The following is a 121,910-nucleotide window of genomic DNA, read 5'->3' as shown; positions in this document are numbered from 1 at the left end:
TGTTGAAAAGCCCAGACATTGCCAACAAAAGTCCATATGATCAAGGCTATGGTCTTCCCACTATTCAAGTAGGGTTGAATCATAAAGAAGGTGGAGCGCTAAAGAATTGATGCCTTGGAACTGTGGTGCTGGAGAAGACTCCTGAAAGTCCCTTGGACAGCAAGGAGATCAAACCAGTCAATCTTAAGGGAAATCAACCCTGAATACTTGTTGGAAGGACTGATGCTGAAGCTGAAGCTCCAGTGTTTTGGTCATCTGATGTAAACAGCCAAGTCATTGGAAAAGTCCTTGATGCTGGGAAAGATTGAGGGCAGAAGGAAAAGAGGGCATCAGAGGATGAGATGGCTGGATGGCATCACTGATGCAATGGACATGAACTTGGGCAAACTTCAGGAGATAAGTGAGGGACAGAGAGGCCTGGCATGCTACAGTCCATGTGATCACAAAGAGCTGGACACAACTGGGCAACTGAATAACATATATATAAATACAGAATTATTAAAATTCAAAAGAGTACTACTCAAAAGAAATGTTTTTAAGTTTAATGTCTAATGACATGGTCTGTGTTGTTTTGGCCACATTTTGTACAAAGTAATGGTTTAGTAACCCCTAGTCTTTCTCCTGAAAGCAAGTTAAGGTAAGGCAGGACATCCACTTCTCTCAAAGATTTCACATGGCTCTAGGGAAACGTTTTGGAATCTTACTGGACTTACTGGATGTTGACATCGCCTGTCTGTATTCCGAGGAAAGTTTGCAGATACCAAGGACCACTGTCATCACCTCCTGGTGCAGCCACGTCACTCACAAGTACAACACACTCAACAAAGGCACCGATATGATACCTTGGGCACAGAGAGGGGGCCCCCATTTTCCGGGAGAGAACATCCATCTGGAACGGATCTAGAAGCAGATCAAAAATCAGACACCTATAGGAGGAAATGAGTGAAGCTGACCAGGAGGCAATTGCTGTTGGGCAAAACCAAGATCCGTGATGTCTAAATTTCCTGGGTTTTCAGGAGAACACAGAAAATCTGGATTTTTAATGGGAAATCTCCAAATTCGTACGTGTTGGCAACTCACACAAAACTGTAAAAAAGTGGATTGAGCAAATCTGTGCACTAGATCAGCTCTAGAGAGCGCTTATCTGTATCTCCGACCAGTCATTTTATTTATTTATTTATTTTCCGACCAGTCATTTTAGAAAGAAGCCAGGAAAGTGTCTCACCAAAAGCCATCCAGCCAGGACGGGGAGCCAGAGCCGAAAGTTTCGAGAAGGCTTCTGTCTCGAAACAGTTTCCAGGTCGTAAAATACATTCTTATCCTGAACTCAGGCTGAAACCCCTCCAGGGAGCGCCTCAAGGAGGGAAGGGCCAAGTGCAAGGTCCTTGACCCGCCCGCCCAACCGCACCCTCCGAGCCTGAGCCCGGGTTTCCCCGCCTCCCGGACTTTGTCCTCCGTCCCTTAGGCCAAGAAAGCCATCACTGTCACTGCCTTTCACCGCCTGCCATCCTCGCCCCCTAGACACTGCCTGTTGCCGGCCTGGCTCCCACTCCGCGTTCCCAGCGGCCTGCAAACTTCTTCCTACACACCCCTATCGCATCCTCCCGAGACCGGCTGTGGGGGAGTTCCCGGTCCATCACAGGCCGGAAGTGATCTTCCCTGCACGCACGCAGCGTGCGCAATGCTCGCCGGGAGCCCGGTCAGTGCCTGCCCTCCGGAGCAACGCGCCTGAGGTGACGAGCGAGGTGCGCTTGCGCCGCACGGGTTTTATTGAGTCACCGCGACTCCGGAGCCCGCGGCTCGAGCATGGGCAGGCAGCCCGCGCCTTCGCGCTTGCGCGTCTTCCTTTGCCAGGCGCACGCCGCGGCAGCCGGGCTTGCCCCGTGGTCGAGCTTCTTCTCCAGCAGGTGCATTCGGGCTGTGGTCTCCGTCAGCATGTCCATAAGCAGTTCCTGCTGCAGCTTCAGGTAGTTGTTCTCCTCCAGCAGCACTTGGCTTTTGACTCGCTGCATCTGTGCCTTCCAGCCGGCGATGGTCTGCGAGGGCAGCTTTGGCGGCGACCACACTGGCTGGCCTTCGGCGGTCCACCGTCCGCCGCGGAACACGAAGGCCTCGTCGCTCAGGCGCGTGCGCGGCGGGCCGTAGCTGAGGCCTAGTTCCGCCTGGCGCGTCTGGTGGTCCAAGAGGTAGAAGGTAGACATGGAGGAGATGCGGCGCAGCGGCGGGCGTCGCGGTGAGAAGCGCCGCGAGCAGTGGTCGATCCAGAACTGCCGCAGCTGCTCCCACAGGCGGCTGGCGTAGCCCCAGGCCAGGCACCCAAAGGCCTCCAGGGCGAGGGCCGGGCGGGCCTTGTCAGGCGCACGAATGCCCGGAGCGTAGCCACGAGGACCGGGGTGACTCGGGCTGCGCCCTTGCCTCTCAAGCCCCAATGTCCAGAATGATAAAGGCGAGCCAGGGGCACTGCTGGGGAGCAAGAGTATGTGTGAGCAGCCTGCTCGGGCGAGCTGTTCTGCCCCCTATTCCCTAAAACCACGAGGCCTGCTGGGCGGGGCTCAGGCCTGCGACGCCGCCTGGACTAACAAGCTGCTGGCCACTGAGGAGTCCGTCCCTGCCCACACGCCTCCAAGCAGTCTTTCCGGAAACTTCTCCAAAGACCACTTCGGGCCTTGGGGCTAGATAGGCTGACTGAGGACCAGAGCCCTGCTCTCTTGAGTGCTGAGTGGCTGCTGGAAGGGGTTAATGGGCCCTTAGGGAAGGAGGGAATGCTAGCAGAGGCAAGTAAAGATGCACAGGAATTTTGACGGGTACGTTGGGGGTGCATAAAGGAGAGACTCTAGGCAGAGTGAAGGGCTCTGCGAGGCTCCAGTGTTGTGCATGTGAGGAAGAGCTTGGTGTAGGGTCGGTGTAGGGTATTAATAGCAGAAGAGGAAGCTGGAAAGGGAAACCAGGTCGTTCTGTGAGGGTGCTGTACAGGCAGGCTCCAAAGTTTAGACTTCCTTCTGTGAGTTAGAGGGCACTAACTGAAGGACTACAAAGGCAGGGCTAGATCTACATTCTGAAAAGTATCTGGTGGATGTCTAGCATACCCAACAGCATTATTGCCCTTATCATTCACTTATTTTACAACTTTGAACTGACTGACATCTGCTTTGTGCCAGGCTGTGGTTTGGGTAGAGGGTCCCAAGCATAGCCTATGCCTGCCCTCAAGATATTCCTGGTCCATCTGGGAAGCCTGAGGTGTGTGTTTAGATCACAGTCCCTTGTAGTCGGTTCGGTGGAGGCATGTGCCATGGGCTAGGACCTATGCTTAGGACCTGAGCCAACAGTGGTTGTGAGACTGAGCATGACTTCTACCCCAAGCAGACTACGTGCTCAAGGAAGCTAAAGTCAGGTAACAGACGTGTCCCGTTCTCCCTTGCCTCACTCCTTAAGTGCTGATTCTGTTGTATGAGAAAGCGGACTGTGTTTTCTTTTAAATTCCTCTTCACCCCATGGAGAGTGAAAAGAATCCTGGGGCAGTGTTCCCTCTGTTAGGCCCCCATTAATTCAGCACACACTATTTTTCACACAAACCTGGGCAGTACTGTCCCCTAGATCTGGCTCAGGGGCATGTCTCTGGAAGACCACATAGGGCCTAAAGGATAGAACCAGGCCCACCCTTGAGGTTGCATCTTTCCAGAGGACCCTTTCCCCATAATCCTCACATGTCATGCCTCACCTGGAAGATGTGTTGAAGTTGCCAAGCTGCTGTCCTAGGCCTGGCCCCATCTCTGAACCACTCAGGTGCTTTTTACCAGCTATGACTCACAATGCCTCTTGGACAGATCAGCTAAGCTATAAAACAGACCCCAGGGAACTCCTCTGTATTCATTCAGCACACTTGCTGAGGTCCTACTGTGTTCCAGGCACTGTTCTTAGGGTGTGACAAAGGTATTCCCTCATTATTCTTAGATGTGGAGAAGGTCATAAGCAGAACCTAAGATAGGAATATGTTCCAGGGGAATAAACAAAATAGTCCCTCATGAAGCTAACCAAGGGTGTCATGGGTCAGATTTCGCAGAAGCAGAGCCTGAGATGAGAATTTTTAGAGGGATTTATTGGGGAAGTGACGAAAGCAGGACAGGCCAGGGAAAAAAGGTAAAGCTAAGCAAGAACATGGCAAGTGGAGACTGACTAGTCAGATCTCACAGGGAACTGTACAAAATTGTGCCACAGAGTTAGGTCTCCTTACTGCAAAGGAGCCAATCTTTTATGCTTTTCTTTTCACCCACCCACCTCTCATTTCAGTCAGTCATTGGCAGGGGCAGCTGTGAGTTGTCAACCAACAGTTCAGGCACCTATGGGGTGGGTGCACCTCCAGTAAAGGGATCTGTGGGATGTCAACAACATAGGGAGGAAGCAAACAGATAATTAAAATGAAAGGAAATAACTCCATTAATAAGAATTTCTGATTGTGATACATGCCATGAAGAAAAGAGAAATACAGGAAGTGACTTTAGGACAAAATGAGGGGTAGGGACCAATTTAGAATTAGAACTTAGTGAAGGCACCTGATAGTCATACCTAGACCTGAATGATGAGAAGGGGCTAGAGGTTCAAAGGAGCTGGGCTAATCTGAAGGACAAGTGCTGTGTTGAGCAGTGGAAGGAAATAAAGTCAACGCTGTTCTCCAAACATGCTCAGTCAATTGCCATCATCTCTACTTAACTTTCCTTACCCCAGGGGTCTCTGACAGGGGCATCCAGTGTCCCGATGGCTCTGGAAGGAGTCACCCAGCCCCAGGGGAGCTCACAGTGGAGCAGAACCAAGTGGTAATGCCACCTCCCAGAAAACTTTTTTCTTGAACAGGTATGATTGACACAATAAACTACACACATTGATAATGTACTCTTTGGTATGTTTGGATAATTTGATGTAAGAAATCATCACCAAAATCAAGATAATGAAGAGATCCATTACTTTCAGAAGTCTCCTCTGCTCCCATGACTATATAGTTTGTATTTTCTAAAATTTTATATAAATAGAATTATTTAGTATGTACTTTATTTTTGCACTAGCTTCTTTTTTTTTTTTTTTGCACTAGCTTCTTGCAATATAATTATTTTAGGTTGAAATTCATTCATTCATTTTTTAGTGAGTAATATCCATTACTTAGAAATACTGCAGTTTTCCCATCTACCTGTTGATGGAAGTTTGGGTTGTTCCCCTCTGAGGGGCTATACAGCTGCTATAAATATCTGTATAATGTCTTTGTGTGGCCATACGCTTCAGTTTTTCTTGAGTAAATACCTAGGAATAGGATGGCTAGGTAATATGGTGTGTATGTTTACCTTTTTACGAAGTTACCAGTTTTCCCAAAATGATTGTACCATATCCCCACCAGCAGTGAAAATGTTTCTCTTCCTGTTCCTCCACATACTTGCCAGCAGTTAGTATGGTAAATCTGTTTAATTTTAGTTATTCTAGTGGGTGTGTCTAAATTGTGATTCTGATTTCTCTATTGGGCTGATTATGTTGAGTGTCTTTTCTCTTTTTGTTGTTGTTGAGTGTCTTTTCATGTGTTTATTTGTTACCCACCTTGCTGTTCATCAGTCACATGATGAACAATAAAGTTCAGTTCAGTCCAGTTCGGTCGCTCAGTCTTATCCACCTGGACTGCAGCACACCAGGCTTCCCTGTGCATCAGCAACTCCTTGAGCTTGCTCAAATTCATGTCCATCAGGTTGGTGATGCCATTCAACCATCTCATCCTCTGTCATCCCCTTCTCCTCCTGCCTTCAATCATTTCCAGCATCAGGGTCTTTTCAAATGACTCAGTTCTTCGCAGCAGGTGGCCAAAGTTTTGGAGCTTCAGCTTCAGCATCAGTCCTCCCAATGAATATTCAGGACTGATTTCCTTAACAATGGACTGGTTGGATCTCCTTGCTGTCCAAGGGACTCTCAAGACTCTTCTCCAGCACCACAGTTCAAAAGCATCAATCTTCGGAGCTCAGCTTTCTTTACAGTCCAACTCTCACACCCCTACATGACTACTGGAAAAACCAAAGCTTTGACTAGATGGAACTTTGTTGGCAAAGTAATGTCTGCTTTTTAATATGCTAAGTCATAACTTTTCTTCCAAGGAGTAAGCATCTTTTAATTTCGTGACTGTAGTCACAATCTGCAGTGATTTTGGAGCCCCAAAAAATAAAGTCTCTCACTGTTCCCTTTGTTTCCCCATCTATTTGCCATGAAGTGATGGAACCAGATGCCATGATCTTCGTTTTCTGAATGTTGAGTTTTAAGGCAACTTCTTCACTCTCCTCTTTCACTTTCATCAAGAGACTCTTTAGTTCTTCTTTGCTTTCTGCCATAGTGTGGTATCATCTGCATATCTGAGGTTATTGATACTTCTCCCGGCAATCTTGATTCCAGCTTGTGCTTCATCCAGTCCAGCATTTCTCATGATGTACTCTGCATATAAGTTAAATAAGCAGGGTAACAATATACAGCCTTGATGTACTCCTTTCCCTATTTGGAACCAGTCTGTTGTTCCATGTCCAGTTCTAACTGTTGCTTCTTGACCTGTATACAGATTTCAGGAGTCAGGTAAGGTGGTCTGGTATTCCCATCTCTTTCAGAATTTTCCATAGTTTGTTGTGATCCACACAGTCAAAGGCTTTGGCATAGTCAATAAAGCAGAAATAGATGTTTTTCTGGAACTCTCGTGCTTTTTTGATGATCCAGCAGATGTTGGCAATTTGATCTCTTATTCCTCTGCCTTTTCTAAATCCAGCTTGAACATCTGAAAGTTCACAGTTCAGGTACTGTCGAAGCCTGGCTTGGAGAATTTTGAGCATTACTTTGCTAGCGTATGAGATGAGTGCAATTGTGCAGTAGTTTGAACATGCTTTAGCATTGCCTTTCTTTGAGATTGGAATGAAAACTGACCTTTTCCAGTCCTGTGACCACTGCTGAGTTTTCCCGATTTGCTGGCATGTTGAGTGCAGCACTTTCACAGCATCATCTTTTATGATTTGAAATAGCTTAACTGGAATTCCATTATCTTCACTAGCTTTGTTCATAGTGATGCTTCCTAAGGACCACTTGACTTCGCATTCTGACCAATAAAGACATACCTGCAAATAGTGAGGGAAGGCTATCTTTTATAGATGGTGCTGAGTCAACTTGTCATCCATATGAAAAAACACTATCAACAAAAATTAGCTGAATATGGAACACAAAATTTAAACGGTGAATTGTCTAGCTTTGCAAAGCATTCTTAAATATTACACGAAAAGAATGACTCTCAAAAGTAAAAATTGATAAACTGTACTTTGTTCTTGTCTTTTGCCCCTTTTTTTAAAAACTGGATTGTTTCATCTGAGTATAAGGAGTTCTTTAATGCTAGAAAAAAAACTGTCAGATATGTTTTGCAAATATTTTTTCTCAGTCTCTGACTTGCCTATTAAAGCAAAAGTTTTTAATTTGAATAAAGTCCAGTTTATCAATTTTTACTTTTGAGAGTCATTCTTTTCATGTAATATTTAAGAATGCTTTGCCATACTAGAAATTTCACTGTTTTAACTTTACATTTTATGTCCCATTTTCAATTAATTTTTGTTGATAGTGTTTTTCATATGGATGACAAGTTGACTCAGCACCATTTATAGAAGACTAGCCTTCCCTCACTATTTGCTGTTATGTCTTTTTTTTTATCTTGTGACGGTACGCATGACTGTTTCTGGACCCCACGTGCTCTTCTATTGATTTTTTTATTCTTATACTAATAATATTTTCTTTAATTATTGTGGCTTACAGTAAATCTTTATCTGGGAATATAAATCTTCAAACTTTTTTTTTAAGGATTGCTTTGGTTTTCTAGGTCCTTGGAATTTTCATATAATTTTAATTCCACATAATTGAATTTCTGTCCTAATTTTAGAATTAGAATGTCAGTTTCCACAAATAAATCCTTATGCTCACTGTTCAGAGTTCTCTCTTATCAGGATAAGCTTGAATCAGCCCTCAGAAGGTTGTCTAATAGACATGAAATCAGAGCCCAGGAATATTTTAATCCAGCCAATCACACTTTCCCCTTCTCTTCCTGAGTCCGTCTTCTGCTCCCCCCTAGTTGTGTCTATGTTATTAAAGCTAATTTTCATTTATACTCATGACATTTCCAGAATATCCTGAGTAATCAGGAATGGTATACAGCAACTTTCAATTTCCCTTATTCCCATGGTCTGCAAAAAAGGAAAAGCTACAAAACCCAAGGAAGTCTTTTCTGATGGTCTGAACAGAAGAAGTTTAAAGGAGGAATAATTCCAACTTAACATTTAACTCCTTTCACAAGCAGACCTTACGTTTGAGGAAATTTAATGAAAAATACAGTTGGTTTTTTTTTTGGCCACACGGTGCTAAATGCAAGATCACAGTTCTCCAACCTGGAGTCAAACCCATCCTTCCCCCCAAAAGTGGAAGTGTGGAGCCCCAATCACTGAATTGCCAGGGAAGTCCTGAAAACTGTAGAATTTGAAGGTACACAATCAATAACAATGGTTCCTGGCTTCTTTGAGGGCCTTGGTCTCCAAGTCACTGGAAAGACCAAACTTGGAGCCTGTGAGGAAAGGAGTATCAGATCTCATTAGGCCTGAGTTTAAGGGCATAAAGCCCATTCTGATGACACAGAGAAAAGGAAAGAGGTCCTAAAAAAGAATTTTCTTTTCTTCACAGCTATAGTAGCTATAAATATCAGTGGATCCCTTCTCTTATCAACCAGGAAACTTCTAAAGCCATGAAAGCAAAATCTTGTTACCCTCATGACCATTTCAACCCAATTTCTAAGATAATCTGTTAGTAATATTTATCCTTCCATGAAACAATGAATGATTGTTTGTGCTAATAGTAGCTTTTAAAAACATAAATATTTGCATTTATATTAAATCTGATAGAAAAAGTAATTCAAGTAGTACAGAAAAAGAAAAACATAGTTATACAAAATATACATGCTTTCATTTTCCAATCAGTTGCCTGAGGTGACCTCTAAAAATGATACACTCTTCACTTGACCCAGAAAACCTCGCAAAATCATGCAAATCAAGAGGTTCAGATCTTTGTGTTCATTTTAAGAACATTCATGAAACTGCCCAGGCCATTAACAGTGTGCATGTCCAAAAAGCCACCAAGTAACTGAAGGAGGTCACTTTAAAGAAGCAATGTGCACCATTCCATCATTACAATGGTGGAGTTGGTAGGTGTGCACAGGCCAAACAGTGGTGCTGGACTCAGGGTCAGTGGCCCAGAAAGAGTGCTGAAGTTTTACTGTACATGGTCAAAAATGCAGAGAGTAATGCTGAACTTGAGGGCTTAGATGTAGGTTCTCTGGTCATTGAGCACATCCAGGCGAACAAAGCCCGCAGAACTTCCAGAACTCATGGTCGGATCAACCCATACATGAGCTCTCCTTGCCACGTGGAGATGACCCTTATTGAAAAAGAACAGATTTTTCCTAAACCAGAAGAGGAGGTTGCACAGAACAAAAAGATACCCCAGAAGAAACTGAAGATACAAAAACTTATGGCCCGGGAATAAACACCACAAAAAATAAATGCAAATAAAAGTAAAAACCAAAATACACATGCTTCACCTTGTACCTCCCCTTTCTGCAAGGTGCCTTTTTAGAAAGAACGTTAGTGGGAAAGAATGCCCATCCCCTATTTGGTTCACACTTCCCTTGGGCTTTTTCTTCTTTAGCTTCTCCTTCAGCCTTCCTCTTGGGCTTGGTGACTTCAGCAGGGCTGAGATGCAGTACAAGGGGGGACTGGTGGTAATCTAGGGGTTGCTATTGCTTCCTCTCTCATACTTATGCTGCCTTAAAATTGGTTACCTCCATGTTCTTTGTAATCTGCAATACTCTGCAGAAAATGTTTAAATTTTCTGTTTAAAAAAAAAAACTGAGTCATATGGCAGTTCTCTTTCCAGTTTTTTAAGGAATCTCCACACTGTTCTCCATAGTGGCTGTACTAGTTTGCATTCCCACCAACGGTGTAAGAGGGTTCCCTTTTCTCCACACCCTCTCCAGTATTTATTGCTTGTAGACTTTTGGATAGCAGCCATCCTGACTGGCGTGTAATGGTACCTCATTGTGGTTTTGATTTGCATTTCTCTGATAATGAGTGATGTGGAGCATCTTTTCATGTGTTTGTTAGCCATCTGTATGTCTTCTTTGGAGAAATGTCTGTTTAGTTCTTTGGCCCATTTTTTGATTGGATCATTTATTTTTCTGGAATTGAGCTGTAGGAGTTGCTTGCATATTTTTGAGATTGATTCTTTGTCAGTTGCTTCGTTTGCTATTATTTTCTTCCATTCTGAAGGCTGTCTTTTCACCTTGCTTATAGTTTCCTTCGTTGTGCAAAAGCTTTTAAGTTTAATTGGGTCCCATTTGTTTATTTTTGGTTTTATTTCCATTACTCTGGGAGGTGGGTCATAGAGGATCCTGCTGTGATTTATGTCAGAGGGTGTTTTGCCTATGTTCTCCTCTAGGAGTTTTATAGTTTCTGGTCTTACGTTTAGCTCTTTAATCCATTTTGAATTTATTTTTGTTTATGGTGTTAGAAAGTGTTCTAGTTTCATTCTTTTACAGGTGGTTGACCAGTTTTCCCAGCACCACTTGTTAAAGAGATTGTCTTTTCTCCATTGTATAATCTTGTCTCCCTTGTCAAAGATAAGGTGTCCATAGGTGTGTGGATTTATCTCTGGGCTTTCTATTTTGTTCCCACTGCTGGGCATATACACTGAAGAAACCAGAATTGAAAGAGATACGTGTACCCCAGTGTTCATCACAGCACTGTTTATAATGGCCAGGACATGGAAGCAACCTAGATGTCCATCAGTAGACGAATGAATAAGAAAGTTGTGGTACATATATACAGTGGAATATTACTCAGCCATTAAAAAGAATACACTTGAATCAGTTCTAATGAGGTGGATGAACTGGAACCTATTATACAGAGTGAAGTAAGCCAGAAAGAAAAACAACAATACAGTATACTAATGCATATATATAGAATTTAGAAAGATGGTAATGATAACCCTAAATGTGAGATAGCAAAAGAGACACGGATGTAGAGAACAGTGTTTTGGACTCTGTGGGAGAAGGTGAGGGTGGGATGATTTGAGAGAATAGCATTGAAACATGTATATTACCACATGTGAAACAGATCGCCAGTCCAGGTTTGATGCATGATACACAGGATGCTTGGGGCTGGTGCACTGGGATGACCCTGAGGGATGGGATGGGGAGGGAGGTGGAGGGGGTTCAGGATGGGGAACACATGTATACCTGTGGCATATTCATGTCAATGTATGGCAAAACTACTACAATATTGTAAAGTAATTAGCCTCCAATTAAAATAAATAAATAATTAAGTAAGTAAAAATGAATAATTCTTAAAAATAAAAAAATAACTGAAAAAAGTATTGATGATGTTCTGTTTGCTCTGCATAACCACCAGGAAGTGCCCCAGAACCTGAGAGTTTTCACCTGGGTGTGAGTGGTGGTGGCTAACCAGAGGGGAAGGCAAGCAGACAGGCATGAGAGCACTGAATCTCCCTATCAATGGAAGATCCCAAGGTCTTCTGAAGAGTGGAAAGTGGACTGAGAATGTGCATCATGGCACAGCACAAAGTGTGTGCCAGCTGAACTTGAAAACGCCTGCCTCAGATCATTGGGAGCAGATGACAAGTCAAATAGCACTTATTTTCAGCAGAAAAACATTTTTTGTTGTCCTATATATGTATTAATTTGGATGTTTTATAGGTAATTTATAAATCATGGTTTTATATTTGTGTAACAGCTGTAAATAAATGTATGGTACGCCTATGTTTTTAGGCATTTAAACAAGAATGTGTGGTGGGCTAATATTTTGATTAGCCTATACATAATTGTCCTGAATATTCCTTTTTACACAGACCTATTACCATTTAAATAAAAATCTGAGTCTTTCTGCAGAAAACAGAATTATCTAGGGGCTTCTAACTTTCAAAGTAGGCTCTATAAGGATATGAATAACTCTGAACAATCATCTTGAATTGTGAGAGCCTGGCTTTTTTTTTTTGCCATGCTGTGGGGATTGCGGGATCTCAGTTCAGTTCCCCAACCAGGGATTGAACCTGGTCACAGCAGTGAAAGTCCCAAATCCTAACCACTGGATCACCAGGGAGCTCCCCTGGCCTTTTTTTTTTTTTACATTGTGAATTTGAAAATTGTGCAAGGAGGACTTCCCTGGTGGCACAGTAGAGAGGAATCCACCTGCCAATGCAGGGGACACAGGTCTGGTCCCCGCTCTAGGAAGATTCTACCTGCCGTGGAGCGACTGAGCGCTTGTGTCACAAGTCACAATTATTGAGCCCGCAGGCTGCAACTGCTGAAGCCTCACATACCTGGAGCCTGTGCTCAACAAGAGAAACAAGTGCAATGAGGAACCTGTACTGGCCAAAACTAGAAAAAGCCTGAATACAGCCAAAAATAAATAATAAGTAAAAATTGTGCAAGGAAAAAAAATTTTTTTCAAGATAACTTGTGCAGAGAATGACAATATACACTTTATCTAGAGTCTCCTACTCTCAACATTTTACCCTATTTCCTTTGTCATTTCTGAACCTTTATATGCATCATGGCCCTTTGCGCCTAAATACTTCTGTGTGTATTCTCTTACATAACCACGATCAGTTACAACCACGATACACAGTTATAACCACAATACAGTTACCAACCTTATAAATTTATGTTGATATACTACTTTATAATCAAGCATCCATATTTCAGTTTTGTCAGTTTACTAATAATGTCCTTTATAGCATTTCCTTCTAGTACAGGATCCTGTCTAGGGACAGGCATTGCATTTAAATGTTGCAAAGGAACCCTCCCTACTGTGGGCACTTTTAAGACCATGTAAGTGTCCTGTTCCTCAAAATTCCCCCTAAAGTTAGCATCCTTTGGTGACTCTCACGTGATCCCATCTTTACCTTTATAATTGCCAAATTATGCTTTTCTAACACTGGCATTCACTTTATACTCATCAATTGGCCCTCAGCGTTCTACTGTAAGCAAGAGCTCTTCCTTCTCTGTTGGTATTGCGAGATCATAGAAAATATATATGTGAGTCTCTGCCCCCCAATTTCTGGCACAGAGTTCCTAAAACGCTTGCAATTTCTTAAGTGTTAAGAGCATTACGCATATCTTTTGTTTTAGTATTTGGTCTCTGACTGCTGTTCCTGACACAGTTTCTAAACCCCTTGGAGTTGCTTGAGTTACAGCAGTGTCTTTTGGTCTAATGCAGTGAGTCGTGGTGCACTCCTAGATGGGACCTGTGTACCAGGAAGACCGAACCATGAACTTTCAGCCCCTCCTCCCCGGCACCACTCTCCAGAGAGAAGAGGGGCTGGAAATGGAATTAGTGATTGACCATGCTGCCATAAAAATCCCTTAAGCACTGGGTTCAGAAAGTTTCTAGGTTGGTGAACACATCCATGTTCTGGGAGGGCTACAGGGACAGAAGTTTGTGCCCCAGACCCTCCCATACCTCACCCTGTTTATCTCATCTGACTGTTCATTGGTATCTTTTATCATATCCTTTAATAAACTGACAGATGTAAGGAAGTTTTTCTGCATTCTGTGAGCTATTCTAGTAAATAATCAAGTCCAAGGGGAGGAAGTCATGGATACCTCAAATTCATAGACAAGTCAGACAGAAATTGTGGGTAACTTGAGGATTCATTGCTTTTGATTAGTATCTGAAGTGGTCAGTCTTATGGAACTAAGTCCTTAACCTGTAGGATCTGACACTGGCTATCTTCAGGTGGACAGTGTCAGAATTGAGTTAAATGGTAGGAACCAGTAGGTGTCACAGAATTGCTTGGCATGGGGAAAATTCCTACACATGTGGTGTAGGAAGTGTTGTGAATGTGGTAGTAGTGTGACATTAAAGAAGAAACACAGGAGGAGTTTGATTTTTTCTTTATAGATATACACCTATTAAGGCTTCCCTGGTGGCTCAGATGGTAAAGAATCTGCTTGCAGTGCAGGAGACCCAGGGTGATCCCTCAGTCCAGAAGATCCCCTGAAGAAGGGAATGGTTATGTTGCCAAAATCTTGGCTCTCTGTGCACCAATGCCAAACAGAAATATGGAGACAGAGTTATGGAGGAGAAAGAGTAGCTTTATTATTTTGCCAGGCAAAGGGGGAACACAGCAGCCTACCACCTCAAGAGTTGTGCCCCTCTCTCTGCTGAGTGAGTGAAAGTCGCTCAGTTGTGTCTGACTCTTTGTGACCCCATGGACTATACCATCCATGGAGTTCTCCAGGCCAGAATACTGAAGTGGGTAGCCTTTCCCTTCTCCAGGGGGTCTTCCTAACCCGGGGATCAAACCCAGGTCTCCCACATTACAGGCGGATTCTTTACCAACTGAGCCACAAGGGAAGCCCCTCTCTGCTGAGTAGGGAAAAGTGAAATGGCAACCCACTCCAGTACTCTTGCCTAGAAAGTTCCATGGATGGAGGAGCCTGGTGGGCTACAGTCCACGAGGTCGCAAAGAGTAGGACACGACTGAGCAACTTCACTCTCTTTCTATATAGTCAGGCAGGAGTATGTGCTTAAGGATCAAGGCAGTAACAGTCTATTTCTTCTGCAAAGTTTCAAAAGCACGGGGTTGCTGTCAAGTTAGGGTGTGTGCAGGGTCTTAGGTGGTCTAGTTTCCCAAACTTGATGAGCCTCTCTGATCCTTTAATCTTGCCTCAGGTGGTTTCATTGCTGTTCCTCCTTTGATTAGCAACTGTTCTGCCCTTTTGGAGCTGAGAGGTCACGAAGGCTGGAGTCTTCCCTATAAGAAATCGGGGACAAAAAGGTCTCTGTGCCCTGGAGCCGCTCAGGGTCCTGCTCAGCATCAGCGACCCGCTCCAGAGTTCTTGCCTGGAGAATTCCATGGACAGAGGAGCCTGCTGGGCTACCGTCCACGGGGTCACAACGAGTCGGACACGACCAACACTTTTACAGACTTATTAGTTTAAAATGTTTTTAAATTAGTTTAAATTATTTTTTAAAATGTGCTTACAACACTGTTGGTGGGAATGCAAATTATTACAGCCACTATGGAGAACAGTGTGGAGATTTCTTAAAAAGCTGGAAATAGAACTGCCATATGACCCAGCAATCCCACTTCTGGGCATACACACCAAGGAAACCAGATCTGAAAGAGACACGAGCACCCCAATGTTCATCGCAGCACTGTTTATAATAGCCAGGACATGGAAGCAACCCAGATGCCCATCAGCAGACGAATGGATGAGGAAGCTGTGGTACATATACACCATGGAATATTACTCAGCCATTAAAAAGAATTCATTTGAATCAGTTCTAATGAGATGGATGAAACTGGAGCCCATTATACAGAGCGAAGTAAGCCAGAAAGATAAAGACCATTACAGTATACTAACACATATATATGGACTTTAGAAAGATGGTAACGATAACCCTATATGCAAAAAAAGAAAAAGAGACTCAGATGTATAGAACAGACTTGTGGACTCTGGGAGAAGGCGAGGGTGGGATGTTTCAAGAGAACAGCATTGAAACATGTATATTATCTAGGGTGAAACAGATAACCAGCCCAGGTTGGGTACATGAGACAAGTGCTCGGGCCTGGTGCACTGGGAAGACCCAGAGGGATCGGGTGGAGAGGGAGGTGGGAGGGGGGACTGGGATGGGGAATACATGTAAATCCATGGCTAATTCATTTCAATGTATAACAAAAACTACTGTAATGATGTAAAGTAATTAGCCTCCAACTAATAAAAAAAAAAATTAAAAACAAAACAGAAAAAAAAAATGTGCTTACAGCTGTCTTTTTCAGTGGTTTATAGCTCATTTAATTACTTTGATTCTCAGATGGCTGGGCCCTCCCCCGGAGATTCTGATGTAATATTCTAGAGGTATACCTTGGGTACTAGGATTTTGAAAGCTTTCCAGGGGACTTCCCTGGCAGTCTATCAGTTGAGACTCGGTGCTTCCAATGCAGAGGACACAGGTTCAACCCCTACTTGGGGAACTGTGATCCCACATGCCTCATGACACAGCCAAAATAACTAAATAATAAATAAAAAGCTTTCCAGGTAATTTCAGTGTGCAGCCAAGGCAAAAAGCAAAGCAAAAACCTTAAAATGTAAAACAGAGACCAAAGCGTGGAAACAGAAAAAAGCTGAGAGAAAACACATAGAGAAAAAAGTTGTCAATTAGAAAGTGGTCTGGTGCAGTGAGGAAATGAGCAGATTTTCTCCCTAGAAAATAACTATGAGACTGGGGGAAAATATTTTTTGAAAGATTTAGGGTTCTGGAAATTGACCAAAAGTAGTTGAGAAATTGAGAAGCATTTATTTATCCATGAAAAACTTCTGAAGTCAGGTTAGAACAGTGAGAACCTGTGGCACTCTTGCCTGGGGCTGCTCACATTCCCAGAGCTTGGTCATGAGGGTAGCTGTCCCCAAACTGGGTGGTGGTGGTTAGGTGCTCAGTTGTGTCTGATTCTTGGGACCCCATGGACTGTAGCCCCCCAGGTTCCTCTGTCCATGGGATTCTCCAGGCAAGAATACTGGAGTGGGTTGCCATTTCCTTCTCAAGTTCTCTGTCTTCCGAACTGGGGAGGCTGCACAAATCAGCAGCTTCACTGCCTGAGGGGGCTCACTGAATCTGAAATAAATCATGGTGAGATACCACTCTACATCCACTAAAATGGCTCTAATCAAAAAGTCAGGGAATAGCTGGTATTGGTGATGACAGTGAGAAACTGAAACCCTCCAACTTGGGGATGTAAAATGAGCAGCCAATTTGGAAAACAAGTTGATAGTTTCTTAATCAATCATAAACTTAGCATTCAAGCCAGCAATTCTATTCCTATGTACTACCCAAAAGAACATGTCCATATACAGACTTGTTCAATAGACAAGGATGTCATAGTCATCAGCAATTGCAGCCCTCCAGAGTGAGCCGGTGAGCCCTGAGGAAACTCAGGATATGAAAACATAGGATACTAGTCCCAGATAGCTGAAGAACATATCAAAGAATGATTCAGTGAGTCCAGACTCTTGCATCTTTCTATACCTAGAAAAGTGCTAAGTTCCTTAACTTGATATAGCTGGTTTTTTAAATTAACAGTAATCTTTTGATGTACCCAGATTACCCGCACTTTGCTGCTGAACTCCTATATATCCTAGCTCCTCTCCTTGCCTTGAAGTACTTTCTCAGAGCTATCTGAAATGTGTTCTCCTGGGCTGTAGTCCTCATTCTCCCCCAAATAAAACTTTACTTGTAATTCTCACACTGTGAAATTTTTCTTCAATATATGCAATGTAATATTCAATAATAAAAAGAATTAATCCTTGATACATGCTACAACATAAATTAAGTGCAGAAACATTATGCTAAGTGACAGAAGTCAGATATGATTCCATTTACATGAACTATCTAGAAAAGGGAAAAAGCACTTTCATGGTTGCTTTCGTTGGCTGGGAATTAACTACAAATGGGGACCAAGGAACTTTTTGATGATGGAGTTACTCTAAAATTGGATTTTGGTAACTTCCATAAATTTACTAAAAATCAATGAATCATTCACTTACAGTGGGAAAACTTTATAGTATGCTAATTATATTTCAATAAAGTTAAACTATGTGAGAGTAGAATAAAAATACTTTTAGATTTGCAAGATTACAAAGAGTGGTAACCATGTCCATAGCAGTTTTATATCATATAACCAGAAATTGGAAACAGCTCAGGTGTCTATTACCTGGTTAATATATAAAGAAACTGTGGCATACTTGTACAATACACTACTCAGCATTTAGAAGCAACAAATTACTGATAAATGTTACAACACAAATGAGGATCTGCAAGCAATCTGTTGAGTTAAGTAAGCCAGAGAGAAAACACTATATACTATATAACTATGTTCATATGAGGCTCTAGAAATGACCAATATATTTTTTTTTCTTTTTTTTCCATTTATTTTTATTAGTTGGAGGCTAATTACTTTACATCATTACAGTAGTTTTTGTCATACATTGAAATGAATTAGCCATGGATTTACATGTATTCCCCATCCCGGTCCCCCCTCCCACCTCCCTCTCCACCCGATCCCTCTGGGTCTTCCGAAATGACCAATATTTTCTATAATAAAAGAAAGCGATCAATTTTTTGCCCAATGCTAGTGTTGGGGATGGAATGAATATTATGTGATAAAATAAAAAATATTTAGTTTTTATTCTGAGTTCCTGGCACAGAACTTCTAAAACCCTTGGCATTTCCTGAGTGATGAGTATATTTTGTTATTTATAATGAGCCACTTCTAACACACCTGAGTTTATGCTAATCAAGTGGTTATTGCTGGGTCCCTTGATCACTTCCTGATAGGGGCTGGTTGCTAGAAAAACCAAACCAAGTGATTAGAAGAGTGGAATTTTCAGCTCCAATTCTGACCTCTAATGAGGGGAAAGGGTTGGAGATTGAGTGCAATCACCAGTGGCAAATGATTTATTAATCATGCCTGCTCAGAGGGCTTCCATCAGTTCAGTCCAGTTCAGTCGCTCAGTCCTGTCCAACTCGTGGCGACCCCATGGAATGCAGCACACCAGGCTTCCCTGTCCATCATCAACTCCCTGAGCTTGCTCAAAATCATGTCCATTGAGTCGGTGATGCCATCCAACTGTCTCATCTTCTGTCATCCCCTTCTCATCCCGCCTTCAATCTTTCCCAGCATCAGGGACTTTTCAAATGAGTCAGTTCTTGGCATCAGATGGCCAAAGTATTGGACTTTCAGCTTCAGCATCACTCCTTCCAATGAATATTCAAGACTGATTTCCTTTAGGATGGACTGGCTGGATCTCCTTGCAGTCCAAGGGACTCTCAAGACTCTTCTCCAACACCACAGTTCAAAAGCATCAATTGTTGGAGCTCAGTTTTCTTTATAGTCCAACTCTCACAGCCATACATGACTACTGGAAAAACCATAGCCTTGACTAGATGGACCTTTGTTGGCAAAAGTAATGTCTCTGCTTTCTAATATGCTGTCTAGGTTGGTCATAACTTTTCTTCCAAGGAGCAAGCATCTTTTAATTTCATGGCTGCAGTCACCATCTGCAGTGATTTTGGAGCCCCCCAAAAATAAAGTCTCTCACTGTTTCCATTGCTTCCCCATCTACTTGTCATGAAGTGATGGGACCAGATGCCATGATCTTAGTTTTCTGAATGTTGACTTTTAAGCCAACTTTTTCACTCTCCTCTTTCACTTTCATCAAGAGGCTCTTTAGTTCCTCTTCACTTTCTGCCATAAGGGTGGTGTCATCTGCATATCTGAGGTTACTGATTATTCTCCCAGAAATCTTGGTTCCAGCTTGTACTTCACCCAGACCAGCATTTTTCATGATGAACTCTGCATGTCAGTTAAAAAAGCAGGATGACAATATACAGCCTTGACATACTCCTTTCCCTATTTGGAACCAGTCTGTTGCTTCATGTGCAGTTCAAACTGTTGCTGCTTGACCTGTATACAGATTTCTCAGGAGGCAGGTAAGGTGGTCTGCTAGTCCCATCTCTATAAGAATTTCCCACAGTTTGTTGTGATCCACACAGTCAAAGGCTTTGGCGTAGTCAATAAAATGGAAGTAGATGTTCTTCTCAAATTGTTTCTTTTTCAATGATCCAACAGATGTTGGCAATTTGACCTCTGGTTCCTCTGCTTTTTCTAAATCCAGTTTGAATATCTGGAAATTCTCAGTTCACGTACTGTTGAAGCCTAGGTTGGAGAATTTTGAGCATTACTTTGCTAGCGAGTGAGATGAGTGCAATTGTGCTTCCGTAATTTCCCTTCCATAAAACCCCCTTAGTAATGGTGTTTGGAGAGCTTCTAGCTTGTTTAACACATGCAGGTGCTGGGAGGTTGGCATGCCTGGAGAGGGTATAGAATCTCTGCACATTCATACACATATACACCCATAAGTTGCCCTATGCATTTTTCCATTTGGCTGTTCCTTAGTTGTAGCTTTTTATTTCAGTAAACCTGTGATAGCAAGTATTTTCCTGGGTTCTGCATGTTGTTCTCTGAACCTGAAGAGGTGGTCATGGGAACCCCCAAATTTGTAGCTGGTCAAGGCAACCTGTGAGTAGCCTGTGTACCTCATCTGCAGCTGAGCATCTGATGTAGGGGCAGTCTTAGCCTTTAAACCTGTGGTGTCTGAGATTAATTGGGTAGTTAGTGTCAAAATTGAATTGAATTTGTTACCAAGTCCAAGCTCACTCTGCTTGGCCCACAGGACATAAGAGTAAGTGCACAAGATGAGGTGTTAAGCCTGGTAGACCTAGAAGATGGCAGATTTATGTCTCAAAATTACCATCTATCTTGGTTTGGATGCCAGTTTCTTTTATAGAACAGAGAGGCGGGTGGGTAAGGAGGTAAAGAAAAAAGGCCACTAATCTGACAAATATCTTCTGGAATGGCCAGCCTGCAGGGATTTGTCCTCAACTTCTTAAGAACATCATGCTTTAGCAGAAAAATCTCTAGCAGGACCAACAGTCCTATTCTGTCTTGGGCCCAGACCTAGGATTCCCAGGATCAGCTAAGCTGGAAGTCCCCCTCTTAGGGCTCTATACTTTACCACCAGTCATCTGGGCTCACACTCTCACTGTTGCCTTTGGTTCTTCTTTTCCTAGATTTCTGAGTCCTATGGTGCAGTCTTCAGCATCAACATTTAATGCTTTTGTTTCTAGGTATCCTGTCATTCCCTAATTCTGCCCTTTTATCAACTTCAAGAATTAGTATCCTAACCAGACTCATATCTGGTATTCTCTCTCTTTTTTAGACTCCCTGGAATAATATTAAAATAAAGCTTCCCTAGGGAATTTCCTGTTTGTCCAGTGGTTAGGACTTGGCTTTTTCACTGTCAGAGCCGGGTTTGATTTCTGGTTGGGAAACTAGGATCCTGCATGCCATATGCTGCGTCCAAATTTAAAAAAATAATTATAATGCTTCCCTAAGTATCTAAATCATAACCAAAATTTAAAATTTAACCTATCTCTCTAAGAACTCATTGGCTAGGTCCTAACCCAACTCTCGAGCTGAGCAAGCTCCCATTACTTTAAAGAACACCTTTCTCCAGCCAAAATACATGATGTCCCTAAATATATGATACCCATTTTCCTGCCTTTCCATATGCTTTCCCATACTTAAAGGAGCCTTTCTCCAACTCTCCACCTACAGAAATCCTGCATATCCTATCTTATCCAGTTCAAGTCACATATTTCCCTGTCCGTTCTAGATGAAAGCAGTCCCTCCCAACTAAAATCCCCTTAAATTCCCTTTAGTACTGCCATCTTTTAACATTTACCTTCTCATTTTCCCTTCCAAGATGGCAAGAGGGAATAAAGCTGGCTCCTCACCTAGAGCCAGACATCCTGGAATGTGAAGTCAAGTGGGCCTCAGGAAGCATCATTATGAACAAAGCTAGTGGAGGTGATGGAATTCCAATTAAGCTATTTCAAATCCTAAGAGATGATGCTGTGATAGTGCTGCACTCAGTATGCCAGCGAATTTGGAAAACTCAGCAGTGGCCACGGGTCTGGAAAAGGTCAGTTTTCATTTCAATCTCAAAGAAAAGTAATGCCAAAGAATGTCCAAACTACCACACAATTGCAGCCATCTCACACGCTAGCAAAGTAATGCTCAAAATTCTCCAAGCCAGGCTTCAACAGTACGTGAACTTCGAGATGTTCAAGCTAGATTTTGAAAAGGCAGAGGAACCAGAGATCAAATTGCCAACATCCGTTGGATCATCGAAAAAGCAAGAGAATTCCAGAAAAACATCTACTTTTGCTTTATTGACTACGCCAAAGCCTTTGACTGTGTGGATCACAACAAACTGTGGGAAATTCTTATAGAGATGAGACTAGCAGACCACCTTACCTGCCTCCTGAGAAATCTGTATGCAGGTCAAGCAGCAACAGTTTGAACTGCACATGAAGCAACAGACTGGTTCCAAATAGGGAAAGGAGTATGTCAAGGCTGTATATTGTCATCCTGCTTTTTTAACTGACATGCAGAGTTCATCATGAAAAATGCTGGTCTGGGTGAAGTACAAGCTGGAATCAAGATTTCTGGGAGAATAATCAGTAACCTCAGATATGCAGATGACACCACCCTTATGGCAGAAAGTGAAGAGGAACTGAAGAGCCTCTTGATGAAAGTGAAAGAGGAGAGTGAAAAAGTTGGCTTAAAACTCAACATTCAAAAAACTAAGATCATGGCATCTGGTCCCATCACTTCATGACAAATAGATGGAGAAGCAATGGAAACAGTGAGAGACTTTATTTTTGGGGGGCTCCAAAATCACTGCAGATGGTGACTGCAGCCATGAAATTAAAAGATGCTTGCTCCTTGGAAGAAAAGTTATGACCAACCTAGACAGCATGTTAAAAAGTAGAGACATTACTTTGCCAACAAAGGTCCATCTAGTCAAGGCTATGGTTTTTCCAGTAGTCATGTATGGCTGTGAGAGTTGGACTATAAAGAAAACTGAGCTCCAACAATTGATGCTTTTGAACTGTGGTGTTGGAGAAGAGTCTTGAGAGTCCCTTGGACTGCAAGGAGATCCAGCCAGTCCATCCTAAAGGAAATCAGTCTTGAATATTCATTGGAAGGAGTGATGCTGAAGCTGAAACTCCAATACTTTGGCCATCTGATGCCAAGAACTGACTCATTTGAAAAGTCCCTGATGCTGGGAAAGATTGAAGGCGGGATGAGAAGGGGATGACAGAAGATGAGACAGTTGGATGGCATCACCGACTCAATGGACATGATTTTGAGCAAGCTCAGGGAGTTGATGATGGACAGGGAAGCCTGGTGTGCTGCATTCCATGGCTCGCAAAGAGTTGGACAGGATTGAACAACTGAACTGGGGAAGTTGATGTGTCTGTGTGTATGTGTGTGTGCACTCATGCGCGTATTGTGCATGCCCACTAAGTTGCTTCAGATCTGTCCAACTCTGTGCGATGGAGTGTAGCCTGCTAGGCTACTCTGTCCATGAGATTCTCCAGGCCAGGATACTGAAGTGAGATGCCATGCCCTCCTCCAGCGGATCTTCTGGACCCACGGATGGAACCCAGGTCTCTTACATCTCCTGCACTGGCAGCCTGGTTCTTTACCGCTAGCACCACTTGGGAAGCCCAGGATAGTTGCTACATTTACCAAATCCAGTTTTTTTCACCCTACCATTTAGCCTTTGGGTAGCCAAAGAAATGGACGACAGAAACCAGGACATATAATGGTCCAAAAAAAACACGAACACTTCCATTTTCTGAGGTTTTCAGCATATTGAAAACTGAAGATATGCTGAAGGTGAATTACAAAACTTGTGGTGTATTTGAAATCTTTCCATTGCACCATCTTTTTCTCTCAATATTGTTGTCAGTGCGTCTCTGTGCCCTTTTTGTCTAATTTTACCTAAGAAAACATCACAAATTGAAAATTGAAGTAAACCTGGAGTGTAGCACTCTGGACTGTATTTGAGCTTGGGTAACAAAGTGGCCTCAGGCTACTGAGCTTAGAGCAATGACACTGCAGGAACCGTGGCGCCGGCCTACATGGCGCAGTGCAGTTCACTTCAGGCCAGACCGAGGGAGCTGTTAGCGCTACGCACTCGCTGCACCGGGGGCAAGGCCCTTCCCGATGGTTCACCAGACTTCCCATCCCTTCTTGCCAGCTGACATCTGACGCCCAAAGAAGGGAGCGGAATGCCAGACCCCGAGCCCGGGTCTAGGCACGGAAGGTGTGGGAACCACAGAGACAGAAATGCAACTCCTGGAAGCGCGCCCACTAAGGAACCAGTGCAACCGCGCGCGGGAACTCCTGAAGGGCTGGTCCCGCCTCAGGGCGCGCGCGCCCGGGAATATTCCTTGCCGCCGCAGCCCGCCCCCTTCCCTGCCGCCCAACCAGCGGCCACTTCCTGCCTCACTCCCAGCCAATCCCCACGCTCCACGAAGAATAGCCCTAGGGGGCGTAAGGGAAAGTCTTTAGAGCGATGGTCGCATTGACCAACTGAATTCAGAAGCTGGCGCGGGGGGGGCTGGCCCTGGCCCTAGCCGTAGCTACTCCGGAGCGAGGGGCGGGCTCAGGGCCGGGCTTCGTGCGGTGGGGCTAGCTCGCGCGGCGGCAGCTGGAGTCAAGGCCTCTTGGTTCTGCGGCACGTGACGGTCGTGCTTCTTCAGCTGCTGTGCTGCCTCAGCCGCCGTATTCTCTGCGGCGCGGGGCCGGTTGTGCGGGTGGGAGCAGGCGCGGGCGCCACCGGCCGTCCCGCCGAGGCTCGAGGTGAGACGGGAGGCCTGCTTGTGTTCGGGCCTGTGAGGACCCGTGGGGGCCTGGATACGCGGCGCCGCGACCGGGGGCCCGAAGAGCCGGGCGTGGCCGGGGCCGAGGGGTCCGGCTGGGTTTCGAAAGCTCAGGCCCAGGCTGGCGCTCCGGCCGTGTGGTGTGAGGCCGGGACCGGGGCCGTCTGAGTTAGGGAGCCAGGCCCAGGCCGCGCCACCGGGGTCGGGAGGCGTGGCAGGTGCCTTAGAACCTCTTTTGACCTCTGAGAAAGCTAACTTCTTCTTGTGGCTTTGCTTCTAGGGCTTTCTTAAGCCTACTGCTGGCTACCTGTGAAGCTGGGAAGTGGCCTGGAGTGACTGGGTAAAGGTCTGGAATAGGATCGGGCCTAGTCGATATCCCTCGTAGTGGCGAAGAGTTGATAGTGGGCCGAGAGAGAATATTTAGCATTAGCGGTTCAATATTTGAAAATTAAAATCACAGAGTGAAGAATGGAGTATGGAGAATGTGCTAGAACGCGCAGTGGCTGAAAAACTTAAGCCCTAACATTTAATTACACCTCTTCATGGATGAGGAGTAAGTAATCTGGTTTGTAAATTCAGAAAGACTGGCAGGAAAGCACCCAAAAGCTCTCTGTGGGCAAGTCATTTTATAATGGAGGAAACTTGAGGCCCAGAGCTCTGAAATGATTGGCTCAAGGTCATGGGATTAATTTTATGATCACGTTGGAGTTTTAGTTGAGGCAGTTTTGATGTAGTGGTTAAGGCTAAAGCCCTGGTTCAAGTCGTTAATCTGTCATTTGTTGCTGTATGAACTTAGGCAATTTACTTCTCTGTACCCCAGTTCTCTCCAAATAATGGATATAAAATCTGGTGGTGGTGGTGGTAGAACTAAACTGTGTATAAAAAAGGACAGGAGACACTTTCACTACTTGATAAATGATTTAAATAAATTAAGGCCTGAATGATGTTGGTCCACTACACCAACATCCTCCTTTTTGGGTTGGTTAAGTCCTGGGACCTGAAGTCACCTTTATGGATATAGGAGGAAGAAACTGGACTTTGTGGATTAACTGCTGGGTATGACACAATTGAATGCTGGCTGGAGGAAGTTAAACTGAGCTGAATATTAAAAGCTTGGGAGGACAAAGGTGAGCCACAGTTAGGTTTCTTTACCTCTGAGTTAGGAAATGGAAAATTTTGCTACATTTTGCTTAATTTTTTAATAAGAATTAATGGGTGGGAGGATTTGTTTTGTTTCGAGTTTTTTTTTTTTTAAGGGAGGAACTGTATTGATTTTTAAAATCATTCTGTGTGTCAGTCTTTTAACAGCGATGTTTAAGTGCCATGAATAGAATCACTGCTGAGTTGTCCATTTGCCTAGTAAGAGCAGAGGTAGAGAATTGTGTGGGAGTTCTCCTGTGCACCAGCTCAAGCAGACAAGTTAGGGAACTGGATTATGAGATGGCTAGAATGAACGGTGTATTGGAGTGTTGCACAGCTAACTCATTTCCTGACCTGTCTGATAATGAGTGTCAGCAACTCCCTACCTTACTATCTTAACTCAACAGTTTCAACTAGCACATTATCTTCCAAGGACCTTGAGGGGTAAGCGTTTGACAGAAGTTGTTGCTGCCGTTTTGGCAATCATGCTCTTGCATCCTTTCAGTTACAGAGTTCACTTTCTCTGAGTGATAGCTTACGGGGATGAAGTGACAGTCGGTAAGCACTAATGCAGACTGGAGAGACTTGAATTCCAGGCCCAGCGAGGTAACTAGCTTAATCAGCCACGTTAGTTTCCGTATCTTTAAAACAGAATGAGGAGTGCCCAGGATACCTTACCATTAGGGATCTTTTAGGAGAGACAAATAAGATGGTGAACATGAAACTACTTTGAATGGCATAATGCAAGTAGAAGAATTGGCAGCTCATAATAACGCCTAGGAAATAATAACAGTGCCTGAACATAGTTACAACCTGTACAGCTTACTGTAGAACTTTGTCAGAAAAGTACAGGCTGAATGCTTTGGTAACTATAACAGATAAGTTTAAAATGAAGCTTAACTCTTAAAATTATTTGGAGAATTTTATTTTTTTTAAGTAACTTAGAATCTTCAGCAGTGTTTTGGGAATCCACATTTTATTTTTATTTATTTATCTATTTAAATATTTATTTTGTGGCTGTGTTGGGTCTGAGCTGGGATCTTCCTTGTGTCATGGGGTATCTTTCATTACGGCACGTGGATTCTCTGTTTGCGGTGCAAGGGCTCAGTAGTTGTAGCGCACAGGCTGAGTTGCTCTGTGGCATGTGGGATCTTAGTTTCCTGACCAGGGATCGAACCCATGTCCTTCGCATTGCAAGGCAGATTCTTAACCACTGGACCATCAGGGAAGTCCCGGGAATCCACATTTTAAATCTACTTAGTTTATACGAAAAAAAGAAAGTGCTATGGAAAGATATATTTTAATGTTCCTGTCAATCAAAAGCAAAATTCAGAACTGAACTAGGCAGTGTACATACATTTTTTTAGTGGATGAACATTTATAGTAAGGACCACTTTGAATTTTATCCCACTATTAAGTGCTTTTATATTTTGACTAGATGTAGTGATACCAGAGGAATGGAAAGTAGTAAAATGGTTATCTGTGACTGGAATCGAATTCCTTTTAAGTGGTTCCTTTTCAATCTAAGACTTCAAGTTTCTCATCACCATTAAAACTGAGTGTTTTAGGACCATTAAAGCTTAAATGGTGTCGCTGGGCAATACCTAGTAATAGTAGAAATCACTGATAATGTTGCACATTACTGTAAGCCAGGTACTGATATAAACATGTCACATGCATTTTGTTTATATAACTATCTAAGAAGTACACAGTGTTGTTATTTTAGAGATGAAGAAACGGAGGCCCCGAAGTTAGTAATTCACCCAATATGCCAAGTTAAGTAGAAGATTAGGGATTGTGAACTTCTGAGTTCCTGCTTGTTGTTGTGCAGGAACTAAGTTGTGTTTGACTCTTGTGACATCATGGACTGTAGCCTGCCAGGCTCCTCTGTCCTTGGGATTTACCAGGCAAGAATACTAGAGTGGGTTGCCATGCCCTCTTCCAGGACATCTTCTCAACCCAGCAGTCAAACCCACATCTCCTGCTTCGCCAGTAGATTCTTTACCACTGAACCGCATGGGAAGCCCAGTCCTGCTCATTAACCATACTTTTAACTGTGACCTTGGACAGTTTAGCCTTAGTTTCCTCATGTGTCACATGGGATGATATGTGTCCCATGGGATGATAGAGCCTCCGGTGGATCTTATGAAAATTAAATTAGACAGTCTAAAGGTGTCTAAAATCAATGAGGCATAACATTTTTAAAAGGTAGATAAATGGATAGCCTACATGAAGGAAAGACTGCCTCATTTTTTAATTACATTCAGCCTTTCAAAAAAATAACTTTGGGGAATTCCCTGGTGGGCCAGTGGTTAGGACTTGGATATTCCATTGCAGGGGGGCCGAGTTCAATCCCTGGTTGGGCAACTAACATCCAGCAAGCTGCAAGCCAAAAGAAAAAAAAAAAATCACTTTAAAAAAAAAGAGTAACCAATTCTGCCAGCTAGGTCACTTCTGTTCTTTTTTCTGATTTCTCATGGATTAAAGGAATTAGAGGTGACATTTCCTAACTACTTTTAAGAGATAAAATTCGAAAAAGAAAAGCTTCAGAACCGAATGATTTCACTAGTGAATTCTGCCGGATACTTAGGGAAGATTTAATACCAATCCTTCACAAACTTTTCTAAAAAATAGAAGAAAGGAAAGCACTCCTACTCATCCTTTTAGGCCAATATTACCATGATAACAAAATGAAAGACTTGACAAGAAAACCATAGAACAGTATCTCTTAAGCAAATAGATAAAAGTCCTCAACATGCTAGTAAATGGGATCTAGCAACATATAAAAAAGAATTATATACCACAGCCAAGTGGGATTGAACCCAGAAATGTAAGTTGGTTTACCATACAATAAAGAATGTAATATGTTGCATTAATAAAGGACAAAAAAACCTACATGATCATCTCAGTTGGATAAAGTGCAACACCCTTTCATGATAGAAGCACTCAACAGACTAGGAATATAAGGGAACTTCCTTGACCCTCTTAAGAGACAAATTCCTTTTGTGGGATTTCTTGTTCCTTTCCAATTTCTCATGGATTAAAGGAATTAGAAGTGAAATTTCCTAACTACTTAAAAAAAATTATTTATTTGGCTGCCCTGGGTCTTGGTTGCTTAGATCCAGTTCCCCGACCATCTGGGCCCACCTGCATTGGGAGCACAGTCCTAGCCATTGGACCACCAGGGAAGTCCCCCTAACTACTTTTAAGAAACAAAGTCTTAAAAAGCCCAGAACCAAATGGATTCACTGGTGAATTCTCCCAAATGCTTAGGGAAGAATTAACACTAATCCCTCACAAACTCTTCCAAAAATAGAAGAGAACACTTTCCAACTCGTTCTATGAAGCCAGTATTACCCTGATATCAAAACTAGACAAAGACTTCACAAGAAAGCCATAGACTAATATCTTTATGAAAATAGATGCAAAATCGATTATCTTGAAAATATTAAAGTTTAAATTTAAAAATAATTTGAGACTCCATTGGTTTTAAAAAATCTTTTTTTTTAATGGCCCCTTACTGAGCATAAAGATACCACCTATGAGAGGTGACAAATTTAATATTTCTTTAGTGTTTGCCAGTTCCTAAAATTGCTCTAAGTCAATTTTTGATTTGTTGAAATTCAATGCAGAATGTATTTGTTTCTAATAGAATATTTTGTGTTCAGTTGAAGTCTCATGTATGTTTTTCAGTACATACAGTAAAATAATAGGACTCTTTAGAATGTGTCCTGAGAACAGAGTTACCGTTAACCAAAAATAAATTTGGAGGAATCATAAAATCGGTGGCAGAGCAGGAAATAAGAAAATCACAGATAAACAGGGATATTTCCCTGTCCAAATGTTGCAGTTGTATATACATCATTGCAAGGAAGAGTTAAAGAAAAAATCATAGAATATAATGAGAAGAAAGCTAGTTCTTGTTACATAAAATCATTCAGCTTTGTTGAAATATGTAGGAGGTGTAGGCCATCTGGGAATTGAAGATGTAGTTGTACTAATTGTGTATCAAAAGAACAAACCATTTGTGTACTTATGAAGTACTGGACTCTGATAGACTGTTTATTATCTTTTTGTATTTTCACAGCAAGCCTTTGGGCTAGTAGTACTACTAGCTACATTTATAAAATAGAGAAGAAAGACTCCTTTAAGGTCAGTAAGCTGACCAAGGTCACAAAGAGGATCAAGAAAATCTTGAACCCAGATTTCTCTGACAGGACAGTTTAAACCATCACATACACTGTACTACCTTTTGCATAAAGTCTTAATTTTCTGAATTGTCAGTTTTAAAATAGAATACTTCCATTTCTAGAATTCAAGGTAAATTCACTCTTAAAAAGTGAACTGAAATACTGAGTGAATAGATTAAGGTCTCTTGAAGAATTCTTCTGACTTTGAGATTTTGAGAACTGGGCTTTTTGCTCTGTCCTTGGAAAATTGAGACACAAGTTGGAAATCATTTATATTATTTATAAATGTATATTACACATATGCATGTATTTTCTTGGCTTTGTGTACTTTTGTCCATGTGATCCCAGGGGTAGAGATTGTCTGCCTTGGATATAGGCTGATAATTATATTTGATTATTAAAAGCAAAACACATTAACTGGAAGGAAGGGGGCAAGATGTTTAGGTTTCTAACCCAACTCACATTTCTGGGTCTTTCTCTGTACTTCTGTGCTTTGAAAGACTGGGTCAGTTTAAAGCTGGTTTCTATACAACTCTGATCAAGTCTAATGAACCAGCTATACTGATCCAGTAATACATTTTTTAAGAGAAGCTTTCAGGTTTGAAGTAATTACAGACCTGCAAAAGTTGCAAAATAGTACAGAGAGATCTCTTGTACCCAATACCCAGCTTCCCCAAATAACAGTATAGGTAGATAACTATAGTAAAATATTAGAACTAGGAAAAAATTGCATTGGTACAATCTACAGACCATATTTGGATTTCTTCAAGTTTTACCTGCCCTTGGGTGTACAATTTTATCATGACGCTAGTTGCTATGTAAAATTTTTGCTTTTTTTTTTGGTTTGTTTGGGGTTTTTTTGGTATTTTTTATAGACAAAACATTCAGGCTGTAGTCTTGAGTAGTACTAACAGATCTCTGCATATTTTTTCCTAGTTAGTTAAAAGGTTATGAGTTTATGTTATCCACCTCCAACCCCCCTGAAACTTGATTGGTAGGACTAATGGTACAGAATATTCATGAACTCTGAAAACATGGGCAATTATATTTTGTTTCCAGACTTTAAGGACACCCTTTAATGATCCTGAAGGTCAGAGGTTTTGTTGTTTTTTTTTTAAAATATTTGATAACTAGTTGTCCCTCATGGAATTGATCACTATCAATCAGCAAACATTCATTTAGTGTTTAATATGTGCCAGGTTTGCTGATGGGCATTAGACCCATTTTTTAAACCTTTAACCCTTTGTAATACAGAATTCTCACACTTCAGTCTTGTGACTGCCAGGAAACAGTCTTGAGCCCTGCCACCCAGTATGTATTGAAAGTCCATCTGAGGGAATTCCCTGGCAGTCTCACGGCTAGGCATTTTCACTGTTGGGGCCTGGGTTTGATCCCTGATATCAAGCCATTCGGCATGGCCAAAGCGGGGGAAAAAAAATCTAGCTGAGAAATATTTAATGAGTATTTGAAGGAAGTGCAGTGTGTTCACTTCTCTGGAACCTAGAAATTGTAAGTTTTTTTTTCCAGATCAAGTTCTAGATCAACAGAAATCAGAACTTGGCCTATATAGTCTTGGCCCTCATAGTGTTGGTTTTATTGACTTTTTGCTCTAGTTAAGGGATACCATATGATAAAGCCACACAAAACTATATTTACATATAATTTAAGGGTGTTTTTAAGAAAAGTTCACTTTGGTAGACTCATAAATGTTAAAAGATTTTCTTGTTTGTGGTTTTGATTTTTAATTGCTACTCTCCTGGAGGTCTGTAAGTAATTTGGCCAAGACAGGAATTTAAATGGGCCCACTGTGAGACAGTTTGTGGCACTAAATAGTTCAGTCATGAGTTAGACATCCACCTAGCATTTGCACCCAAGCTCAGAGGGGCACTGCGGTAGAGTTTAAGGTAATAGCCTTGCAGTGATTAAAAAAAAAAAAAAAACACACAGAAAAATGGCTCTTAGAGGAAAATCAGGAAATAAAGTACTCTAAGAAAGTGATGGCTTTCAAGCAGAAAGTGAGAGAAAGTGCTATAATGGCATTCAGGAATAGGAGAGATCTTGCACTGGAAGCGATAATGTAGCTTAGTGAGCATGAACTGTGAAGAGACTTAGAAAATGTTAATGTTTCTTTACTGCTGGAAGGTGTTAACTTGGTTTAAAGGCACGTAATTTCTTCACTTTTATTCTTGAATGTTTTAGATCTAGGAGTCATTTGTGACTTTGGGGAAGTTGGGAGTGGGGGAAATGTGCTATTTATTTTTTTTAAAGCATTATTGCTTTGTTGTTGAGCTTGTTACATATTTCCTGTTAATCTTAGAAATAGTGACAACTACATGTAAATCCATGGCTAATTCATTTCAATGTATGACAAAAACCACTGCAATGTTGTAAAGTAATTAGCCTCCAACTAATAAAAATAAATGGAGAAAAAAAAAGAAAGAAATAGTGACAACAGAGAAATAACGCTGTCTGCTTTGTTGTTTAGTTGCTAAGTCAAGTCCTCTTTTGTGACCCCATGGACTGTAGCCTGCCTGGCTTCTCTGTCCTTGGGATTTCCCAGTCAAGAATACTGGGAGTGGGTTGCCATTTCCTTCTCCAGGTTGGGATTTTCCCAACCCAGGGATTGAACCCACATCTTCTGCATTGCAGGCAGATTCTTTATCACTGAGCTACCTGGGAAGCCCTTACACTCTGTGCTTAGGAGTTTCTAAGTGTTAGACACACGAAGAGTTCTATTTATTTATTTTCCCAAAGTAATTAATTAATTAGGCTTCACTGGGTCTTTGTTGTGGCAGAGGGGCCTTTGGTTGGGGCTTGAAGGATCTAGGTCTGAATAGGGATCAAACCCGGTTCCTCTGTGTTGGAAGCATGAACTCAGCCACTGGACCACCAGAGAAGTCCTTGAAGAGCTTTAAAGGGAGAAAAAAGCTGCTGCTTAGATGTCTTCTTGGACGTTAATATATATGAAAAATCATTTTGTTTCTAAGACAGAAGTGGTATAAAATTATCAAGTTAAGTATTGGGAGACGGGAGACTTGGCCTCTGCTCCCGATTGTGCCAATAACCATTTTTGTCAAGTCTGTTGTACCTCAGTTTCTCTCCGAAAAGAGATTTAGACTAGATTCCAATAGTATATATTTCAGCCCTGAAATTTTTTTTGGAGGGATAGGAGATAGATATTTGATGCATAATAGTGGAACATCCTTTTTTTAAAAAATGAATTTTTTCTTTTTTTTTTTTTTAGTTCTACCACTTTATTGCTACCAACCCATGTCCCTCCACCCTCGTACCCACATGCTCAGTCATGTAACCCCATGGACTGCAGCCCGCCAGGCTCCTCTGTCCATGGACTTTTCCAGGCAAGAATACTGGAGTGGATTGCTATTTCCTTCTTCATTTTACAGAATCGTTTTAAATCTACAGAATCATTTCTGCCATGATTAGCAACATTAGTATAGTACATTTATTATAATTAATGAACAAATAATGGTAATTACAGAAGTCCATATTTAATTCAGATTTCCTTTGTTTTTACTTGCTGCTCTTGTTGCATGGTACCGTATTACATTTAGTCATCATATCTCCTTAAGCTCCTCTTGGCTGTGACAGTTTTTTAGATTTTCTTGTTTTTCATGGCCTTGACATATTTGAGGACTGCTGGTCAGGCTGTTTTGTAGAATGTCCCTCTGTTGAGATTTCCATGATGTTTTTCTCATGATTAGAGGGAATATGGATTTTGGGGAGGAAGACCTCAGAGGTTAAAGTACTGTTTTCATCTCATTGTATCAAGGGTGCATGCTGTCAACATGATGTCACTTTTGGTCTTCACCTTGAGCACCTGGCTGGAGTCGTGTTTGCTGGGTTTCTTCACTAAAATCCCTGCTTTTCCTGTTCCCATACAGGAAGGACATCACTATGTGTAGCCCACTTGTAAGGGTAGGGAGTTGTTTCTCCTCCTTGACAGTGGACTATCTGTATCTGTTACTTGGAATATTTCTGCCTGGAAAATTTGCCTCATAAATTTACTCTCATTTATTTATTTATTCAGTAATGTGTAGCTTCATGGGCATTTATTTTGTGCTTTGGAATATAATCCAATACCACTTATTTTATTGTTCATATTGTTACAGCTTTGGCCATTGCTCTTTCTTTTGTTCCTTTGATATAGCCCCACATCATTGTGGGTGTTTTTGTTTTGAACACTTGGTCACTTTCTGGCAGTACAGGATGTTCCAGGCATGTCTTATATGTTTGCTGCCCTAATCCTAGAATCAGCCAAGGAACCCGGTTTTCCTTTTATTGGAGATGATATTGGAAACCAAAATCCTTGGTACTAGGGTATTTATTGAATTGCTGCTGAGGTGTAGGGAGTTGGTGATGGACAGGGAGGCCTGGCACGCTGCGGTTCATGGGCTCGCAAGGAGTCGGACACTACTGAGGGACTGAACTGAACTGAGGTGTAGTAGTTTCTTGTATGCCCTCTTAACTGATAGAGCAAGAAAATATATGTGTGTATACTAAGTGGTTTATATGCACATATCTAGAAATACTGCGTATGTAACCCTCTGTATAATAAGATAAATATGAGTTCATATTGTAGTCTCTTAACTGTTGCCCATTACCATGTGGATTATCTTACCCTCTTTGCCTTGCTTGTCCGTAAAGTTCCCACGCTCAGCATTGAAAGCGGCTCCTACCATACAGCATCCATTTACTTAATTGTTCAATTCTGATATATATGTATAGCAGTATCCAAATTGTTAACCTGTATACTCATGTGAATCAGCTTAACTTGAATAGTGCTTTTGTATAGTCTGGTTTTGCAGACTTCACTGATTTCCAGAGTTTCTTAGGTTAACATCTTTTCCCGCCACCTCTTTGAGGTTGTTTCATATATTTTTAATACATTTGGGTTGTTTTGTCACATCCTGTGTGTATCATTGGATCACTCAACCTCTTAAATGATGTTTTAGAATTTTCATATATCAGTATTCATTCTTTGTGCTGTTAAGCTTTATGGGATTTGAAAAATGTGTATTATCATGTATCCATAATTACAACATTATACAGAATAGTTTCTCTGCCTAAAAAAGCCCCCTGTGCTTACCTATTCATCCTGACCGCCACCTCTAAACCTCTGATTTTTATTTTTTTTTCTTTTGATATCTAGGGTTTGGCCTTCTTGAGAATGTGATCTAATTGGAATTATATAGCATGTGGCTTTTTCAGACTCAGCCTTTTCTCTCAGTTAGCAGTATCCACTAAAGATTTAAGTCTTTTTTTGGCTTAATAGCCCTTTTCTTTTTTTTAATTAAAGTATAGTTTATAGTTTACAATGTTGTGATAATTTCTGCTGTACAGCAAAGTGATTCAGTTTAGGTAGCTCATCTTGTAATTTCTGAACAATATTTCATCGAACAGGTGTACTACGGTTTGTTTACTCATTCCCCTACTGAAGAACGTTTTGGTTTCTTCAAGTTTTGAGTTACTATGGCTAAGTGTTAGTTGCTCAGTCGTCTATGACTCTTTGCGACCCCATGGACTGTAGCCCCCCAGGCTCCTCTGTCCATGGGATTCTCGAGGCGAGAATACTGGAGTGGGTTGCCTTTCCCTTCTCCAGGGGGTCTTCCCAACCCAGGGATGGAGCCCAGGTCTCTTGCATTGCAGGCGGACTCTTTACCATCTGAGCCACCAGGGAAGCCCATGATGGATAAGGCTGCTGTGAACATGGGTGTGACAGTTTTTGTCCAGTCGTAAGCCTTCAGATCAGTTGGGCAAGAACTTGGGAACGTGATTGACAAATCATATAGTAAGAATTTGCCAGAGTATGTGCCAGAGTACCTGAAATTTTAGATTTTCACCAGCAGTGAAATGAGCTCCTGTTATTTCACATCCTTGCTAGTGTTTTGAATCTTAGCCATTCTAATAGGTGTATTGTAGTATCTCATTGTTTGCAGTTACCTAATGGCAGATGAAAGGGCTTCCCCGGTGGCTCAGTGGTAAAGAATCTGCCTGCAGTGCAGGAGCTACAGGAGACCTGGGTTTGATCCCTGGGTGAGGAAGATCCCCTGGAGAAGGGCATGGCAACCCACTCCAGTATTCTTCCCTGGAGAATCCCATGGACAGAGGAGCCTAGTGGGCTGCAGTCCATGGGGTTGCAAAGAGTTGGACACAACTGAAGCGACTTAGCAATGGCAGATGATGTTTGATCTTTTCATATGCCATCTAAATATCTTGTTTGGTGAGGTATCTGTTTAGATGTTTTGCCCATTTTGTAATTGGGTGGTTTGTTTTCTTACTGGTTGAGTTTGTGTTCTTTGTACATTTTGGAAACCATTTCTTTATTAGATATTGATTTTGCAAATATTTTCTCCTAGTTTGATTTGTTGTTTAATTCTCAAGTTTTTTTCATAGAGTTGAAGTAACTTCAACCAGTTCTTTTCTTTTCTGTATCTTGCTTTTGATGTATTGGAAACTCTTTGTCAAACCCAAAACTGCTTAAAATTTCTCCTATGTTTTCTTACAGAAATCGTAATAGTGCAACATCCTTTTTGATATAAGGAGTGTGGGTAGGAGGACTGAAATGAGGGTGGGTTTTGTTTCTTGGTAATATTGGATTTTCATTAAGTATAGAATTAAGATCACCTTAAAATACATTGTTTTGAATTATTTCTAAGTGCGACCAGGTCTTTAACAAAATTTGGAATGTTTGGGTGGCTTAATAGTGGCTCTTGAAACTAGACCTGTTTACTATTGCATTTTCTTGGGAGTATTGGCAAATACTTTGGCAAATATTGAAATAGCATATGTAAAACGAGCAGTGGTTTAGGCTCATAAACACATAGCTATGAGAATTGATTTGTCATGGTTTGACAGTAGTGGTTCCTCCACAGCTTTAACAACACTCCAGATAATTCGAAAGTTAACAGATAAGTGCCAGAGACTTCTCAAACCTGAAAAACCAGGTCCTGAAACTGAGGGTGTAGGGGAAGTGGTGGTAGAGAGAAGGGCATTTCCTGAAGTTTGCTGGAGACTGCAAATCCCTTTGTTGTTCCTGACTGGGACGGTCTGCTACTGGACAACTTTTACTGTTACTCTGTCTCCCCTACACAGATGCCACCTTTCCTGGGTTCCTTGGTCCAGCAACCTGTTCCGCAGTCACACTCTTCACACTCTAAACCCTACCTGAATCCTCCATTCCAGACCACTCCCTTCAGGACCCTTCCTGACTAGTCTTTCTCTCCTGTCTCTATCACATGTGTTTGGTATGCAGCTACATTTTGTCTAGGGTAATAGAAATAGGAGAGTTGAATTCTTTGACTCTCACTTATTGGTTGTGATATTGAGTAAATGATTGGGTTATTTTCATTTCACAATGTCTTGGTAATACCTCAAGGGAGATTTAGAAAATAATGTAACTATGTGAAAGTGCTTTTATAAACTGGAAAACAAAGCACAAGTGGATTATTCGTAAACCCTAATCAGTGGTTCTCAAGGTAGCAACCTTTGCATCCCCTGGAGCCTGATAGAAAAGTAAAGACCCAGTGCACACCTACTGAATCAGCAGTCTGTTTTAAAAACCCCCCTGGTGCATGCTCAAGTTAGAGAAGGGCTGCCTTGTGACATTATACTTAGCCTGAGGAGAGTTGTAGTAGTCTGCTTGGACTGCCATAACAGTGCCACAGGCCGGGTAGCTTAAACAACAGAGGAGCTTTTCCTTAGAGTCTGGAAGTCCATGGTCAAGGCGTTAGCAGAGCCGGCTTCTGGTGTGGCCTTCTCCTCAGCTCGCAGAGGGCCGCCATCTTGTCGTGTCCTCGCTGGGCTTGCCCTCTGTGCATGTGGACCCCTGGTTCTCTTCCTCTCGTTACAGACACCAGGTCTGTCGGTTGGGGCCCCGGCCTTAACTACTTCCTTGAAGGTCCTATCTCTGAACATAGTTATGTTGGGAGGTCGCGTTTCAACATGGGAATCTGAGGCAGGAGACGCAGTTAAGCCCCTAACAGCAGTACATGCCGTGTGTGTGTCTGCTCCGTTGCTCTCCACTGTCCAAACCTTTTACAGCCCCATGGGCTGGAGCCTGCCGGGTTCCTCCATAGCATTGCCCAGGCAAGAATACTGGAGTGGGCTACCGTTTCCTTCTCCAGCGGATCTTCCCGACCCAAGGGTCGAATGTGCATCCCTTTCATTGGCAGACCAGTTCTTTACCACTGAGGCACCTGGAAGCCCATAACATAGCAATAGTATATCAACAAATTAAAAATTACAGAGAAAAAAGTCAATCTTGCTGTTCTGCAGCTGTACTCTCCCTCACTAAGCCCTGCCTGACTCCCTTGTTTGAGAGGGAAGTAGTTCATCTCCCTGGTTAGCTTCTCCTTGAGCAGCAGTTTTAACATCAGCACATAGTCCTTATCAATTCATTGGTTTTGTGATTCACTTAGTTGCTACTAGGCTTATCACATTTTGCCTTTTAGAAAGTTGTAATAATTGTATGCATAGGTAGTTTCAACTATTTTGTGGGCTAATTTGATTTATAGTTTATCCCTGGTAATCCAACTACCATTTATAGCATTTCTGTGAGGACTTGTTAGGTTGTATACAGTTGATTTAAATAAAAGTGTTGAATCAGCCTGTTTAGTTTGAGTGAATCCAATGTAGTTGTAAATCAAAGCAATACTGCTATGCCACTTTATATTATTTTTGTGGTAGAAAATAGAAGCCTTACCAGTGAAATTAAAATTACTGGCATTTCTTGGTATATAAGAAGCCATAGCAGAATTTTGACATTGAAGGGTTTTCCTAAACTCTAATACCAGTCCTAGGAAAAATTATGAGTGACTTTTTATTTTTATAAAAATCTTTTATTTTCTGTGCTGCCTAGGAATCCAGTGAGCTTTACTTTCTTTCATTGTGTGAAAACAGTACCCGAGATTTATAAATAAAAGAAATACCACCAAATGATAGGTGAAAATCTAGTTCTATATAGTTACTCACTTTAAAGGATTATAGCACTGATAAAGAATTAGGTGTTAAATTCAGCATTAGAATAAGTTGATTTACAAGCGACCAAAAAAATTAAGCTATTTCCTTCATTTTTATAAAATCTTTTTTATTGTAGTGAGAATACTTGTAAGATTTACCGTCTTAACCATCAAGTTCAAGTGGCATTGAGTACGTTCACCTTGTTGTACAGCTTTCACCTCCATCCATCTCCAGAACTCTTTGTCTTGCAGAATTAAAATTCTATACTGCCTACTACCAAATCATTTTGTGTGTCCATGTGGCTCAGAAATAATCTTTAGATCTGTGGTTTTGGAAAGAGGATTGACTACCATCCATGACAGTCTAATATAATATGTAAGACACTTAAAGACTTAGAAAAAAGATAAAAATAGTTGGTCTGTGGTTTAATATATTTTTTAGTTGAATCTTAAAGCACTGATTTATTATTTATTTATTTGGCTTTTGGGTCTTAGTTGCTGACAGGTGGGATCGTCATTGCATCGTGCAGAATCTTTTTTTTTAAATGCAGAATCTTGAGGATTATGGAGTCTGTGGCTTAGTTGCTCTGTGGCATGTAGGATCTTAGTTCCCTAGCCATGGATAAAACTCAAGTCCCCTGCTTTACACGGGGTTCAGTGGAAGTCCCTTAAAACACTAATTAAAAACAATACCTATGCTTGTTGATCTTTGGATGAGAACAGCAGCATCTAATCTAAATTAAGTCTTTAATGTGAGGCAGGTTAACGCCTGTGTTATTTCATTGTAATGTTTTAACTCATTTAAACTATTCTGTAAAAGGGGCTTTGTGTATTGTAAAGCTCTTTACAAATTCAAGAAGTTATTTTGAAATTGTATCTGAACACCTAGGTCTGTGTAGCCAACATCACATTCTGTGTGGGGACAATTGTGTATGTTTGATTTATATCGAATTTTTTCTTGAAATTAGATCTTTTAACTGATTTTAGGAAAACCTGTTATTCTTAGTTCACTTTATCTGTAAAATGAAATACAGTAAAGTTCCTATCAGCTCTGATTTGAAAGCCTTAATTTTAAATAAGAGAGGGGTTCAAAATTTTTGAAAGGAGGCGATACATTTAACTGTACTTTTTTTTTAATACTTAGATCATGGAAGGAAAGTGGTTGCTGTGTATGTTCCTGGTCCTTGGAGCTGCTCTTGTTCAAGCTCACGACGGACATGACGATGATGTGATTGACATCGAGGATGACCTGGATGATGTCATTGAGGAGGTCGAAGACTCAAAACCGAAGCCAGATGCCAGCAGTCCACCATCGCCAAAGGTTTGCCGTGATCTTTGACTCTGTTCCTTTTGCCTCTTGAGATACGCAAAAGATGAAGGAAAATTTTGGATCCTTACCACAGGGAAAGCAAAATTTGGTGAAATACTTACTGCTTTCTCTGTCAACCATTGTTATATTGTCCCAAAGATAAATTATATGGGTTGAATTTGAGGGCTGGCCATGCAAGTTTGAAAGCAAACCAAGAGAATAGATACTACTGAGAACATTTTAATCCTTAATTCATTTTTATATTTAACACAGGTCACCTACAAAGCTCCAGTTCCAACCGGGGAAGTGTATTTTGCTGATTCCTTTGACAGAGGAACTCTGTCAGGGTAAGTGTTTCTTAGGGGGAAAAAATCTTAGAGGCAAACATCGTGTAAATAAGATAGAATAGTGTTTTATATTTTCAGTCCCATTTAGGAAAAATCTTTTAGAACATGTGGTTCTTGCTTCCATTTCTTTCCGCTTCACCCTGTATTTAGTTCTTTGAGAAAAACTTTTTTTTCCTCTTCAGTCTTAAAAGTGAAATTATTTCATGAGTTTGGTACTTTTTGTTACAGATATTTGATTTGAGTATAATATATTACCACTACTTGAAAGACATATTTAAAAGTTGAAAGTACAGTGATTAGGTGGGCTAAGAAGAGCTGGATTATCCCTGTTTTTATTATTATTTACATTCTTTCTTTTTACAGGCCAACTATAATTTGAATCTTAATTTGGGGGGATGTCTTAATTACAGGTGGATTTTATCCAAAGCCAAGAAAGATGACACTGATGACGAAATTGCCAAATATGATGGTGAGAGTTGCATTTGATTTAGATACAATAGCAGACTGAGATACGGTATGTTTCCATAGTATCTCTCAAGGCTAGTTTAAAAGGAGTATGTATATATTTTAAGGTTATTCCTTGGAAGTTTGCTATCTTTGTGTCTCCCATTATATTTTATAGGGTTAGACCTGTTTAATTTTAATTTTTATACTATAAAGTGGAAAGATAATTTATGACCCATAGTGCTGTGTATTGGACATGGAAGGTCTTTTCTAGGCATTGGTAAAATGCATGTGCTATTATGGCTTTTTAAAAACTATATCCTAATATTTATCAGTTATGTGTGTTTAATATTAATAGGCCAGCTCTCAGAGGTAAATGGAACATGTTAAACATTTGTCCGTGTGATGAATTTATACAACTCGGAGTTTTATTTATTACCATTTAAGGATCTTCAGAGGTGTAGTTAGGGAATGGAACTTTTTTTTTGTTGTCTTGCAGGAAAATGGGAGGTAGATGAAATGAAGGAAACAAAACTTCCAGGCGATAAAGGACTTGTGTTGATGTCTCGGGCCAAACACCATGCTATCTCTACTAAACTGAACAAGCCCTTCATCTTTGATACCAAGCCTCTCATTGTTCAGTGAGTAAAACACTTGGTTGATGGAAGCTTTCTGGGAAGAATGATACATGTTATAAAACTGTTACTCTATGTAAAAAATAATGAGAATAAAAATTACATGTTGCAATAGAAATTTTAAGATGTGTTTCAGCATCATGTAACATTTTTTTTCATGCCCAATAAATTATTTTGAAATAAATCAGCTATTTTTCCTCCTGATACCAAATGAACTTCTGGATTTTGCAGAAAGTATTTATTGGATATCTGCATTACATTTTTCTGTTTTTTGGGGTTTTTTTGCTTATTTAATTTTGGAGGATTGGGTGGACATAACAATAGAAGATGGAGTTTTTACATATAACCTGTAATAAAACATGTGATCAAAATGAGGGAAAGGGGAAATAAATTAATGCCATATGGTTTCTGCTTTTTTTTCCTAAAATTAGGTATGAGGTTAATTTCCAAAATGGGATAGAATGTGGCGGTGCCTATGTGAAGCTACTTTCCAAAACCCCAGAGCTCAATCTGGTAAGTACTTTTGTTCATGTAGCCACCCAGTTATCTTTTAAGAATTCAGAGAAAATGAAAGAAAATTTGCTAAGACCTGTGAAAGGTCTTCTTTCCTGCTGTTGAAATATCTTGGAAGTTGAAAATATCGACTTTGACATTTCTGTGCTTTTTATTTGAAATGTAAATTTCTAAGCTCTTTCTTAGTTTCTGTCCCATGTAATTTTTAGTTTTACTTTATAAAAGAAGCAGTAACTCTCTAGATAAATGCATTATTTTATGTTTTAATCACTTTCATACATTCTCAGTAAAATTTCTGGTAATTTCTGGTTATTTTCACTGTTATCTGTACAAATCTCATAAATGAATAAATAGGACATTATTTGGGATTTTGTAAGAGGATATATCATACTTTTGAAAAGTTGGTTTTCAACACTTTGATTTACTTAACTCTTTTTTGTTTCTGAAGGATCAGTTCCATGACAAGACCCCGTATACGATTATGTTTGGTCCAGATAAATGTGGAGAGGACTATAAATTGCACTTCATTTTCCGCCACAAAAACCCCAAAACGGGTGTATATGAAGAAAAGCATGCTAAGAGGCCAGATGCAGATCTGAAGACCTATTTTACTGATAAGAAAACACATCTTTATACATTAAGTAAGAAAAACTGTTAATTAATATGGGGGTTTTTTTTGGCACTACCCATTTATCATCCTTCTAAAGATTATAAACCTGCAAATAACAATCTCTGTTGACTTAATATCTTAGTGGTGAGAAGAACTTAGTTTCTCAGCACTAAAAGAAATGTTTCTTCCTTAGGTTGAATTGAGAAACAGGTTTTAAGAAAAGCTTGTATGTCCCGTAAAGAGATTCTTTGCTTGATCTCCACTCATCTCCTGCCTTTGTTTATTTTCTTGTTGGTAGAGCGTTAAGTAATAGGACTTACAATAGAAATGTGTGTACAGTTTTTCTCAGTGTCTTCTAGTTGAACTTGTTTGGATGCTCCGACACCTAGACAGTTGAGTATAATCATTCAGACATTGGAATGGGGTTTTTATATTCGTAAGGCTTTTTTCTGCTCCTTTGAGATCACATATAGTCATGTCTCTTTTCCTAAAGAATGCAATAACTTTTTTTCTTTATAACAAAAGTATACATATTCAGCATAGAAATTTGAAAGGAAAAAAGAAGACACTTAAAGTATCTGAAATATCAACATTGTGATATGTATTTGGCCATATGTGAATAAACATGTATATATGTGTAAACATAATTTTATATTAAAGGTTAAGTATATTTTATTTTTTCTCTTCACAAATGTGTGAGAATTTTCTATGAGAGTATGTTTCATTGATAACATTGATCACCCTCATTATCGTTTAGGAGAGCAGCATAGTACTCTGTTATCTTCCACAATAGTCTGGATGTGCTGTGATCTAGTCACTTGCCTATTAGACATTTAGTTGTAGGATCCATGCTTTAGCATAATTTCACTTAAGATACCTTTATAGATTTAAAGTTATGTTTGCATTCTTCACTGTATTCCAAAAGTACAACCTGAGTAGATTTGTGGTTTAATAAATAAAAGGTTTGTGTGATTGGAACTGTTGGCAACATAGATCGTGGTAATACTAACTCAGAAAATGAGGAAATGGACCTCTTCTACTGGGGGACCGTTATAATAAATAAACTTATTTGCCTGTTGACCTGTGTGTAATCATTTGTGACAAACCAATATTGCAGTTACTTTGTATACCTTTGGTTTTTTGATGTTTTTATGTTCATTCATGGAATATTTTGGTGTTTTAAAATTTTACCTGTTGTTTAATTTCTAAAAACCTGAAGAACTAATGTTTATGATTTATAGATAAGGAAAAGAGTACGATATTGCCTAAGCCTCCATGACCATGTTCTGACTCTTAGTACCCAGAGTCATTACTCCATGCTTCTGCTTTCTGTTAGAAATATGATCTAAAAAAAAAAAAGAAATATGATCTTTTGTGGTAAAGAAAACTTGGGAATGAGTGGCTAATTAACTTTTTAAAATTGCATTTAATTTTTTTCAGTCTTGAATCCAGATAATAGTTTTGAAATATTAGTGGACCAATCTGTTGTGAACAGTGGGAATCTGTTAAATGACATGACTCCTCCTGTAAATCCTTCACGTGAAATTGAGGACCCAGAAGACCGGAAGCCTGAAGATTGGGATGAAAGACCAAAAATACCAGATCCTGATGCTGTCAAACCAGATGACTGGTGAGTCTTTGGTACCTGTTTTTGAATGCAGTGGAGCATTTCATATATTCCATGTGGCTTAAGCAATCCAATGATGAAATCGGATAATTTGAATAATCTGTGATGCAATCTAAATGTTGGGAAAAATGCAGACTACTATAGCTGAAAATACTAGTGACCACATAGTGATCACCAGGGCTGTCATGATCATCTAGACTGCCTCACACCATTTTACAAGCTACTAAATGCTGAAACTAATGATACGGTTTGCCTGTGGCAACACAGTTGGTTTGTGGCGAAACGTCACATCGTTCGGCCTGGCCTTTCCCATGCTTCTATAATTCAATTTAAAGCTGGAGTCCTAAATTTTTAATTTGAAAAATAACCTTTCTCCTATTAAGCAGTACTCAGGAGATCTCTGCTCTCTGTTGAGCACCAGAATACAAAGCCACAGGCACACAGCTGCCTGCACAGCTCTCACTGTAGTTGTGAGACAGGCGATTGAAGTTGGCATGCATATGGTGAATGACCTGATCTGTGTTTCCATGGTGACCAGAGCACCAAGTATACCAAACTTCAGTATTTTTAAATTGAGAATTGAAAGTGGGCAAGAGATAACTAACTGGTAAAGATGGGAAGTGGTATTTCCTGCTTGATGGAGAATACCATGTGCAAAAGTAGAGGACCAGGAGCGAGCTTAACACATGCGAGGGAAATGGAGCAGTCTTCTATGTAGGATGCAAATTGGAGAGTGGCAAGAAATGAAAACAGGTGGGTTGCTCTCTTGTATATGACCCTGTTTGAACTCTTGGTATGGTGACTTGTCGAAATGTTAGAAAGTGAACAAAGAGAAATGGTAAAACTGATCTTCCATTTGTAAAAGCATCCTCCTAGGTTTCATAGTAAAATTCTGGTTGATACTTACATGCTGCACTGGTGTAAAGGGTGAGTTTATTCGTATGTTTGGTGAACATTAGATTTGGGCTCACCTTGTTCACTATTGTATTCCTTAACTAGCTGTTTTGTTTTGGGGGAGGAGAAGTAAATGTTGAGCCTTGTCAGCTGAATGATAGACAAGTTTTAGTCCTAACACAATTTTAAACTAGCATAGTTCTAAAATAAGCATAACCCTGACCAAGAATAGGAGATGTCCTTGCTTACCAGCTAAAGTAGCACTATCTTACAGTAACTGCATAAAGCTTTGAAATTAGGTACTTCTTGATAAACTTAGAAGGTTGACTGTTAAAGTCATAATTCACACGCTAAAATCCACCCTTTTAAAATGTACAGGTTACTGGTTTAGTATATTCACAGTGTTGTGCAGCGATTACCACTGTCTAATTCCAGAACATTTTTATCACCCAAAAAGCAGCCCATACCCATGAAGCAGTTACTTCCTCCCTATTTCTCCCTTCCACCAGCCCCTGGCAACCACTAATCTACTTTCTGCCTTATGGATTTGACCATTCTGGGTATAGGATTAAGATATGTGGTCTTTGGTGTCTAGCTTCTTTGGCTTAGCATAATAGTTTTAAGACTCTTAAGACTCATCCATGTGGAACCTTGTATCGATACTTTCTTTTTATGACTGAATAATATTCCATCGTATGGGTGATACCACATTTTATTTATCCATTCCTTGTTTAATTGACGTTTAGGTGGTTTCCTTTTTTGGGCTATGGTTGTGAATAACACTGCTATGAACATTCTAGTGAATGGTTTTGGGGTGAATATACATTTTCATTTCTCTTGGGTATATTCCTAGGAGTGGAATTGTTAGGTCACATGGTAACTATGTTTAATTTTGTGAGGGACTGCCAAACTGTTTTCCAAGGTAGCTGCACCATTTTGCTTTCTTACAAGCAATGTAGGAGGGTTTCATTTTTTTCATATCCTTGCCAATTTTTAGTTTTATCAGTCCTTTTTCATTATGGTCATCTTACTGGGTATGAAGTGGTATCTTACTGTGGTTTTGATTTGCATTTCAAAATGATGACTAGTAATGTGGAACATATTTTCATGTGCTTTTTGGGCATTTGTATGTCTGAAGAAATGTTTATTAAATCCTCTGTTGGTTTTTAAATCAAATTGTCTTTTATTATTGAATCGTAAGGGTTCTCTATATATTCTGCATACTAGGCCTTGCATATGATTTTAGATATTTCTAGGAGGAGCTATTTCACAAAGTGGGACCACACTATAGTCATTGTAATTCTGTGGCCAGTGTTGTCATTAATTGTCTTTTTCTTTTGTGTTAAGGGATGAAGATGCTCCTGCTAAGATTCCAGATGAAGAAGCTACAAAGCCTGAAGGCTGGTTAGATGATGAGCCTGAATATGTACCTGACCCAGATGCAGAGAAGCCAGAGGACTGGTATGAGCGTTGATTAACTTTTAACATTGCCTGCTTTTTTTATTGACGTAAAAGTTAATACTTAAATACAGCTAGGAGTTCCCTGGTGGCTTAGACAGTAAAGTGTCTGCCTGCAGTGTGGAAGACCCGGGTTCAATCGCTGGGTCAGGAAGATCTCCTGGAGAAGGAAATGGCAACCCACTCCAGTATTCAACTGCTCAAACTTAAGTGTAGAGCTCCACAAACTAAATTGATTACATTTTCATCTCTGTTTTTATTTTATTTATTTATTTTTAATGTTTGTTTTTATTTATTTCTTTGACTGTGTTGGGTCTTAGTTGCAGCATGTGGGATCTACTTCCCTGACCAGGGATCGAACCCCAGGCCCCCTGCATTGGGAGCATGGAGCCTTAGCCACTGGACCACCAGGGAAGTCCCTCATCTCTCTTTTTAATGTATTTGTCACAGGAAATCCTTTGTTACTGGAAATGCGAAAACAAAATGATGCTTTGTAGTACGCCGCTGAATATTCCTGCAGGATTTTAGGGAAGCCCTGGGGTAGCTTTTCATAGTCCTGCTTACAGAACCCACTTGTAGTTTGTTTATATTTTCACAGGGATGAAGATATGGATGGAGAATGGGAGGCTCCTCAGATTGCCAACCCTAAGTGTGAGTCAGCCCCTGGGTGCGGTGTCTGGCAGCGACCCATGATTGACAATCCTAATTATAAGGGCAGATGGAAGCCCCCCATGATTGACAACCCTAACTACCAGGTTAGTACTTCCTGGTGGTTGAGCTGTTTCATTGAGCTCTTTGTGTTCAGATAGTTCTCGAGTGTGTAATGAGGCTGCCACAGATTGATCCTCTGTGTCCAAACAACTGAATTAAAAACAAAGTAAACTTCAGAATTAAGAGAGAACTTATGTGTTGTGTTGAAAAGATAAACCTAGAAAGTGGAAAGACGAGCTTTCATAATTGCATTATAACAAAAACAAAAATGAAAACTTGTGGTTTGGACATCCTGCTGCCATGTGGCAGGGGTGCTCCAGCCATAAATATCCAAACTGGCAGTCTCTGGTAGCATGGATAGGGGACTATGATGAGAGTTGGCTTCCTGACCATGAGTTAGCTCATTGCCTGACCTCGGTATCTTCAGCTATAGAAAGACTCTGAAGCTCAAATGAGATTATAATACTGGTGGTGATACCTTAAAGCTTCAAGTTTACTGTGGCTCTGTAACAATTCCAACCCTGGTCTCACTTCTGTTTCTGTTCTAGTCAGATTATTTAAAATCATTAATTTCTACTTTACAACTTACTTCAAAATGTAAGTTGTATCTCTACATATAGACTGTGTATACTTTTCTGTTTTTAAGTGTATTTTTAGTTGTGCAGACAATAAGAAAAGTTGCCCCTTAGCTGTTTTGTCGACGGCCATTTAGGTGAATTGCCAGTTTTGCTTTTAGAATCCTTGCTACGGTAATTTTTCTTGTACTTTTCTGAGTATATGTGGTAACTGTTTCTCTAGGTAGTTGTCTGAGGTGAGATATCTGGTTGAAGTTTGTGTACACCTCACCACTGAAGAAGTCTGTACTGATTTATGCTCCCTCCTACCAGCCATTAGTTGGTCAGAGCGAAGGCTCTTGGAATGTGCCAGGTAGAGCAAGGTGTTGGTCAGAATCAAGGTCATGGGTGAAACTGAAAGTAGAAATTGGAAGTAGTTGGAATTCAGCCCTCTTAGAGGCATTCATAGCATTTGTTGTTTTCCTCCTGTTAAGTTTCACACAGTCAGCACTTCACAGATAATGCAGAATTCATCTTATTTAGGTTCACTATAAATTTGTGTTGATCATTATCTGAAATGATTTTTTAAAATAATTTTCTCTAGGGAATCTGGAAACCACGGAAAATACCAAATCCAGATTTCTTTGAAGATCTAGAGCCTTTCAAAATGACTCCTTTTAGTGCTATTGGTTTGGAACTGTGGTCTATGACTTCGGACATTTTTTTTGACAACTTTATCATTTGTGGTGATCGAAGAGTAGTTGACGATTGGGCCAATGATGGATGGGGTCTGAAGAAAGCTGCAGATGGGGCTTCTGAGGTTTGTGCTTCCTTGTTTCTTGTGCTTTTATGTCTTTTATAGTAACTAATTGCTACTGTTGTGAAGAGCGATCTTCTAAGATTTGTCTTTTCCCTTATTTGGGAATGTTGTCATAGAAAGTGGGACCTGTGTTTACTAAAGACAAAACACTGGGGTTTTGGACAAGATTTCAGTAGGTTAATACAAAGGTTTTGAGTCTATATTTGTGTTATATGCATGATATTTCTTTTAAAATTGTGTTAAAATATAGTTAACAGGGATTGGCATATATACTAATACATATGAAATAGATAACTAAAGAACCTACTGTGTTGCACAGGTAACTGTATTCAGCACTTTAGTGACCTGTATGGGAACAGAGTCTAGAAGAGCAGATGCATGTATAACTCACTCACTCTGCTGTACAGCAGAAACCAGGACAACTCCGTAAATCAACTGTCCTCCAATGTAAACAGCTAAAAACAAATATGTAACAAAGCTTTCCCTGTAGGATCTGTTTTAATGCACTCTTAAATATTGAATCTTGGTTTACTAAATAAATGGAATTTTCAAATAATTGGTCATAAGGCCAAATTGAAAATTGGAGACACACTAAGATAAAGAAATTCTTCATTCACGGGTTTCTGAGGTTAAGAAACTTTGCAGGTAATTGGAAAGCCAGCTTTCACACCTAGGAAAGAGAAAAACTCTTGATGATAAAGACAACAGGAAGATTGAGACTTTTATTTCCTCTTTACATTGTGTGGACATCTAGGCTTGAACCCTGTGAAAATGGTATCTGAGCAGTGCCATGCAGTAATGTAACCGTGGGCCAGTACTGCCTGTAGTTAGTGTCAAACGCCAGACCTGCAATGAGTGCTGTCTTGTCTCCAGCCAGGTGTAGTGGGGCAGATGATTGAGGCGGCTGAGGAGCGCCCGTGGCTCTGGGCGGTCTACATTTTGACTGTGGCGCTGCCTGTGTTCCTTGTCGTCCTCTTCTGCTGTTCTGGAAAGGTATGAGTTGTTGTTGGTTTTGTTTTATTTTGAGTCACTCTTACCATGTTAAAAATAACCAAGATATATTGCCAGAGGTTTTTCTTTGTAGCTGCTCAGTAATGACTGGGCCACATTTGGTGCTGACTTCTCAAACCCTGTTCACTATTTTCAGTGGCCATGTATTGTGCCCAGATGGAAGTAGGATTGTTAGCCCCTCAGTTGCTAGTCTAGTGTATTGCACTCCTTCATATTTGGCAGCAGTTTTCTGAAAGAAAAAACAACTCAGATATAAAACTGACCCATCTGGGCACAAACTAGTTTTTCTTGCTGGCATACCTGTTTCTGTTCATATACTTCATAATTCAGTCTTCGATTTCTCATTATCCATTTCTCTTTTCAGCATTCCCCCTTTCCCCCAAACACCACATACAGGAGTAATAACAGCCTTATTGTAGTTTTTCTTGTTTAGTCTTTGTTATATGCAGTTAAAAAAAAGAAAATTTTGTTTAGGCCCTCTACTTCTGCTAAAGCAGACTTGTGCTTCATACTACATTCAAGATGTTTTGTAACCTAATCCCCAGTCTTCTTTTCCAGCTTTATCCTCCACCACTGTTCTATACGTGTGTTACTCAGTCACCTTTGACTAGTTAGAGTGCACATTGCTGCCTGGCCCCTTGGCTTCTCCTACACCTTCTACACGTGCTCACTGGAGAGGAGGCTCTCAGGCAGCAGTGCCTTCTTACACATTTCTTTGTATCTGTTCCAGCATACCACTTGTACAGAACTTTGCTCATAGGCATTCAATAATTACATGATAATATAATACATAAAATATGAACAAACCTGTTGCGCTTTGGGGGAATATTTCAGAAACAGGCCAGTCCTGTGGAATACAAAAAGACTGATGCTCCTCAGCCAGATGTGAAGGAGGATGAAGAAGAAAAGGAAGAGGAGAAGGAAAAGGGAGATGAGGAAGAGGAAGGTGAAGAGAAACTTGGTAAGAAGTAGACCCCAAAATATCTGCTCTAAGCCAGCACCCTAAGATGTTGCTTTAAAAACCCTTATAAGCAAGTTACTGTCAGGATTGTTTTAGATTCTAGAAGTGTGTTCTAATGCTCATTTTCTAGTTACCAAAAAATAAGTGTAAGATTTTGCTGAATTGTTCTACTTTCACTTCTTAGAAGAGAAGCAAAAAAGTGATGTTGAAGAAGATGGTGACACTGTCAGTCAAGAGGAGGAAGACAGGAAACCTAAAGCAGAGGTAATAGAAAGTGGGGGGAGAGTATATTTTATGTTTCAAGCAACTCAGATGAAGGTACATTTAAGTACGGAGTATTTTCATAAGATAATTTTCAATGGCTATGACAGTAAAAATTCTGTTATAGCCAATTTTGTAACAGTGGAATTCTTAGCATTAAAAAATTCAATTTTTAAATTACATCTGAATCTCAAAAGTACTTTCTGTGTTGAAAATGGCTTTCTGTAATAAGCAGAGGCAAGGGAAGACTAATAAAGTACTTTCTAGTGATGGCAGCTTCAGGTGGTTTATAGTCCTGGTTCATCATCTGTCTCTCCTCACTGTGCCCTTAAAGCTATTTTTTGGACAAATCACTGCATTCTAAAATTTTTGTCCCTCTTGCTGATGAATTCATTTGTTCATTCATTCAGTAAATACTTTTGGAGTCATTGTGTCCCAGGCATTGTTAGCGAACAAGACAAAAATACTCTTACCTTTGGGAAGCTTAATTCTAGTGAAAGGAAACAGTGAGCAATGGGCATTTTAAGGAAGTAAATGAACAGTATGATAAAAAGCAATGAGCTATGAAAAATAAAAAGGACAGAAAAAGGTTTTGGAAGTACTGGGGGCAGAGTGAGTTGTACGTAATTTTAAAGATGATAGATAGGCCTCAGCGTGGCAAAAACTTCAAAGAGATAAAAAGACTTTGCCATGGAGATGTCCATGGGAAGAGAATTCCTGGCAGAGAAAACAACTACTAAAAGGACCTGAAGTGGTAGTCTAGAAGGCCAGCATGGCCAGTAGATTACGAGGATGGAGAAAAAGAACATGGGGAGGACTCCAGGCTAGGTGAGGCCTCTGAGGCTGTTGTGTGGTACTTGGCTTTTCCTGCTAGTGAAATAGGCAGGCATCACAGTCTACGAGACAAAGGACTGAAGGGATCTAATTACTCTGGCTTTGATGTTTTCTGCAGACCAAGGAGAATCAAGGAGCCTAGTTAGTTTACCGTAATAATCCAGGCAAGATATGGTGGCTCTGAGCAGGGTGATAGAGAAGGACATGAGTTTCTGATCTGCATTTCTGATCGGATTGGATCTGATCCAATCAGGAGGATTGGATATGAGGGAAGGAGAATAGTCCACGTCATTCTCACCAAGGTCCCTTTTCTCAGCACTTCTCTTTCATTCTGATCCTTTCTGGAAACTGCCCAGTTTTCATTTCCAGCTACCACAGCTCTGCCCTTCTATTGATAACGATCAATGCTGTTTATATTTTCAATGGATATATGCTGTCTCAACTAGAATGCAGAATTCTTTCAGGTAGGGGCCAGTCTATTTGTATATTCCCCCCAATTCCTCACACAATAAGTGGGTGTAGCGTAGAAAGAGCACTGGATTTATAGTTTGTTTTTTTTTTTTGGCCATGCCATGCAGCATGTGGGATCTTATTTCCTCAGCTAGGGTTCCAGCCTGTGCTCCCTGCACTGGCAGCATGGAGTCTTAACCACTGGACTTCCAGGGAAGCCCCTGGGCTTGTAGTCTTGAGTATTATTATGGACTTGGCTTGGGCTAGGATAGCCGTTAGTCCTCATGAATCTATGCTTTCTCAGCCTCAAAGTGGGACTAATATATCCATAGGCCAGTAGATTATTCAGGCTTAAGCAGAGTAACATGTGATAGCCTGGTGTTTGGTCCTTTTTAAAGAACATGTTGATGGATTAGGTTTAGAAAGGTGCATATTTATGGAAAACAAAGACTGAATTAATTATAACACACGTACAATTCTACCACCACTGAGCCAATCTTTGTTTTTGGTGCATTTTCTTCTAATCATTTTTTTGTTTGTTTTTCCTCAAATGAGTTACACTCAGCTGGTTGAATCTTAAACTTGGTGAATTTTTACTTTTAAAAAAAATGCTAATTATAGTGAATTTCTTGTTTTTTCAACCAACAGGAGGATGAAATTTTGAACAGATCACCAAGAAACAGAAAGCCGAGAAGAGAGTGAAACAATCTTAAGAACTTGATCTGTGATTTTTCTCTCCCTCCCCTTCCCCTGCAAGTGTGGGTCCTAGGAGAGGACCTGGCACACCTTAGGTTGAAACTCAAAAAACCTTCAGATGTATCACCATCAACAGGTTCCAGTTGAACACTCGCCCATGTAATTTTAAACATCTAGCAGTAAATAATTGGAGTTGTGACATAAAGGACCCTGTTTCTGTAGAGAGAAAAGCTTAACATAATTGTTGTGAAATGTAACATGAAGCAACTAACTTGTAATTTCTTTTGTTTTTAAACATCTTTGTTTTTTAAAATAGAGTGATAGAACTTTTCCAGTCTTTAAACATCTTGGCTTAATTTAATATATTAATCTGTCCGTGCAGAAATAAAACCAACCTTTAAAAATGTTAGGGGGATGAATTTGAAGTTGGTGAATTGTAACTGATTTTTAAGTTTGGTATTACAAAACATTTAAGTGTCTTTGTTTTCCCTAATTGATAATCATGTCTAAAATGCAGTCATTTGTGGTTATAATCTTGTTTTGCTTGCTTCCATTATTCAATTTCTCCTAAGGAAATTGAGAGTGATTGGATGGAAGCCCAAATTTAAATAAAGATTCTGTTGAAGTTATATTAAAAATAGACATACAAAAAGAAAAAACATTTCACTTGTTGGTTAGACCATAAAGTATGTGTGTTCTCTTGCCCTTGGAACAGCTCAGTTCCCACACAGCTTTGCAGTTAGGGGAAGAGGTGGCATAGATGGCACTCAGGCACTCATCCTTCACACGCCAGGGGTGTCTGGGCTCCAGCCTTCTCCAGCAGGTGGCTTCTCAAGGAGCTACCCCATGTGTGAGCTGGAGTAGATGCACGTGTTTTCATCACATCTTCCACTGTGTTGACACTGTCTTACCTTCTCAAGTTCCCCAAATTCCCAAGAGCTTTCTCCTCTGCTATGCATTTTGTCTTCACAGCGCAGCTTGCAGTCCATTGCTAAAAATGATTATAAGCTCTGCATAGTGTTAAGCTTTATTGTGATTATGTGTATGTTTCTTCTTCCTTTGTTAAGCAGACCCACACCTTTCCAGGGTCAAAGTACAGGATAGAATACTATCCTTCATCTTTACCATTTCTTTTACTCCGTTTAAAGACTTCAGAAGTCTAATCCAGAGTTGAGCCAATTCAGAATTGACTGTAATTGAACACAGGCTAAAAGTATTTATGGGGGAGTGACTTTTAGCATGAGTTTTCTGATTTTTGTAGCTGCTAAACCTTTTAAATCTTTATTTGCAGTTCATGTAACAGTTGTGTCTTAAATTACATGATAAAGCAGTCCTGTTAAATTTTTTTTTTTTTTTTAAGTTATGTGGCTTGTAGAATTTTTAATAAATGAGCTTAGGTCTGTTTCTTCATGTGGAATGCAGATGGGTGCTATCAGAGCCTCTCCCCCGTCACTAGTGTAATAATATTATTACACCACACTGAAATGTATTCAGAACTAGATTTTTTTTTTTTTAGCTTTATTGTTTCTTCAGAGGTGTTGCAAATGTACCGATGATACTGTTTCTTGCACTGAATATATAAACACTCCAGAGTGTTTATATTGGGGAGATATTGGGGAGGAAGTATATTCATAAAAGATGAAGGCTGTATCTGTTTATCTTCAATTTTTTACTTGTTCACTTAAATTCTTATGAGGGTGGGATGCATTTTCTTGCTGTTGAGTGCTTTATCCTTTTTCATCTGTTGTTCTGTGGTCACAGTGACCTTAGCTATGTAGCAGACTTTCCCAAATGTATTGAGTGCAAATAAACAGTTACTTAGCAAGACCTGAAAATAATGTCTGCAGGTTTCTCCTTGAAGTAAGTGTGTGGGATCATTGCATTTCTAGAAGTCTGCCTTCTTCACCATAAATTGACATTGCATGCCATGCTTCCTTTACAGTTTCTTCCAGCTGAGGTGTGGGATAACCAGTATAAATCAGTAGACTGTTCATTTGCAGGGTAATTTAATTTATCATATCCAGGGTAATTTAGCAATGTTTGTCTCCCCCCCCCCCCCAACTAAGGACTGGGGGGAACCACCAAAAAACAAAGATAAATAAAAAGTATTTTCTTGGTTCTGTATTCCCCTTTGTTGAAGATGCAGCCTCCTAATTAGAAGTCTGAAATTAATGAATGAACAGCAGCAGTATTCATCTCTTTAAAAGGCACTTATGTTATTTTACATGCTGGTTATCTGCCCCATTGATATAAAATGTCTACTGCGTCAGATGTGTTCCTCAATTTCTCTTATCCATAACACACTCCACTTTTCTCAGATTGTTGGCCTTACTAAATGGTGTTACATTAAAGCCCTGTGTTAAGCATCTGCTTTTGACTGAACTTGATAAATAACCTTCAATTTGTTTTTTTACTGTTTCAGTAGTGGGTTAATCTTCCATTAATTGGGTACTACATGAAAGTTTGCTAATACCCAGAAACTATTATGAACACTGAAATAGTTACTTCATCTTACCACATGAAGGTGAATATAATTCAAAGTAGGCTTTGCATCTTTTTCCTGTTGGATTGGGGTTCAGTAGTTTCAGTTATATAGGATGACTTGGAAGAAGAGGGGCGATTTGTAGATAATATTCTTGTAGATTATGGAAACCATTTGACTTCAAAATTTTTATTCAAAAATAAATGACTTGGAATCAGACTCCATCTTTTATATTCCTATTTAGGGATATTTTAGAACATTAGGTCAAAACTTTTTTTATGTAGTATTAGGCTTTTGAATTGCTTTTTGAAGAGTACACAAAATGTAGTCCTCCTAGTTACAATTATCTTTCCCATTAGAAAGGAACTTTAATTATGGTGTAAAATTTATGTTTGAAGAATGGTTAAAGCAGGACTGTCAAGGGTGTTCATGAGCCCTAAGCACTTTTGCTTTGGTGGGTCACTTGTATTTTTTTACTGCATTGTATAAAGACACGTACTATTTGAATAAAGACTCAATTTTTTCTTCTGCTTTTAAAACATTTTCATTGGCCTAGTAAGAAGTTACTGTACCAAATGTCGAGCTGTCGATGGTGTCTCATTTTGTAGCCTTTTGGCACCTCCTGTTTCTTTTTAGCAGTTAGGGTGCCAATACCTGTTTCTAGTTTCTCTTGACCCAAGACTTCTAGTTTGATTGCTCCTGTTTTTCCGCCTAGTCTCCCATTTCCTTTGCCTACTAGGTATAGTACTAGAGTGGAATTGTCTTTAGTTGGGTTTTGTCGTGTGATTCGGTTCTACCTAACAGACCATCTTTTAAACGTAAAACTCGCAGGCCAGGCATCCCGTTTTTTTTAATTTTACTAAAGCATCATCCTTTGCAGTTCTACTGTGCCCACCCCCTCCCCAGGAGACTTCATATCCTTTTCCTCATGTCGGCTTTTTTTCTTTTAGTAGTTGTAAGTTTTGAAATACTCTCATATGAGGGCAGATTGATACTCTCGATTCAGAATAGCGCATGAGGAAGCCTCTTCAGCTCGAATGCAGTTCTTAGCAACTGTGAGGCTGAATGTGAGGAGTGAGGTCGAAGAAAACCCGATGACACTGAAAAAGCGAGGCTACTGTTTAGCTTATCAAACCCGAATTTAAGAAGCGGTAGGAAAATGGTGAATCGCTACGGTGCCAGACCACCATCTGGGTCTGGCGGGTTACGCCGCGCCTACAGCCCCTCTTTCCGCGGCGGACCCGGAAGGGCCTGTTCGCGCGAGGCGGCGTTTAGAGCCAGCTTCTGTCGGTCACACTCAGCTGAGTGCTAAGAACTGAAGCCCGCCCAGCTGCTTCCCTCCGCTTCACTTGAGAGTTCCTTTTAAACTCCGCAAGGGAACAGCCCCGGCGCGCCTCTAGTGTGCGCGGCCCCGCCCCTCGGGCGGCCCGCTCGTCCTTCTCTAATTGGCCGCAGTGTCTGCTTATCAGCTGTGACGGCAGGCTTGCCCGCCGGAGCCCCGCCCTCTTCCGAGAGCCCCGAAAACAATTTTAAGATGGCGGCGGCGGCGGCGCGGAAAACAATGGGGCCGGGCCGGCGGGGACAGGCCGAGGCCTGAGGTGGGCAGCGAGCGCCTGCCCGGGTTGGGCCGAGCGGGGCCAGAGGAAGACCCCCGCCGCGCGCGAGCCCGTTCCGCAGCTCGCGGGACCATGGCGTGGCCGTGAGGCAGCCGGGCAGCCGGCAGGGAGCGGAGCGTGCAGTGCCCGCCGGCCCGAGAGGCCCGCCTCGGGCCTGGCCCGTGCAGCCCGCGGCCCATGGTGCTGCCCACCTGCCCCATGGCGGAGTTCGCGCTGCCGCGGCACAGCGCGGTCATGGAGCGCCTCCGCCGGCGCATCGAGCTGTGCCGGCGCCACCACAGCACCTGTGAGGCCCGCTATGAGGCCGTGTCGCCCGAGCGCCTGGAGCTCGAGCGCCAGCACACCTTCGCCCTTCACCAGCGCTGCATCCAGGCCAAGGCCAAGCGCGCCGGCAAGCACCGGCAGCCGCCCGCCCCGGCCCCAGCTCCGGCGCCGGCGCCAGCGGCGGCCCCCCGCCTCGATGCTGCCGACGGCCCTGAGCATGGCCTCCCAGTCGCGGTGAGTAGGACTCCGGGAGAAGCCCCTTCTCGGGAGATGCTGCCCCTGAAGCCGCCCAGGGCCCTTTGAGACTGCCTCAGTGCCCGCAGCTGCTTGGGTCTCGCTCCGGGGAGGCTAACATGGCTGGGACTGAGCGGTTGTCATCTGCGGGAAATGGCACTGTGGCGTTGCTTTGGGAAAACAGGATCCTGAGGACCGACCTGAAGGCCCCGGCAGGGAAGGCTGGTGAACGGGCGGTCAAAGAGTTTTCTTCCAGACTTGATTTCGAAATTCTGAGAACTCTGTTTTGGAACAGATTGGCATTAAAGTTGCCTGTGATAATGGCCTCATTTATTCTGCAGCTGTTCTTTGAGTCCTTGCTTTTTGCAGGGTCAGGGCTTAAATATGGAAATAAGACGGACTTCAGCTGACCAAATGAAACTGTTCTGAATGGAAAGTCAAGAATCGTTGGAAATCTTCGTAGAGGCATAGTGCTGCTCATTGAGATGTACAAAAGTATTCTTTGTTTAGGCAACTCTGAAATTTTGTGAAGTTGTGATTACAGCAGTATTGTTGGCAGTCCCAGTTTTAATTAGAAGCCTTTTTAAAACCTCTGATGATATTAGAGTTTGTTGGTAAATTATTACACCCTTTTGGGCTCTCAGTAGTGTTAGGGAAGTTTGTTGGTTAGAGGTTTTCCTTCCTGAAACTACTTACAAGGTTCGTTGCTATTTTCTTGGTAACTTAAAGTTTAGAACAAATGCTACCTATTTAATTTCTGTGTATTTTTATAATTCACGCCTTTATTAGGTCTCACCGGGCTTTTGCAGTACTCTTCACTAATTAGTATGCAGGTATTTAGTCTCTAACCCTTTAAATGCTGTGACCCTCACAGGCCCTATGCTCAGTTTGTATTATTTTTCTTATTCTCTCCCACACCAGCCTGGACTGCTGGACATCTCATTGCTTATTGTTATCAATTCTTATATAGTCAGGACTTCTCGTCCTCACTTTTCTTCCCTGTAAATTGAAGATGTGTTTGACCTCCTCTGGGATTCTTGTAAGATTCAAAAGAAATGAGTGTCGAGGTGAAAATACTTCATAAATGGAAAAACTGCCGGTAAGACCCTCCCCCATCACCTCTCAGAATCCTGACGTCCTTCAGGTACAGTTCATCTTCCTCTTTAAAAACCAGTTTTCACCCTGCCCCACAGCAGTTAGAATCTGCTTTGTCAAAACATTAAGGAAATGCATTGCCTGTGCTATTTTAAATATTTTAAGCACATCCTTGCATGCTACTTTAGATGTGTCTTGAAAACTAGACTGTAAGCCCTAGGAGACAGGGGGAGATGCAGCTCAAAGGAAAGACTTAAAGTTTTGGGTGGTCGTTCCATTTAAGTAAACAGTGAAAGCCCATAAAAAAAAAAAATCTCAGTTTTACACACTAATAGCTGCCTTGAACGCCTGCTAGAATATAAATTAGTAGTGATTCAGTTTGTTTAAGGAGAGTGACAATTTAGATCCTCTATGATATTTTTAGCCCTAAACTCCTAGAGAAGTTGGACATGCTGTTTGAAGAGAAATTAGTTCTGAATGTGTCAGAACTTGAGCTTGGCCTGTTTAGTCATTCCTTTGGGTGTTCAGGTTTGTCGTGTTATGTTGATGTCTTATCGCATTAAACCTTGACCCGTGGATTTCATGAGTTAAACTTTAGAATGGAATTGCTCTACTGCTTCCCTACTAGGAAGAGGGACCCTTTTAACTTCAGTCTCCACGTGATTCTAGGTGAGCTCTTTGGCTTTGGAGTAAAGTTTTAGGAATGGAAGATGAGTGTCTAGTAGAACCCATTTTAGTGGCTCCTTCAGTTCAGAGAGGGGGAGAGTTCTTGCCTTTCGGCCTTGAGAGAAAGCACAGCTTTGCCCAGAGAGATGGAGGGGAGAAAGTGATTATTTTTGACAATTCTGTATATGTATTTGATCTAATTAATATTCCTTAGTGAAAGTCGTTTCTGGCTCTTTGCGATCCCATGGACTGTACAGTCCATGGCATTTTCCAGGCTAAAATACTGGAGTGGGTAACCTTTCCTTTCTCCAAGGGATCTTCCCAACCCAGGGATCGAACCCAGGTCTCCCACATTGCAGGTGAATTCTTTACCAGCTGAGCCGCCAGGGAAGCCCAATACTCGTTACATAAGGAATATTATTCTTATTTTTTCCCGAAGTTCTGTAGGGCATCCGTTTCCTAGCAAAGTTACCATCAGCAAACCATTTGTACGCGTGAAAATGGATCAAACCAAATTTACTAGTAGAGTCCAGTTTCTGCTTATTTTTCCCCCTTCTTAGGATATTCCACTACAGCTAAATCTTGACCAATATCTATCTACGGTAGATACTGTTACAGATGAATCAGAAACTGTGCTTCAGACTTTTTTCTACTCTAGTTGTCAAGGAATAACCTTATTAGGTTTTCTTTGTACTGTGTGTGCTCATTGAAAACCAAATAGTAGTGACAGGATTGACTTCTTTTTAATAGGGATGCCAAATAATAGAGAATTACCACTCACTTTATACAAACATTAATTCTGTCATGAAAATAGCCTTCTACAATAGCTTGAACATTTTCTTTTGGTAAAATGTTATAAAGGTTTATTCCTGGCCCCCTTATATAGCATTGCCATACTTTTGCTGCTTACTTCTTAAGTTGTTGTAATACTCCACCAAGAAATTTGACAGTTTCATTTCAACCGTTCATGGAAGTTGCCTTTCCTGCTTAGTTTAGGAAATTATATTGTTTGTTAGGAAAGAATTACCAATACATTGTTAATTGTTTAGGAAATAATATTTCTCTTTGTTGCTCTCTTTTTAACTTTTATCTATGCATAACTGCACAAATAGTACAAAGAACATCGGCTTACCTTTACTTAGATTCTACCCGTTGTCACCATCATTCCTTATTTGCTTTATCATGTCACACATACTCTTTCTCTCCTCTCTACCTTTCTCTCTCCCTAAAAGTTCTGTTCTCTGAACCATCCGTGAGGGCACAGTGCACCTGACTGTCTACCCCAAAACACCTCAGTGTGTACCTTCTAAGAGTTAAAGATGTGCAAAATTTCAATAATTATTTTGTAGACTGAGTCTATGTAAGAATTATATAAGTAATAAGTTATTTTCAGAGAGTAGATATTTCTGAACATGAAACAGACATTGTGGGATAATTTTAGAGAAAAGATGAGTAATGTGGCTTTAGGGTTGCATTTCTTCCTATAACATTCATGACCTTGTCCTAGCATCTTCTTTCTGTTTTTATCAGTATCCCCTTTTCCACTGGGTCCCTGCCTTTAACTTGAAACATGAACAGATATCCTCCTTTCTTTTGTCTTTTCTCACCCTCAAAATAGTGTTCTAGCTCCTTCCTTCTCTTTGCCCTTCCCACTGCACTTCCCATTTACTCATTTCCCCATTGTAATCTGCCTTCTACCTCTTCTACTTTTCCGAAGCTGCCCCCTTAAAGGACACCAAAGATGGACTTGCCAAATTCAGTGGCTTCTTAGTCATCATTCTTTTTGACTTCCTCCTTCCTAAGACTCTTCTGTTAGCTTCTACCCTCTTCTGATTTTCTTTCCAGCTTTCTGACTTTTCCTCAGTCTCCTTCCTGCTTTCCTTTATTAATTCATGCAAAAAATACTTGAGTGCCCACTGTAGGTCAGAACATTTTTTTGGTTGCTAGGGATACAGCAGTGAACAAGACAGATTGAAACTCTGCTCTCATGGAGAGAGATCAATAATTTTTAAAACTAGTTTTAAGTTATAATAAATGCTAAGAAAAAGTATAAAGTGATATGATACTGAGCGATTTATAGTAGCAGTTTTAGATATGATAGTAGCAGCTCTGTCTTAATTTGGGTTGAATGACAGGAGATTATGAGTCAGCTGAAAGTTTCAGAAAAGAACATTCCAGTTAGAACTACCACCAGAAAGTTTCTGAGGCAAGAACCTTCTGAGCTTGCATGAAGAACAGAAAGGAGGGACAGTATGGGCAGAGCAGCAGGCAGTCAGCTGGTATGAGAGCTAGGTAAGCAAGGGTCAGATCAAGTGCAGTGGGACGCAATAGCAGGATTTGAAGGAAAAACATCACATGATCTAACATTTTTTAAAGGCCATTCTGATGCTACACGGAGGGTGTCTGGGATTGGTCTGGGCATGAGTTGATGCAGTTCAGGCTTTTGCAGTGGTCTAGGCTGGAACTGCTTGTGGTAGTGCAGATGGAGAGGAGGAGGTAAATTCTGGATAGCTTCTGAAGGCAGAGGTGACAGAGGATGGTGATGGACTAAATGGATTGGATCGGAGGCAAATGGAAGGAGTTGAAGGGATTCCAAGTTTTTTGGCTTGAGAAACGTTCTTTGGACACTTTTTAAATATTCATGTTCCCTAGTTTTTTTCACTCAATTTTCTTTTCCAGGGTTAATGTCATTGATTCTTTCATGCATCTATCACCTATTCTTCACATCTCTACCCAGGGTCAAATGCAGCTGTGTACTGCACATTTCCACTTTGATTCCCACATTATCCAAAAGGGACTCTCCGCTTTTCGTGCCAGTCTTATATTTCTTCAGAGTATTTTCCCTTGTCCAGTCAACCAGAGTGGGAGCTTGGGAATTATCCACCCCTTTCTTCATTTCCATCTTTTTGTTTTGGCTGTGTCCTTCAGCATGTGAGGTCTTAGTTCCGCAGCCAGTGATCAAACCCGTGGGGAGCACAGAGTGTTAGCCACTGTACCATCAGGGTAGTCCCTATTTCCATCTCTTAGTTGGTCATTTGTTCACCCAACATTGAACTCCTGCTGGGAACCAGGAATTGTGGTGCCAGACTTATGTCGTGTAGTCATCGCGAAGCCCTGCTGAAGACTGTAAAACCTATGGGAATACTAGGAAAGGGATGCCCCTTGGGTGATATTTGGAAAGTGTTACAGACTTTTAAAGTGCGTCTTAATATTTTGCCAGATGTTTTCCCAAAGGGTGTTACATGAAACACTAATTTCATGGGTTCTAGAGTTGCACAGATTTGGGTGATACTGGAATAAACAAATTTAAACAGTTTCCTTTATTTAGGAGATTTCCAAACATTTAATAGCTTAATATGCATGTGGGCTTTCGCTCTTATCAAGGGACATCTAATAGGATTTTGATCCCTTTGGAAAACTAAGCAAAAGCTCAAAACTGTGACAATGAATAATTCTTTGAATTTAAGACTTTAAGTGCCAGAGGCTGGAAGATAAAACTGGAAAGGTGGGAGTCATATCACAAAAAGCTTTACGTTTGATACTAGGTGTTTGGACTAAATGATTTTGAAACATTGTGAACCTCCCTGACAGATTTTTGTTGACATTTTAAGCTTATCAGAATTATAATGCATTTGTCATGTTGATCAGTGATATACTAAATTACCATAACTCAATTTAAATGAAATATATGAACTAAGAAAATTTATGTAACACATTAAGCACTATGTATGTTTAATGTGAATCAGCTGTTTTAAAAAGAGAAAAGGGCAAAAATGCTATTTATAGTGGTAGAGGATATAACTTCCAGAGAATCATAAATGTTAATATTTAAAAATAAAATGATTACATCACTTTTTTAAAATGTCTAGTGGAATCTGAAAACCTTAGTGATGTGCTTTTGTCAGCCACCTAAAGAATGCTTTTCTACAACAGAAGTTTTATTTTTTAGCTAATTGACTTTTCTTGGCTGCACTGGGTCCTTGCTGCGCGTGGGGCTCTGGTTGCGGTGACTCCTTGCTGTGGGCACAGGCTCAGGTGCGCAGGCTCAGTAGTCGTGCTGCACGGGCCCAGTTGCGCTCAGACATGCAGAATCTTCCCCGACAAGGGATCAGACCTGTGTCCCCTGCATTGGCAGCTGGATTGCTAACCCCTGGACCACCAAGGACGTCCCAGAAATTTTTTCTTTTGAAACTTGCATTTCTTTTTTCTTTTCTTTTTCTTTATTGACGTATAGTTGATTTACAGTGTTGTGCTAGTTTCAGACACATAGCAGAGTGATTCAGCCATACGCACATATATATCTATTTTTTTCTCAGATTCTTTTTTCCTTATAGGTTATTAAAACTATGCAGTGAATTCCCTTTCCGCTCTTATTAAAGTCAATTTATAGGGAATTCCCTGGTGGTCTAGTGATTGGGACTCTGCTATTTCACTTCAGAGGACCCAGGTTCGATCCCTGGTAGAGGAAAAAATCCCACAAACCCCATGGTGTGGCCAAAAAAAAAAAGTTGATTGATACAAAATAATATATGTAGGGAGGGTTGATCAGGATGAGGAATACATGTAAAATCCATGGCTGATTCATGTCAATGTATGACAAAAACCAGTACAATATTGTAAAGTAATTAGCCTCCAACTAATAAAAATAAATGGAAAAAAAAAAGAATATATGTAGTATTAATAAGATTCTATGTGTTATATATATTTAATGTTTTAATAAGTTATTATAGTAAATTAGTATATAACAACACGCATTATAAATTTTTATAAATAACTTATGCAAAAAAGTACAGGTTTATTATACTTACCTGGCAGAGGAGAAAACGGTGACCACCAAGCTGGTTTTCCCAGGTTAATCCTTTGCACTCCGTATGTGCTGACTCCTGAAATTTCCTCAAATGTGGGAAGTTCGACTGCATAATTTGTGGTAGCAGGGGACTGTGTTCACGTTTTCCCCTGAAGAAAAAAAAGTACAGGGTTATTAGACTTGCCTCTCAGTGAGATGGAGGAGGCTTTTCCACCTAAATTTGTTCACATAACTGTGGGTAAATATTAACTTATTGACAAAATGACAGTTTTTAATTCTATTCCTATTTTTTGTCTTTACAAATTTAAGTTCCAGAAATCCTTGTTTGCCTAAGTATAAAAGAAAGGAAGAAATTTAATTTTAGTAACATTCAAGTTTTTGAAATTTGAGTTGTATCCCCGAAATCATGTAGTGATATGTATCATCAAAAATTAATTTGTTAATTAGATGACAACTTGGTTAGGTACACTGTCAATTTTAATGAAAGCAGAAAATTAGAGACCATCTGACTTATAAAAGGATAATCTCATCATCAGTCATTCACTTTCTCACTTACCAAGAAATGTAACAGAGGCTTTACCAAATCTTATCAATTGATTGTTGATTATACCTGTTATTCTTTCATTTAGAAGGACCTTGTATAACCTAATATACTCAAAATTGATTGGGAAAATAAAAATATTGTTCACTTGAATACATCTTTGCCAGTAGTTTTTGATAAATACTTTTATCCACTTCAGATATGTTTTCATCAAAACCTTAGAACTGTGACTGTAACTTGTTTACTGTATGCAAAATGTCTACCACGTAACCCAGTTGGCAAAATCAGTCTTCATTGTCAGGTTAATCAGCTTTTTGTCAGAAAAAGTTTGACTTCATTTTTCAAATACACGTAATACTATACATCCCATGAATACCATCTCACTTCTGAATTCTAAGGGAGAGAGTTGAACAGTGTGGAGCCTCGTCATGAGTTTTGTTGTCTTATCAAATACTGTGCATTGCCTGCATGTATCTTACTCATATTAAGCATTCTTTTGAAGAGCTGTATGTTATTGGTGAGTTGAGGATGGAAGAATGATGTTTTTATGATGAAAAATATCAGCACTCTGGCTGCCCACTCTGCCCAGTCTAATTCAGAGCATCCCAACTCACAGGCTAAACTTGGGCAAGTTAAGTATTCAAGGCCCTTAAGTTAGTGAAGAACTATCGTGCCTAGCAGAGCAGTGTAAGACACTGTGGTATACAGTGACCTTGGGAGCATCATCAGTGTTGCTGGCCTGGTGGAGCAGCCTGTCATTGAGGTATTACAGCAGTTGGCACCATGGAAGTGAAGCCCATATGCTGCACTCCAAGATCCCTAAAATGCTTTGAATGCAGTTCTTTTTAAACGGCCTAATTCCGCATCTGCTTCCCGCCAGCACCAGCGCCTCTGCAGGGCCAGGACCCACGGCAGCCCTGCGTCCCCGCCGCTCACAAGGTTGCTCACAGCCCCCTGCCTCCTGTGCTTCCTTAAGTTGTTGGGAATTGTCTTAACCAGGGCGCTGCAAACAAAAGGGCGAGCAGCTGTTTCTGAATCAGCAAAGGTCACTCAGCGTCATGCATTGGAATGAGCCCTTAAAGAACCCAACGGTTTGTACCTGCATTTTGTATTTTTAGGGGTAACTTAAATCTCAGTGTCTCCTCTGTTTCTGCTGTGAGTGTGTAGGGAGGCTGGGCGGAGGGCTCATGGAATCTGTATGTTGCCTCCCAGGTTGCATCTAGTTCATTTCAAAATGTAAAGTTTTATTAAAGTATCTAGGAAACAAACAAACCAAAAAAAATGGCCTAATTTCTCTAGATGTCTTCTCATGTATGCCCTTCCTTAGTCGTATAATGCCTGACACCCGCTCACCATTCGGGACTCTGCTCATGTGTCATCTCCTCTAGGACCTCTTCTCTAAGTCCTTTCTCTAGCCAGGCTGGGTACTTAACCCTGCCAGAACAACCACACTGTACTTTAATTAGTGTGTTTGCTGCTCTCCATTAGACTATGAGCAACCTGAGAGCAAGACCAGTAATGTAGCACAAACCTTGTACATATTTGGCAGTCAGCAAGCATTTGTTGAATAAATGTTAATGATATTGTGGAAGGAGCTGTGAATTGGGAGTCAGAAGCTGTATGTTTTTAGGCTGGAGTCATTTCAGAGGTGGACTAAACAGAGGTGACAGTAGACCCTGACCATTGTGGCCTTGTTCACAATAGCTGAGAGGTGGAAGCAATCTTAAATTTCCATCAGCAGATGAATGGATGAAGAAAATGTGATGTATACACACAGTGGACTATTATTCAGCCTTAGGGAAATCTTGTCTCATGTTGAAACGGATGAATCTTAAGGACATTGTGCTAAATGAAATAAACCAATTTCTGGAAGACAAACACTGCATGATTCCATTTATCTTAGATATCTAAAATAGTTGAACTTTTAGAAAGTATAAAATGGTAGTTGCCAGGGGCTGGCGGGAAGGGGAGGATTATTTAATGGGTGTACAGTTTCAGTTTTGTAAGATGGAGAGCACTAGAGATTTGTTGCGTAGCAGTGTGCATACAGTTAACACCGCTACTGTACTGTACACATAGAAAAGCTCAAGATGGAAACTTCTATGATGGTTTTTGACCACCTTTTTTTTAAGTATAGTTGAATTGCAGTATTGCGTTACTTGTTGCTGTATAGCAAAGTGACTCAGTTTTACATACACACACTTTTTCATATTTTTTTCCATTATGGTTTATCACAGGATATAGGTAGCTACCTGTGCTATATACTAGGACCCTGTTTATCCATTCTATATATTACCAGTTTGCATCTGCTAATCCCAAACTCCCAGTGCAGCCCTCTCCCATTCCTTACTGCCTTGGGAACCACCAGTCTGTTCTCTGTGCCCCTGATTCTATTTTCATTTCATAGATAGGTTCATTTGTGACCACAGTATTTAAAAAGTTAACTACGAGACAAAAACTATAATTTTCCAAGTCATATGCTTGGAAAATTTTTAACAATTATAAGGGTTTTATTTATTTATTTATTGGCCACACCATGTGGCATGTGGGATCTTAGCCCTGTGACCAGGGATGAACCTGAGCCTCCTGCTTTGGGAGTGTGGAGTCCTGACCACTGGACAGGCAGGTGGACTGGATGCCGCATGCTCCAGCTAAGAGCCTTCCTGCCACAATTGAGACGTGGTGCACCTGAGAGAAAGAGTAAGGCTTGTCAATGATAATAGAAAGACCAGAGTCACTGTAAAGTGTTAATAAATATTAATAAAGAAAGATATGATAGATGCTATGATTTTTTGCCTAAATATAATACAAGGAAGAACCTTATATGTATGTATCTCTATTCCTATATAGTATCTTTATTACCATATATGAATAAAGTCTGTTAATCTAAGCAGAAATAAAGGTTGATGCTGCTAATGAGCACAATGCATGCAGGCAAGATAAAGCTGTTCATGGGCCAGGAGTCAAAAAACCTGCATGCAGTGAAAATTTTGGCTTAAAGTAATCTTATGATTTTAGGCATGGCACTTACAGCGAATGCTGTAAAGAACAATACTGCATAGGAACCTAGAATGTTAGGTCCATGAATCAAGGTAAAATTGGACATGGTCAAGCAGAAGACGGCAAGAATGAACATCAACATTTTAGGAATCAGTGAACTAAAATGGACGAGAACAGACAAATTTAATTCAGATGGCCAGTATATCTACTACTGTGGGCAAGAATCCCTTAGAAGAAATGGGAGTAGCCCTCATAGTCAACAGAAGAGTCCAAAATGCAATAGTTGGGTGCAAACTCAAAAACAGCAAACTAATCTCAGTTTGTTTGCAAGGCAAGCCATTCAACATCACAGTTATCCATGCCCCAACCACTAATGCCAAAGAAGCTGAAGTTGAAAGGGTTCTGTGAAGACCTATAAGACCTTATAGAACTATAAGACCTATAGACCTTATAGAACACCCCCAAAAGACATCCTTTTCATCATAGGAGATTAGAATGCAAAAGTAAGAACTCAAGAGATACCTGAAGTAACAGGCAAGTTTGGCCTTGGAGTACAAAATGAAGCAGGGCAAAGGCTCACAGAGTTTTGCCAAAAGAATGCACTGGTCATAGCAAACACCTCTTCCAACAACACAAGAGACGACTCTACACATGGACATCACCCAGTGGTCAATACTGAAATCAGATTGGTTATATTCTTTGCAGCCAGAGATGGAGAAGCTCTATATAGTCAGCAAAAACAAGACTTGAAGCTGACTGAAGCTCAGATCATGAACTTCTTACTGCCAAATTCAGACTTAAATTGAAGAAAGTAGGGAAAGCCTGTAGGCCATACAGGTATGACCTAAGTGAAATCCCTTATGATTATTTAGTGGAAGTGACAAATAGATTCAAGAGATTAGATCTGATAGAGTGCCTGAAGAACTATGGATGGAGGTAAGGAACATTGTACAGGAGGCAGTGACTGAAACCATCCCAAAGAAAAGTGCAAGAAGGCAAAATAGTTGTCTGAGAAGGCCTTACAAATAGCTGAGAAAAGAGAGAGAGAAGGGAAAAGTTATACACAATTGAATGTGGAGTTCCAGAGAACAGAAAGGCGAGATAAGAAAGCCTATGTGAACAGTGCAAAGAAATAGAGGAAAACAATAGAATGAGAAAGACTAGAGATCACTTCAAGAAAATTGGAGATACCAAAGGAACATACCATGCAAGGATGGGCACAATAAAGGACAGAAATGGCAAGGACCTGACAGAAGCAGAAGAGATTTTAAAAAGGTGGCAAGAATACACAGAAGAACTATACAAAAAAGATCTTAAGGAGCTGGATAACCATGATGGTGTGGTCACGCAACTAGAGCTGGACATCCTGGAGTGTGAAGTCAAATAGGCCTTAGGTAGCATTACTATACAAATAAAGTTAGCGGAGGTGATGGAATTCCAGGTGAGCTATTTCAGTTCCTAAAAGATGATGCTGTTAAAGTGCTACACTCAACATGTCAGCAAATTGGAAAACTCAGCAGTGGCCACAGGACTAGAAAAGGTCAGTTTTCATTCCAATCCCAAAGAAGGGCAATGCCAAAGAATGTTCAAGCTACCATACAATTGTGCTCATTTCACATGCCAGCAAGGTAATGCTCCAAATCCTTCAAGCTAGGCTTCAGCAGTACATGAACTGAGAACTTCAAGATAGTACAAGCTGGATTTAGAAAAGGCAGAGGAACCAGAGATCAAATTGCCAACATCTGTTGGATCATAGAAAAAGCAAAGGAATTCCAGAAAAACATATACTTCTGCTTCATTGACTTTGCTAAAGCATTTAACTGTGTGGGTCATAACAAACTGTGGAAAATTCTTTAAGAGATGGGAATACCAGACCACCTTACCTATCTCCTGAGAAACCTGTATGTGGATCAAGAAGCAGTAATTAGAACTGGACAAAGAACAACAGGCTGGTTCAAAATTGAGAGAGGAGTTCATCAAGTATGTATATTGTCACCCTGCTTATTTAACTTCTGTGCAGAGTATATCGTGCAGAATCTGGGCTGAATGAATCACAAGCTGGAATCAAGATTGCCAGCAGAAATATCAGCAGCCTCAGATATGCAGATGATATCAATATAATGGCAGAAAGTAAAGAGTGAAAGAGCCTCTTGATGAAGTGAAAGAGGAGAGTGAAAAGGCTGGCTTAAAACTTAGCATTCAGCAATATTGTCAAAATGGCTATACTACCCAAAGCAATCTATAGATTCAATGCAATCCCTATCAAACTACCAACGGTATTTTTCACAGAACTAGAACAAATAATTTCACAATTTGTATGGAAATACAAAAAACCTCAAATAGCCAAAGTAATCCTGAGAAAGAAGAATGGAACCGGAGGAATCAGTCTGCCTGACTTCAGACTATACTACAAAGCCACAGTCATCAAGACAGTATGGTACTGGCACAAAGACAGAAATATAGATCAATGGAACAGAATAGAAAGCCCAGAGATAAATCCACGAACCTATGGTCACCTTATCTTCGACAAAGGAGGCAAGGATATACAATGGAAAAAAGACAACCTCTTTAACAAGTGGTGCTGGGAAAACTGGTCAACCACCTGTAAAAGAATGAAACTAGAACACTTTCTAACACCATACACAAAAATAAACTCAAAATGGATTAAAGATCTAAATGTAAGACCAGAAACTATCAAACTCCTAGAGGAGAACATAGGCAAAACACTCTCCGACATAAATCACAGCAGGATCCTCTATGACCCACATCCCAGAATTTTAGAAACAAAAGCAAAAATATACAAATGGGACCTAATGAAACTTAAAAGCTTTTGCACAACAAAGGAAACTATAAGCAAGGTGAAAAGACAGCCCTCAGATTGGGAGAAGATAATAGCAAACGAAGCAACAGACAAAGGATTAATCTCAAAAATATACAAGCAACTCCTCCAGCTCAACTCCAGAAAAATAAATGACCCAATCAAAAAATGGGCCAAAGAACTAAACAGACATGTCTCCAAAGAAGACATACAGATGGCTAACAAACACATGAAAAGATGCTTAACATCACTCATTATCAGAGAAATGCAAATCAAAACCACAATGAGGTACCATTATACGCCAGTCAGGATGGCTGCTATCCAAAAGTCTACAAGCAATAAATGCTGGAGAGGGTGTGGAGAAAAGGGAACCCTCTTACACTGTTGGTGGGAATGCAAATTAGTACAGCCACTATGGAAAACAGTGTGGAGATTTCTTAAAAAGCTGGAAATAGAACTGCCATATGACCCAGCAATCCTACTTCTGGGCATACACACCGAGGAAACCAGATCTGAGACACGTGCACCCCAATGTTCATCGCAGCACTGTTTATAATAGCCAGGACATGGAAGCAACCTAGATGTCCATCAGCAGACGAATGGATGAGGAAGCTGTGGTACATATACACCATGGAATATTACTCAGCCATTAAAAAGAATTCATTTGAATCAGTTCTAATGAGATGGATGAAACTGGAGCCTATTATACAGAGCGAAGTAAGCCAGAAAGATAAAGACCATTACAGTATACTAACACATATATATGGAATTTAGAAAGATGGTAACGATAACCCTATATGCAAAACAAAAAGAGACTCAGATGTATAGAACAGACTTGTGGACTCTGGGAGAAGACGAGGGTGGGATGTTTCAAGAGAACAGCATTGAAACATGTATATTATCTAGGGTGAAACAGATCACCAGCCCAGGTTGGGTTCATGAGACAAGTGCTCGGGCCTGGTGCACTGGGAAGACCCAGAGGGATCGGGTGGAGAGGGAGGTGGGAGGGGGGACCAGGATGGGGAATACATGTAAATCCATGGCTAATTCATTTCAATGTATGACAAAAACTACTGCAATGATGTAAAGTAATTAGCCTCCAACTAATAAAAATAAATGGAAAAAAAAAAAAAACTTCGCATTCAGAAAACTAAAATCATGGCATCTGGTCCCATCACTGCATGGTAAATAGATGGGGAAAAGTGGAAGCAGTAACAGATTTTCTTTTCTTGCATTCCAAAATCATTGCGGACACTGACTGCAGCCATGAAATTAAAAACAAACAAACAAACAAAAAACAACACTTGTTCCATGGAAGGAAAGCTATGACAAACTGCTGCAACTGCTGCTGCTGAGTCACTTCAGTCGTGTCCGAGTCTGTGTGACCCCATAGACAGCAGCCCACCAGGCTCCCCCGTCCCTGGGATTCTCCAGGCAAGAACACTGGAGTGGGTTGCCATTTCCTTCTCCAGTGCATGAAAGGGAAAAGTGAAAGTGAAGTCGCTCAGTCGTGTCCGACACCTAGTGACCCCATGGACTGCAGCCTACCAGGCTTCTCCGTCCATGGGATTTTCCAGGCAAGGGTACTGGAGTGGGTTGCCATTGCCTTCTCTGATGACAAACTAGACATTAAAAAGCAGAGACATCACTTTGCCAACAGAAGTCAGTATAGTCAAAGCTATGAGTTTTTCAGTACGTCTTTTGTGTATGTGAGAGTTGGACCATAAGAATTGTAAGCACCAAAGCATTGATAATTGTGGTACTGGAGAAGACTCTTGAGAGTCTCTTGCACAGCAAGGAGATCAAACCAGTCAATCCTAAAGGAAATCAATCCTCAGTATTCATTGGACAGACTGATGCTGAAGCTTCAATACTTTGGCCACCTGATACAAAGAGCCGACTTACTGAAAAAGGCCCTGATGCTGGGAAAGAGGAGAAGGGAGAGACAGAGAGATGAGATGATTGGATGGTGTCACTGACTCAATGGACATGAGTTTGAGCAAACTCCAAGAGTCAGTGAAGGACAGGGGAACGTTGTGTGCTGCAGCCCATGGAGTGGCAAAGAGTCAGAGATGACTTAGCAAGTGAACAACATTAAATTGTGTGATTTTAGGCATGGCGCTTACTCTCTGCTCCAACTTTTTTACCTTTCAAAGATATTAAGGAAATACTCTAAGAGACCAAAAATTGTAAACTGAGTAGAAAATTTTACCACCAAAGGAGGGAAACTAGTCTAGCACAGTCTAGGCTCCGAGGCATGGATGTGCAGTGGTTCAGGGGAGGAAAAATTGGATGATCTTTTTAAAACCTGAAGACCACAAAGCATCTCCTCCCTCATTGGGAAAGCAGAACCTCTGAGTGTTGCTGACTGGCTAATGATACCAGGACCTTTCCACTACGGAAGCCGTAGGCTGGCTGGAGACGGTCAGCTGTGTGAGGGGCCGCTGTCTCGGGACTCCGCCCTCAGCCGCCTCTGCTGCCTATACGTAAGGTGCCTGCTTCGGGATCATGGTGTCCAGTCAGGTCTGCTCTGATAGAGGTGACCTAGCTGGTCATGTCAGAGAAGGCAATGGCACCCCACTCTAGTATTCTTGGCTGGAAAATCCCATGGATGGAGGAGCCTGGTAGGCTGCAGTCCATGGGGTTGCTGAGAGTCGGACACGACTGAGCGACTTCACTTTCACTTTTCCCTTTCATGCACTGGAGAAGGAAATGGCAACCTACTCCAGTGTCTTGCCTGGAGAATCCCAGGGACGGGGGAGCCTGGTGGCCTGCCGTCTATGGGGTCGCATAGAGTTGAACATGACAGACGCGACTTAGCAGCAGCAGCAGCTGGTCATGTCGAGAATTTTGAAAGAACCAGACTCTCTTAAATTTATTGTCATTTTGTCCTCCTAGGAATCTCATAGGATAGATATTATATCCAGTTTTACATGTCAGGAAACTTAAGACTCATAGATTAACTTGCCAAGGTTGCCAACTCAGTGGTAGGACCAGAAATTCAGACCAAACTCCAGTAGCAAAACTCTGTCCTTCTACTCTGTCATTTGGCTTCTGCAGAGGAGATCCTGCATGAGAAAGTTTCATAAAAATTAGATGTTTTTTTAGAAACAAATTGGTTAATATATTATTTAGTGTAGATTAGAAACAAATTGGTTAATATGTTATTTAGTGTAGAACAATGATCTTTCAAAGATACTCTGTGGCAGAGGGTCAGTGTATCAGAATTACAGTGGTCCCCACTTAACTGCACCTTTGCTTTCTACTGTTTGAGATACCTGAGGTCAACTATTGTCTGAAAATATTAAATGGAAAATTCTGGAAATAAATCATGAGTTTTCCATCATGTGCCATTCTCAGCAGTGTGGGAAGTCTTGTGCTGCCTCACTGTGTCTGCCTGGGGATGTGAGTCACCCCCTTTGCCTCACGTATCTGTGATGTGTGTGCGACACACCCCATAGTCACTTAGCCATCCGGGTTATCAGATTGCTTGTCCTGGTGTTTAAGTGCATGTGTTCATCTAACTCTCATTTCACTTAATAATGGTCCCCAAACAGAAGAGTAGCGATGCAGAAAATTTAGAGATGCCAAAGAGAAGGTGTGAAGTGCTTCCTTTAAGTGAAAAGGATACAGAGTTCAGTACCATCCCTGGGTTCAAGCGTCCACTGGGAGTGGAACCCCCATGGATAAGGAGGGGACTGCAGTACCTGGGGCATTTTTACCTGCCATTCTTTTTTGTCTGCAGATAACCCTCCCTCTTCCACCCCTCCCTTGACTTTCATCCCTTCTCACTGCTGAAATGAGTCACTCTTACTGATGGGAATGTGTCCTGTCCCTTAGTTGTGTGGGGATCGCTTAGATGTCTTCTCAGGTTTTCACTCTTTGGGACACATTATACACCTGCATCCTTGCCATAGCTTCATAACAGGCAGAGGAGACATCCCATTCCTTAATTTGGAGCTTGGACTTAGGAATTGCTTTGGCCAATGAGATGTTATGAAACAGTAATTTTTTTTTAATTCAGAAGACAAAAACTGAGAAATTATAAAATGTGAAATACATGTATGAATTATACATATGAAGTATGAGTAATATTTCCAAAAAGTAAAGGGAAAAAAAAGAAAAAGCTAAAAATAGCAAAGAAAATTTGAGGATGAGTGTAGGAGATTGAACATGAGAAAAACAGAAATTGCTGGAAGAAAGCAATGATTTAATTTGAGAATTTAAGGGTTTGAGTTGCCAGATCAAAGGGCCACATTGTGCTCAGCACTGGGAAGGAAAATAGACCCATGGCAGTCATGAAACTTCTCAACATTGAGTTTAGAGGAGAGAACAGACTTCCGGCATGGGGAGGGTACTAGGTCACATATCAAGAATCAAGAGTATCTTTGGACTTCTTGGCAGCAACATAGGAATCAAAAAGGCAATAAATAGTACAGTGCTGACATTCTGAAGTAAAACAATTACCAACCGAGAATTATATAGCTAGCCAGAGTATACAGCAAGAATGAGTATAGAATAGTCATTTTCAGAAATCAGAGATTTAAAAAAATTTAACTGTCACATACCTTTTCTTAAGTTACTGTAAGAAATACTGCATCAAAATTGAAAGAATAAATCAGGGAAGAGTAAAACATGAGACACATGATAAGAGATCCAGCAGAGAAAAATGGCAGGGTTTCACGTGGAGGAGGAAGGAAAGTGGTCCCAGCATGACAGCTCTGCATCAGGTGTGACAGGCAGCTGAGCCACGCTGCTGCAGTGCGAGCCAGCACTCAGATCCCCAGGTCTGCACCGAGCTTGGAGCGCCAGGAAAATGTGGCCCAGGTCCTCATCAGTTCTGGGCTCATCCTGATCATGTCTTTTCACGCTTTGCCAGGGACACTCATGGACGTTTTCAGCTTTTCCCTGAGAGCAGGAGGTCGGCCACACTGGACCGCTCTCCCAGGCCAGACTTCTGCTGCATGCCCAGTGCCTGGCCCACGTGCTGCTTGTGTGGCCAGGCTCCCGGCTGTGGGAAGCCCTGTGTTCCCCAGGACTGACTTGTGACCTTGCCTGCCTCTTCCTCAGAGGGGGCCTTGTCAACTTCCATGGAAGCGGAAGTCAGACCACGGCCTGAGACTGCCCTGCTCGCCCCCTCCCGGAGCCTCTGTCCGGGGAGATGAGTGCTACCCTCTCCTCACGTGGCTGGTGTTCGCTGGCCCTCATTTTCAAGACCAGGTGCTGTGTGGTTTGGGGATAGATTACTTGAGGGTGGTAGAACTATTATTAAAAGCAATTAACACAAAATCAGGATATTAATTATTTGTGGCAAGTGTTGAAGAGAAGAGAAATGGGCTTCTAAGGAGAACTTCTCCGACTTAATGTGCATGTGAATCCCTTGGAGATCCTGTTAAAACACAGATTCTAAGGCAGAGGAGGAGGCTGAGATGCTGCATTTTTTAAACTTTCGAGGTGATGCTCATTCTTTTGTGGGACAATACTTTGAGTGCCAGCATTCTAAAGTGCTGGACTCTCGTTTCTTAACTTGAGCAGTTGATACACAGTGTTCATTTTATTATTACCCTTTATATATGCATATGTTGTGATATCTTTCACAACGAAAAGATTTTAACTGCAAAGGGAAAAGTAATAGAAGAAGGATGTATTGAGCAAAAATCCTGGAGATGTAAACATGTCAAATCATAAAAGCCTTGAATACTTTATTATATTAGGGTTCTCCAGAGAAACAGTACCATTAGGAGACATATATGGGGGTGGGGAGGGGGGCATTGATTGGTTTTACGGTAATGAATGGGCTCACACAGTGACAGAGGTGGACAAGTCCCAAGATGTGCAGTTGGCAAGCTGAAGACCCTGGAGAACCAGGGCTATAGTTCCACAGTTTGGTATGCTCCAGACTCTGTGAAGAGCCAGTGTTCCAGGCCCCAGTGAAGAGGGGCCTCAGAATGACAGTAGTCAGTCCGCATAAGAGCTTGTCAGAGGAAGACCAGACAGGCTCCCCTAGAAGATGAAGAGATGGAATGTCTTATGTGAACACACATCTCAAGAGACACCTCGAGCACTGGCATAGAATCCGGCTGACAAATGTGTGGAAAACACCTTTTGCGCTGTTGTCCTAAATGTTTTTATTAGGAAGTCTGTACCTATAGTGACAGGTTGGACTCTGAGGTGCAGCGTGAGCACCTGCGTGCAGTCTGTGTAAGCTGCCTGCGGAGAGCTGGGGTTTCGTCGTGCTCTGTAACTGCAGCCCTCGCCTGCAGGAGGGAGCCGTGCCGCTGCAGGCGGGTGATCGCAGCTCGCTTCCCAGCGCTCTCTGCTGTGTCTCCTAGACGTGAGCAGGGTTATCACGCTGTGAGCAGCTGTCACTCTCGTGTTCATGCCACACACGCTCGTCTGCTGTTGCTTTTGCGTTACAGTTTACCGCTGATCTTCCTCTTGCCGCTTTTACCCTTTCTGAGCCTTAGTTTCCTTCCGTGTGACATGGTGATGACAGCTGCTTTGCAGAGGTACTCTGCCTAGCACAGAATGTGTACTTAGTAAATGATAACTGTTCCTGCTGTAGGAGACTTCTTTTCATAGTTACGTATTTTTAAATTTTTATTTGTTTTTGGCTGTGCTGGGTCTTTGTTGCTGTGCTCAGGTTTTCTCTAGCTGCAGTGAGGGAGGGCTGCTCTCGTTGGGGTCCACAGGCTTCTCATTGCAGTGGCCAAACACGGGCTGTCAGTGCGAGGACTCAGGAGTTGCAGTACATGGGCTTAGGTGTCCTGAGGTGTGTGGGATCTTCCCAGACCAGTGTCTCCTGCCTCAGCAGGTGGATTCTTAATCACAGGACCACCAGGGAAGTCCAGGGGATTTCTTTTTAAATGTTTGTTTTTATTTTGTTGTTTTTGATCTCCTGCTGACCTTTGTTCATCAAATGAAGTATGAACTGGTTTGGCAAACTTGGCAATCTGAACCACCAGGCAGCATTTAGAGGTCTGTTTACTGATCGGCGTTAATGACTCAAGTCCCAATCTAGTGCTGAAAAGACAGTTGAATGAGGGAGTGACCCTTCCTTTGTGCTGTGTTACACGTGCCACATTAGAGGGTAACACGGAAAGCCAGGGGGAGCTCTGTAGTCACCTCTGGGAATTGAGGAAGACTTTAATGTGGGCACTAGGTGCTCTTGACTGGAGTGCCAGGGATGCCCACGTCGCTCCCTGTGTCCCTGGGACATCCACTTCTCTGCCTGCTCACCTGCATCCTTAAGACCACACACCCATGGCCTCTCCCCATTGCAGGCCTGGGAGTCCCTCAAAACAGACCAATGAACCTGACCTCTCTGCTGCCACCTGCCATTTCTTACTCTGCTCTACCCACACAGGAGCCTGCCAGGTACACACTTTTTCCAAAGACCTTTGGGCAAAACCCTGTCAGCACACCTTAGCAGTTCCACCTTCAGCATACATCCAGAATTGGCCACAGCTCACCACCTATCACCCTGATCTAGGCCACTGTTTCTTTCTTTAAAAAATTGTTCTGGCTGTGCTGGATCTTCGTTGCCGCGCGGGCTTTTTTCCAGTTTTGGTGCCGGGGGCTACTCTCTGGGTGCGTTCTCTGGGCTTCTCAGTGCAGTGACTGCTCGTGTTGCAGAGCATGGGCTCCGGGATGCATGGGCTCAGCAGTCATGGCCCTTGGGTTTCAGGGCTCAGGCTCCAGAGCTGGGGCTCACAAACTTAGTTGCTCTATGGCATGTGGGATCTTCCTGGACCAGGGATTAAACCCGTCTCCTGCATTGGCACAGGAATTCTTTACCATTGGTTCTCTCCTAGGCCATTGTTTCTTTCACCTGGATCATGGTCTCCTGACCATTCTTCGTGTTTCTCTGTTCTTCCTGTGGTCTCTGTCCAGCAGCCAACATGATTTCGTTCTCCTGCTGGACGCTGGCACAGGTTTTCCATCTCGCCAGCCTTTAACCAGAGGCCACACACCCTGTGCTGTGTGGTACCCCTGTCCTTCCTGCCTTCCCCCCGCCCCCCCACCGCCTCACCTCCTCCTCGATCCTTTCTGGCGCCATCTCTCCATGCTCCCCATCACCATTAGGCACATTCCCACTCGGCCTCTGCATCACTCTCCCAGGAGATGGCACCGCTCACTCACTCACCTCTCACAGGTGCTAGTTCAGAACTCTCAACGCTGAGTGAGGCCCCTACTGAGCAGGTTTAAAAGATCATAAGCCCCCACAAAACTCCCTTGCTATGCTCTATTTCCTTGGGAGCACAAGTTGATCAAAATTTCGACTCTAGAAAGGCAAGGGATTTGTCTGTTTTTTTCCCTGCTGTATCCCCAAGGCCCAGGCAGTGACTGGCTTGGTGAATGCTCAGTAGATTCTGGTTGAATACTCCGAATGAGAGGAGGAGGTTGGGAGAAACTGAGAAAAGGGGCAAGGTTGAGACTTCTTAGCCAGGTAGCTGCCCATGCAGAGTCATTACAGGTCCTGGTGTACTGAAGCTCAGCTTTCCTGACACAGGAAGGCAGGCTGTGAGAAGGGGCCTTGTGTGCAGCGAGGGGCCTGCTGCCCGAGAGAGGCAGCAGGTTTAGGAGCCCTCCCTTTGTCTCTTAGTGCTGTCCTGAAAACTTAGCTTCAACGCTGGTTTCTAGAGCTCTGCCATCCAGCTGTGCCTCCATAGCCACCAGCCATGGAGGGCTGTTAAATCTTTGCAGTTTGTCTGGTGGTTTAGTCGTTAAGTCTTGTCAGATTCTTGCAACCCCATGGACTGTAGCCCACCAGGCACCTCCGTCCATGGTATTTTCCAGGCAAGAATCATCACTTTAGATAAAGACCATTACAGTATACTAACACATATATATGGACTTTAGAAAGATGATAACGATAACCCTATATGCAAAACAGAAAAAGGGACTCAGATGTATAGAACAGACTTGTGGACTCTGGGAGAAGGCGAGGGTGGGATGTTTCAAAAGAACAGCACTGAAACATGTATATTATCTAGGGCGGATAACCTGCCCAGGTTGGGTACATGAGACAAGTGCTCGGGCCTGGTGCACTGGGAAGACCCAGAGGGATCGGGTGGAGAGGGAGGTGGGAGGGGGGACTGGGATGGGGAATACATGTAAATCCATGGCTAATTCATTTCAATGTATAACAAAAACTACTGTAATGATGTAAAGTAATTAGCCTCCAACTAATAAAAATAAAAAAAAATAAAAAAAAGAATAATCACTTCAGTTCAGTCGCTTAGTCTGACTCATTGCAACCCCGTGGACTGCAGCATGCCGGGCTTCCCTGTCCATCATCAACTCCCAGCATTTCCTCAAACTTATGTCCATCAAGTCAGTGATACCATCCAACCATCTTATCCTCTGTCGTCCCCTTCTCTTCCTACCTTCAGTCTTTCCCAGCATCAGGGTCTTTTCCAGTGAGTCAGCTCTTCGCATCAGGTGGCCAAAGTATTGGAATTTCAGCTTTAGCATCAGTCCTTCCAATGAATATTCAGAACTGATTTCCTTTAGGGTGGACTGGTTCAATCTCCTTGAAGTCCAAGGGACTCTCAAAAGTCTTCTGCAACACCATAGTTCAAAAGCATCAATTCTTTGGTGCTCAGCTTTCTTTGTGGTACAACTCGCACATCCACACATGACTACTGGAAAAACCATAGCTTTGACTTGATGGACCTTTGTCAGCAAAGTAATGTCTCTGCTTTTTAGTATACTGCCTAGGTTGGTCATAGCTTTTCTTCTAAGGAGCAAGTGTCTTTTAGTTTCATGGCTGAAGTCACCATCTGCAGGGATTTGGGGGCCCGAGAAAATAAAGTCTCTCAGTTTCCACGGTTTCCCCATCTATTTCCCATGAAATGATGGGACCTGATGCCATGATCTTTGTTTTTTGAATGTTGAGTTTTAAGCCAACTTTTCCACTCCCCTCTTTCACTTTCATCAAGAGACTCTTTAGTTCCTCTTCACTTTCTGCCATAAGGGTGGTGTCATCTTTGTATGTGAAGTTGTTGATATTTCTCCTGGCATTCTTGATTCCAGCTTGTGCTTCATCCAGCCTGGCATTTTGCATGATGTACTCTGCATGTAAGTTAGATAAGCAGGGTGACGAAACACAGCCTTGACGTACTCCTTTCCCAATTTGGAACCAGTCTGTTGTTCCATGTCCGGTTCTAACTGTTGCTTTTTGACCTCGCATACAGATTTCTCAGGAGGCAGGTAAAGTGGTCTGGTACTCCCATCTCTTTCAGAATTTTCCACAGTTTATTGTGATCCACACTATCAAAGGCTTTGGTATATAATCAGTAAAGCAGAAGTAGATATTTTTCTGGAACTCTCTGGCCTTTTCGATGATCCAGCAGATGTTGGCAATTTGATCTCTGGTTCCTCTGCCTTTTCTAAATCCAGCTTGAACATCTGGAAGTTCACAGTTCATATACTGCTGAAGCCTGGCCTGGAGAATATTGAGCATTACTTTGCTAGCGTGCGAGATGAGTGCAATTGTGCGGTAGTTTGAACATTCTTTGGCACTGGAATGAAAATTGACGTTTTCCAGTCCTGTGGCCACTGCTGAGTTTTCCAGATTTGCTGGCCTATTGAGTGCAGCACTTTAACAGCACTTTGACATTTAACAAGAATACTGGAGTGGATTGCCATTTCCTTCTCCAGGGGATCTTCCTGACTGAGGGATTGAGCTGCATTACAGGCAGATTCTTTACCAACTGTGTGTCTAATCCAAATTAAATTTTGCCGAAATTGTAAAATTCATAACTGGATTTTGAAAACTGAGTGCCAAAAAAAGAATGCAAAATCTTTTCTAAAAATAATTTTTATTTATTTTTGGCTTCACTGGGTCATCACTGATGCCCATGGGCTTTCTCTAGTTGTGACGAGCAGGCCTAGTCTTATTATGGAGCTCAGGGTCTAGGTTCACAGGCTTCAGTAGTTGTGACTCACGGGCTTAGTTGCCCCTCGGCATGTGGTATCCTTCTGGACCAGGGGTCGAACCCAAGTACCCTGCATTGCAAGCAGATTCCCAACCACTGGACCACCTGGGAAGTCCCATAAAATTTTTTTAAATTTATTTTTAATTGAAGGATAATTGCATGACAGAATTTTGTTGTTTTCTGTCAAACCTCAACATGAATCAGTCATATGTATACATCTGTCCCCTCCGTTTTGAACCTCCCTCCCATCTCCCTCCTCATCCCACCCCTCTAGGTTGACACGAACCACCGTTTGAGTTTCTTAGCTATACAGCAAATTCCCATTGGCTATCTATTTTACATATAGTAATGTAAGTTTCCATGTTACTCTTTCCATACATCTCACCCTCTCCTCCCCTCTCCCCATGTCTACAAGTCTGTTCTCTATGTCTGTTTTTCCATTGCTGCCCTATAAGTAAATTCTTCAGGGCCATTTTTCTAGATTCCACATGTATGCATTAGAATTTATCTTTCTTTTTATGACTTACTTCATTTATTCTGTATAATAAGTTCTAGGTTCATCCATCTCATTAGAACTGACTCAGAGGCATTCCTTTTTATGGCTGAGTAATATTTCACTTTGTATATGTACCACAACTTCTTTATCTATTCATCTGTCAATGGACATCTAGTTGCTTCCATGTTCTAGCTACTGTAAATACTGTTGCAATGAACAATGGGATACACGTGTCTTTTTCAGTTTTGGTTACCTCAGGATATATGCCTAGGAGTGGGATTGCTGGGTCATATGGTGGTTTTATTCCTAGTTTTTTAAGGAATCTCCATATTTTCTCCCATAGTGACTGTATTAGTTTACATTCCCACCAAGATCATTCCCTTTTCTCCACACCCTCTCTATCATTTATTGTTTGTAGACTTTTTGATGATGGCCATTCTGACTAGTGTGAGGTGATATCTCATTGTAGTTTTGATTTGCATTTCTCTAATAATGAGCAATGTTGAGCATCGTTTCATGTGTTTGTTGGCCATCTGTTTGTCTTTGTTGGTGAAATGTCTGTTTAGGTCTTTTTACCACTTTTTGATTGGATTATTTGTTTTCCTGGTACTGAGTTGTATGAGCTGCTTGTATATTTTGGAAATTAATCCTTTGTCAGTTGTTTCATTTGCTATTATTTTCTCCCATTCTGAGGGTTGTCTTTTCACCTTGCTTATAGTTTCCTTTGCTATGCAAAAGCTTTTAAGTTTGATCAGGTCCCACTTGTTTATTTTTGTTTTTATTTCCATTACTCTAGCAGGTGGGTCATAGAGGATCTTGCTTTCATTTATGTCATCAAGTGTTCTGCCTATGTTTTCCTCTAACAGTTTTATAGTTTCTGGTCTTACATTTAGGTCTTTAATCCATTTTAAGTTTATTTTTGTGTATGGTGTTAGAAAGTGTTCTAATTTCATTCTCTTACATGTAGCTGTTCAGTTTTCCCAGCACCATTTATTGAAGAGGCTGTCTTTGCCCTATTGTATATTCTTGCCTCGTTTGTCAAAAATAAGGTACCCATAGGTGCATGGGTTTATTTCTGGGCTTTCTATCTTGTTCCATTGGTCTATATTTCTGTTTTTGTGCCAGTACCATACTGTCTTGATGACTGTAGCTTTGTAGTATAGTCTGAAGTCAGGAAGGCTGATTCCTCCCGCTCCATTCTTCTTTCTCAAGACTGCTTTGGCTATTCGGGGTCTTTTGTGTTTCTATATGAATTGTGAAATTTTTTGTTCTAGTTCTGTGAAAAATGCCTTTGCTAATTTGATAGGGATCACATTGAATCTGTAGATTGTGTTTGGTAGCATAGTCATTTTCACAATATTGATTCTTCTTACCCAGGAACATGGAATCTCTCTCCATCTGTTTATGTCATCTTTGATTTCTTTCATCAGTGTCTTATAATTTTCTGTGTACAGGTCTTTTGTCTCCTTAGGTAAGTTTATTCCTAGATATTTAATTCTGTTTGTTGCAATGGTGAATGGGATTGATTCCTTAATTTCTCTTTCTGATTTTTCATTGTTAGTATATAGAAATGCAAGTGATTTCTGTGTATTGATTTTGTATCCTGCAACTTTGCTAAATTCACTGATTAGCTCTAGTAATTTTCTGATACTATCATTAGGGTTTTCTATGTACAGTATCATGTCATCTGCAAACAGAGCTTTATTTCTTCTTTTCTGATATGGATTCCTTTTATTTCTTTTTTTCCTCTGATTGCTGTAGCTAGGACTTCCAGAATGATGTTAAATAATTGTGGTGAAAGTGGACACCCTTGTCTTGTTCCTGATCTTAGGGGGAGTACTTTCAGTTTTTTACCACTGAGAATAATGTTTGCTGTAGGCTTATCATATATGGCGTTCACTATGTTGATGTGGTTCCTTATATGCCCTTTTTTTGAAGAGTTTTAATCATAAATAGGTGCTGAATTTTGCCATAGACTTTTCCTGCATCTATTAAGATTATCATATGGTTTTTATCTTTTAGTTTGTTAATATGGTGTATGACATTGATTGGTTTGCATATATAGAAAAATCCTTGCATTCCTGGAATAAACCCAACTTGATCATGGTGTATGAGCCTTTTTATGTGTTGCTGAATTCTGTATGCTAAAATTTTGTTGAGGATTTTTGCATCTATGGTCATCAGTGATATTGGCCTATAGTTTTCTTTTTTGTGTGTTGTCTTTTTCTGGCTTTGGTATCAGGGTGATGGTGACCTCATAGAATGAGTTCGGAAGTGTTACTTCCTCTGCAATTTTTGGAGAGTCTTAGAAGGCTAGGCCTTAGCGCTTCTCTAAATGTTTGATAGAATTCTCCTGTGAAGCCATCTGATCCTGGGCTCTTGTGTTTTGGGAGATTTTTAATCACAGCTTCAATTTCAGTGCTGTAATTGGGTTGTTCATAATTTCTGTTTCTTCTTGGCTCAGTCTTAGAAGATTGAACTTTTCTAAGAATCTGTCCATTTCTCCCAGGTTATCCATTTTATTGCCATATAATTGTTCATAATAGTCTCTTATAATCCTTTGTATTTCTGCATTGTCTGTTGTAACCTCTCCTTTTTCATTTCTAATTTTGTTGATTTGATTCTTCTCTCTGTTTTTCTTGATGAGTCTGGCCAAAGGTTTGTCAATTTTGTTTATCTTCTCAAAGAACCAGCTTTTAGTTTTAATTTTTACTATTTTTTCTTTCCTTTCTTTTTCATTTATTTCTGCTTGAATCTTTATGATTTCTTTCCTTTTACTAATTTTGGAGTTTTTTGGTTCTTTTTCCAGTTGTTTTAGGTGTAAAGTTAGGTTGTCTATTTGATGTTTTTCTGGTTTCTTGAGGTAGGATTGTATTGGTATAAAAACTTCCCTCTTAGAACTGTTTTTGCTGCATCCCATAGGTTTTGAGTTGCCGTGTTTTTCATTGTCGTTTGTTTCTTGAGATTTTTTTATTTCCCTTTTGATTTCTTCAGTAACCTGTTGGTTATTTAGAGACATATTGTTTAATCTCCATGTGTTTGTGTTTCTTACAGTTATTTTCTTGTAATTGATGTCTCGTCATAGCATTGATATCTCATAGCATTGTGGTCAGAGAAGATACTTGATATGATTACAGTTTTCTTAAATTTACTGAGGTTTGATTTGTGACCCAAGATGTGGGAGAATGTCCCATGTGCACTTGAGAAGAAGGTGTATTCTGCATTTGGATAGAATGTCCTGAAGATATCAGTGAGATCCATCTCGTCTAATGTATCATTTTAAGACTTGCATTTCCTCGTTAATTTTCTGTTTTGACGACCTGTCCACTGGTGTGAGTGGGGTGTTAAAGTCTCCTATTATTATTGTGCTGCTGTCAGTTTCTCCTTTTATGTCTGTGAGTGTTTGTCTTATGCATTGAGGTGCTCCTCTGTTGGGGGCATAGATATTTACAATTGTTAGAATCTTCCTCTTGGATTGATCCCTTGATCATTATGTAGTGTCCTTCCTTATCTCTTGTAATCTTCTTTATTTTAAGGTCTATTTTGTCTGATATGAGGATTGCTACTCAGATTTCTTTTGCTTCCCATTTGCATGGAATATATTTTTCCATCCTTTCACTTTCAGTCTATATGTGTCTTTAGGTCTGAAGCGGGTTTCTTATAGACAGCATATATATGGGTCTTGTTTTTGTATCCATTGAGCCAATCCGTGTCTTTTGGTTGGAGCATTTAATCCATTTACATTTAAAGTAATTATTGATATATATGTTCCTATTGCCATTTTCTTAATTGTTTGGGGTTGATTTTGTAGATCTTTTTCTTTGTCTTGTATTTCTTGACTATATTAGTCCCTTTAACATTTGTTATAAAGCTGGTTTGGTGGTACTGTATTCTCTTAACCTTTGCTTGTCTAAAAAGCTTTTTATTTCTCCACAGTTTTGAATGAGATCCTTATTGGGTACAATAATCTTGGTTGTAGAATTTTCCCTTTCAGTACTTTGAATATTGAGAAGACTCTTGAGAGTCCCTTGGACTGCAAGGAGATCCAACCAGTCCATCCTAAAGGAGATCAGTCCTGGGTGTTCATTGGAGGGACTGATGTTGAAGCTGAAACTCCAATACTTTGGCCACCTGATGCGAAGAGCTGACTCATTTGAAGAGACCCTGATGCTGGGAAAGATTGAGGGCGGGAGGAGAAGGGGATGACAGAGGATGAGATGGTTGGATGGCATTACCGACACAATGGACGTGGGTTTGGGTGGACTCTGGGAGTTGGTGATGGACAGGGAGGCCTGGCGTGCTGCGGTTCATGAGGTCGCAAAAAGTCAGACACGACTGAGCAACTGAACTGAACTGACCTCTGAATATATCTTGCCATTCCCTTCTGGCCTGCAGAGTTTTTGCTGAAAGATCAGCTGTTAAACATATGGGGCCCCAGGAATTATGGCCCTATTGGAGTCTTTTTTCGAGCCTCTTGTAGCTGGCAATCAGAAGGCCTCTTTGGCCAGTCTTTCTCCATACCTCCTCCCGTTCAGGCACTTAGAGGGCTCCCTTACCTGGGGTCTGTGTTGTTTTGTGTGTGAGGCATTTGATGGGCCAGCCTCTCTATTGTTCAAGGGTCCTGCTCTAGATCAGCGTGTCAGGCACTTAAAGGGGCACCTGGGTGGGATCCTACTCTGTAGTTCAGTGCCTCAGGCATTTGATGGACCAGCCTCTCTATTGTTCAGCTGCAGATGCTGGCGTGTGGGGGGAGAGGCTATGGTGATGGCTCCACCCCCTATGTATGAGTCCGCAGTATTGCCTTGCTTCCATGGCTGCCCGGCTTTCCTCCACAGGGATTTCCCACCACGATCTCCTCCCTCACATCCCCTCAATCCGTCTCTCCATAGTCAACAGCAGCCCTCGCCCTGGGATTGCTCCACAATCCCTAAACTCCAGCTCCTAGCCGCTGAGACTTCCAGGGGACCTGCGTCCCTGTCCGGGATACGTATGGCTGCGGCGCGGACTGATTCTCATTCCATTTAGGCTGCCACAGCTCAGCTGTTCCACTCTCAGCCTTAAATGGTTCTCCTCTGACTCAGACAGTTGCCCCGATGTGGGGATCAGACCCCTGCTTCAGTTCCCCCACCTGCCGAGGACGGGTCCAGTACTACTAACCCTTCTGTTCCCCGCCCCCCCCCCCCCCCCCCAGCTCCTTCCTCCTGCCGAGTATTGCGTGGGTCTGTATGTTCTTTTCCACCGGTCAGGTCCTCCTGTCCACTCTCAGCTGGTGTTCTGCATGCACTTCTGGGTCTGAAGGCGTACTCCTGATGTATCCGTGGAGAGAGAGGTACTCCACGTCCTCCTGCTCCTCTGCCATCTTGTTCTCTGCAGGGTCTTTTAAATATTACACTTGAAATAGCAATATAGTGGGTTAAATAAGATGTTAAAATCAGTTTCAACTGCTTATTTTCAGGTGGTTACACCTGGTAGCCTTGTTGAAGCTGTTTCCTGAGCCCACGCCCAAGTTTCTTGTTCAGTGGATCTCACTGACCCAAGTTACTGCCTCAAAGTCTGCATCTCTAACAAGTTCCCAGGGGATACCACTGATCTGGGACTACACTGAGAACCACTGCTCTAGAGGAAAGCCTAAGGCTTTCCTGGTGGCTCAGTGGCAGAGATCCGCCTGACAATGCAGGAGACATGGGTTTGATCCTTGGGTGGGAAAGATGTCCTGGAGAAGGAAATGGCAACCCACTCTGTATTCTTGCCTGAGAAATCCCATGGACCGAAGCTGCATAGGATAGTCCACGGGGTTGCAAAAGAGTCAGACAAGACTTAGCAACTAAACAACAACATTAAGTTTTTCCTGAGATGGAAAGGGGAAGAATTTGGAGGGAGAAAGTCTCAGATGAGGCAGGTTCAGAGAAAATAAGAAGGTGCAGCTGAAGGAAGTTCATCTTTGCATGGTGAGATGTTTCCCTCTAAGAGGAGCAGGAAAAAAGAGCATTGATAAGTAAAGACATTAAGTTTTTTTTTTAATTTATTTATTTTAATTGGAGGCTAATTCACAGTATTGTAGCGGTTTTGCCATACATTGACATGAATCAGCCATGGGTGTATATTAAGTTTTGAGGTTAAGTTTGTGTTTAAATCCTGGTTCAGCACTCACTTTCCATTCACACTAAGTCCATGACATAGGTAGTTGTGGAGATTAAGTGAACTTGTATTGCAGAACTAGTAGCATCCAGTATTGGGCATAGAGCCCATGAAACTGAAGGACAGATGTCCATGGGGCTAAAGAACCAGTAGAGTGACTGTGAAAGGAAGTGATGGGGAAGGTGGGTGGGTTCCTTCTGGAAATGTTCACTGGGTGCCTGTAACTTGCTGAGCTTTGGATTCAGTACTGGAGATGAAAAGGGCAGGGCTTGTGCCCTCCATGGATGGAGGGAGATGCAGAGAAATAGATCAGTGAGTATTTACAGTATGACTGGTTGTGGGATATAAGTACAGAGTTTTGTCAGAGCACTAAGGGGTAGCATAAGGAACTTGGCCAAGTTTGGGGGAAGTGGCCAGAGAAAAAATACTGTGCAGGAGTTGATGTTTGAGCTAAATGTTAATAGTAGGAAGTTCCCAGGCCAGAGATACATTCTCAGTCCTGAAAGGAATTCAGTTTAAGTCCAGGCTTCAAAGTACTAGCAGGAGATTAAACTGAGAGGTTACTGTGATCAGATCAAACAGGCCTGTACATGCTAGCTTAAGGAATTGGAGCTTCATGCGTAAGTGATAGGGAAGTAACTAATTTTAAATGGTTAAAATATGTGTTTTTTAGAGATTATGTTGAAAGTATAAAGAGTGGGTTAGAACAGAAGGAGAATAGAAACAGATCAGCATGCAGTTCCTTCAGTAATCTAGGGTGAAAAATAAAAGAACTAAGATGGAGGTGGCATGGAGGAATCTCATTAGAGAGTGATTAAAAAGATACAGTCAGCAGAAATCAAGCCCTAATCATCTGATAGGTTGAGATTTAAGTCATGCACCGAGTCAGGGAGCAAGAAGGGAAGGGACTGAGGTGGGGAGAAAGGCAAAGAGTTGAACTTGGAGGATATCCTATCTAATTTCCTTGTGGACATTACCAGTTTCCAGTTACGTGGAGCACAGGACAGAGGACTGGTCACAAAGATGACGGTTTAGAAAATGTTCACTCATTAAATATTTGAGTGCCTGCTTTGTGCCAGGTTGTCAGACTGTGGATGGGGTTGCCTGGGGAGATGAGAACAGTGAAGAGGGACACACGTCCTGCGGGTGTCGTCACTGAAGGAGCAGGCATGAGCTGGAGCAGCCTGCAGAGAGTGGCCTTGGAGGCAGGAGCAGGTCCAGAGTGGTTGCATGGGCCTTAAGGAAGGAAGAAGTTTAGCCACGCTCGGAGCTCAGTGCCTCAGAAAGGTCAAGTAAAGATAGTTTGAAAAGTGTTGCTTGGCTTTAAGAACCAGGAGGTCACCTTGGTGAGTATGACAAGATAGAGACTGGTCTTTGAAGAAGCTCGGAAGAGGTCGTGGTGCTCCTCACAGTCCCTCCTCCCCACCCTCCAGAAGTGGCTCTTCTCAGTACTCCCCTGCACCCTTGTTTTTTACATGAGGAACCAAAGCTTCTCTGCATGTTTGATAATTTGCCTGTGAGCATATAGCAGTTAAGCATCCGAACCAGGGTTCAAACTCAGCCTCCCTGTGCGCTTAACACTGTGCTCAATGGTGTGTAGAGGAGGATAGAGTTTAAAAGATTGGAGGTGCTGAGCATTTGTCAGTAACTTAAGGGAGGAAGGAACTGGTAAGGAGGGAAATGAATAGCAAATAGAGAATAAGATGGTAATTGAATGAGCCAGGATCTCATTGAAAGGCCAAATAGGGTGAGAACCCAGGTGGAGGGCTTGGCTAAGGGCATAGCATTGATTTATTTTTTACATTTTTCTAAGTTTATTTATTTATTTTTGGCTGTTTTGGGTCTTTGCTGCTTCACACGGGCCACTGTCTAGTTGTGGTGATCATGCTTTTCACTGTGGCGCCTTCTCTTGTTGCAGAACACGGGCTCTACAGCTTGGGCTCATAGCTGTGGTGTGCAGGCTTCGTTGCTCTTTGGCATGTCAGGTCTTCCCGGGCCAGGGATAGAACCCATTGGCAGGTGGACTCTCAACCACTAGACCACCAGGGAAGTCCTGAGCTCCTAATTAAGTCGGAATTTCCCCACAGATGGAGCGATCATGGTGTTTATACTTTTAGTAGTTGTCATGATTGTTGTTCAGTCACTGAGTCGTGTCCAACTCTTTGCCATCCCATGTACTGCAGCAGCATGCCAGGCTCCCGTGTCCTTCACTGTCTCTTGGAGTTTGCTCAGATTCATATCCTTTGAGTTGATGATGCTATCTTACCTCAACTTGAGCCACCCCCTTTTCCTTTTGCCTTCAATCTTTCCCAGCTTCAGGGTCTTTTCCAGTGAGTTCGCTCTTGCATCAGGTGGCCAAAGTATTGGAGCTTCAGCATCAGTCCTCTAATGAATAGTCAGGGTCGATTACTTTAGGATTGACTGATCTGATCTCTTTGCTGTCCGAGGGACTCTCAAGAGTCTTCTCCAACACCACAGTTCAAAGAGCATCAATGCTTTGGTGCTCAACCTTCTTTGTGGTCCAACACTCACATCTGTACATGACTACTGGAAAAACCATAGCTTTGACTAGACAGACCTTTGTCAGCAAAGTGATGTCTTTGCTTTTCAATGTACTCTGTCTAGGTTTGTCATAGCTTTCCTTCCAAGGAGCAAGTGTCTTTTAATTTCATGGCTGCAGTCACTGTCTGCAGTGATTTTGGAGCCCAAGAAAAGAAAATCTGTCACTGCTTCTACTTTTCCCTTTTTTATTTGCCATGAAGTGATGGGACTGGATGCCATGATCTTAGTTTTTTTAATGCTGAGCTTTAAGCTTTTTTCACTCTCCTCTTTCACCCTCATCAAGAGGTTCTGTAGTTCCTTTTTGCTTTCTGCCATTAGAGTGGTATCATCTGCATATCTGAGGTTGTTGATATTTCTCCTGCAATCTTGATTCCAGCTTGTGAGTCATCTAGCCCAATATTTTGCACAATGTACGCTGCATATGTTAAATAATCAAGGTGACAACGTACAACCTTGACATGCTTTGGGATTGGAGTGAAAACTGACCTTCTGACCTTTTCTAGTTCTGGGGCCACTGCCGAGTTTTCCGTATTTGCCGACATGTTGAGTGCAGCACTTTCACAGCATTATCTTTTAGGATTTGAAATAGCTCAGCTGGAATTCCATCACGTCCATTAACTTTGTTCATAGTGATGCTTCTTCCTAAGGCCTACTTGACTTCACGTTCCAGGATGTCTGGCTCTAGGTGAGTGATGACACCATTGTGGTTATCCCAGTTGTTAAGACGTTTTTAGTATAGTTCTCCTGTGTATTCTTGCCACCTCTTCTTCTTTTTTTTTTCTTCCTTTATTTTATTTTATTTTTTATTATTATTATTTTTTTCCATTTATTTTTATTAGTTGGAGGCTAATTACTTTACATCATTGCAGTAGTTTTTGTCATACATTGAAATGAATTAGCCATGGATTTACATGTATTCCCCATCCCGATCCCCCCTCCCACCTCCCTCTCCACCCCATCCCTCTGGGTCTTCCCAGTGCACCAGGCCCGAGCACTTGTCTCATGCACCCAACCTGGGCTGGTGATCTGTTTCACCCTAGATAATATACATGTTTCGATGCTGTTCTCTTGAAACATCCCACCCTCGCCTTCTCCCAGAGTCCACAAGTCTGTTCTATGCATCTGAGTCTCTTTTTCTGTTTTGCATATAGGGTTATCGTTACCATCTTTCTAAAGTCCATATATATGTGTTAGTATACTGTAATGGTCTTTATCTTTCTGGCTTACTTCACTCTGCATAATGGGCTCCAGTTTCATCCATCTCATTAGAACTGGTTCAAATGAATTCTTTTTAATGGCTGAGTAATATTCCATGGTGTATATGTACCACAGCTTCCTCATCCATTCGTCTGCTGATGGGCATCTAGGTTGCTTCCATGTCCTGGCTATTATAAACAGTGCTGTGATGAACATTGGGGTGCACGTGTCTCTTTCAGATCTGGTTTCCTCTGTGTGTATGCCCAGAAGTGGGATTGCTGGGTCATATGGCAGTTCTATTTCCAGCTTTTTAAGAAATCTCCACACTGTTCTCCATAGTGGCTGTACTAATTTGCATTCCCACCAACAGTGTAAGAGGGTTCCCTTTTCTCCACACCCTCTCCAGCATTTATTGCTTGTAGACTTTTGGATAGCAGCCATTCTGACTGGCGTGTAATGGTACCTCATTGTGGTTTTGATTTGCATTTCTCTGATAATGAGTGCTGTTGAGCATCTTTTCATGTGTTTGTTAGCCATCTGTATGTCTTCTTTGGAGAAATGTCTGTTTAGTTCTTTGGCCCATTTTTTGATTGGGTCATTTATTTTTCTGGAGTTGAGCTGGAGGAGTTGCTTGTATATTTTTGAGATTAATCCTTTGTCTGTTGCTTCGTTTGCTATTATTTTCTCCCAATCTGAGGGCTGTCTTTTCACCTTGCTTATAGTTTCCTTTGTTGTGCAAAAGCTTTTAAGTTTCATTAGGTCCCATTTGTATATTTTTGCTTTTATTTCTAAAATTCTGGGCTGTGGGTCATAGAGGATCCTGCTGTGATTTATGTCGGAGAGTGTTTTGCCTATGTTCTCCTCTAGGAGTTTTATAGTTTCTGGTCTTACGTTTAGATCTTTAATCCATTTTGAGTTTATTTTTGTGTATGGTGTTAGAAAGTGTTCTAGTTTCATTCTTTTACAGGCTTGCCACCTCTTCTTAATCTCTTCTGCTTCTTTTAGGTCCTTACTATTTCTGTCCTTTATTGTGCCCATCCTTGGATAAACTGTTCCCTTGATAGCTCCAGTTTTCTTGCAGCGATCTCTAGTCTTTCCCTTTCTGTTGTTTTGCATTGTTCATTTTAGAATGCTTTCTTATCTCTCCTTTCTATTCTCTGGAACTCTCTATTCAGTTCGGTGTATCCTTCCCTTTCACCTTTCCCTTTTGCTTCTTTTCTCCTTGTTTTGCCCTTTGCTTCTCTCATTTTGCCTTGGAGTGCAAAATGAAGCAGGGCAAATGCAGAGTTTTGTCAAGAGAACACACTGGTCATTGCAAACCCCCTTTTCCAGCAACACAAGAGATGGCTCTACACATGGATGTCACCATATGGTCAACACCGAAATCAAATTGATTACATTTTTTGCGATCAAAGATGGAGAAGCTCTATACAGTCAGCAAAAACAAAACCTGGATCTGATGGCTGAGATCATCAACTGCTTATTGCAAAATTCAGGCTTAAATTGAAGAAAATAGGGGAAACCAGTAGGCCATTCAGGTGTGACCCAAATCAAATCCCTTATGATTATACACTGAAAGTGATGAATGGATTCAAGGGATTAGATCTGGTAGAGACAGAGTGCCCAAAGAACTATGGAGGGAGATTAGTAACATTATGCAGGAGGCAGTGACCAAAATCATCCCAAAGAAAAAATGCAAGAAGGCAAAGTGGTTGTCTGAGAGGAGGCTTCAGAAAAAGCTGAGGAAAGAAAAGGATATCATGATACATTTTTCATATTCATATTTCTATGCCTGATTGAATTCTTAGAACAGGGTTCCAGAGGATATCAGAGAGATTTAGTCTAATCAATAAGTGATTATCTGCTGTTCTTTAAGTGAGCTCAAGTATTACTCTAAAATAACCCTCCTTTGACCCTCTCTGGCTATCAAGCAGTTTCTTTCCTCCGTGTTTTAAAAACAAATTTATTGAGACATTATTTACATAACATTCATTTAAAGTGTACAGTTCAGTAATTTTTAGTATATTCACAGTAATTAATCGTGCCTAAGTGTGACCATCGGCACATCAACTTGAGAACATGTTACCACTCCAGACAGAAGCCTACACCCCTTAGCCATCAAGCCCCCCACCCCCTTTCCATCCCAAGGCAGCCACTAACCTACTTTGTCCCTGTGGCTCCCTTTGTAAACTTGATCATCCCTAATCACATTTCTATAATGTCTTTGTTTAAAGTGTTTTCTTAATATTTGTTTATTCTTGACTGTGCTGGATCTTTCTTGCTGCACATGGGCTTTCTCTAGTTGCGATGCTAGGGCTTCTCACTGCACGGCTTCTGTGGTTGCAGAGCACAGACTGGGGTACACAGGCTCAGGAATCGTACCGGGGGCCCCGGGGCACAGGCCCGGGAGCTGTACCGGGGGCCCCGGGGCACAGGCCCGGGAGCTGTACCGGGGGCCCCGGGGCACAGGCCCGGGAGTTGTACCCGGGGGCCCCGGGGCACAGGCCCGGGAGTTGTACCCGGGGGCCCCGGGGCACAGGCCCGGGAGTTGTACCCGGGGGCCCCGGGGCACAGGCTCGGGAGTTGTACCCGGGGGCTCCGGGGCACAGGCCCGGGAGTTGTAGCTTACGGGTTCAGTTGCTCAAGACATGTGGGATCTTCCCAGACCAGGGATAAAATCAGTGTCCCTTGCACTGCAAGGCGGATTCTTAACCAGTGGACCACCAGGGAATCCCCTATTATTACTAACATTTTTAGTTCATATTTTTAAAGTACTTCTTTGGTGATTGTCTTTTGTTTTCTTTTAAGACCTGAAGGCTCACCCTTTTTTAAAAAAACTGATTTATTTAATTTATTTATTTGGTTGTGCCTGATCTTAGTTGCAGCACGCAGGATCTTTAATCTTTAGTTGCAGTGTGTGGGCTCTGGTTCCCTGACCAGGGATGGAACCTGGGCCCCCTTCATTGGCAGCTTGGAGTCTTAGCCACTGTACCACTAGGGAAGTCCCTGTGATTGTCTTTTAAAGAGCATTTATATTTTATGGATACATGCTGAAGTATTTAAGGGGAAATTATGTGATTCCTCGGTTAGCCTAAGGAGCATGGGTAGGGTATGAATAAGAAGATGGGCTATGTGTTGTTTCAGTTGGGCAGTAGGTACATAGAGGCCATTGTATCTTTCTCCTGTAGTGTATGTTTGAAATTTTCCATAATTTATTATGCTTAATTTTGTTTTTGTTTTGTTTGAAAAAGGTATTGATGAGACAGGAAAATGTGAACACTGATGGGATATAGGATAATAATAAAGAGTTAATTTTAAATTGTGGTAAAAGACATATAAAAATTTACCATCCTAACCATTTTTAAGTGTACAGTTCAGTGGCATGAAGTTCACATTATTTGCAACCACACCACCCTCCATCTGCAGAGCTTTTTCATCTTACAAAACTGAAAACACTATACCCATTAAACAATAACTCACATTTCTTCCTCTCTCCAACTTTTGGCAACCACCGTTCTACTTTCTGTCTTTAATGAATTTGACTGCTTCAGGTATCTTGTATGAGGAGAATCACAGAATATTTGTTTTGTCCTTTTTTGACTGTCTGATTTCACTTATAGTGTATTTGGGGTTCATCCATGTTGTGTGTGTCCAAATTTCCTTCCTTTTTAAGGCTTGTGTGAGTATACCACGTTTTATTTTATCCATTCATCCATTGATGGATGCTTGGGTTGCTTCTACCTTTTGGCTGTTGTGGATAATGCTACTATGAGCATGGGTATACAAAGCCTTGGTTTCAATTCTTTTGGAAATGGAATTATTCTAGACATGAAATTGCTTACTAATACAGTAAATCTTGTTTTTTAGGAACCACCATATTGTTTTCATAGTGGGTACATCATTTGTACATCCCCATCAGTAGTGCACAAGGGTTCCAATTTCTCTGTATTCTTGCCAATACTTGTTACTTTCTGACTTTCTGATAGTAGACATCCTCATGAGTGTAAGCTGGTGATAATAAAAAATTATTTAGGATAAGGCAGAGACTTAATAAATTAGATGTCTGCTCACCTCAGGGAAGAAAAAAGAAGTTAAAAAATACAATTTGAAAAAATTTTTTTAGCAGAATAAGATTTTGAAAGTCCCAAATGATTGTTAAAATGTTTTGGCTATTTAAAATCATTTAGTGTCCATTAAATAAAAAGTAAAAACTAATAAATTTTTTAAAAGTAATGTTTTGGTTGTGACAGTGGTATTGTGATGTTATATACATACTTATATGTTTTAAGAGTTCTTACTTTTCAGAGATACATACTGAAGTATTTGTGGATTAAATGATGTTATGTCTAGGGTTTGTTTTTTAAATTATCTTGTTGGGGGAGGGGTAGAAGGGGGAGGATGAGGAGATAGAATTGGAACAAAAGGACCAAATCCTAATAATTGTTTAAGGTGAAGGATGGGCATATTGGGATTCATTGTACTACTCGCTCTAGTTTTGTGTATTTCTTTTTAACATTTCCCACTAAATCGCATTTTGGGACAGTCATAGTCCATTCCAGCCTTTCAGCAGTCCCTGTTGTGCCGTTCACACGTCAGCAGTGCTAAACAGCTCATTTTGTTCTGCTTGCTTCCCTCGGTCTACTACCATTCCGTGCTTATTTGTATGTTTTTGCCTTTGCCTCTCAGCCAAAGTGCCTTCCCCCTCTTCTGGATGACTTCTCTGCCTAATACCTAACTTAATACCTAACTCAGTCATCCCCTTCTCTGAGAAGTCTACCATGCCATTCCCACACTGTTCTCTTCTCTCCTCCTGTAATACTTCATTGATTCTCCATCAGATTCCAGGGGTGGAGCAGGAACTATGTCTTATTTATCTGTTTTTTTTAAAGTGAATGTTTTATTTATTTTTAATTATTTCATTTTTGACTGTACCACAGTAAAAACTTAAATTTCCTCAGCTGGGTTGGAACTTGCACCCCCTGCAGTGGAAGCGTGGAGTCTTAAGCACCAGGCTGCCTAGGAGGTCTCCTGTCTTGTTTGTATCTCCAGTGCATAGTGCTCTGCCTGGAATATAGTAAAAACCTGCTGAATTCTGAATTCACCATAATTTTGTGCACAGCCTGTATAGGGCATTATGTGACACATGGTGGGATCTTAGTAAATGAACCCATGAAGGTATCTCCCTCTGTTGTCATGATAACACCTGGTTCCTCCTGAACTTCAGTCACTCAGTCATGTCTGACTCTTTGTGACCCCATTGACTGCAGCATGCCGGGCTTCCCTGTCCGTCACCTACTCGTGAGACTTGCTCAAACTCATGTCCATCGAGTCAGTGATGCCATCCAACCATCTCAACCTCTGTTGTCCCCTTCTCCTCCCGCCTTCAATCTTTCCCAGTATCAGGGTCTTTTCCAGTGAGTCAGTTCTTCGCATCAGGTGGCCAAAGTGTTGGAGCTTCAACTTCAGCATCAGTCCTTCCAATGAATATTCAGGACTGATTTCCTTTAGGATTGACTAGTTGGATCTTCTTGCAGCCCAAGGGACTCTCAGGAGTCTTCTCCAAACCACAGTTCAAAAGCATAAACTCTTTGGCGCTAAGCTTTCTTTATAGTCCAACTCTCACATCCATACATGACTACTGGAAAAACCATAGCTTTGACTAGATGGACCATTGTTGGCAAAGTAATGTCTCTGCTTTTTAACATGCTGCCTAGTTTGGTCATAGCTTTTCTTCCACGGATCAAGTGTCTTTTAATTTCATAGCTGCAGTCACCATCTGCTGTGATTTTGGAGCCCCCAAAAATAAAGTCTGTCACTGTTTCCACTGTTTGCCCATCTATTTGTGATGAAGTGATGGGACAAGATGCCATGATCTTTGTTTTTTGAATGTTGAGTTTTAAGCCAACTCTTTCACTTTCCTCTTTCACTTTCATCAAGAGGCTCTTTAGTTCTTCTTCTCTTTCTGCCTTAAGGGTGGGGTCATCTGTGTATCTGAGGTTATTGATATTTCTCCCAGCAATCTTGATTCCAGCTTGTGCTTCAGCCAGCCTGGCATTTCTCATGATATACTCTGCATATAAGTTAAATAAGCAGGGTGACAATATACAGCCTTGACGTACTCCTTTACCTATTTGGAACCAGTATATTGTTCCATGTCTGGTTCTAACTGTTGAGTTTTGACCTGCATACAGATTTCTCAAGACCAGGTGAGATGGCCTGGTATTCCCATCTCTTTAAGAATTTCCCACAGTTTGTTGTGATCCACACAAAGGCTTTGGCATAGTCAATAAAGCAGAAGTAGATGTTTTTCTGGAACTCTTGCTTTTTTGATGATCCATGGATGTTGGCAATTTGATCTCTGGTTCCTCTGCCTTTCCTAAATCCATCTTGAACATCTAGAAGTTCACGATTCACGCAGTGTTGAAGCCTAGCTTGGAGAATTTTGAGCATTACTTTGCTAGCGTGTGAGATGAGTGCAATTGTGCGGTCTTTTGAACATTCTTTGGCATTGCCCTTCTTTGGGATTGGAATGAAAACTGACCTTCTGACCTTAGTTTCTAGTTCTGGGGCCACTGCTGTTTTCCAAATTTGCTGACATGTTGAGTGTAGCACTTTCACAGCATCATCATTTAGGATTTGAAATAGCCCAGCTGGAATTCCATCCCCTCCACTAGCTTTGTTCATAGTGATGCTTCCTGAGGCACTTGACTTCACATTCTAGGATGTCTGGCTCTAGATGAGTGATCATACCATCATGGTTATCTGGGTCATGACGATCTTTTTTGTATAGTTCTTCTGTGTATTCTTGCCACCTTTTCTTAATCTCTTCTACTTCTGTTAGGTCCATACATTTCTGTCCTTTATTGTTCCAATTTTGCATGAAATGTTCCCTTGGTATCGCTAATTTTCTTGAAGAGATCTCTAGTCTTTCCCATTCTGTTGTTTTCCTCTATTTCTTTGCATTGATCACTGAGGAAGGCTTTCTTATCTTTCTGTCCTGTTCTTTGGAACTCTGCATTCAAATGGGTATATCTTTCCTTTTCTCCTTTTCCTTTCACTTCACAGTCTATAAGGCACATAGCCCAGTTTCCTGGTGTTACTATACTGGTTCCTTAGTATGATTTAATTGTTCCCAACATAGAGACTTTAAACTTAAATTACCATGGCTTGGTGTTATCTACATAAATCCATCCCGTAATTGTGGGAGATTTTATTCCTTGGCTGAAACTTCACTTGTTGCTTTGATTGAGCTTGACTAATAGAAGAAAACTCACAGTTATGGCCAGGATCAGAGCAGGCCTTATTAATTGGACAGGTGAGGGGATCCCATCTAGTAATATCAAGAGCAGACAGAACAGAGCTGAACTTTGCTAAAGGTAATCCAGTTAGAGGCTTGGAGGGGAGAAATCCACCAAGGTAACCCAAAACTACTAGATACAGGTAATTGGCCATAAACCCAACAATTGGATTGATTTCTAAAAGTAGCATTGGATCATGCCTACAATAGAAAAAAAAAATTGATTCACACACAAAGGTCCAAGACATCAGGAAAACATAAGTGATCAAACAAGTCACAGCGAGGACCTTGGGCAAATTATTCCTCTCTGATGTCATCGTCTTCTCGTCCTGGTGTGAGTATAGTTTTGCCTTTGAGAGTCATTTTAAGATGATTTTGAGGTCAGCCATCGTCACTATAGACCAGTCCATTGCAGGGGCCCTGACAAGGGTCCTTTCATCTGGGTTGGAGATAGTCCTTCAAAGAATTATGACTGATAACATTTTACCAGGATATATCAGATTTTTAAGAACTCCATATAACCTCTAGAATATCTATATTAGTAATATTTACCATACAGTGTAACCTGAGAGCATTTATTACTCATTAGATAATATTTCCATATAATGTAACCAACCAAATGAACATAATTAGAGATATTAATCTCTCTCTGGGATGTTTCGGGGCCCCTTTGAAGCATCGTACAGTAACTAAGGTCAAAAGAACGTCAGTAGAATTTGATTTAGGATGTTTTGTCAAAAAAACTCAAGAGTTTAGAAACAGATTTAGCCAGCGCTGGTGGGCGTGTCACTTAGCTTACTCATCTGGCACAGTGGATGTATACTGAGGCTCAGGGCCTAGTAAAAGTTGACTCTGCCATCTTGGACCTGGTTGGTTCTATGACGGTGCCATTCCTAACAAAATCGTTTACCCAACTAATTGTAATCCAATTTTAGAAAATCCTGATCATGCATAACTTACTCATTTCAGTACTTATTCATTTCTCACACTTTCTTTTACTGAAAACACATTTATTTTCCTTAGAAGTTTTTCCACATTAAGTTCCTTTTGTTGTTGACAAGTTTGTAAGAGATAGAATATGGTCGTATTTGACCTCTAGTAAACCTAGGTACAACAGAAGTGTTTTACTTATTGATGGTTCTAAAGACATGTCTGTATTACCAGGTACTAATTTAATACTGGCTATTTCCCAGTTCACAAGGACCTGAAATTTATTTAGCTTAATTTAGAATTGTTTGATTTGTATGTGCTTACTTTGCCTTAAACCAATTAAGCAGAGCTCATTTACAAATTAATCTCAACAGTATTAACCAAAGACACATACAGAGACATACACATATCTAGACAGACACAATGTGAAATCTAACTTCATTTTCTAAGCTGAGTTATGAATCAAATGTCATAATATCAAATTCACTAGTTTATAAATGACAGTTTGAATAAATAGAGTTTTACAGGCTTCTTCCTGTCTTCCCCTCAGTCTCAGGAGTTAGAGATCATGTAGATCTAGTGTTCCTGAGAGCCTGGTTTCCAGGCACAGCGAGAGACAGTCAAGCTCTACTAGAACTTGTTCCCCCTCAGGGTCGACATTCTGAAGGTTATTTAACCAAGCTTGCTGTTACTGTTTATGCAAAACAAACCAGCTTTGGAACCAGGTTTCACACTTTTACCTAAACCTTCTCTGAAGTCTAAACAAAATGGTGGCCACAAAAACCAACAGACTGTCACAAATCACAACGCAGAACACAAAGTGTAAAAATACACACACAGGCCCAGTAGTCCTGGTCAGCCACTCCCTTAAATACAAGATTACAGTCTCAGAAAACCTCCTATAGAGACAAGTACGAAGAGAGTAACTGGAAATATCTCAGGTCTTCAGAGATTTCCAAGGGAGGAGAGGAGGCCAGGTCAAAGAAGAGAGGGAAGGAGGCAGGGGAAGGGGGACTCACGGGGTGGCCTTACAGACGTCTCTGGCCACCTGCAGACACCCAGGCATTACGGACTTTACCCTGAGCCTCCAGGGAAGGGAGGACTGGAACTTGGCCCTACCAGAGACCAGACCAGAACAGAACCAGAATTCTAGTTCTCTGTCTGCCAACCCTCAGCTCAGACTGAAGCCCTTTGACCAGACTCTGTGTCCAGGACTGGGGGACTTAAAAAAGGGTAGGGTAGGAAGGGTTAAGGAGAGGAAAGAGAGAGGGAAGGGGAAAGAGGTCAGTAAAATCTCTTGTTCCTTCCCGGGTCAGGGCACTCTGGCCAGTTGTCCATGTCGGGAGAAGACCAGAGACAAAAGGGTCCAAGCTGCTGCCACTGGGTCTGGTCCATCGGTGAGGAAGCTGGTTGGTCCCTCAGTATTCCAAATGGTTAGGATGTCAGTCACAGCAAATAACAGTTCGCCAGAGTCACCCTTCATTGCAGGAAGGGGAACCCCTTCCAGGGTCCAAGAGTGGGCTTTTATCTTAACACTCAGAAATGAACTGTCCAAAGAGACATATGAGCTGACAAAGCAAGAGACTTCATTGAAAGGGGCGCCCAGGCAGAGAGCAGGAGAGTAAGGGAGTCCAGGGGAACTGTTCTGCAGCATGGCTCACAGTCTCAGGTTTCATGGTGATGGGATTTCTCTGGCCACTCTCTTTTGACTCAGGATCCTTCCTCGTGGCACATGCATTGCTCAGCCGAGATGGAAGCCGGCAAGAAGGGTTCTGGGAGGTGGTGGGACCAGTGGCATCTCCTTTTGACCTTTCCCGAACTCTTCTGGTTGGTGGTGGGTGGTTAGCTTCATGTTCCTTACTAAGACCTGTTGTAAAATAACTCATGCAAATAGTTATTTTGGTGCCTGGCCAGGGTGGGCAGTTTCAGTTGTTTCCCCAAACAGATGGTGGGAATAGGGACTTCCTCGGTGGTCCAGTGGTTAAGAGTCTGCCTTCCAGTGCATGGGATGAGGGTTCCGTCCCTGTTTAGGGAACTAAGATCCCACATAGTTGTCAGTGAAACCAAATGAATGAATGAATGAAGAGAATTATTATGTGGCAGATGATAGAAGAGCAAGAGGGTAGGGGAGGAAAAGACACAGTGTTAGACTGTGTTTAATAGCATGAAGATCATCACCAGTCTCTGAGAAAGCGGTCCTCCTAAGTCCTCCCATCCAACATTCAGTCACTTCCCAGGTGGCAAACCAAAACGCTGCTGGCTCTCAGGGATGGAGGTGGTGGTGTTTGGCTGATAAAAGGATGACAGAAGAGGGAGGAGGAAAGCGAATGTCCAGTGAGAAGAGGCAGGAAGCGCTGGCAGCTGCCCGGGGTGATGTCCGTGCAAAGGAGCCACACCCCGTCTCGACAGCCTCATCTACCCGTTAACTTGGAGTGGAAGAGCTCTCCTCTGGAGGCGCTGTACCACAGAGCGCACTGAAATTCCAGTGGTAGGCTGTGGAAGGGGGAGGAAGTAGGGACTGGGGGAGGGACTCCCCTGTAAGGCTCGTGGGTGGGTGGGACACGGGATACTGATCTGTTGTTCATAAGGCATGGCAACTCCAGCTTCACTCAGTGTTGATGATCGGGGGACCCCTCCCAAATAGAAGATGATGGGGGCATAGGCGAGGGTAGGGATCATGACTGACTGGGTGAACATTGCAGGGCCTCCAGTTGACCGTCAAAACATGCAGTGTTCGACAAAACCTCTGTGTGAAGGAAAGGAGCCCCAGATCACATTATGCCAGAGCTGAATCCCCCAGAAACTGAATCCCCCTCCCTGTGCATGGGGAGACCCTGTGGTAGTTACACTAGGACCCTCTGAGCTGACTACCCAGGAGTACCAGAGGGCAAGCCAGTTTCATATGGGGTACCATGTTTGTTCTTACCATGTTTGTTCTTAAATAATGTATAAGCTGTTTAGACCATTTCCCCATCTCTTTGCTTTCCTCTGCAATGCCCTGCACTCCTGCAAATGGTCAAGACTTAAAGGCCTGCCAGAGCCACCATATTCCACACTTCCCAAACCTGCCTACAGCACTCCAGCTAAATTTTGTGAGCAGTTGAGAAAATGACCTGGTGTTTCCTTTGGCTAAAAGCAATTGGTATTGCAAAATTAAGTTGTTTGCAACTCGTTTGCAATTGTTTGCATGTAGATATTGAAACAGGGAGTGGTGGCTTTTGTAATTGTTAAGGCAAAGAAGGATTCTGTTCCTAATCAGAGACAACCAGCTGACTCATCAGGTGCATTGACCTTTTAGGTGTCCATCTCCCCCACTTGTTTTCAGAAAACTGAGCTTAGCTCCCAGGTTTATAGACAGCCCAAACCTGACACTGAGGAACACACGATTTTTCAGAAACAATAAAATTAAAAATCCCTGATGGGAATGTAAATCGATACAGCCACTATGGAAGACGGTATGGAGATTCCTTTAAAAACTAGGAATAAAGCCATCATATGACCCAGCAATCCCACTCCTAGGCATATACCCTGAGGAAATCAAAACTGAAAAAGACACATGTATCCCGTTGTTCATTGCAACACTATTTACAGTAGCTAGAACATGGAAGCAACCTAGATGTCCATCAACAGATGAATGGATAAAGAAGCTGTGGTACATATACACAGTGTATACACAGTATTACTCAGTCATAAAAATGAACGCCTTTGAGTCAGTTCTACTGAGGTGGATGAACCTAGAACCTATTATACAGAGTGAAGTAATTTAGAAAGAGAAAGATAAATATCATATTCTAATGCATATATACGGAATCTAGAAAAATGGTACTGAAGAATTTACTTACAGGGCAACAATGGAGAAACAGACATAGAGAATAGACATATGGACATGGGGAGAGGGGAGGAGAAAGTGAGATGTATGAAAAGAGTAACATGGAAACTTACATTACCATATGCAAAATAGATAGCCAACAGGAATTTGCTGTATGGCTAAGAAACTCATGACCGTGTGATCACTTACCTAGCACCAGACATCCTGGAATATGAAGTCAAGTGGGCCTTAGGAAGCATCACTATGAACAAAGCTAGTGGAGGTGATGGAATTCCAGTTGAGTTATTTCAAATCCTAAAAGATGATGCTGTGAAAGTGCTGCACTCAACATGTTAGCAAATTTGGAAAACTCAGCAGTGGCCACAGGACTGGAAAACGTCAAGTTTTCATTCCAGTCTCAAAGAAGGGCAATGACAGAGAATGTCCAAACTACCGCACAGTTGCACTCATCTCACACGCTAGCAAAGTAATGCTCAAAATTCTCCAAGCCAGGCTTCAGCAATACATGAACCGTGAACTTCCAAATGTTCAAGCTGGATTTACAGAAGGCAGAGGAACCAGAGATCAAATTGCCAACATCCGTTGGATCATCAAAAAAGCAAGAGAGTTCCAGAAAAACATCTACTTCTGCTTTATTGACTACGCCAAAGCCTTTGACTGTGTGGATCACAACAAACTGTGGAAAATTCTTCAAGAGATGGGAATACCAGACCACCTGACCTGCCTCTTGAGAAATCTGTATGCAGGTCAGGAAGCATCAGTTAGAACTGGACGTGAAACAACAGAGTGGTTCAAAACTGGGAAAGGAGTACGTCAAGGCTGTATATTGTCACCCTGCTTATTTAATTTATATGCAGAGTACATCATGAGAAACGCTGGGCTGGAGGAAGCACAAGCTGGAATCAAGATTGCCGGGAGAAATATCAATAACCTCAGATATGCAGATGATACCATCCTTATGACAGAGAGTGAAGAAGAACTAAAGAGCCTCTTGATGAAGGTGAAAGAGGGGAGTGAAAAAGTTGGCTTAAAACTCAACTTTTAGAAAATGAATATCATGGCATCTGGTCCCATCACTTCATGGCAAATAGATGGGGAAACAGTGGAAACAGTGACAGACTTTATTTTTTGGGCTCCAAAATCACAGCAGATGGTGACTGCAGCCATGAAATTAAAGGACACTTCCTCCTTGGAAGAAAAGTTGTGATCAACCTAGGCAGAATATTAAAAAGCAGAGACATTACTTTGCTGACAAAGGTCCATCTAGTCAAAGCTATGATTTTTCCAGTAGTATGTATGAATGTGAGAGTTGGAGTATAAAGAAAGCTGAGCACCGAAGAATTGATGCTTTTGAACTGTGGTGTTGGAGAAGACTCTTGAGAGTCCCTTGGACTGCAAGGAGATCCAACCAGTCCATCCTAAAGGAAATCAGTCCTGGGTGTTCATTGGAAGGACTGATACCCAAGCTGAAACTCCAATACTTGGGTCACCTGATGTGAAGAACTGACTCATTAGATAAGACCCTGACACTGGGAAAGATTGAGGGTGGGAGGAGAAGGGGACGACAGAGGATGAGATGGTTGGAGGGCATCACTGACCCAGTGGGGACATGAGTTTGAGTAGGCACCAGAGTTGGTGATGGACAGGGGGGCCTGGTGTGCTGCAGTCCGTGGGGTCGCAGAGAGTCAGACCTGACTGAGTGACTGAGCTAAACAAAGAAACTCAAACAGAGGCTCTGTATCAGCCTAGAGGGGTGGGATGGGGAGGGAGATGGGAGAGAATTTCAAAAGGGAGGGGATATATGTATATCTATGGCTGATTCTGGTTGAGTTTTGACAGAAAACAGCAAAATTCTGTAAAACAATTGTCCTTTAATAAAAAATAAGAAAAAAATCCCTTCAGTATTAGCAACTCATTTTGATTCCCTTCTGACTAATTAAATGGGTATAAATTTTACTTTCCCCAAAGGAGACTTTTAAAACAACGGATGTTACGAAGGGTCCATTTTAGGATCATGATTCCTTTTCCCCCCCTTACCCCTAGGTGGCAGCAAGAAGCAGGAAAACCTACATGAAAACAGAGCACATGTCCTTGTGTTGTAGGGGCCGTGTTAGTGTCATTTTTATAGTTGAAGTATGGTTGATTTACAGTGTTAATTACTGCTATACAGAGAGTGATTCAGCTATATATATGTATGTATATACACACTTCTTTTTTGTATTCTTTTCTATTTTGGTTTATCACAGGATATTAAATGCAGCTCTCTGTGCTATACCGCAGGACCTTGTTTACTCATCCTGTATATAAAAACTTACGTGTGCTAACCGCAGCCTCCGATGTCCACCCGCTTCCCCCCCGTCCCTGTCAGCAGCCACCAGGCTGTCCTCAGTCTGTGGTTCCGTTTCTTTTCCACACACGGGTTCATTGGCGGCGTGTTTGGCTCTTGTTGTTTAGTCTCTGCAACTGCATGGACTGTAGCCTGCCGCTGCTCTGACCATGGGGTTTCCCAGGCACGCTTACTGGCGTGGGCTGCCATTCCTCCTTCTCCAGGGGATGTTTAGGATCCACATATAAATGACAGCACTTGGTATCTGTCTTTCTCTTTCTTACGGACTTCGTTTAGTATGACAGTCTCAGCCATGTGCTGCAAATGGCATTGGTTCCTTCTCTGTGGCTGAGTAGTACTCCTCTGTATATATGTCCCACATCATCTTTATCCATTCACTCGTCGGTGGACATTTAAGTTGTTTCCAGGACTTGGCTATTGTGAATAGTGCTGCTGTGAACATAGGGGTACATGTATCTTTTTGAATTATAGTTTTGTCTGAATATATGGCCAGGAGTGGGGTTGCTGGATCATATGGTAATTCTGTTTTTAATTTTTTGAGGAACCTCCATACTGTTCTCCACAGTTGCTGCACCAACTTACATTCCCACCAACAGTGTAGGACAACAACAGCATTTGTTATTTGTAGACTTTTAAATTTGGCCAGTTTGATCATTGTGCAGTGCTACCTCATTGTAGTTTTGATTTGCATTTCTCTAATAATTAGCCATGTTGAGCATCTTTTCACGTGCCTGTTGGCCATCTGTATGTCTATTTTGCAGAAATATTTATAGGTCTGCCCTGATTGTTGTTTGGGTTTTTTGTTGTTGAGTTGTATGAGCTGTTTGTATATTTTAGAAATTAAGTCCTGACGGAGCATCATTTGCAAATATTTTCTCCCATTATATAGATTGTGTTTTCATTTTGTCATTGGTTTCCTTTGCTATGTAAAACCATGTAAGTTTCATTAGGTCCTATTTGAGGTTTTTTGCTTTGATTTATATTTCTTTTGCCTTGGGAAATCTAAGAAAACATTGGTACAATTTAGAGCAAGGAATGCTTTGCCTATGACCTGTTCTGAGAGTTTTATGGTATCATGTCTTATGTTTAAGTCTGTAAACCATTTTGAGTTTATTTTTGTGTATGGTGAGAGGATTTGTTTTAACTTCATTGATTTACATGCAGCCATCCAACTTTCCCAACATTACTTCCTAAATAAACTGTCTTTTTCCCCTTGTATAGTCTTGCTTCCTTTGTCGAAGATAAATTGCTCATAGGTGTATGGGTTTATTTCTGGTCTTTTGGTTCTGTTTTATTAATCCATATGTCTGTTGTTGTGCCAGTATCACACTGTTTTGATTACTATAGCTTTGTAGTATCATCTGAAGTCTGGAAGGGTTATGCTTCCAGCTTTTTCCTCAGGATTGCTTTGACAATTCTGGGTCTTTTATGGTTCCATATGAATTTTAGGATTATTTGTTCTAGTTCTTTGAAAAATGTCATGGGTAATTTGATAGGGATTGCATTAAATCTGTAAATTGCTTTGGGTCATATGATCATTTGAACTATGTTAATTCTTCCAGTCCAGGAGCATGGGATTACTTTACCATTCTTTCCGTCAGCTTCAATTTCCTTTTTTAGTGTTCTATAGTTTCCAGCATGTAGGTCTTCCACCTCCTTGGTCAGGGTTATTCCTAAGTGTTTTATTTTGGGGTTTACTTTTTAAAAGATTTTTGTTTGTTTGTTTGTTTTTTAAACATTCCTTTTCTTTATGACTTTTTGGGGCTTCCTGGGTGGCTTAATGGTAAAGAATCCTCCTGCCAATGCAGGAGACTCAGGAGACACAGGTTTGATCCATGAGTTGGGAAGATCCCCTGGAGAAGGAAATGGCAACCCACTCCAGTGTTCTTGCCAGGAAACATTCCATGGACAGAGGAGCCTGTCAGGCTCTAAGTCCATGGGGTCACAAAGAGTCCAACACAACTGAGTGACTGAGCACACATTTTAAAAGGTGATTTGTTTGTTTGTTTGTTTTTCATTCCCTTTCTGATATTTCATTGTTGGTATAAAGAAATGCAATTGATTTATGTATGTTAATCTTGTATCCTGCTACCTTGCTCAGTCTATCAGTTCTAGTAGTTTTTGTGTGAAGTATTTAGGGTTTTCTATATGTATTATCATCTGCATATAATGATAATTGTACCTTTCCTCTTCCAATCTGGATACCTTTTATTTCCTTTTCTTGCCTAATTTCTGTGGCTAGGACGTTCAGTACTGTGTTGAATAGAAGAGATGAGAGTGAGCATCCTGTCTTATTCCAGAATTAGTGGGAAGGCTTTCAGCTTCTTACCATTGAATATTATATTGACTGTGAATTTGTCATAAATTTATTGTCTTGAGATATGTGTCCTTTATACACAGGGGCTGTGTTCTTGAGTTGGGTCTTGGGATCATGTTTTGCTTGTACCTCTGACCTACAGTTCCATTTATTCAGCATTTTCAACTTTTTCTGAGCTAACTTAAGTACCCAACTATCTATTTAAAGAAGTACTTATTGGAAAGTAATTAGCCTCCAACTAATAAAAATAAATGGAAAAATAAATAAATAAAAATAAATTAAAAAAAAAATAAAGAAGTACTTAGCCAGGATTTACAGAACACTGTGCAGTCAGCTTTAACAGCTAAATAAGAAAATCTTGAAGGAGAGGGAATGGAACATTGAAACTCAGAGATTGATAAAATTATCCTCCTTATTTTCTTGCTCATTGCACGTGTGTGTCTACAGGTAGTGTCTTGCTGAGAGCTGGTGCCCTTGGCCCCCTTTGCCCCCCACTCCCGCCTGGGGATCAGGTGCTTCTGCATTCAGCCTCATAGAGTGGGTGCCGGGGGGTCACTGTGGTCCTTCTCTGCAGCGGAAGACAGCAGCGCAGAGTGTCCTATGCTGTTCCCTGAAACCTGCTTAATGATATTATTTGGAACGCTGTTATTTGGAACTTTGTAAATAGCACTGTATAGATGCTTAGGGCTAGTTGGGGGTGTGGAATTGAGATTGGGGAGAAGGGATAAAAGATGTAAGGGAAGTAAACGTAGGAAGGAGCAGCCGTGTTCAGAGGCTGAGTGTCGGTGCCTCTGTTAGTGGGGGAGTTGAGTCCTGGCAGCTGAAAGCAGAGCTGGGGAAACATGCAAAGATCACACCGCTTCTCTTCCCCAGCTGCACTGTCCTGTTCTCTCTGGGAGACGCCTGTCCTTCAACTCTCAGGGCGCTTATTGCTCTACTGCTGGCAGAGAGTGTTTATCTTATTCTGTGGCCATGTCCTAGCAGATTGGAAGCCCATGGGACCACCTCATTTGTCTTGATACCCCAAAGCACTTGTGCCTGACACATGGTAGACTCTTAATAAGGTTAGTTGAACAAATGCAGTTGAGGAGAACAAGGGAGGTAAGTAACAATGCCAGGCAGATGTGACTGTATTGGAGTTAACAGTCTTATTCAGAAGTGGTAGGGTCTGTGAGGGCTGGTGACTGGGTTCAGTGGGTGGAAGGCGCTCCGGGTTGGTGGGGAGGAGAGTGGGACAAAAGGCAGAGGATCTGTGAGGCGTATGAGGAAGCAGCCCGGCCTGGAGAGAAGGGTGGAGCCAGCAGGGCACCTGGAAGAACTCAGGAGGGCGTGAAAGTGCTGTGCACTGAGACGAGGCCTGGAGCATGTGGTCAGCCCCGGACAAGGTCCCGCCTGCACTGGCCAGTCTCCTTTAGCCAAGAGCAGCAGAAATCCAAGTTAAACCATCTTAAACATAAGGCGGAATTCATTGGTTCCCATAAGTGAAAAGTCCAGGGGGATGGCTGGTCTTAGGCATAACCTCGATCCCGGAACTCAAATGATGTTCTCAGAAATGTGTGTGTGTGTGTGTGTGTGTGTGTGTGTGTGTGTATCCTGTGGCTCTTTCTTATCAGCTCCATTATCAGGCGCACCCTTAGATTAGATGACTCTGGGCCGCTTCAGGCTTGTGTCCTACAAAAAGAGCTGCATATGTCCAGGGACTGACTCACTGACTGCAGCTGGGTTGCTTAGCCACAGCTGAGCTAGTCCTGATTCAAGCAAGGCCACAGGAAAGGAGAAGGGGAAGACAGCCCTGGAGGGGAAATGGGTGTGTGTTCCCAGAAGTGGAGAGTGTAAACTAGGCAAGCAGAACCAGCAGGAGAGTGCTCCAGGGGGTACAGACCACCGTGGTTTAAGTCACCATCAGAAGTAGAGGGGTCACATACGTGGTGCTGTATACATGAGTCACTCTTTTTCATGTTTTTCAGCATCTCCATGATACGGTAAAGAGGAATCTCGACAATGCCACATCCCCTCAAAATGGTGATCAGCAGAATGGCTATGGAGATTTCTTTCCTGGGCACAAGAAGACGCGCCGAGAGGCCTCTCTGGGAGCCGCCGTCTCTTCCAACGGCCTGCCCCCGGCTTCCCCGCTTGGCCAGCTCGACAAGCCTGGCCCTGAAGCCCTGCAGGCCACTGGGAAGCACGCACTGGGGCTGGACTCCATCAGTAAGAAGTGTCTGGCAGACTCTAGCCTCCACTTGAATGGAGGCAGCAACACTAGTGAGTCATTTCCCCTGAGCCTGAATAAAGAACTGAAACAGGAGCCCGTGGATGACCTGCCTTGCATGATTTCAGGGTCCGGAGGCTCCATCTCTCAAGGCAACCTCATGCCTGACCTCAACCTCAATGAGCAGGAGTGGAAGGAGCTCATCGAGGAGCTGAACAGGTCAGTGCCTGATGAAGACATGAAGGATCTGTTCAATGAGGACTTTGAAGAGAAGAAGGACCCAGAGTCTTCTGGTTCTGCCACACAGACCCCGTTGGCACAGGACATTAATATTAAGACGGAATTCTCTCCAGCGGCCTTTGAACAGGAACAGTTAGGCTCTCCACAAGTGAGGGCTGGGTCTGCGGGACAGACCTTTATGGGGCCTTCATCTGGCCCTGTGACCACAGATTCACCCAGCCTCGGGGGCTCCCAGCCCCTCTTCCACACCGCTGGTCAGCCTGGGGTGGACAGTCCCAGTCCCAGCCTGATGCCGGCATCAGCCCAGGCCCAGAGTGCACAAAGAGCCCTCTCTAGTGTGGTGCTGCCTAGCCAGGGCCCAGGCGGAGGCTCAGAGCTGTCCTCTGCCCACCAACTCCAGCAGATTGCTGCCAAGCAGAAGCGTGAGCAGATGCTCCAGAACCCGCAGCAGGCTGCCCCAGCACCCGCTCCAGGCCAGATGTCCACGTGGCAGCAGACAGGCCCCGCCCACAGTCCCTTAAACGCCCCTTATCCCATGGAAAAGCCGGCCAGCCCTCCTGGTTACAAGCAAGACTTCACCACCTCCAAACTGCTCATGATGCCCAGTGTCAACAAGAGCTCCCCTCGACCTGGAGGCCCCTACCTCCAGCCCAGCCATGTGAGCCTGCTGAGCCACCAGCCGCCAAGTAACTTGAATCAGAACCCTGTGGCTAGCCAAGGCTCGGTGCTGGACTATGGCAACACCAAGCCCCTTTCTCACTACAAAGCGGACTGTGGGCAAGGCGGCCCTGGGGCTGGCCAGAGCAAGCCAGCCCTGATGGCTTATCTCCCCCAGCAGCTGCCTCATCTTAGCAGTGAGCAGAGCTCCTTATTTCTGATAAAACCAAAGCCAGGAAATATGCCCTTCCGATCACTGGTTGCACCTAGCCAGGTGAGCACGGGTCTTTGCTCAGATACTCTGCATTCACACCCACCCACCGAGTGGCTTTTCAGGCCCCAGATAGCTGGGGAACAAAGAGAGGAAGTGAGCAGCTGCTTTTTGACCTTCAACGCCCTTGGGAACGAAACTCGATCAAGCAAACCAGGATTGATTCTCAATAAAATAGGATAGAATCCCTTGCACTTGGTCTAGTATCTTTCATGCCATACAACTTAAATCATTTGTGGCAATGTTTTGAAGGTAAAGATCACATTTAATGTCCTTAGAGGCTCTGCTTTTTTTCTTTTTTAAACAGACTTTCAGATACGTATGTTCAAAATGCCATAAATTTTAGTAAGCTTATAGCATTTAGGTGAATGCTGCTTCCTAACAGGTCTAAACTCCATGGTTATTTACTTAAGGCTCTCAAGCCTGGCAGAATCACTTGGCTCTGAAGGGTGGAGAATGTTGAGTACCATTTTATCATGATCATTGTTTGCATTTCTACTCACATTCACGTTCTAATATGTCTCGTCTACCCCCCCCCCCCCGCCCCCCAGAAGAGCAAACAAACAGCATTCCCAGACTTCCTCAGAGCTAGCACATGCCTTTTCTTTACTGCAGTATGTCCTGGAATGTCCTCCACATCTTCCACATAGATGGACCCACTGACACTTAGCTGGTAGTGGTGTGACTTTGTAACAGTTGTATAGTTGTATGACAGTTGTTTTGACATGGTGCAGTGAGGTATCTCCTTCCTTTCACTACTGTAAATAAGAGGCTGCAGTGAATGTACCATTGTGTATTTGTAACACACTAACATTTTAAACTCAGCAGTGGCCACAGGACTGGAAAACGTCGGTTTTCATCCCAATCCCAAAGAAAGGCAATGCCAAAGAATGTTCAAACTACTGCACAATTGCACTCACCTCACACACTAGCAAAGTAATGCTCAAAATTCTCCAAGCCAGGCTTCAGCAGTACGTGAACCAAGAACTTCCAGATAGTCAAGCTGGATTTACAGAAGGCAGAGGAACCAGAGATCAAATTGCCAACACCCATGAATCATCAAAAAAGCAAGAGTTCCAGAAAAACATCTACTTCTGCTTTATTGACTATGCCAAAGCCTTTGACTGTGTGGATCACAACAAACTGTGGGAAATTCTTCAAGAGATAGGAATACCAGACCACCTTATCTGCTTCCTGAGAAATCTTTATGCAGGTCAAGAAGCAACAGTTAGAACTGGACATGGAACAACAGAGTGGTTCCAAATTGGGAAAGGAGTACGTCAAGGTTGTATATTGTCACCCTGCTTATTTAACTTATATGCAGAGTATATCATGAGAAACGCCAGGCTAGATGAAGCACAAGCTGGAATCTAGATTGCCGGGAAAAATATCAATAACCTCAGATACGCAGATGACACAAACTTTATGGCAGAAAGTGAAGACCTAAAGAGCTTCTTGATGAGAGTGAAAAAGTTGGCTTAAAACTCAACATTCAGAAAACTAAGGTCATGGCATCTCGTCCCATCACTTCATGGCAAATAGATGGGGAAACGAAACAGTGACAGACTATTTGGGGGGATCCACAATCACTGCAGGTGGTGACTGCAGCCATGAAATTAAAAGACACTTGCTCCTTGGAAGAAAAGCTATGACCAACCTAGATAGCATATTAAAAAGCAGAGACATTACTTTGCCAACAAAGGTCTGCCCAGTCAAAGCTATGGTTTTTCCAGTAGTCATGTATGGATGTGAGAGTTGGACTATAAAGAAAGCTGAGCACTGAAGAATTGATTCTTTTGAATTGTGATGTTGGAGAAGACTTTGAGAGTCCCTTAGACTCAAGGAGATCCAGCCAGTCCATCCTAAAGGAAATCAGTCCTGAATATTCATTGGAAGAACTGATGCTGAAGGTGTAATTCCAATACTTTGGCCACCTGATGTGAAGAACTGATTCATTGGAAAAGGCCCTGATGCTGGGAAAGATTGAGGGTGGGAGGAGAAGGGGACGACAGAGGATGAGATGGTTGGATGGCATCACTGGCTCAATGGACATGAGTTTGAGCAAGCTTTGGGAGTTGGTGATGGACGGGGAAACCTGGTGTGCTGCAGTCCATGGGGTTGCAGAGTCAGACACAAGTGAGCGACTGAACTGAATATTTTAAAAATAGAAAAACTCAATGCTAGTAATAGCTGAGTAAATTGACATGTTTCAGATAGTAGTAAGGATGTGTAAATGGGCACAGTGCTTTCAGAAAGTAATTTGACATATTATAGTTTTCATAAGCCATAAAAATGTTTGTAAACGTTGACACATTATACCCCTGCAAGAAATAATACAAAAAAAAGAAAAATGCTATATACAAGACATTCATTGCATGATTATTCCTAATAGCCAAAAAGTGAAAGCAGTCTAAGCATCTCTCGGTAGAAGAATGTATGTGTATATGTTCATCCTTCTACTTACTTCAGCCACTATATTGCCACATGGACAGAGGAGCCTGGTGGGCTACAGTCTATGGAACTGCAAGAGTTGGACACAGCTCAGTGACTAAGCCACAACAACTAATCTGACAGAAGCCAAACAGTCTGTTCCCAGAAAATGCTGTATATAGGTGGACAAACCATGTAATTTCTGTTGGTTCAGGGACAGCCCTGCCGCCAGGGGCCCAAGGTTTGCACACTCAGAGCGTAGCCTCTCCATCAGCCAGGGTCCCTCATTAATCCTTCCCTGGGGGCCTGTCCGGTCCCATGCATTCCAGTAAGGGAGCATTTACAAGCTACAGTTGCTTTTGGAATATGCAAGTTTAAGCCGCTGGTGAGTGTAGGAAACAAGGCTAACACAGCTACTCAGTGCTCGTTGCCGTGCCCGGACACTCAGGTGTTAGGGCTGTTGCTCTGGAGTCACGTGCCAAAAAAGCAGAGGCTTCAGAAGAGAACCTGGAGCCAGGCTTTCACTAAACAGAGCTCGTCGATTCTGATCAGGGCTTATAGTCCTCACTGTGTCCCACCTGACTTGAGACCCCCTTGTCTCTGTTGACAGGACCAGAACCCTCCCAGCGTCCCTGTTCCAACCCAGGCTGCCAGCGTGGGGACTCAGCCGCCTGCCGTTTCCGTGGCCAGCACTCACAGTAGCACCTCCTATCTCAGTAGCCAGCAGCAGGCAGCGGTAATGAAGCAGCATCAGTTGCTTTTGGACCAACAGAAACAGAGGGAGCAACAGCAGAAGCATTTGCAGCAACAGCAGTTTCTGCAAAGGCAACAGCACCTTCTGGCAGAGCAGGTAAAGAGAGAGGCGGGAGAAAACCCCACCCGCACCCCTTCCCACGTCTGCCTGCTCCCAGGTCACTGCAGCGGCTGCAGGCTTCAGTGTGTGTGTGTAGATTTGTGACTGTTTGTGTGTCTGGTTTTAGAGTACTCCGGAAAACAGGAGTGTGGTCTTTCTCAGACAGTGGTAGCCTGTGTCAGAGCAGCTTTATGTCACTTAGTGGGGATTAATGAAGGTGGAATCTAAATGTATTAGAACCATTTTTCCAGCAGGTACCAAAGCACTGAGCTCACTGATCCATCAATTTTCTGTGAGATCCAGCTTTGCTGTAGAGTTTGCTATAAGGCAGAACATAAAGTAGGGAAATGAAGACATCCCTGAGGTCCTGGGATTCAAGAATTAGGACTGACAACCCCTCCTAGTTCTGCAGTTTGTTTGCCCCCTTGGCCACCAGATTGTACTACGCAGATTCCAAGGTTACAGGAATTCTCAGGACTTTAAATTACAGTCCTAAGACAGAAGAGAACTAGTTACCCAGAGGATAAAGTTAAATAAGGATGACTTTAAAGCCCACATTACTGCCTCAGTTTCACTGTGTATTAAATAACAGCTTTTGGGGGGATAAAATTCACATGACATGCAATTCACCCATTTAAAGTATACAGTTCAAATGGTTTTCAGTGAGTTATGCACCATCACCATAACCAGTTTTAGAACAATACCTAAAAGAAACCCTGTACCCATTAAAAGTTCTTCCTTCATCTTCCTGAGCCTAGGCAACCACTGATCTACTTTTTATCCCTATCGATTTGCCTGTTTGAGGCATTTCATATGAATGCGTTCGGGATTCAACCATATCGTCGCATGCATCAGAACTTCATTCCTTTCTGCGGCTCCTGCGATGTGCCCCATCCCTCCGTGTCATACTGTTTATTAAGAATCCCCCAAGTGAGATTATGAACATTATCTCCACAGGAGTCCCTCTGAGTAACAAACTTGGACAGTTTACTTTACTCTGATTGCTTTGTTTTTGTTTTATGTGGGTCTTTTTCTCTGTTGATCTTGGCATTTTCTAGGAGAAGCAGCAGTTTCAGCGCCATCTGACCCGCCCACCACCCCAATATCAAGACCCAACACAGAGCACCTTCCCACAACAGGTTGGACAGTTCACAGGTGAGGAGTGTTTGAGACGATGGTGTCGGGCAGGGGAAGGCAGGCGCTGAGCAGACGTTCCCCTCCTGCTGCCTTTCTGCTGTCTGCTCAGCTTTCCGTTATTGGAGCTAAATGGATGTGTGTGCTCCTGTCGCTTCAGTCTGCGTGAGGAGCCTTGCTCTCCAGTTGCCCTGTAGGTCAGCCAGAGAAGAAAGACAGAAGCCTGCTGCTTTGGCTAAGTGCTTTGGCTGGGTCCCTGGCTGTATAGTCATTTAAGGCAAAATCATTTTTAGTTGAAAGTTATCTTAGCCATAGGAAGTGGCTTCTGTAATTCTTAAGAAAGTTCTTTGCTTCTCCTGTTGATGTGTCTGTTTAAAAAATGGCCCTGTCCTATTTTCCAGATAAGGAGAGACTTCATGCTCCTGTGGCCTTTTGCTGTTTTTCTTCCTTCTGTCTACTCATGTTGGTATCAGCAGCAGCCAGTTGATCTGGTGGGGGCAGGAAGCATTCTGAGGTTTCAGCTGTCATGTCTCAGATATGTGAGAGAACCTGACCAGCATTGCTCAGGCTGTTGCTCTAGAAATGCAGAGAGAGCTCAGTTTATAGATGCAGGAAAGTCTAGGCCATTCCTAGCTCTTGGAATATCTTTAAAACCTGCACTTTCCTTGGTCGGTGATTCTTGCTATAACATGTCCCAGTGAAGTTGACCACAGCTGTGCATTCCAGAGGAGACTGAGCGGGATTTTATGTTATGCTAACAGGGACCAGGGGATTGAAATCTGTGGGCTGCTCAGAGGCTGAACCTTGGCCAGCTTTCCTGCCTTCATCCCATTTAATGTTGTTGTGTGTAATCAGTGGGAAAGAAGTGGATTATTTCAGCATTTCTCTCTTTTTCAACTCAGTTTTTAGTTAGGTGCTAATGGAAAGCAGAAGAGGAGAAACAAAGTGTACTCGGTCATGGCCAGCTCCTGAACAGCCGCTCTGCTGCTCACACAGAAACACCTCAGTGCTGCCACCGTGCACCCGCGGCTTTAGACAGAGCCCCACGTAGCAGGTTCCCCGAGGACAGGGCCTCTGTCTCCCCAGCATGGCCTCCGCCGCAGAGCGGATGCTCAGCACGTGTCTTCTGATTGCCTCCCTCCCCCACCCTGCAGTACCGCATTGTGTGGGCCTCATCCAAGTGATCCTGTCAGTCCCTGGCCAGCTCGGTCTAAGCCAGTCCCAGTCCAGTTACCCTGCGGCTCTGCAACCCTGTCCCTTCATGTGGGGGCTGCAGCTCCTCTGAATCTGGCCAGGACTATCTCTTCCTTTTATCCCAGACATTCTCCCCACGTCTTAGCCACAGAGTTTGCCCCTTCCTCTGTGCCTTTTATTTTATTTTATTTTAATGTACCTGTCTTAATCTCCTTATTGCTCCAGACGGGCCTCCATTCCACCCTGTGGGGAACCTGGGGCCCCCAGGGCTCTCTTCATTAAGGTTCCAGGATCTCGAGGTATCTGGTGAGGTATCAGAGCACTGACTTTGCCTGTCCTGCCTGTAGGACGGCAGTTGCTGCTTGGTTCTTAGATGTATCTCCAGAGTGGTGATGAGGAAATGCTAGCTTGGCTGACGGAACTTCCTGTCTTCTAGGGTCCTCTTCTGCCATGCCTGGCGTGAACAACTTGGGTCCGTCTAACTCCAGCTGTCCTCGAGTGTTCCCTCAGGCTGGAAATCTGATGCCGATGGGCCCTGGACACACTTCGGTTTCTTCTCTCCCCTCAAACTCAGGCCAGCAGGACCGGAGTGTGACTCAGTTCACTGGCTCCCAAAGCATGCCACAGAGCAGCCTCTATGGCATGACTTCCGGCATAACCCAGATAGTTGCCCAGCCTCCACCACAGGCCACCAACGGACATGCCCACATTCCACGGCAGACCAGCGTGGGCCAGAACACCTCGGTTTCAGCTGCCTATGGACAGAACTCTCTGGGGACCTCTGGTCTCTCCCAGCAGCACAGTAAGGGGACTCTGAACTCGGGTTTAACTAAGCCACAGGTCCCAAGGGTATCAGCAGCCATGGGAAGCCAGAATTCCACATGGCAACATCAGGGAATGCCAAGCCTGAGCGGCCAGCCCCCAGGAAACAGCACCGTAAGCCCGTTCACTGCGGCTTCCAGTTTCCACCTGCAGCAGGCCCACCTGAAAATGTCCAGCCCGCAGTTCTCACAGGCGATGCCCAGCAGGCCCATGGCCCCCATGAGCTCAGCAGCTGTGGCAGGGCCCATGCTGCCCGCTGGGAACGCACAGCAGAGGACCAGTGGCCCTGCCCCGGCACCTCCCCAGGGAGCCCCGCAGCCGGGCTTGTCAGGCCTGAGCCCAGCGGGGCCTGAGCTGGGGGCCTTCAGCCAGAGCCCTGCCCCAGCCATGGGCGGCCGGGCAGGCCTGCACTGTGCCCAGGCCTACCCCGTGCGGACCACAGGCCAGGAGCTGCCCTTCGCCTACAGCGGGCAGCCGGGCAGCGGCGGGCTGGCCAGCATGGCTGGGGACGCCGACCTGATCGACTCCCTGCTAAAGAACAGGACTTCCGAGGAGTGGATGAACGATCTGGACGACCTCCTCGGGCCTCAGTAGCAGGAGGATTTGTGGTGTTTTCAGTGTTCATACAGCCTATATTTTTGTTCTCAGATTCAAGAAAGAGTAACTACTTTGGACCAAAAGCCTGCAGCCCAGGGAGCTGGGCAGAGCTGGAGCCACGGAGCTGAGGCCTGGTCTTCCCGGAGCCCGCGGGGCCCACAGCTCCCAGCCAGCAGTTGGTATGTTGGGCTGGCCCCACCCCATCTGCTGGTGTCACTGTCTGGGGTTGGAACAGCAGGACAGGGTTCTACAGGTGGTTTTTTATCCAGCAGACCAAAAAACCAAAAGTAAAACCCCACGATACCAGGTTTATAAAAATCTGTGCTATCATTTTGATCTAATCCAAGATTTCTCCACTTGGCCCAGTGTTGGGACAGATTTTTGTTGAAACTTTATAGCGGAACTATTTGCAATTTGTAGCATAGAAAAGATTTTTTTAAAGGTTTTAAGGTTTTAAAACAGATTAGGGTAGGTGGTTAAAATCCATAAGTGGCATTGGAAACTTAGGGTTTCCTTTTGATTAAGAGCCTTTTTTATTCCTGCTCTTTGTCAGCTTTCAGGACAGAGGGAGGCTCACTGGAAAATTGCATGTGCCAAAAAGGAACAGGATGCCGTGAGGAGCAGAGCTAGTGGCAGAGGTGTGGTCGTTACAGCAGCCCCGCCTTCTCCCAGAATGCTGTTCTTCCAGCTTGGCATTTAGGAGGACCTGGGCTGAGGAATCCTTCCTCCCGTGTTCTCAGAGCAGGACCCCAGGCTGAAGGCTGAAATGCAGACTGGGGTTCCTGTGTCTCTTCTGTTGTGACTTCCCACCTTTTGCAGTTCCTCTGGGATTCGTGTTAGGAAGGTGATCGTTGCTGAGTTGTGCACAGATGTTTTTTCCTTCACCCTGTCTTCGTTTCCCATAACCGTTCTTTCTGCCTCCTGTTCTTTATTTCTCCAGCCCAAGTGGAAAACCTCGTTACGGCACTAATTTACTAGACTGGAGAGGAAAAGAGTCATTAGAATTCCCCAGGGAACCCTAGCATTGTAAGGAGGTGGGTCTCCCTCCCCAGAGGTTCGGGGGAGGGAGAAACAAGGACGCAGGCCAGAGGAAGGGGTCCCACTCCATTCTACGGCTGCCACTGCCTCTTCAGGTGACTTGCACTTTTTAGAGAGAATTGCTTTGTAACACTAATACGTCCTTTCTAAAAATTCAAGTGAATTTCTCTTTTAAGGTCTATGACTGTTTAGGTCTTGACTAAGCTAAGAGTCCACGTAGTATTACCTGTGGGCTGTTTGTGGAAAGTGAAGACGGAGAGAGCACTTCAATACAGCAAAAGCAAAATGGTAAGCATAGGGTGAAACTCTCTCAAATGGAATATTGGAGGGAAAATAGTACACTGAAAAGAGTGGCTTATATGCAGAATGATCTCTGGCGAAGTCACAACCCCATTTTTATTTCCTTGGAGTTTCAAAATGGGTAATTCAAGGAGTATCATATGTAAAGAATTGAGCCAAGAAGAATGCTCACACAACCAGCTTGAGTGGCTTTGAGGGGATGGAGGGTTGCGCAGACATTGGTTGTTACTTTGCACCAGCAGTGCCTTTCACGGGGGTGCGCGGACCCTCAGGTCTTCTCTAGTAGCCATTTGCCACCGTGAGTGGCGTTAGGGCCATTTCCCTTTATCGCCCTCCCGGCCTTCCCCAGAGGCTGAATATAGCTCAGAGAAAGGGATGAATCATAAAGCCAGTGAAGACGCCGCCCTCCGAGTGAGTTCCCCGGTCTGAAGGGGAAGAGGGTGACTTCAGTGGGTTTTTTTACCAAAAGCAGCGGGCTGGAGGCTGGTGGTGGGTCCCTGTTCCTCTCCCGGTCTCCCTCTGGCTGCCGCTCACCTCTGTCCTCGGCACTCACACCTCTGCCCCTGCCTTAGTCCTGGGGCCACCTAGACAGACAGCAGGCTTCTCTCCTGCTGCAGTGTCAGAGCAATAATGTGATGCTTGGGGTCCCCCCAGGGAGCTGCCAATGGCTTTATTTATGAATCTGGTTTTTGGGTAGTCAGGGAAGGAGACAACTCCACTTCAGTGCAAATCCCCATCTTCCAGGAGCCATGACTCAAAAGAAAAGGGTGCTCGGACTTTTGTCATACACATTTGCTTTGTGTAAATAAATGTTTACAATTTTATATTAAAGATGGAATAAGTGTTAGAGCTTCTGACTGTATATTTTTTACTTTTATAGATTTTAAAACTATGATCCTTTATATATGTGTTTGGGGGGCTATTAAGTTTTATGGCAAACAGTTGGTATTGTTAACTTTTTACTGTCATCAAAGTACATAAAAATTCTATTAATTCCCTTATTCTTTTACTTCCTTAACTCTGGTATACACCAAAAAGAAATCTTTACTTTCCTGTTTTATCACTATAAAATAATAAAAGTATTTTGCTAGTATGGAAACTGCCCATGTGCTTTACTTCACATGGCTGTGCCAGTAAGGTAGGCGGTGGGCCGTGCACAGCCGCTTGGTTTGGCAGTCTTGTGATTTAGCTGCTTTCTTAACGGACATTGGTGCTGGGGGTGTTTGGTTTGGTTTCCCTCAGATTGACTTTTACTTCTTGATGATAGATAGAAAATTAGCACTGACATCACCCAGGGCCACCGGTCTCTCCCCTCTGGCTCATCCATGTCCTGTGTCTAATGTGAGGAAACCAGATAACTCAAGGATACTTTAGGTCCTTAGCAGTTCAGATGTTTTACTTAAAACCCGTGGGTTTATTGTCAGTGCAGTTCTCTGGGTCTTGTTTAGTTTCGTTTTTTATCGTGGGAATGCGTGTGCTCTGGCACGTTCACCCCCTCACTCCTGTTGGTATCACACTGTGAAGGGCCTCAAACGGAGACACACCAGGAGCGTGGAAAGTGCGTCTCGTCAGTGACATCTCACCTCAGCCACAGGCGGGAAGAGGGTCAGGCCTGGAGAGGCTGAAGCGCTCAGAAGAGGCAAGAGAGAGCAGCCTTTAGGGAGGAAGCCTGTCCTGTGATGGAATTAAAAGGCTTGGTTACTCTGATGAAGCCATGTATATAGGGCACAGGGAAG

General features: G+C 42.3%; 3 protein-coding genes, 1 non-coding gene and 1 pseudogene across 7 annotated transcripts; 4 read left to right on the top strand and 1 right to left on the bottom strand.

Annotated features, from left to right (window-relative positions):
* Positions 1-528: 528 nt before the first annotated feature.
* Positions 529-3,768, bottom strand: CBY3 (chibby family member 3). The gene is made up of 3 exons (XM_070460010.1): positions 3,719-3,768; positions 3,574-3,634; positions 529-2,516 (listed from the first exon to the last, which is right to left on the bottom strand). Exons 1-3 carry the CDS (start codon positions 3,766-3,768, stop codon positions 1,776-1,778), a joined length of 852 nt encoding a protein of 283 aa, XP_070316111.1. The 3' UTR covers positions 529-1,775.
* Positions 3,769-4,867: 1,099 nt separating this feature from the next.
* Positions 4,868-11,262, top strand: LOC139032761 (large ribosomal subunit protein uL22-like; annotated as a pseudogene).
* A 12,933-nt stretch (positions 11,263-24,195) lies between these two features.
* Positions 24,196-55,871, top strand: CANX (calnexin). Of its 2 annotated transcripts, none has more exons than XM_070460653.1 (15): positions 24,196-24,387; positions 39,860-40,036; positions 40,298-40,371; positions 40,782-40,840; positions 41,315-41,456; positions 41,882-41,963; positions 42,412-42,604; positions 44,014-44,203; positions 46,442-46,555; positions 47,151-47,307; positions 48,422-48,637; positions 49,511-49,630; positions 50,483-50,609; positions 50,794-50,873; positions 52,803-55,871. In XM_070460653.1, the coding sequence occupies exons 2-15, from the start codon at positions 39,863-39,865 to the stop codon at positions 52,854-52,856; spliced, it is 1,782 nt and encodes a 593-aa protein (XP_070316754.1). In that variant the 5' UTR covers positions 24,196-24,387; positions 39,860-39,862; the 3' UTR covers positions 52,857-55,871. The 2 variants fall into 2 exon arrangements, with proteins under 2 accessions (XP_070316754.1, XP_070316757.1); XM_070460656.1 differs by lacking the exon at positions 24,196-24,387 and adding an exon at positions 25,429-25,534.
* Positions 55,872-56,844: 973 nt separating this feature from the next.
* Positions 56,845-121,273, top strand: MAML1 (mastermind like transcriptional coactivator 1). Of its 3 annotated transcripts, XR_011485361.1 has the most exons (6): positions 56,845-57,446; positions 110,397-111,809; positions 114,847-115,086; positions 116,148-116,244; positions 117,854-119,015; positions 119,390-121,273. XR_011485361.1 is itself a non-coding variant. In XM_020903813.2 (5 exons), the coding sequence occupies exons 1-5, from the start codon at positions 57,126-57,128 to the stop codon at positions 118,831-118,833; spliced, it is 3,051 nt and encodes a 1,016-aa protein (XP_020759472.1). In that variant the 5' UTR covers positions 56,845-57,125; the 3' UTR covers positions 118,834-121,273. The 3 variants fall into 3 exon arrangements, 2 of the variants coding, with proteins under 2 accessions (XP_020759472.1, XP_070316749.1); XM_020903813.2 differs by having other exon boundaries at positions 117,854-121,273; XM_070460648.1 differs by lacking the exon at positions 56,845-57,446 and adding an exon at positions 63,871-65,646 and having other exon boundaries at positions 117,854-121,273.
* On the top strand, positions 64,008-64,166 carry LOC139034578 (U1 spliceosomal RNA). The gene has a single exon (XR_011487114.1). It is a non-coding gene; the product is annotated as a U1 spliceosomal RNA (small nuclear RNA).
* Positions 121,274-121,910: the final 637 nt, after the last annotated feature.

This window comes from Odocoileus virginianus, chromosome 3 (genome assembly GCF_023699985.2).
Source record: "Odocoileus virginianus isolate 20LAN1187 ecotype Illinois chromosome 3, Ovbor_1.2, whole genome shotgun sequence".
Taxonomy (NCBI): domain Eukaryota; kingdom Metazoa; phylum Chordata; class Mammalia; order Artiodactyla; family Cervidae; genus Odocoileus; species Odocoileus virginianus.
The sequence above is the reverse complement of the archived record's forward strand: the minus strand, read 5'-3'. Positions and strand labels throughout refer to the sequence as shown.

Bases quoted from the DNA above. Each gene is read 5' to 3' on its own strand.
- CBY3 (XM_070460010.1), bottom strand. From the start codon at position 3,768: ATGGGGCCAGGCCTAGGACAGCAGCTTGGCAACTTCAACACATCTTCC. The intron at 3,635-3,718 runs GTGAGGCATGAC...TCTATCCTTTAG, and splicing joins AACTTCAACACATCTTCCAG to GCCCTATGTGGTCTTCCAGA. The intron at 2,517-3,573 runs GTTTGTGTGAAA...TTTAGGGAATAG, and splicing joins TAGGGGACAGTACTGCCCAG to GGGGCAGAACAGCTCGCCCG.
- CANX (XM_070460653.1), top strand. From the start codon at position 39,863: ATGGAAGGAAAGTGGTTGCTGTGTATGTTCCTGGTCCTTGGAGCTGCT. The intron at 40,372-40,781 runs GTAAGTGTTTCT...TCTTAATTACAG, and splicing joins GACAGAGGAACTCTGTCAGG to GTGGATTTTATCCAAAGCCA. The intron at 40,841-41,314 runs GTGAGAGTTGCA...GTTGTCTTGCAG, and splicing joins CGAAATTGCCAAATATGATG to GAAAATGGGAGGTAGATGAA.
- MAML1 (XM_020903813.2), top strand. From the start codon at position 57,126: ATGGTGCTGCCCACCTGCCCCATGGCGGAGTTCGCGCTGCCGCGGCAC. The intron at 111,810-114,846 runs GTGAGCACGGGT...CTCTGTTGACAG, and splicing joins CACTGGTTGCACCTAGCCAG to GACCAGAACCCTCCCAGCGT. The intron at 115,087-116,147 runs GTAAAGAGAGAG...GGCATTTTCTAG, and splicing joins AGCACCTTCTGGCAGAGCAG to GAGAAGCAGCAGTTTCAGCG.